Source organism: Anolis carolinensis, chromosome 6, assembly GCF_035594765.1.
Source record: "Anolis carolinensis isolate JA03-04 chromosome 6, rAnoCar3.1.pri, whole genome shotgun sequence".
In the NCBI taxonomy this organism is placed as follows: domain Eukaryota; kingdom Metazoa; phylum Chordata; class Lepidosauria; order Squamata; family Dactyloidae; genus Anolis; species Anolis carolinensis.
The window spans coordinates 90,987,976-91,115,920 of NC_085846.1; the positions used below are offsets into that span (position 1 = coordinate 90,987,976).

Consider the following 127,945-nt stretch of genomic DNA (forward strand, 5'->3'; position numbering starts at 1 on the left):
AACAGCTGGGTGGCATTATATATTATAGAGACCAATAGCATGATTCTATATGGTATCTTCACATGTTTATACAGAGCTTTAAAAAGTTCTTATGGGGTTTACATGACTGAGAATTCCTCTAATCAACATGGCTATACCTACTGGAGGATTTGGGGAATAGTCATCCCTGAAAGGTAGTTTTCCAAGTTCTCTTTCCATGAATATATTTATCAATGATGCTGAAACGGTTGAGAAGTCCAAGGATAACACTGAGTCTTCTGAAGTGGAAACAATACAGGTTTATTCAGCTGAGACCTCAGGTAGGTAAACTCAAATTCCCAAAGACCCCGTACAGTCTTTGAATAAAGCATTTATACTGTTGGCATACATTCAAAGCATTCCAAGGCACTACATATCTTTTTGGTACAGAAAAATCAGCTGAGATGGCAGGTATAAAACAGTAACCTTTCTCTTAAGCAGGCAAAAATAACACACGTTTCATTTCCTGATTACATGGTGTCCCCTACTGTCTTAAACAGCATCATGCAGGCGAAAATGTCTGGATGATCTTACCGGATCCTTCAATGCAAAGGATTAGAATTATTTTAATATTCTGCCATTGACTCAAAGACAGAAGTATATGATAAACAATAATGAAACATTTCCCTAACATAGCAAAGAAATATATAGCCTAATCCAAGACAGATTTGTTAGTACATTGATGTGTAATAGCAGATAGCACAATAAAAAAGCAATCAACCTGTAAAGAATCATAAAATTGGCTCATGTTAAATAACCAGAAAACTGGAAGAGTTTTTGTTAACAAATTATCACCATCTGGAGTCTATTAGAACTACACTACAAAATATGCAGCCTTATTCCCGCTGAAAAGGATTCAACATTCACAATAGTATCCAATTCAGTGTAAAAAGAATGGACACATATGGACCATAGCACTGTAGTTGTCTAAGACAGTGAATCACATATTCAGTTGGTGATGACACGGAAGAACTCAAATGTTTAGGAATCTGAATGAATTCAGATTTTTAAAACATCCTTATGCATATGTCAAAAATTGTTATATTGCCTGCATGCCTTATGTTTTCCCACAACATCTTTACTTGATGTCTGTCCTCTCTGTCTTTATGCTGGGAAAACCATCTGGGTATCTTAGAAAGACATTGCACAGAACCAAAATTATAAGCCCGCTAAGTACTAAAGATCAATATTTATCTGGTTCATATACAACTAGTTGCTGTAAAAATGCAGTTAAGTAGAAACCAGGCACATTGCTTTTGTAAAACTGAAATGTGGATAACTGTAGCCTGAACTGCAGCCAATGTTGTAACACTGCGTAAAGTAGTGCCCAACCTAAATCTAAACCTTTCTGATGCTACTGTTTTCACTGCACATTTTAGCTAAACAAGAAGCCATATTAAATATAATGGCAGGTGGTTGAATTAACTGCAGCAGACCCCATCTATAACCTGAACTTGGAAATATCATTTTCTTGAATTTTCATTTTCTTGATTTCTCCCATAATCATGCTGTTTGAGGATTTGGGGAGTTATGGTCCAAACAACTAACTTTTCCAAGCTCAGCATATTATATATCTATCATTGGGTCCTGTGTCATACGTATAGGATGAAAAGGACTGAGTTTCTGAACTTTCACAGAAGGCAACCAAAAGAACTGCTACCCTGCTAGAGACTGAAGATAAAGTCTCCATCCCATGTTGCTGTGGGAATATCTCTCCCCCCAAATCCTTGGATGTTGAAGACTTTTTTCAGAGCTTCCTGGAGTTCTGTTAAAACACATAAGTATAAGGGAGAATGAAGAAACGAGTTCTCACGTAGACATTTCCCAAGTAAGCAAGCTTCTGATTTTCAAAGAGTAATTATGTTGGTCTAGGGAACTTTGGGCTCTCTGTATATTGTGACTCTTACACACCATGGCCAAGAGTAAACAATGATAGACGTTCTCAGACCAAACCTAAGAAGCCAAAAATTTCTTCATTCCTAACTTCAACTGCTTGTCGGTAAGTCTGAGGCCCCTTCCACACAGCTGAATAAAATGCCACATTTTATGCTTTGAACTGGAATATATGGCAGTGTGGACTCAGATAACCCAGTTCAAAGCAGACATTGTGGAATTTTTCACATCCATATTCTGGGTTATATGGCTGTGTGGAAGGGCCCTGAGTGGTATGAGGCCGGCTCTTGGATCAAAGCTCCACAGTGAGCTGTCTATGGTCCTGACCATTTGCTGTCTTACCTGCACCTTACCACACCTAGCCAAAGCATCTCCATGAAAGCCAGGCTGATATAGGGGGCAGGCAATTGTTGCAATCCTGAATTTACTTAGTAAAGAGTCAGTCCTACTGAGAGCTGCGATTTCCTCCAAGTAGACAGGGACAGGTTTGCCATATTAGATACCTGTGCCCTACTCTGTGCAGATGAATGCCAATCATCAGGTATCCATCAACTTCAATTTCACTTTCTCCACTTTTATCTAGACTTTCAGACAGTTTATCTCATTTTCCCATCAGTCTGAGATTTTTTTAAAAATGTATGAAAATTCATTATGCATTTTCCTGCTGACATTTTCAAGCACTCACTGTGGCTGTTACTTTTTTAAAGTATCTATAAATGGGATGGATCACAGTAGAAGCATAGCAGAGAGGGGCATAGACTGAAATACAAGATGCTAATACACATTTACCAAAGAGTAAACAGCAATGAACGTGTTGTTTATAAAACAAACTCTCAGAAAAGCTGCTCCTTTAAAGTGTGCAATGCTCCCACCCAGATTTCCAGATCTGGCCGAATGCCTAACCACTCTGCATTCAACTTGGTCTACTAAAACATGAATAAAAGATCATGTAAGATCCAGATGCAAGGTACCCTTATTTGCATCAAGACTAATTATTTATTTACAAACTACTATCTTTAAGAAAAAATTGCAACATACAACAAACACACGGATGGACTTTTCAGCTCAAATTTGTTTACATCTTATTTATTCTCCAGTGTGCTGGTTCAGTGTTCTTTAAGGTAAGTTATCAAAATTACAGTAACAATATCTACTACCAAAGTAATGCAAGAAAACTGGAAATAAAGTTGGATTGTAAAAATTGTATTATACTAAACTGGTGTCCTTGGAAATAAATGCATCAATATTTTCAAAACACTATTAGGTTAAATTTAATAATATTATATAAGTAAGATTTAGGTGTCAAAAAGTGATGTTTATTTGTTGAAACCTTTTCTATTAGTGATATAAACATATTTATTTTACTCTTAAGAGATTCTTAGCATATTGGATTTCAGTTTCCTGACTGTAAGCCATACGGAACTCAATGGGATTAATATTTGAGTAATATAGAATTGTGTATTGTCAGTCAAAATAATCAGACGGTTGAAGAAAGTTCTTAATTTTGCAGCCTAATAAATTATGGATATGTCAGACAGCAATATCACTACTGTGATGCTAATTCTTTAATGGTATGGGTTATAAATATTCATCTACAATAACTGTAAATAAAAAAACATCTTTTCCTTGCCAAATGTTTTTTGTTTCAAAAAGATGAGGTTATATAAATAATGTGCAGTCCATATCATTTCTAATTGTATTGTGGTAGATTTTTGAAACTCACAAAGCCATCCAGATTTTTGTAGTAGAGTTAACTGAAATATTATTTCAAAAATGTAGCAGGGACAGCACCATTTTTAACCCACCTTTGTACATTTGTCAGAATGAAATTTCTGATAAATCATTTTAAAAACACAATACAGTAGAGTCTCACTTATCCAACATAAACGGGCCAGCAGAATGTTGGATAAGCGAATATGTTGGATAATAAGGAGGCATTAAGGAAAAGCCTATTAAACATCAAATTAGGATATGATTTTACAAATTAAGCACCAAAATATCATGTTATACAACAAATTTGACAAAAAAAGTAGTTCAATACGCAGTAATGCTATGTAGTAATTACTGTATTTATGAATTTAGCACCAAAATATCATGATGTATTGAAAACATTGACTACAAAAATGTGTTGGATAATCCAGAACGTTGGATAAGCGAGTGTTGGATAAGTGAGATTCTACTGTATATCGATTTTTAATGCAAGAAACAGTATAGCTTTTGGCTCATAAATATTGTTTGTAAAGCAGTCATGTCTAATTTCTAAAGATTTCTAAAGTGATTGAGAATCATACTTGGGCATAAATAATTTATTTTCATGCTAAATCCTGCTATATTCTATTATTTGTTTATCAAAGGTGTTCTATGTATATTTTAGTTCATGTCATTGATTTATGTTATAGGTTTCAGGAATTAATATCTATTTTTGTTTTGTTTGTTTTTTTTATTACCAGGGGCTCCTGCAGTGATTTGGGATACCAGTCACTATGTGGAAAAAACATTCCGTCTTTTGCCTTTTGGCTTTGGCTGTTGCTATGAACTGCTTAGTGTATGGACAAAACAGAAGGAAGGGACAAAGGCCAAGTGCTCTAGCAAGAAAAGACAATCTTCTGGGTAAAGCCATTTCCCTAGATTTTGCTAAAGACTATATGAAATGTTTCCAAGTCTACCAGAATGGTTTCCAAGGGGGACTGATAACTTAATACACAAGTTTTTTTAATCTTTGGTAACACATCTTGGATTTTTTTTCCGCATGTTTGACATCAATAGTCAACTAACAAGGGATATTATTATTTTTTCCAAATGTTCAGCACTTTGCTAATTATGAAATTCAACAGAAATTTACATGGAATGTGCTGCTAAGAAACATTCAAATAGCACAACCAGATGATTTGAACAGTTTGGTTGATATCCAGATTGTTGAATAATCAGATGGTGAGATGAACTATAAATCTTAGCAGAACTTCTTAGGTACCTCTCAGTGGAAAGGTTTGCCTTGGAAAATAATAGGCCTGCTTTCACAGGAAATATTTTGGTGAATAATTATGAACCAGACAGGGAAATATGAATAGATTAAAAGAGAGGGCTTCAGGGTGTTTATGTGTATTACCACATTTTATCTGGATAGACTTGTATGTCAAATGAGATAGGGGAGAGCAGCTGCCAACAGTGTGATGTAATGGTTTTGAGCACTGGACTAGAAGTCTGGCTTACCAAGGTTCATATCTCTGCTTAGCCATGGAAACCAACTCTTGAGCAAATCAAAGCTCAGAAAAACCTTGAATAAAATCCTGTTATAGGTTTGTCTTAGGGCTGCCCTCAGTCAGAAACAACCTGAAGGCACTCAGCAACTGCAACTTGCAAGAGGAAAGTACTAGAGGTGATGTGATGTTATTTCTGCTTCTGTGTTTTGGCCAATTTCCCCACTGCCTCTTCTGTGTTTTATTGGATCTATGGGCAGTTAGGGCAATGCTGCCACATTTTGTGGTAGTTTTGAGTTTCTTCTTTTTTCTTTGAAAGGTGTGTGTGAAAATCATAAGTGAGAGAGGGAATAAGATGGAATAACTTGCATGCAGTCCATAGACTTAGATTTCCCCACTCTTGCACTAGCTCTTCGAAATCCATTTTAGTATGGATTAATGATAATATGTATTGGTTTGGATCCAGACTGGGCTGTTATTTTCCCCTTTCTATTTCTTTTTGATATCATTGTGGTAGTGATGGGCATGTAAGTGTGCTTCTCTAGGAGTGGCTTTGCTCATCCTTCTAATAATCTCTATCCCAATTTGTCTTGGACAGATTCAGTCTGCTTCATTGATATTGTCTATGTCCTGGACAGTTCAGAAAGTGCCAAAGATGTGCTGTTTGACAAGCAGAAGGAGTTTGTCACCCTCCTGAGTGATAAATTGTTCCTCATGAAGCCCACCAGAGTCCTCAGGTATGACATCAAGCTAGCCATCATGCAGTTCAGCAGCTCTGTCAGAATCGACTACCCTTTTGATGAGTGGAGAAGCCTGCCAGATTTTAAGCTCAGAGTCAAGGAGATGACTTACATAGGCCACGGGACCTATTCCTATTATGCTATTTCCAATGCCACCCAACTCTTCAAAACAGAAGGCCGTAAAAGCAGCGTCAAAGTGGTTGTCCTGATGGCAGATGGGATTGACCATCCAAAGAGCCCTGATGTCCAAGCCATCTCCGAAGCTGCCAGAACATTTGGGATATCTTTTATTACCATTGGCCTTTCAAATGTTGCTGATAAAGTCAAACTTCTTTCAATATCTGGCAATTCTCCTGGGACCCCTGTGTTCATCTTGAATGATCCCAACCTTCTGGACAAAATACGGAACCAATTGGTATGTACTCTTTCAAAAGTGAAATTTCTTCATTCTCCCTTTTCTTTCTGTTCTCCTCTTGCAATTATTTGACAAACTAATAAATTGAATTTGCGTGGGCATGTGAACAAGGAGAAAATGCTTGTTGTACATTCATACATGTTTTTGGCTTGTTTATAGCTATCCTGTCCACAGTTTTGGGGTGGATAGCACAGCATTGCTTTTAACAACCACACCTCTTTTCATTTTCATCCTGGTCCTCACATATAACCTCCTCCACCCTTAGCTATTAGTTCTTTTGAGGAATAGGGAAGGGTAGGACAAGGACATGATGCCATTGACTATTTTTCAAGTATGCCTTTCCACTGACCTATTTCATGGTCCCCCTGGGGAGAGAAGAGCAATATATAAATAAAATAAAATAATAAATAATGCCAAATACTAGATTTAATGCTATTAGATGGCTTCCATGTGGATGGCTGGATGGTGGTTTTCATGTCACTGAGTCCACTCGAAGTTTTAGGCCAGACTTCAAAAGAGCAATCAAAGTATCTGAATTCTGTCCTCCAAATAGATCCAGCATCTTGAATATCTTCTTTAAAGTTTGTAATGAAATCATGGGAGCCCCGGTGGCAAAGTGCGTTAAAGCACTGAGCTGCAGACCGAAAAGTCCCAGGTTCAAACCCCGGGAGCGGCGTGAGCAGCCGCTGTTAGCTCCAGCTCCTGCCAACCTAGCAGTTCGAAAAGATGCCAATGTGAGTAGATCAATAGGTACCGCTCCGGCGGGAAGGTAACAGCGCTCCATGCAGTCATGCCAGCCACATGACCTTGGAAGTGTCTACGGACAACGCCGGCTCTTCGGCTTAGAAATGGAGATGAGCACCAACCCCCAGAGTCAGACATGACTGGACTTAACGTCAGGGGAAACCTTTATCTTTACCTAATGAAATCATGTTTTCAAAGTAACGTTCCAAGCTCTGTATATCAGTAGTTCTCAACCTGTGAGTCCCCAGGTGTTTTGGCCTGCAACTCTCAGAAATCCTAGCCAGTTCACCAGCTGTTATGATTTCTAGGAGTTGAAGGCCAGAACATCTGGGGACCCACAAGCTGAGAACCACTGCATATCATACTGATTTTTTGAACATTTGAAGTTTGCTTAAAATATATCTTTTGAAATAATAAAATTAAATCAAAGTGTTTATCAGTGCTATTGAAAATGGTGGTCTATCAATAGACGCTGGTCCATATGCCATCAGCTGTGAGTCTCTGGGGGGAAATATATATAGCCAGCGGAAACACATTTGATAGTACTCCCTTGCTCAAGAGAAAGAAAATGGTTGCTCCTTCACATCGGATAGCTAAGGAAGCATTGGTCTACACTGAAAAAAATACTGAAGAAAATAGACAAAAACTTTTAAACGGCATAAAGGCTGTTTTGTAGGTTAGACAGTAAGAAAGGATTCATAGTTGGCTGTTTAGACAAAAAAAAAACACAGGATATGTTTAGGTCAGAAGGCCAGAAACATTAGACATTGCAGAAGATCAAAAGTCATCCTAGGATACCTCAAGGGAGCACTAAAAGGTTGTTTCTTTTTAAAAAAGAGAAGCTTCTTCTTCTTCTTTTTTTTGGCCTGAAAAATTAGAAGAAAGGAATTATAATGGAGAAGAATAATTAAACAAGACAAACATAATGTAATGGGATGTGATTAGCTAAGAAGTCCAGGAAGATCAAAAGCTGGAAGAGATAAAAGAAAATGTTTTAGCACATGCAGTTTCCCCCATCCAAAGAGTAGCCTGAAAGAAAGGGTTTCATTTGCTGGAATTCTTATTGTTGGTAGTGAAGAAGCACCAATACTTGTGTCTGTGTATAGGGCAATTAGGGACAGAAGAAACCCTGTAGCACATGCCTGCTGTCTTACTTTCACGTCTGTTTCTTAGATCTGTGTAACTCTAGGCATTTTGCTTCCTGTCTGCATGTAGAGGTCACTTATCCTTTCTTCCCAAAAATCTTTAGTGTTCTTTAATAACCTTTAGTTTGAGAAGGGAGCACCATGAGGCTTCCTTTTGCCTCAAGATGCCCTAACATACACACATGATAATCAGTATTTGGTAATGTTCTTTGTCTATCTACTGTTTTATCTGAGATTTATTACCTGGAACAATAATAAAAGGAAGGGGTTTCTTTCACTCATTTTAAACTATATCAGAGCATCCAAAGTATTTTATCTCCTATTTCCTACTCTTTTATAGCACTGGCTGTGCTGCACTGTACTCTGCCATAGCTACCAAAGATTCCTTCTCTCTGTCCAAGCAGGAATGGGCAAAATGCAGACCAAGAGCCACATCTGGCTGCTGGGCATCTTCTCTTGTGACCTTGAAGCCTTCTGGGGGTAATTTCCACCCCAACTTGGAAAAATTGCTTTTTATATATTAAAAAAAAACTACCTGCAGATGGAGAGGGTTCACTTCTCCCATGCTATCGGAGCAAGCGAAGACAACCAGAAATCAGCCAACATGGACTGGTAGTGTCACTTCTATCTGCCAGGGATAAAAAAAATGAAAATGTGTCCCCTCCCCTCCATTTTTGTCCACCTTATATCAAAAATGCAGGCGTCTTCTTAGAGTCTGGACTCATATTCTTACTTACTTATATTGTCCCATTATCCAGTTGGAGGCCACTAAGGGGTGCTAGAGAGTCTGCTTTGGGGAAATAAAGCAGGGTATAAATAAATATAATAATTATTATATCATAATATATAATAATATAACAATAATGTCTACAATTAATAACATAAATATAAGAATAATAGAGAGAGAAGGATAGTCCATTTTACAGGGGGGGGGGAATGGAAGGAGGCAAAACAATTTCCCCCATTTTTGCCCCCTCCCCCCTTCTCATTTAATAAACAAGGGTTGTTTCCACAATGGTGACATGGGTAGGGGGAATACAAAGAAAACAGGAGGGATGGTTTTACATTTCAACCCACTCTCCACCCCCGTAAAATGGACTATCCTTCTCTCTCTAGCTCCCTCTAGTGGCCTCTACCCGGATAATGGAACAGTACCCTAATAAGACATAACTTAACTGTACCTAATATGTATAAATAAATAAATACTTACCATCAAAGTGTATGGGTTGTAGACCAGTATGCCTTTTCTGTGCAGGCGACATATGTATCAGTGTAGTTATAATGGATCTCACTGTCATATAACTGATTCCACAACTGTTGCCAAGTCCTCAGGCTTCAACATTCTGTGATAGCTAGATAGGTCCAAACCCACGGAGTCCATCATACAAAAGAGGTCTCTGTCCATGCCAAAAAAATGATGGGCTGAACTAGAAACTCAAGTGACCATAATCTGTGAAAAAGTGCAAGAAGTTTCACAATTAGGTTCATTCTAGCATAATGCCCAAACAAAAATCTAGTGCAGTAGTGTCAAACTCATTTTCATCAAGGGTTACATCAGCCTTATGGTTGCCTTTAAAGGGTTGTTTAATCCAAGGACAGAGAATTTGTGGGTACAGAAGGCGAACTTCTTCTTTTTTTTTTTACATCGTGGTCAGTGTTCTTTAGTTTTTACCCAGTTTGGGTCCCCAGACATTGCTGAATGACAACTCTCATCATTTTTGATTATTCCCATGCAGACTGGGGATAATAGCAACCTAAGAGCACTTCTGGCTCTGAGGTTGGAGAAGGGTTAAAAGACATTTTAAAGTCAGACATTATACCTACAAGCCTTGTATCTAAATTCTGACCCCACAATCCTAACTAAATAGAACAAACAACATCCTTCCAGACATTCCTTATCACAACTCCCATCAGCTCTAGTCATAATGTCTCATGATGAGAAATACAGGAATTGTAGTCCAGCATCTGGAGGGCCACATAAAATGACATAGCGGGTCAGATTCAACCCGTGGCCCTTGAGCTTGACACATGTGGTCTAGCATATCTGGAACTCTCACAACGGAGCAGTAATAGTGCGAGCTTCAGAACGATGACAACATAAACTCATTGGCCTGTTTCTCTCATTGGGTTTCCTTTCCCTTGTGAGTTTTGTTACTGCTTTTGCTGCTATTTTAAAAACTAGACCTTTTACAAACTCTGTGATATCTCCTCCTTGTTTGGTAGAGGGATTATTACACTTTAGCTATATTAATAATACCTCATAGAGCTTGGGCTTTTGGGAAAAAAGGATGATGTGGAATAAATTGCACAATGTTTACTAAAAGGGCTTCATGAATGTTGTGGAATTCATTACTTTCCTTTCATTAATTTCTGTTTACTGTTTTAAAAAATGACAACTTAAAAACAGTGTATGCACACTTTTTCAAAATAAAAAGGAAATTGTTTTTAATCTAACTAATCCATCAGAAAAATGCCACATTAATAAACTATATTTTTGGTATTTTTTACAGGCCGCTTTATTTGATGAGCAGGTAAGTTGGCCAAGCTTTGAGTTTTTTTAAAAAAATATTTTAGGGGATCTTATTCCTCATTTAATCCCTTCCTGGATTGTAAATGTGGGTTTGTGACTGTGTTGTTATTGTGGTTTCATTGTGGTGAGCTTAATAAGAGTGGGCAGAGATAGTGGCAAAAAGCAGTTAGAAATTATTTCAGTTTCCTTGAAGAAGCTTTTAAAATAAGCATGTTCAGGCACATACCCCCAATATAAAGTCCTTGAATTTGTTTTTCTTGCATTCTCTGCAACTTGCTTTGAGTAACCTAACCAATAGCAGTTCTAACTGTTAATAATAGAAGTCAGTTCTCAGAATTCATTCCCAAAGGGTGTTTTTTCTACCAATTTCACATTGTGCCTCCTTAGTCCGAAATGTAAAATTCTGCTATTCACGTTTATATTATTTCTCTAGTGTGGAAAGAAATGCGAATGTCAAAAGGGAGACCAAGGACCCCCAGGACCAAAGGTAAGTATTAGAGAAAGTAGAAGCTTGCTTTAGTTTAGATTTCTTAAGAAAAAAATATTTCCAGAGTGTAAACAGCAATATATGGCAATTTACAATGAGGGGAAATTTTCAATTAGGAATAACAACAACACTATATTTAGGGCTGTTGGGAAAAAATAAATAAATAGAGAGGGCTCCTGTCCCTTTAGTGGTTGTGTAGAAAAAGTGTTGCTTGTTATCTCGTTTCGCCCAACAAAATGAGATGTGGAAGTGGAATATCTGAAACTGTGTGAATTGACATTATTTTATATAAAAATGAAGAACATGGGTTGCTGTGAGTTTTCCGGGCTGTATGGCCATGTTCCAGAAGCATTCTCTCCTGATGTTTCGCCCACATCTCACAACCTCCCGGATGCCTGCCATAGATGTGGGCAAAATGTCAAGAGATAATACTTCTGGAACATGGCCATACAGCCTGGAAAACTCAAAGTAACCCAAAGATTCCGGCCATGCAAACCTTCGACAACACAATGAAGAAAATGTTCAACAGAGAACAGGAAGCTGTGGAACAATGTAAGAGAATCAAGCCAAAGTACTACCTAATCTAGCATCCTGTTGCCAACATTGTCCAGCTAAAGACCTTTGAGAAACCTACAAACAGGTATCTCAGAGGTTTCCTCTTCAGCTGCAATAAGTAAGTATTCATAGGTTTCTGATATTGGAGCTGGTATATTGCCATCATGATTAGGCAAAGCCCTTACGTGATATATCACATTCAACACTAGCTGAACAAATACATTTACTAGATGAACAATTCAAGCAATGTGACTTCTTTTATATGTTATTTCTTGTAGTATTCAGCCACTGGTCCTTACCGACACCCAGGGTCTTTTTAGAATGCATATATTCTGTTAATAACATTTTTCTGTTTGTTTTTCAAGGGTGGTCATGGAAACAGAGGTGACAAAGGTGAACGCGGAGCTAAAGGAGAAAAGGTAAGAAAAGAAAAGATGCCAGTCACAAATGCAGGCGAAACGTCAGGAAGAGAATGCACCATTCGGCCCAAAAAACTCACAACAACCCATTATATTATTCTTTAAAACTGCAATACACAATATTATTATCATGTTCAAGGAGATCTGGAAGCTGTGATAAGTCAGTAACAACGCTTTGGGAAAAGATACTGCAATTTCTGTTAAACAGCTCCAGAATTTGCTTAGATTTTTGGGGAAAGAGGATAAAATTAAACAAAAGAGAATTTAAGGGAAAATACAATTGATACTTTTTTCTAGTTTCCTAACTGGAAAAATATTGAAACATATTTTAAATACAAAGGATTATATAAAAGGTTTAAATGTTAGAGGAAGAATTCAATAAGACACAAAATCCAACATCATGACCTGTAGGGAAAGGTTTAACAGCATTTATTTTTGTGAAGAATTTCTATATCAGAGTGAAATTATATGTATAGCTGTGAATCCCTTTGTGTGGGATTACTTTCTTAGCTCTTTGGAACTTGATCGATATGTTCCTAGAAAAAGCATTATCAGAGTTGTGGCCTGCACTTTGGCAAATGGAAAGAAAGGCAATAATGTTTTCAAATCAGAAATGTGTGCTTTCACTGCTTTCTACCTCTTTCTAGGGGGAAGCGGAGACAGGAGAGCCTGGAGAAAAGGGATCAAAGGTACTTGAATAATTCCTTTAATGGTCTAATAGCCAGAAGACAATTTATGGAATTAATTGCATGTTTTATGGTGCTCCTAAACATGTTTCCTCCCTGCCTGATAACATTGGTTAATATGCTCTAATAGTTCATTGAAATGTTACATTGTCCTCACATTTCTAGTTGCCATTACCATCTTTCATGTCACAGAGAAGATCTAGTTAGATCTTTGCCTTAAACCAAGAACAAATGGCAACAAATGTGGGATTCTGATTAGAATATCAGGCTAGACCTGTTTTGCCTAGAGTCAAATCCTTATTTAGAAAGCTCAGGGTTAACTTTGAGCCTAGTTTGAGTTCCTTACATGGTTGTTGTGCACTTGTCATGGATGGGGACAACTATATACAGAACCTTGAGTTCCTTCATGAGACAAACAAATATAATAGTAACAATTGTTAGTTTGGTTAGGTAAAGGTTTTCCACTGACATTAAGTCTAGTCGTGTCCGATTCTGGAAGTTGGTGCTCATCTCCATTTCTAAATTGAAGAGCCAGCGTTGTCCATAGACACCTCCAAGGTCATGTGGCCGGCATGACTGCAAAGGAGTGCTGTTACCATCCCGTCAGAGCAGTACCTATTGATCTACTACCATTGGCATGTTTTCAAACTGCTAGGTTGGTAGAAGCTGGGGCTAATAGCGAGAGCTCATCCCGCTCCCCGGATTCGAACCGTCAACCTTTCAGTCAGCAGGTTCAGCAGCTCAGTGGGGGCTCCGTTATCCATTAGCAATAATTATGATTCTAAAATTAATAATAATTGTATGATTTGACAGCATAGAGAAGTAGTCCCTTGAACCACAAATCTCTCCATGCTGGTCAGCAGCAGATTCTTATTTCTATACAATGATTTGTTCTTTAAATTGTGGCATTTTGTTATTTCCACTTGCCTGTCCATCTTGTTTAATACTTGACTTCAAACTGAGCAAAAAGGAAGTTATTTTAACATATTCTTGATATTTATATTTATTTACACACAGTAAAACAGCTTTTTATGACTATGCTTACAGGGAAGTCTTGGCTACAAAGGAGACAAGGTAAGGTGATTAACTAATACTTTTGAATATCATACTAAGTAGTTTATCAATAACATAGCTAAGTATTTAGAAAGGGAAATGCATTGAAGAAATAGAGATTGTAAAGACACAATAGAACTGTAAAGAGAGAACAAAGAAAATAAACTTCTGAATAATGACAGTGGATGATACTGGATTTGCATGGGTTCAGAAGCAAACAGTACTGTGACCAGGAAAAACACAGTTCAAATTCAAAAGTGGCAACTGAAGGTCTGAAGTGGCCTAAATGAGTTAGAGAGAATAATACAGGAGTATGAGACAAAATCAAATAAACCTGGTGAGGAAGATTCAGCCAAAGAGGTCAGACAGGTCATTAAAACTATTTATTCCCTCCTCTAACTGCATGATGGGACATGTCATTTTAAAAATGCTCTATTTTTGCAGGGTGATAGAGGAGAATGTGGAACACCGGGCCTAAAAGGAGACAGAGTAAGTTCAACCGAGTTTACACAACTTCCTCTTTGTGTTCATGTTCTGTGAAAACACATTATTGGTCAAGGGCATGCTGTTTCATATTGATCTTCATTTTCCTGAATTATTATTTTGCATCGGGCAATGACTGATAAATATGTCACAGTGTTTTTGATCACTATGCATGTGTGCTATAGCTGGACACTGAAGAAAGCTGACAGGAAGAAAATCAATTCAGTCTAAACATGGACAACTAAAAAGATAAAATACACAATGAGTCAACCCTTAGCAGTGAAATTGGCTAAACAGGCTGTTGTACTTTGGACATATCATGAGATGGTGTACAGGCAGTTTCAGAGTTACAAACATTTATCTTACAAATGACTCACAGTTAAGAACAGAATGTACAAAACCTTAGTACAGTAGTTCTCAGATGTTTTTGGTCCACAACTCCCAGAAATCCCAGCCAGTTTACCAGCTATTAGGATTTCTGGGAGTTGAAGGCCAAAATCATCTGGGGACCCTAGGTTGAAAACCACTACCTTAGTAGAACAGTTAATGGTTGGAGCTCTTGCAGATCTCTCATTCATAGGATTGCTATAAGTCATAACGTGACGTCACTTGACAGCAAACACAACTATGACAACAATGGACTGATGGACCTCAAGATTATAGAGAAAAGCAAAAGTAACTTCTGCAAACCTAAAGTATCTCCATCTTTGGTATATACCATGTGTGGACAACTGTGATCCTCAAGAGGTTTTTTCTGTCTTACAAATCCCAGCAGTCCTAGTCAGCATGGACAATGGTGAAGGATTATGGGAATTAGACCTAGTCTTTTAAACTTGGAACATGCCCATCCGTATTTTATAAGTGTTTTTATGAATGTCTGATGTAATTTAATAACTTTTTAATTGATTCACAATGTATTGTACAATTTTTATATATGTGTTTTATTGTAAGCCGCCCTGAGTCCCCTATTGGGTGAGAAGGGCAGTATATAAATATTGTAATAAATAAATTAATTAATAATAATACATTACGGTCCAAAATTTTATGGAGGGTCACATTTGTCCACCATAATATACAAGATGAGAAGCCCTACCTCTCAAAATGCTCCCAACTTTCTCAAAGCTGCCATTGACCTCCTTCAGTTATTATGGAAGCTTGTTGATAATCTAGTCTTACTTGCTTTGTGCAGCCCAAGTGCTGTCGCTGACTATAGTGGATAACAAGAAATAGAACTGGTGCTAAAATGGTGTAATTTCTTAAATCAAAATGAAGTCCCTATGAATTACAACACTTTAAACACATTCTTATAGGTCTGTCTGTTTATGGAGCAGCTGGGGAAGAAGTAGTAGGAAATGTGTGTTAAGATAAAAGCAAATTGGTTAGCAGCTGGCAGTTAAGATGGAAAGAAAAAATGGACATAGAAACCATATGTCAAGATTGTAAAAATGCAAAAAAGAGCTTTGTCAGGCATTTTTTTTGGAAAAAAAATTGAGGACAAGGAAGGGAAATTCATTGAACATCTGCAAAGGATTAAAATCCCTAATGGATTAAGAACCCGAAGAAACCTCTGAACAGGCCAAAGTTCTCATCACCCACAGGATTCCCACTTGAAAAAGAAGATGAGATCTCATTGCCAAAAGTACAACAAAACTCCTTTTTTAAAGAGGCCGGGATCATGCCAGTGGAAAATGACCAGACATGGAGAACACATAACAGAAGCATAGAGCAAAAAAACAAAAAAGCACACAGTGCCAAAATTCAGAAGCACATTTACTGTCTAGAAGGATCAGCCCAATTGTATAATTGCTTGCTGTGTGTCCTGGCACAACTTTAAAACTCCCAAGATTTATTGCATAGTATTCAGCAGTGTTTACTAGTGTTTCCCATTGCTTAGAAATGTGTCTTTCCCTGAAGAGCGATCACAGCATTGGGTAGATCATTCCATTCATAGTAGCTCAAATACAAAGATATTTTTTAAATCCCTACTTCATATTGGGTGTGGATCAATATGTACTAAATGTACAAAGAACAAGCTTAAATGTATATATTTGCATTATTTGGTTTTTGTTTGTTTGTTATACAGACAGTTGGTAGACAGTCGTCCCTACATGCAGACACATGCAAGCTTATTTTTTATAGAATCTTCTCTTAATAGTAGTACTGGCTGAAGTAAAAACTTTACACCCAGGAGTGAAATTCTGCAACTGTACAGCCACCATTATGCTCTTTGGATTCCAGTATTTTGAAGCTACATGGCGAAAAACTCTTTCGTTGCTCTTGAAATCTGTCAAGGCTTGGTGGATTGAGATTTAGCATCTCTAATAAACACCCTAACACGCCATTAAAAAGCAAAAAAGACTATAAGACATGCCAAGAGATCTCACATTTTGTTCAACCCACCTCTTTGTTTGAAAGGTTACTGCAATTTGACATGTGTTTACTTAAGCTTCTGAATTGGACAAACTATCAATTCTGATGAAAGGCAGGCAAAATGCTTAACTGTGATTGAAAAACACTAAACAAGAGCCCTGTTATATTATATCTGTGTCAAAAGTTTGTTATTATGCTGTGGTAAAGCACTTTTTACAGGCAGCAAAGGATCAACAGAAGACGTTGTAGCCTTCAAGAGAGAGAAAACACTTTTTAAAATCTCCTGTCACAGTATCCACAGCCTGCTGGGGTAGTATTTATGTCACCTAACAGGATTGTGGTTGAAAATAATATCGGTGATAATTGGTACTTTCTTCAGTTAGAGCAGTGGTTCTCAACCTGTGGCTCCCCAGTTGTTTTGGCCTTCAAGTCGCAGAAATCCTAACAGCTGGTAAACTGCCTGGGATTTCTGGGAATTGTAGGCCAAACACCTGGGGACCCACAGGTTGAGAATCACTGAGTTTTACCTGTAAGTACAATTAAGTACAAGCCATGGTTTGAGCGTTGGTTTATAACTTTGGAGAACTGAGTTCTAATTTCTGCTCTACTATGGAAACTCATTGGGAGATCTTGGGTGGGTAATATATTCTTGAGCTCAAAGACCCCATAAAAAGTTCATACTAGGTTGGTCCTAAGTTGGAAATAACTTGAATGTACACAGCAGCAGCAACAACAACATAATGATAGTGTAGAGAGCTTAAAATGTCTCAGGAAGTGTAATTCAACTTACAATGAATTGTTACATCTTTCTCTTTGTATTGAATAGGGAACAGAAGGCCCCTTTGGGCCAAAGGGACCAAGAGGCCCCCAGGTAAGTTTGTTTTACATCAGTAATGTGTTCAGTGCCCTTGAGCTTGCAATGAATTAATTATATTGGCTTACTTCCTGGGGCCAAACTACATGTCACCATATCCTCCAATATTTCAAGTAGTCAAGCAAAATGAGTGTGGTCAAGATGGCAAAATTTATTAGTGTGGAAGAACATACAACACAGAAGTAGGAGAGGCTGCAGTAACTTGCATTTGCCTGAGTGACAGGGAATAGAATTCTGTCCCCTTCTACTGATGAGTTAATTGGATGCAAACAATTGGATACAAACACCATTTGCAACAATGAAATAAACTGAGGACAAAAGGGGGAAATGGGAGGAGGAGAGATAAACTGGGATATTTTAAAAGCAGCTAAAATGGCACAACAGAAGATTAGGGCTGTTCCTGTCAAATCAGGACAGTTGGAGGGTATGCTTTACACATAAATTATAGCAAAGAGTTTGAACTTACGTTTCCCACTATTAATTAGAACAGATGAATGAGTTTGTTAACCTGAGAGCAGTATGAAAGAGAGTGGTTTAACTTTTCTTTTCCTAACCATAATCACCCCAAATATACATATACACCTTATAAAAAGTTCCAGTTGGAAGCAATGGGAGCTTTTTAAAAACTATGTCCTGTACCTGCATGACGGAGAGATTTCTCTTCTGATTGCCTTGTCATCAGAATATAGCAATTGGATCTTCCTGCACATTTTTTTAAAAGACAAGGTATAGAAAATGTTATCCATTAAGCATAAATTTTATTTTACCTCAGTGGGCTTTCCCAGTGCCTAGACTGTATCTCTTAAGAATGCATAACAAACCCCGCATCCCCAGATGGCGTAGTGGACTAAGTGACTTGAAGGTTGGATTGCTGACCTGAAAGCTGCCAGGTTCGAATCCCACCTGGGGAGAGTGTGGATGAGCTCCCTCTATCAGCTCCAGCTCCATGCGGGGACATGAGAGAAGCCTCCCACAAGGATGGTAAAAACATCAAAACATCCGGGCGTCCCCTGGGCAACGTCCTTGCAGACGGCCAATTCTCTCACTCCAGAAGCAACTCCGGTTGCTCCTGACATGAAAAAAAAAAACCCCAAGAAACTCAATTAAATTAGTTATTAGGAAGAAGGTTTGTAGATTCTCCTCCTTTGACATGTGTTGCTTTTTGTATCAGGAACAAAGTTTGGATAAACAATTTTGGGGACTATCGCACCCAGCATCTCCCAGACAACACGGGCAATTATTTTTATCATACTTGTGGGGTTCCCTCTCCAATCTTATTTTAAAACTTTGCGTTCTCAAGGGAAACTGTTGTCAATCTTGTATCACTTAATTATGTTCAGTTTTATTTTCAGCAGCTACAGATGTTTGTTTCAGAAGAATTGTGAGAACATTTTTGTTGTCTCGGTGGAACTGCTGACTACTGCCCTTCTTATTTTGCCAATTCTTTAGTTTTATACCAACAGAAAAATGTAGAGTTTTTCAGCATGGATCTTTCCCTGATAAGAGGGGTTCCCATGGTGGCCAGCTGTATTGCTACTGAACTTCTCTGGTGATGTGACATGGGAAACCTAAACAGGGATTTCCCAGAATGGTTAACATAGTGTCATAATATAGAAACAATTTCATAGACCTCTTCTGGTGCCTATGCCCTGTGTGCTGTTTTTATATTGTTGTTACTCCATCCAGGTCAGGAAGGGAGAGAGCGAAGCTGGGAGTAAGTTTTTATTTCATTTCTGTCTGTTAGGGAATGTGGAAAATAGTGGTAATTGAGAAATTAGTATTTGCAAGAGGAAGGTGAGCAACAAACAGGCCTGCTCCTCACCCTCACAGAATCTAGCCGAGGAATAAAGGAAGCTCAGTCTTCTTTACAGAAATATATGAATCATAGAGTTTTGAGGCCACACATTCCATCCCATCCAACCATTCAGGAAAAGCACAATCAAAATACCCCTGACAGATAGCCATCCAGCTTCTGTTTAAAAGCTGTCAAAAAAGGAACCTCCACCACACTCTGAGACAGTGAATTCCACTGTTGAACAGCTCTCATGGTCAGGAAGTTTTTCCTAATGTTCAGCTGGAATCTCCTTTCCTGTAATTCGAACCCATTGCTCCAAATTCAGCAGAAAACAAGAACTCTCCTTCTTCCTTATTACATCCTTTCAAATATTTAAACATTTTCTTTTGCAGGCTAAGCATACCTTCTCTTCTGCAGGCTGAACATAAAGTCAGTTCATTTACATATACTAAATATTTCATAACATCTCATGGTGAATGGCTTAGTAACATATGTTCTTCAAACATGGAATAGAGAGGGGGTGGGGGGAAGAGAACTGCAAATTAAAAAAAAAATACAAAGTCAGAATAGTTGCAAATAAACCGCTGCAAGGAAATGGTGTGGTTAAGCCCAACAAATAGGAAATAACCTGAATACATGCTATACCTAAATGCTTAGACAGATAAACTGGCAGACTATAGGCGGCATGATAAGGTTACTTCTTCTAACAATATTCTGCCTTTCTCCCCAAACTGGAAAACTGGGCAGTTTTAAAATTGTGTCAGAAGGGACTTGAGAACATACTGCAAGTCGCTTCTGGTGTGAGAGAATTGGCCATCTCTTTGGAGGCTTTTAAACAGAGGCTGGATGGCCATCTGTTGGGGGTGCTTTGAATGCAATTTCCTGCTTCTTGGCAGGGGGTTGGTCTGGATGGCCCATGAGGTCTCTTCCAACTCTACTATTCTATGATTCTACGTTGCCCAGGGGATGCCTGGATGTGTTACCATCCTGATGGGAGGCTTCTTTCATGTCTCTAAACTGGGCAGATAATAAGTAATTTAAAAAACAGGTATATATAGCAACATAAATGTAAAAAAAGTAATTAAATAAAGTGTAATATTAGAATCTGTTTGAATTAAACTGAATTTAGAAGCTCATCAATTCTAAAGACATAATAAAACACTGGTTAGAAGCCAGCAATTTGTCAAAAGTCAGCTTAAATAAAAAAGCCTTTGTCTACCAAGGGAAGTAGAGAGCCAAGCCAACTTAGAAAGGGAATTCCACAGCCTGGCAGCATTTACAAAAGAGGTCCTCAATAAGAAGTCAACAAGGAAAGATTTTGTAATTACACATTAATTAATGTACATAGCTCCATCACTGAATATAATTATTTTATGCAATCCTGCCTTCTCCTTAATGCAAAGATTCATACATAAATATTTTACAGGTTACTTCTTATGATGGGCATTGTGCAAAAAGCCATACTTAAATAACCAAAAATGTTCACTCCTCAAAGTTCTTCCTTTTTTATTTTCCTCAAGGGAATCGGTGGACCTCCTGGTGATCCTGGTCCAAAGGGCATTCAAGGAAGTAAGGTAAGCCATGTGTAATACATAATTTTACCAAGGGGCTGCATAACAAAATATTGCAGGGTAGAGTGCTCTTGTTCTGGGTGCCAGGACACCAGCCAGAAGATCTTCCAGGAGATGCCATTTCATCCCCTCTTCTACCTAGTTTTTTCTCCCCTACCACCAATTAGACATGCTCAATTTGTTGAGCTGTTTTGGGTAATATTTATTCTCGTTCTGCTTATAAGTTGTTCTTTAAACTGTAGGATGATTGCCACTCAGAGTGAGGATCTTTTATTTAGTGTGCATGTATATAGGTCAGCGATAGAGAAGCTGCCTCTAGATCCCCAAAATATTTACTGAAAAATGATTGTGCTCTGCAATGTCCCCAAATAGTCTCTGGAATAGGGGTAAACAAAACTCAGCCCATATATTTCGGCTTATAAATATACCCTAATAAGGCCTGGGCTGTGGTGCAAGCTGGTGAGCAGCCAGCTGCAGCCAGCTGAGACCAATCACTCTGACCAAGAGGTCATGAGTTCGAGGCCAGCTCGGAGCCTGCGTTTGTCTTCTGTCTTTGTTCTATGTCAAGGCATTGAATGTTTGCCTTATATGTGTAATATGATCCACCCTGAGTCCCCTTCGGGATGAGAAGGGCGGAATATAAATACTGTAAATAAATAAATAAATAAATAAATACTGCTGTGAGTTTTTCGGGCTGTATGGCCATGTTCCAGCAGCATTCTCTCCTAATGTTTTGCCTGCATCTGTGGCTGGCTTCTTCAGAGATTCTGTTGGCAGTGAAGCAAGTGGAGTATGTGTGTGTGTGTATGTATATATATATATATATACACACACACACACACATACATACACACACACACCTATGGAATATCCAGGGTGGGAGAAAGAACCCTTGTCTGTTTAAAGAAAGTGTGAATGTTGTAATTAGTAAGCTTGAATTAGCATTTGAGGAGCCATGAAGCTCCCAGGGCTCCATAGAGGTAAAACATTGTAAAATGTTTAAAATGAAAAGCAATGGTGTTAACAGTCATCACAAAGGGCTTTTATGTGTTTTGGAAGGCTTTCAGTTTTCCTACCTTTAAAACAGATGTCTTATGCAGTATCACAAATAGTTTTAAAGTTTTTGTGTGCTTATAAAAGAACTCAAGATGGAACAAGGGGTGCATGTGTGTTGTATTTAGAAGAGAAAATATCACTGGATATCTCACTGTGCACATTTGATTCTGTTATATTGAATTCCTTCAGCCAAAATGATGGTAAATGTAGGTGTTTCCCAACCACTAGTAATTTGTTTGAGCATCAAAGAGCTAAATATTTGTCTATGTAGGGGCTGGAGTTAGTGATGCTATTTTGCATTTAATTGCAAGTCACAGGAGGTCTCATGAATGCAGCTTCTATTGCATTGTATGTGGGTGTGTATTATGTGAAACATCTTGGCCTTGTTTCTGAGGCAACAGAACATTTGAAGACTCTTTATATGCGGAAAACATTTGTGACAGTAAAAGTTGTTGGAATTTTGGCTTCGCCCATAGCTTTTCCTTGCCTTGATTTTTCTCATTCTTTGTTTTCCATTTTTTAAATACTCATACTCGTGAAATCTGTGGCCTCCGGCCCAAGAGTGGAGTGGAATAGGACACCATTCATTAGCAGAATCTTCAAGTTCTTCTCCATGAGATGGACAGGATCCTCAGGCATGGACAATGGGATTGGTGGAGGTGGATTCCTTTATCAGAGGCATGGACAAACTTTGGCCCTCCGGGTGTTTTGGACTTCAACTCCTACAGTTCCTAATATCCCCTCGGCTGTTAGGAATTGTGGGAGTTGAAGTCCAAAACACCTGGAGGGCCAAGGTTTGCCCATGCCTGCTCTGTCATCTCCTCCCTAAAGCAGTCCTTCCAGACCACCTCTCCAAAAATGCTAAAGATAATTACTAGTTCAAAGCAAAGGAGTGTTCACGAAAAATTAGGTGGATGCACTTCCCAGAAGTAGATCAGCAGCAGTTACTTCAAAGTACGAGCAAATGAAAATCACTATCATGGGATTCAAAGATGTTTTTAACATTGGGTGTAGCCTGACCCTTAATTCGCTTTCTAGAAACCACCTTAGAGAACAAGCATTGACCAAAGAGGCATTTCTAGAAGATGTGACTGCATCACTAGAGAAGCAAGAAAATGCGAAAAATTTAGGTGTAACCCAGGTCAATTCCTCCATTTTTAATGAATTTTAATGAATTCGTTTTCTTTTATTTTTTATCAAAATCTAGTTTCTATCTTTCCAATGAATATATCCCAGCTTTCTCCTAGTGTGGAAATCAAGGCAGCTTACAAAAATGTTAAAAATGCTAATATCCAAAGGTCTTTGGGTGGCATAGAATAAAATATAAATATAAAATACAATTCAACATAGCCAAGTTGTTATGTTTAACTAGTTTGGGGCATCTTCCGTGATACTCAGATTTTTGATGCCAGGTTTTTAGGGGGAAGGAAAACAAGAATGATGGATGATGTGTCTTATATTGGAATGTATTTTAATTATGTTTCTATGTCGGTATCAATTTTTAATATTTTTACTTCATGTTTGTGTTTTTATGCCCAAGGCACTGCACAAGTGCCATTTGTAAGCCACCTTGAGTCCCCCTCGGGGTAGAGAAAGGCGGGATATAAATATGGTAAATATAAATAAATAATAAATAAGAAAACTCAGGCACAAATTCTTACTGTGACAACTTCTCATTTGTAAAATCATAGGACAGAATAAATTTATCTTTAAACACTTTTTATAAATTGATATTATTATTGGTTTTGTCTTTCAGTTTAATTGTTGATATAAATCATCTTCAGAAGTCCTTTATAAATACTTTAGTTATTGAAGCAATTAATCTGTCAAAACACAAGTTAATTAATCAACAGAATTTTTTGCTTACTAGATTTTGTAAAGTACATTTGGATCTAAATGACAAATCAGTTTCTTTGTGAAATATTTTCACACTCAGCAAAGAACTATAATGTCTTTGTATTCCTGCAACTCCATTGTTTACCCTCTAGAATCAAATACAATACAGGAGTCATCTGTTTTAATTAGCAGATTTTAAAGTGAAGCTTGCCTCTTGGCACCTTTTACATTTTGGAAAAATGAAGCTGAATGAGTTGCCCAAATGAATAGTTCTGTACAGCTCAATAAATGTCCATTCAGCTAATAAAGGTCAGTGCCTTTTTTATGCGAGTGCTATGGCAGACTTAGCAGCCTCTCCAAATTCTGTTATCTTTATAGGACATTCATCTCCTCTTTATAAATTTTGAGATTTCCAGACACTTGTGAATGAATTCAAAGTCCAGCAGTTATTTATATATGACAGTTACTTTTTCTTCCAAGCGTATAAATAACAAGCTTGTTCTCAAGATAATGGCAGCTAACCAGATACAGTTGCTAGGGCCTCTGATGTGTTGCTCAAAGAGAGATGAATTAAAGGAGATTAATAGAAACTGGAGCTAGTTTTCCAATGAAGAAGGAGAATATTATGGTATACCTTTAGAATGCCTTGTGCCAGGACTTTCTGTTGGTATCTCTATGCATTGGATAAAGCAGCTGCACAATTTTATACCTTTGGGGTAAATCCACTTTTTGTTGAACAAGGGCATATTGACAGCCATAACGGTAAAGGTAAAGGTTTCCCCTGATGTTAAGTCCAGTCATGTCTGACTCTGGGGTTGGTGCTCATCTCCATTTCTAAGCTGAAGACCCGGCGTTGTCCGTAGACACCTCCAAGGTCATGTGGCCAGCATGACTGCATGGAGCGCCGTTACCTTCCCGCCGGAGCGGTACCTATTGATCTACTCACATTGGCATGTTTTCGAACTGCTAGGTTGACAGATTGACAGCCATAGATATCTCCTATTAGTCATTCTGGGAAATTTAAAACTTAGTGCTAAAAATAATATCAACCAAGCAAATATTGTTTCAGATTTTTCCTTAACTTGTACCACCTTGCACAATTTGGACAATGACTTAGTCGTTGTTGTACTTTGTTGTAATGTATGCTATGAGCCACTTTGGGTCCCTTTTGGGAGAAAGGCAGGGTGGAATTAAAAAAAAAACAAGAGTAATAAAGATAGTCAGTAAAATCAGGTCTGACATTTAAGAAAAGGTGAGAAGTGTAATGGAGATGAGAAACCATTTCTCCTGAAACATAGTTCTTGCTCCTGTCCTGACTGTGTTCAGTTTCTTGCCTCTTATAATCTCATTACATGGGACTTTTGCCCCATCCTAGGATGCTACAAGGACGAAGCCGGGATGGAGCCCATCACATGACACAAAGCGACTTCTGGTGTGGTTCCATCCTGGCAGCATCATAGGACAGAGTCCTGAGGACATGGGTGGTCCATGTTCTTATTCATTAATCTAGTGTTCATGTGGCCCGCCCTTGGTTTTATTGTTCTTTTGATCTTGTTTAATGTAGTGTATATTTTCTTTTATTGTGTTGTTTAATGTGCTATGATTTGTTGTTCTACTATATTTTGTTATATTGTATTGTTCTGGGCATGGCCCCATGTAAGCCGCCCCGAGTCCCCGTTGGGGAGATGGTGGCGGGGTATAAATAAATTTTATTATTATTATTATTATTATTATTATTATTATTATTATTATTATTAAGCTGAGGAAAGTGCGGGGGAGGGGGAGAGAGAGCCAGGCTGGGCTCTCCATGTGCTGGGTGAAGGTGCGATGCAGATGATATGGTGGGCTTAACAACCATTTCCCCAGCTGACCAACAAATTTGCCCCACTGTCCAACTGATCCCCCCCGATGTCCCCTGGCTTAAGGACCTCCATGTGATGAGGTCCTTGGGCTCTGATTTTGCATAAACATTGTCCATTTGGTCTTGACTTGACACCTGATAACTAAGACATATATCTGCTAAAGCCTGATAGAACCTGTGCCCTGAATTGTAGTTTTGTGAAGTCAGGAAGCAAAAAACAGAGTAAAATGTAGCTCTTTCTTTACCATAGATATAATACAAGAGATGTTTCTCTATATATCTAGAGCAGTTTACTAGCTGTTAGGATTTCTGGGAGTTGAAGACCAAAATATCTGGGGACCCACAGGTTGAGAACCACAGTATTACATTCAGTTCTGCGTGCCTAATTTTTAAGAAGAATAAGAATAATTGGAGCAGGTTCTGAGAAAGGCAAATGTGGAGAATAAAACATATGAGGAGATTGAAGGATCCGGGCATTTTTAGTTTGGTGAAGCGAAGACTAAGGTGTGACATGCTTTCACTCCTTTAATAACTCAAAGGCTGCCATGAAGAGGAGTGTGCAGGCTTGTTCTCAGCTGAAGAACTTAGAAGAGAACTAAGTTTAATGGTTTTAACTTTTAGGAGGATACATTTGGATTGAACATTAGAAGGAACTTCTTGACAGTGGGAGCAGTTTAGCAATGGAAGCAATTGCCCACAGAGAGATGATGAAGTCTCCTTCTCTGTATGTTTTTGAAAAGAGGCTGAACAGCTATCTACTGGGGATGTTCTAGCTCAGTGGTTCTCAACCTGGGGTCCCCAGATGTTTTTGGCCTTCAACTCCCAGAAGCTGGTAAACTGGCTGGGATTTCTGGGAGTTGTGGGCCAAAAACATCTGGGGACCCCAGGTTGAGAACTACTGTTCTAACTAGATAACCTCCATTGAGGAGATTATATGAAGGCACAAAACAACAAATTTCCTTTTAGTTAGCTTACATAAGAAAAATGAGTTTATACATATCTGAGAGTGGGTTGAGGACTGCAAGAAGCATTGCATTCTTATTTTGCCAAGCTTAATGCTGGATAATTTCTGTAGCTATGTATAGATTAGTTGCATTAACAGCTGCTGAAAACTGGTAGAAGTCCAAGAGTTACTTGAAAGAGACTAATTAAATGCATTTTATATAGCCGGGAAGAGGGGAAATCCAAAACGTGGATGAATTTTTACGGGTTGGCTGTTCTACATGCCGCCCAAGCATATATGTACATAGAAATACTCGTCCAGATAATGGTAGGTCCAACATTGTAGATTAGGCAATGTTCCACTGCATTAGACATTCTAGATGATTTCTTACACAAGTTCTTTGGAAAACAGGTATTTTTTTTGTGCGTGGAAAGCAGCTCTGTATGAAAACATCAAATTCCAACACAAAGTGAAAATCCCTGTGTCACTTGAAAGATTTCAGATGTTGGCTTTTGAAAAATTTCCACTCAGTGAAGCCTAATATTAATATCATAGATCCTCACATCAGGTAGACACCGGAGAGAAATTCCATGAATATTGTACCAAAACAACAGTGAGCTTTACTTTGTACTTCTATTGCAAAAAAATATTGGAATTGTTAATCCAACAGATGCCTCTTTGAAGGAGAAAAGCCAGCACTGGAATAGCTTGTACAGTTATCCTGTTTTACAAAGGACTGATTTCTCTTTGAAAGGCTATCAATCTACGTTTTATGAAGAAATAAAGAGCCAAAAGAAGGGAAAGAAATAGAAGTCTCAAAGTTATCCTAATAGTAATTGTCACCTAAACACTGGATTGTGCCAAGACACAGTTCAACATATTACAATTTCCATCTGTGGGTGTATTGTATCTCCATCAAACAGTCTTTAAAAATCATTTTTGTGATACAAGCAGTTTAAAAGGGATGCTACAAATGAACTCTTGTCTTGTTGATTGTACTAATCTGAAATTCATTCTCTGAGCATGCATCTTATGTATTTAAAGTGGCTCATTTCATGTACAAAAATAATGTATTAGCATCCTCTGAGAAACTGCAAGGTTTGCAGAAGTAGAAAAAACTATCTAGATTCTAACTGGTTCTGTTAGAACCCTAAATAGAAGTATCCCACATGGCAATTTTCATTGGGGGGGGGGAGGGGTAGGAAGATCAACAATTCCAAAATTTAGTGGTGGGCAGCACAAGATGAAATGCAAGACGTATCCATCAAATAAAGTCAATAAAAACTATTAAAGGCCACTCAGAGCTCTGATATTATCAGTTCCAGATTTCCTCAGTCAAAAGGTTACTTTCCCAAACATCAGGCTTCTCTATGCAGCATTTGCTAATTTGGTCTTACCCTTTTTCTATTCAGATGCAGTAGCGGTGAATATTTCCCCTGTGTGTCTGCTTCACTGTGTGCTATTTTAGAATTACCCTTCTGCAGAAAAAGTTGCCTTATGGAGAGCAAAAAGAAATTCCTAAGATTTACTCTTTTTTTTTTTTTACATGTATGCCATTCCTTCTGAATCATTTAAGTTCCAGCTGTCTGGGAATTCACATCCCAGAATCCCTAGCCACTGGGCATGCTGGCTGGGGCTTCTGGGAATTGAACTCCAAAATACCTGGAAGACCAAAGGCCAAGAGCCACTGTACTATACACCCAGTTAGCACCTGCTTTGACGAACATTTGCTCTTCTTAACAGCAAAGTGTTGAAGGAATCAAGACCTTTATAAGGTGATGATGATGCTATATCATTATTTTGGCTTGATGATATTCAGAATGCCTTTTCTTTTTATCAATTTGTCAAATGGCCCTTTAAACCCTTTTTGCAATATGAGTTCCTTTGCCTAACTCCTGAAATGAGATATTATCTGAATGAGACATCCTTGGCCAGAGGAGAAAAATTTTGAGAGAATATCTTCTTCATTTGGAATATTTGTGTTGTTTTTAATAGGAATTCTTTTCATGAACTCTGACATCGTAGAAATACTGCCAAAAAAATTAGGAAGCAGACATGTATTAACTTACATGTTATTCTTGGCAACTCATATTTTATTCCTGCTGATGAGAAAAAGAGATTTCTTGTTAATAATCTCCATCAAAGCATTGACTTCTTCAGCACTAAAGCATAGTAGGAAAACTCATATATCTCATTCTCCCTTTAATCCAGGAAAAGTTTATCAGCCAGAGGTCCCTCTGACAGGTGCTTTCACTGTGAAAGCTCACTTCACTGCAGAGTGATCGCAAGAAATATTTGTCCACTATTCTCCCCAGAAGCTGAAATAAAGAATGAAAAATTGATCTCAAATTTAAAAATAATATTACTCAGCAATGGGGAATAGTTGGTCTTCCAGATATTTTGAACATCACCTTCCCAAATATCCATTCATGATAGTAAATAGTAAGGGATTATAATAATAATAATATATTTTTATTTATACCCCACCACCAATTCCTTTGGAGGGACTCAGGAAGGCTCACAGAAGCACCTCAAAGTGCTGCATATAAACAGACAGTACAAAAGCATATAAACAACAACATTAATTTAAAAACAACACCCATAACACACATAAAATCCCATCCATTAAAAATTGTAAGATTCCTAAAATGCAGTAGAACCTGCTAATAAGACTGGCTATCTGAAGTTGCAGATCAAAGCAATCAGGTAGATCTTTGAGTCTGACCATAGATTACACCAGGTCAAAGGCCTGTCTAAAGAGCCATTTTTTTAAACTAGCCCAAAAGGCTTGGAGAGTGGGGGCTAATCTAATCTCTCTAGGGAGGGTATTCCCATGCCGGGGGGCCATCACTGAGAAGGCCCTCTCTTTCATTCCCACCAACCATACTTGAGAAGATAGTGGGACTGAGAGAAGGGCCTCCCCAGGAGATCTTTAAGACCCGAGGCAGTTCATAGAAGGAGATGCGGTCTTGGAGATAGACTGGACATGAAGCTTTATCAGAGCCGTCCTTAGGTAATTTTCTGTAGTAGGCAAAGGTAATTTTGGCACCCCCCCCACAGTGCGGGGGGTGGGGCCACATGGTGCGGGAGGGCACACGAGGGGTGGGGCCGTGCAGGAGCGGGACCAGGTGGTGTCGGGGTGGGGCCATGCGGCACAGGGGTGGGGCAGTCATCACGGGGCGGGGCCGCGCGGCACGGCACGGCGGCGGGGTCAGGCCGCACAGCACGGGAGGCGGGGCCAGGCCATGAGGGCCATGGCAGGAAGGCTCAGCCAGCCTGGCTGGGCCTTTCCTCTGCGCAGCCTGGCCCTGCCCCTCACACCCCGCCGCATGGCCTGGCCCTGCCCCCGCCTTGCACACCACGCAGCCCCACCCCCTGTGCAGCCCTGCCCCCTGCATGACCTCGCCCCCTGCGCTGCCCTGCCCCCCGCATGGCCCCACCCCCTGCGGGAAGGCTCAGAAAGGAGAAGAAGGAAGCGGGGGTGGCGCCATCCTCCCCGGGCCTCGACAGCGTCCCCAGGAAGATGGCCCCACAGGCAAAAGCCTACCTCATCTGGTGGTTGAACCGCCTCTGGGCTTTATAGATAATAATTTTCCCGGAAACTTGTCAGAAACCAGTGAAGCTACTTTAAAAGGAGTGTGGTATGCTCCCTAAAGCAAGCCCCAGCTAGTAATCTGGCTGCTGACCTTTGCACTAACTGCAGTTTCTGAGCTCTCTTCAAAGGCAGCCCCACGTAGAGTGCATTACAGTAGTCCATTCTGAATGTAACTAAGGATTATGGGCTGTTTAGTCCAAAGTATCTGGAAAGCCAAAGGGTTCACACTGTTGTGTGAAATAAACCTAATGAGGTGAGGTATGGGAGACTTAATGGCTGTATTAGGGCAGTAGAATTCATGCTTGTAAAAGAACTGAGCCAGTTTCTTCAATGCTTCTTTTTGAAAGTCAACGAAATGATCAGGGATTGAGTCAATATTGTTATGAACAGTAACCCTTGGGACCTCAAACTTATCCTTCAAATGTTTTCTGTTGTTTCCTCTTGTTTCTTTTAGGGTGAGCCTGGTCCATCAGGACCGTATGGTCCTGCAGGAGTCCCTGGAATTGGATATCCAGGACCAAAGGTAATGTATGAAACCTACCTCATGGTGTCTGTACACCTTGAAATCAGTGAATAGTGCATGGTGTGGGATTGTTTTATGTTGTGATCTTAAATCAGAGAGGAAAACGTGTATCCTCCAAACATTTTTGAACTGTGAGTTCTATCAATCCTAAACCCCAGTAGACAATGGTGAGGAATGGTGAGAGTTGAAGTCCAAAAACAATTGGAATAGCACAAGCTGTTCATCCCTGTCTTAAATTATCTATTTTCTGTTTATTCATAAACACTGTGAGAAATTTTGAAATAGCTTAACTGCAACAACTGTTGTTCATAGAAAAGACCTAGGGAGGTTCTACCAGACAATATTATGCAGTTCGATGCCAGAGTGGGATGTTATCAAAACGTACACCCCGAATGCATGCTGCAGCATACATCAAATCAGAAACAGCATGTTTTAAAAACCAGATAATTTATGCTGCAGCCAATCAGAGTATATCCCATACAGTGCTTGAAACCAGGATATACTCTAATTGTCTGCAGTGCATCTCAGTGGGTGGATTAAGAGAAAAAAACACATTTTCCAGAGGATATCTAGCAACAGAAACTGTGATTCCTGGGTCTAGTTTCCATCTGCAATCAGCAGATACCATGGCCACCAACCAGTTCCAGAGGTGTTTGCCAATGATACCTAATCCTTGGTTAGTCAAGTGTTTTGGACTTCAGCTCCCAGAATTCTTGGCCATGACAATCTAGCCAGAGCTTCTGGGAGTTGGAATCTCAAACACCTGGAGGACCAAAGGTTGGGCACCACTGGTGTAGGTGCTGCACAGTGAAACCAGTTTGTTTTAATCCACTTCCATACTCGATTATAGTGTCTGTGTAGAAGTGCCCTAACTCTACCCAGAACTCTGTAAAAGCTGTCTGAAGGGTTTGGGGATTTGTAATAAAAAAATTTTTAATTCAAATTCCCAACTCTTGCTATCTATTCTCAAAGTACATATCACATTTCACACAATAGAGGATGAGGTCCCTAAAAGAAATAGTAAGAAGGTGCAAAGGTCAACATCTGTGGCCCATTCATGGCAACTATGGCCCAGATAAAGGACTGATGCCAATTTTACCTATAATTCTGAAGGTCAAATTATTTTCTTCTATTGTGAAATTAGATTCCACAAATTGTAAATGATATACTGAGTGCAATTATGCTGGATCCACTCTGTACTTTGTATGATGGCCATGGAGCTGATCTGGCGCCCTTGTACCTTAACAGCAAGTCAAAACACACCCTCTGAGGTTACTTGACCATTCATGTCCTGGTTTTCAACTACGAAACATTAGAAGTTATGGATGTTTTTGTTGCCGCGGATGACAGATATTAGTGAGGTGTCAGCACTGGAAGAAAGAGCTCTTTGCTGTAGCTCCTGGGCCTTTGGCCTCTAGGTGCAGTGAAATGTACTGCCAACAGCCAGTGTTGAAGAAAATGCAGTAGACAGTCTAGTCAACTTCCATACATAGAATGGGTGGAAGTCATGTTGTTCTTTTCCACAAGCAACCAAATATCTCAAGTTAATTCCAGTCCTTGGGGTAAATTAATAAATGTCATGTACACAAACATTTAAGAGTTTCTTTTTCTTTTATGAGGGTGTGTTGGATCCATCAAAATCTTGTTCAAGCAATTAAATGAAAGGAACAAAATAGATGTAAACAGTATTAAATTTTCTTTCATTGTGACTCATATTGCATTTTTTTAAAAAGAATCTGAACCAACAGGGTCATTCTTAAACCCGACATTACCTTTTTTTTGCATGTCACAATAACTGCTTATAATAATGATTAAATAAATAAAATTATATGTAGGACACAATATTAAGTAGGCTAAAACATGCATTGACTTATTCTTTTCTGCCCTCAACTTTAAAAATGTACTTAGAAGGGTAATAAAATATTTTCTCTAATTTTTTCTTTCTTTCTTTCACAAGGGTGATAGAGGTCAGGAAGGAAGAATTGGGTTTCCTGGGCCAACTGGAATTGGCGAGCCTGGTTTAACAGTAAGTAAATTGTTCAAATTCTGGAAGGGGTTTGATACTGTAAGAGTTTTAGGATGTGGCTGATTGAAATACAGTGGATTTATTCATGGATTCACTCAGCATGTGCTGAACATATGCAAATTATGTTCCTGATTGGAAGTAATGTGTTACAAATAATGCTTTGTAATGAATTTCCTTTTCAGCAGAAGAAACATAACTAAGTTACATCATGATCATAATTTCTGATGTAACTAACTATTTTGATTACTTATATAATTTCAGTTTGTGTACCTATGACTTATAAAACCCAACATATGTCATACTGAGTCTATTTGAAGGACTGGAAAGAAGTGACGAGTGGAGTGCCACAGGGTTCCGTCCTGGGCCCGGTTCTGTTCAACATCTTTATTAATAACTTAGATGAAGGGTTAGAAGGCGCGATCATCAAGTTTTCAGACAACACAAAATTGGGAGGGATAGCCAATACTCCAAAAGACAGGAATAGAATTCAAAATGATCTTAACAGATTAAAGAGATGGGCCAAAACTAACAAAATGAACTTCAAGAGATACAAATGCAAGATACTCCACTTAGGCAGAAAAAAATGTAACGCAAAGATAAAGAATGGGGAATGCTTGGCTCGACAGCAGTATGTGTGAAAAAGATCTTGGAATCCTCATGGACAATAAGTTAAACATGAGCCAACAATGTCATGCGGCAGCTAAAAAAGCCAGAGGGATTTTAGCCTGCTTTTACCTGTATGTTTAAAACTTCAAACAGTCTTGAGTCCCAGTGTTGGGGAAAGGGCAGAGTACAAATTGATGTATTGATTGATTGTATATAGAAAGTATTCCACAACACAGGGGAGCAATTCTTGTCCTCATAGAGGGCTGCACATGAGAGCTGAAGCCCTTAGGGAGCTTTTCATCACAGCATGTAAACTAGGTTTTTTTCCTTTCAAACTCAGGGTCCACGTGGTCCTGAGGGTGTGCAAGGTGAACGTGGTCCCCCTGGAGAAGGACTCCCTGGATTGAAGGTAAAGATTTCACTCAAAGAGAAACAAGGTTAGCCCTACCTCAGGGGAGAGCGCGGATGAGCACCCTCTATCAGCTCCAGCTCCATGCGGGGACTCGAGAGAAGCCTCCCACAAGGATGGTAAAACATCAAAACATCCGGGCGTCCCCTGGGTAACGTCCTTGCAGACGGCCAATTCTCTCACTCCAGAAGCGACTTGCAGTTTCTCGAGTCGCTCCTGACACGAAAAAAACCCTCAGGGGTTGAGAGGCATGCAATATGTGGTCCGAAGAGCCATATCCTGAGAGCAGTAGACCTCTTCAGACAGATGGCAGGTCCAGACTCTGCAAACATTTTGTGGCAGTTGAGACTTTCTGCATTTCTTTGAAGAAGATAGTCCTTCATTTAAAAGAAGTGGCAGCTGGTGGCTTCCATGTCAATGATGTGGAGTCTCCACTTGGGATTTTAGATGAGACTTTAAAAGGAGCTATCAAAGGTGTTGAACCCTATCCCTCAAATAGGTTCAGATACAGTCCTTTTAATTCAGACTAAAACATAGACCAGAGCCACCCTTCCAGTCACCACTTTTTGAAAGGTGGTCAGATGACAGTCTTCTGCTTAAAAGTGTATTCTATTTGAAGGGCAAATTCTTTTCAGACTGGTCTAAACATAAAGAAGAGGGACTGTAAAGTTGCCCACCAACAGCTGGTACCTGGATGGTGGACTAAGGAGGCATATGTTGGAAATTACAATCATCTTCACGCCTCCTCTAGTAATTTGCTAATCTATTATTCTGTTCACTTACTATTTTATATGTACATTCTGGTATGCAGCTTCTTTTGCTCTATGTTTCCTGAGAAGTTGTGGGAAGGGCTGCAGACCACATGATCTGATCTAAGACTGCTCAGATCACAGACTCAATTTTAGACCTCAGATTTTTCTTAGACTTTGGACTGCTAAGAGCAAACACCTACTGTTGAGTAAAAGAAAGATGCCCTGTGTCATCTGCACAGAGACACTATGTCAAACATATCTGAAACTGGATGGATAAGCTATAAACTGTGTTATGCTGAACAAATGAAGTTGTTAGTAAACCAAATATGTTATTTTACCAAAGCCTACTTCATTTTTGTCTCTTGAGTGCGTAGTATAAAACTAGTTGTTTTATGGGAGAGCAGATGTATTTTTGGGCAACTGAAAAACATTTCTGATTTATGCACTAGTTTTATGCACTGGCATATTCTCTGTTCCAAACAGATCAGAGACAGGTTATCAGTCTAACAACTGAAAGCCAAATTGCCTTGAATATTACATCTGGTTTTATATCATACTAGTTGTGCCCAGCCACGCGTTGCTGTGGCTTTTTTTAGGTGTTACCGTGTCTTAGAGGGGGGGAAATCCTTTGTTGGGAGGTGTTAGGTGGCCCTGATTGTTTCCTGGATTGAATTCCTTTATTTTCAGAGTGTTGCTCTTTATTTTGTGTTTTGAGATGAGAGACTGATGAGTACCGAATGGGTTTGGACCTTCAAAGAGTGGGTGTCTCCCTGTTTGAGGGGGGGATCCTTTGTTGAGCTTAAGAACGTAGAGACGTGGATCAGGGGTTGTGTTGCCAATTTTCTAGGTTGGGGGGCCTTTAGTTTTGTTGTTTTGCCCGGTGGAGCGACGCCATTATCCTTTTATATATATAGACTAGCTTTGCCCGAGTAAAGGTTTTCTCCTGACATTAAGTCCATTATAAATGGGTTATATAGCTGTGTGGAAGGGCCTTGAGTCTACACTGCCATATAATCCAGTTCAAATCTGCTAATCTGTATTTTATAGGCAGTGTGGAAGAGGCCTAAGTGAGGCCTAACTCTGCCTGTCCCCTGGGGTGAGTGGGTTGCTAAGAGACTAAGTGGGTGGAGCTTAGCCTTCTAACTGGCAGCAATTGGATAAAAACAAATTATTCCTCTCCCTCTAATTAGGACTTTATTTGTCTTTTCTTTTTGTTGTATGAACGTAGAGGCATGGATGAGGGATTGTGCTGACAAGTTTAGTGTTTCTGGGATGTGTAGTTTTGTTGTTTTGTCCTAGGCCGAAATTTCATTACCCTTTTATATATAGAGATGAGAAGATTCTACTCAAACAGGTATTTGGCTCTTCTCAAACTTTTCCAAAAGATTATGATCTCCAAATGGTTATGAATGCCATTTTCAAAACCATATGGTTCATCTACTCTGTGTGTTTGCCACTATAGTGTGATGTATGGTGTTTATCTTTAGATTATTGAAAAGTAGTCTAACTTAGTCGATTCCTCATGTATCTTAGCTTGTACAAATTCTAGATAACTCCATGCCCCCTTTTGCCTTCCCAATATTGTTGAACTGCAATTGTCAGCATTTCTAGTTACAACTGACACATAATTTCAAATGCTGTCCTGGAACAATGTTACTGAAAATATTACACATCAAAGGCTCAATTACTCTGTCAGCAACCCCACAAATGTTAATTGCTGGTTGGTCCCAATTCGCAAATTCATTATAAAAGGTTGCTATTGAAGTTGTTAAAAAGAGGGGAGAAAAAGAAATGTAACAAATGCTTAATTCTGTTTTTAAACCAATGCCAAAAGCCAATCAATGAAGAAAACACCGCATAGAATAAAATACTGTTTTAGACTACAACTCTCATATTCTCCACACACTGGCTAAAACATGTCACCGGCCATGGTAATCTGAGAGCTGTCATCCAAAAGAAGCAACATTTCTAATTTTTGGAAAAAATTATGCATCTGTGTATAAAATTTGCAGAATCTTATTTCCTTTCTTAAATGATTCCTTCAGTGCTTTCAATGACACCAGTGGGGACACATCTGTCTTCATTTGCACCCGTTGTTCTCAAGCTTTCAGAAGCGACCTGGTTTCTCAGAGTCCTCGTTCCATTCAACATTCCACTCCATCCTAAAGAGTGATCGCATTTGCAACTCCATGTTTGGGAAGTTCTAACAGGAAGGAATGTCATAATGAATCTCTATGGACACGTAGATCTTCTAGGACCAGGACCAGCTCCTGGGAATAAAATATGTGAACCTACTGTGTAATAAAGCAAGTTTCTTTTAAAAAAATAATAATGATGATTAATTGTGGGAATAAAAACTGTAGTTATGTCCTGTTCCCACATATATCCTGTCTCAGAAGATCTGAATCAGAAGATTCACAGCCTCCCGTGGCTTAAAATGGCCTATTTGTTTTCCCCTCCAATATACAATATACAGACTACACATCTGTAATCCAGTGCACTCTGACTAAAACAGCACACTAACATTTTCAACCTAAATTCAGTTTTTCCTAGTCCATCCAAGGGAGATCAGCCATCAAAAATGCCACCTCTCCAAACTTTCTCAAGTTTTCAAACTGTCACAGCAAGATATATATAATGTCTTGATACTGGGAGGGATAAACTTAAAAAGTCAACAGGATCTTCTTCTAGAAAATCATAATGAATTGATTTTGCTTCATGTTCAAAGTGTACCGCCTAATTCATACAGACAGCACTTTGCATAATAGCTGTTCAAGATCAGCTTGGTGAGCTGTGTCTGTCACTAAGCGTTCGAGGAATTCAGACAGTATTTCACACATAGCTTGGAAAGTACTATAAGAAAAAATGGGTTCCCAAGGGCTTGAACACACAAGTGTCCACTAATGGAATAATAACAATGTATTAAATATCATTAAACATTGTATTATGCACAATAAATGAATATAAATTTCAGATAAATGGTTACAAATGACAATCATACTGTTGCATTCACAGTATGATGAATGGTACTAGTTACATTCACAATGGAGTAAACTCTCTTGTTTATTTTCTTGTTTCTTCATAAAAGAGGAGTAGACCTCCGATCCACAACAGGTTTCGACTACTTATAGTCTTCATCTGGTGGTAGGGTCTGCAAGTATTGGGTAACATTAATACAATTGTACAAAGTGTTTATTGGCTTAGTAAAATTGACAACTATTAATACATACTACTTACTTTTGTTATTTAGTTCAAACAATTCAAGAATGTACTTAATGAACCATAAAGTCTATTCATAGATATCGTTGAACCTATTGGGAACATACAGTGGCTTACAATTGTTCTCTTGATACATTAAACACAAAGTAGATAAAAATAAAATAATGAAAACATATTATGTCTATACTTACAAAGCATTCTGTTTCAAACCAATGATACTCTGCATTCAGGTTTTATTCTACTGCGAGTATGAGGTAAAGAATTGAACCTTTGTGTGGAGTAATAAATCCCTGCCCATATTGGAAAACTATTATATGGATAGATTTTTGCAAAGCCCCTAAAATCATAACAAATGATTTTAGATGTTAATAGACATATTAACGTCTATTTTTTTTCAGGGTGAAAAAGGTTCTGAAGGACCAGGAGGACCAGTCGGAGCTCCAGGCCTATCTATTAAAGGAGATAAGGTACCATGCATAAAACAAAATATATAATGTTTGGAGAAACTGTCATGAAGAACAACACCTTCAAGGAACAGAAAGGCAGACAGGAAAAGGTGCAGGGAAATGTAAAGACCGTGACTGCAAAAAGAATTATTGTATTTGTTATATCACTGCCTCTTGATTCAGTACCATTATGTCCCAATTTTTGTATCTTCCCCTGCATGCTCCTTTCTAATGTGGATCAAGACATTGCAAGCTTAAAAATAGAATGATGACAGCAGCAACACTGGTGATAATGATGTTTGGATTAAAACATCAATTTATAGAGCATTTTTCACACAGGGCGAACGTGGGATCGATGGACCACTGGGCCCCATTGGCCCACCTGGAGTTGGAGTCCCAGGCAATCAGGTACATTTACGCCAGGACAATGACTAGTTCTAGCTAGGTGCATTTTTGTTGTTTGAACATATATGGACATGAATTCCAAACACATCATTTTCTTGAGGATTGCGCTGTCGATCCACAGCTAAGAGAAATTTATTGGCCCCCATGGACTTATAGTTTTCTAACCATTTTCCATATTGGGCGAACCTAACTTGACTGCGTGCATATTTGTATCCTGATTCATAACATTTGGGATTAAGCCATCATAATCTCATTCAAACCCAAGTGCATCAGATTGACAAGAAGAAGGCTAATCCTAGAACTGAGTTTTTCTGAAGTCGAGCAGGTCGACAAACCTTGCAGGATTGGATTCAATGCATCCGGATGCAAATTTGTTTGACAGAATGATTGAATTTATATTTCGCTTTCTCCTGAGATGAGTTCCAAGGCAGCTAGAGATATGTTTCTTTTGGAGTGGAGGAAAGTAGTAGGTTTTTTTTAAAAACTAGGTGTGTACGTCTTCAGTTACATAATGCAGTGTTGCCATATGATATAGCATTATTTTTATATGGCATTTCATCAGGCCACTCTACCTAGGTTTTTGGAAACTTTAGTGATGTAATACTGAAATGAGGCCAATGTTATTTTTTTAATGGTCTAGAATTTACTTCCTTTAATTTACAGATTTCTGCCAGTTTGGTTTCAGTGTGTCAATTATAATATTTTAAACCCAACATTTCGAATAATTACATACAATCTGGGTAGATAGATCTTTTGGAATCCAAAATCTTTTTTAAAAAACAAACCTTTGAGTATCAAAGTTTGTTAAAGTATAACTTTGGGTGTGAAGGCTGTTTTGAAGGTATCAAAGTTTATAACACAATATGTAATACAAGTCAGGTCTTTATACCTAAAAGGGAATAATTAAGATGGTGTTGAATTAACCATATAGGACAGATTTAGGGACTAACAAAATACATTTATGACCCAATCACTTTGTTGTTAGTGCTTTGAATAGTGAGTTTCCTAGACCTGGTTTTGAAAGACAATCTTATTTAACTGAACACTTTGTTTTTTGTAGGGAATTCAGGGTCTGAAAGGTCTGCCTGGGGCAAAGGGATCGCGAGGCCTGGGACTCCCTGGACAAAAGGTACTATGCTGAAACTTGAGTTCATATATTACACCTCTGAATATTTATTATTTAACAAAACCCTGTGAAATTTATGGGGTTGACAAGGCAACTCAGGTTGAAAATACATCATTTGATATTCTAAATCAGCCTACTCCAACCTGATTGTCCTCCTGACTAAAGTTGATGGGAGTTGTGGTGGCAAACGACGGTGAGACATCTGATTGGGGATAGCTATTCTAATCCTTGCAAACAGTTTAGCTTCAAAACTCAAACTTCTCCTACCAAATAACTCATTTGCTACTTGCTCTGCTCCAACGGCACAAGCAAGAAACAGAAAATTTGGCAGTAAATATGCATCCACCTTTCAAATAATGTCTTCATCACACACCTATATTTTCCCACTCAATAATTTAATAATTGTTGCTTTAAAGTATGCTACTTGTTGGCGGCAATATAAAATAAACACTTTGTTATGGTCCCCACCCCCACATTTTTGAATTGCATTCCAGCTTTGTTCTTTGTGGGAAACATCTAAGATATCTGCGGGTGATCGCCAAGTGTCCTAAATGATTGCATTTTATCAGGTTCAGGCTTCCAGCAGTGTTCTAGTCTTTACAAAAATGCTCAGGTCATATATTCAAAGGTCAATAAGTATTTGCCATGTCATGGGGAGCCATGGGTAAAAACCATAACTTGGATTATTGCTTTTTCATTGTGTTGTTTTTACCATCAATAGGAAATAAGTTAGCAGCTCTTTCCTTTCCACTGCCTTTGGGAATTAGGTGGCTAAATGGGAATTGGATTATCTCTGCTGCTTGCCAGTACACAATATAAATTGTACCAGCAGATGGAACTAAGGCAGTGGTTCTCAAACTGTGAATCCCCAGATGTTTTGGCCTTCAACTCCCAGAAATCCTAACAGCTGGTAAACTGACTGGGAGTTCTGGAAGTTGTAGGCCAAAAACCTCTGGGGACCCCAGGATGAGAACCACTGAACTAAGATGTCATCTACACTGCCCTATGTCCAAGGATCTGATCCCAGATTATCTGATTAGAACTGGATTATATGAATCTCCACTGCCAGATAATCTGGGATAAGAAGATAATCTGGGATCAGCTCCTGGGATATAGGGCAATGTACAAGTGAGGAGTTCCGTTTAGATAAGTTACACTTTTGAGTGACAACTTTCCATATCCCCCAGATGTTCTCTCTAGGGAGATTTCTAGAGAGCAAAACTGGAGGAAGTTGACTATATTGTCACACTCGAGGACCTAGAGGTTTCTAGAGATAACATTTTTACTCAAATCCCCGAATAATCAGATATTTAAAAGTCAAAACTGGAAATGTGGCAGGACATCTACACAGTCTCTATGAACCACCAGCTAGTATGGCCGCTGGTCATGCTAACTAAATAATTCTAGAAGTTGTAACCTTCATCTATTTTCCCCTAAGATCTGGTTCTTGTAGCATTCATGCAGCTACATGCGCACAGCTATTACATTTTAGCAACCTATAGTGATAAATGACATTCCATCTTTAAACAACTACACTAAACAGTGCAATGTGTTTTAATTTGTTCTATTGTTCTTTTAATTTAGGGAGGTAGGACATTGGGAACTTGTTAGAGGACAATTTATAAATAAAACCATAAATTAATGCATCCATGTAAAACACCATTGTTATGATATAATATTTGTTACTAATTTCAATCTAACCCCTCCCTCAAGGGTCAAGAGGGCGCACCAGGAATACAAGGGGATGTGGGAGCACCAGGAATTGGACAGCCTGGACCTAAAGTGAGTGTGTTTTGCATATATACATATAGAATTTCATTGAATAACTGGTCCATGCCATTTTGCTGTTAAAAGAGAAGAAAACAGCACCCTTTCCCTAGTGCACATACAGAAAGTGATGGCCAAATTAGATTGTATATTTATCACATTTTGCATATCTGCTTCCCCAGTGATGAAAGTCCATTGTTTGTCATATGTCCTTTTTCTTTCCCACATATCTTGTATTTTGTTTGATTTGTTTTATTATTTGTCATTGGAAGGTAAAATGAACAGGAAAGCTCAATATGGAATGGAACATGAGTTACGTGTAGGGAATATGCATGGCCCCTTAATGTCTAATTTCACCCTGAGTAAATTGCCAGTTTAGCTTCACTGTGATCCCCAAGTTTAGAGGGAGATATGGTACTGGAAGAAATGCCAGAAAACTTCTGCTGCCTAACCACATTACTCTGTATAATTTCATTCTTACTTGGAGAAATTAATCCTTTTTTAAATTCATTTCTGGAGGTGAGTCTCGCAACCACATAACACTAAAGGTTGCTTCTCATGATACTTTTGGAATTATAGTGTAGTAATCATAGTATACAATATATGCCTTCTAATGCTATGCAAGTTTTTATTAATAACAGCATGTATTGGCAACAATACCAGCTCTGGTATTTGAAGAGCCAGTGAAATGCCTTTGGCAGCCCCTACCTGAATTAATCCTCATCTCTTGTTTTTGTGCAAAGCATGGAAATGTAACTTTTAAAAGATAACAGCCTGCAGCATTCCCCATTGGCTATGGTGACCTGGGAATTTTGGAAGCAGGAATTTTCCCAAAGGAACATTGTAAAGCTTTGGTGAAGGCTGGTCGAAACAAAAGACATTGACAGCAGGCAGGAGGGCTAGGATGCTCAGAGATCTAGGAATGGGTCTCTGTGGGGCTGTTGGCCTTGAAGGGTATCAGTGATTCTTGCCTTTGACACCAGCTCTTGGGGAAAAAACAAATAAGTATTGCGATCAAATCAATTTAATTGTGTCTTAAAACTTTGTTTGGATCTTCTTTCAAAGGGAGAACCAGGGAGTCAAGGATTTCCCGGACAAAATGGGAAACCAGGATTAATAGGAACCCCGGGCAAAAAGGTAATATTGCTTCATTTGTTACTAATGCACATTTCTAGTTAGAATAGAAATCACTCTTTTCAGCCAGTCAGCCAGCTCTCCTCATCGATCTGGGACAAAGCCTCACAACTGTGTCTTTAGTAAGATCATACCTTATTGGTACAGCTTGCGAAAATTTATTTTAAGACTAGAATGCTCCATCTAGCATGACTTTCAGACTATATATAAGGTAATAAAATAAGCCCCCCAGCTAGAAATGTAATAACATTACTTGATTTCCTTGTTTCCTGTAGTAGCCAACAAGATACCTCTAGAAGGCTCATGTGAAGGACATGAACACAATAGCACTTTCTCACTTGGTTTCCCAGCATGTGGTATAATTTATTATTGAGATAGAAGATAACTGCCAAGAATACAAACTCTGTGTGTATGTGTGTGTATAGATAGACTGGATGGATGGACGGATGAACAGATAGATAGATAGATAGATAGATAGATAGATAGATAGATAGATAGATAGATAGATAGATAGATAGATAGATATGGATGAAAGGATATGAGCATCTTTGTCTTATTCACACTAGGGAGAACAAGGAGCGCCTGGTGCAAGGGGCCCAGAAGGATTGCCTGGGAAAGGTGACATTGGCCCAAAGGTATGGTTTAATATATCTTCTTTACATGTGGTAGTTCTAGACGCAAAACTATCCATGTGGTGGATAGTGGTAGTTCTAGACGCAAAACTCAGACAAAATTGTATGATTGACACTTTTTATCTCAGTTTAGTTGTTGTAATATACTGCCAATTAGAAAGCAGTTCTTTCGTGAAACTGGGCTTTTATGTTTGGTTTTGGCTAGGGTGAAGAGGGACAAAAAGGAGCTCAAGGAATGGATGGTCCAAAAGGTATAGCAGGTGCTCCAGGTCCAAAGGTATGTTTATTTCCTGTGGATTCTGTATCCTGAGAGTACATTGTGCACATGTCTCTGTGGCCCATATCAAGCTACCTGCATAGATGCTTGGAATAAGTATGGCATAAAATGTTTGCGAAGTAAGCCTCCACTACCATCTCAATCTTCCAAATAAAGAAAAGGAAGGATATCTTTCTAGGATCAGGAACTCGGAAGTAGGAGTTTAGACATTTGTCACATGTAAGAGTTTATGGAGAACCAACATTATATGATAGCTGGAAGTGCTGAACTGTAACTTGGAATATCCAGCTCTAGTCTTCTCCCAAGACATTGATCTTACTGGGTGACCTTAGGCCAGGCATCCCTGTTCTTCAGCCTGACCTCCTACTTTTGGTATGGAGCAAGTGAGGAGGAGGAGAGCCATGTACATTGCCTTGAGCTCACTAGAGGAAACTGATTTAACATTACCTAAGAAGCAACCTGTCCACAAAGCTTGTTAAATTAACAAAGAAGTACAAAATGATTGGATTGCTATTAATCTAGCTATTTATTTAAAACAGAAATAATTAATGTGGCCTGCTTTTCTTAGTTTAGGAAACTGCAGTGTTCTTTGAAATCCTTTCCAATGTTGTGATTAAATAAGTTTCCAAATCCAAGAACAAATATAGTGGGTTGATTCCAGACATTGACTTGAGTACCTGTGGAGAATTTGGGCCCAAAAAATTTCATTGGGATTTTTGAAAGCATGACTAAGCTATGTCCATTCCCTTTTATATCTATTCATCAGGTGAATTAATTTCCTTGTTAGACAAGACATTGTGTGAACTCTCACAAGAGCAAACACCAGCCAACAGATCTGAGATTCTTGCCATTTTGAGAAAACGTTGCCATCAGGTTGTGCATTTCAAATGTTTATGACATCCAGCAACCATGAGTCATCATTTCCTTCCTTTTAGGGTGAATCTGGAATCAAAGGTGCAGTTGGTAACCCTGGGCCTTCAGTTCGTGGACTACCTGGTCCAAAGGTAAATGACCTCTTATATGATTGTCACAGGAAGAAAGGAGTGCAACATGTAACATGCATTTATATTAGGCTTTCACAAAGAGAGTGGTTAGAGCAGACATGCGCAAATTTTGCCCCCTGGGTGTTTTGGACTTCGGCTGTTAGGAATTGTGGGAGTTGAAGTCCAAAACACCCGGAGGGCCAAGGTTTGCCCATGCCCAGGTTAGAGGAACATAGAACTCTATTTATATACCAAGTCTGACTGTTGAACTGTCCTGTTCACTATTGTTATATTTATTGGCAGAGTGTAACTGTGGTCTCAGACAGAAGTCATTTCCAGCTGTACCTGCAGATGCCAAAAACCGAATCTGAGACTTTTTGTATTGGAAAGATATGCATTGCTACACAAAGCCCATTACTATTAGGCTTTGTGTGGTACTTTTTTGGACTGCAACTTTCAGAATTCCTGCAGCTTGCATGGATAGTGGCCACACTGCTTAGGGGATTTGGCCTTGTTGTTGTTGTTGTTGTTGTTGTTGTTGTGTGCCTTCAAGTAATACCAGGCATTCTGCTCATACCAATTTACCATTGCCAGCCACTTCTCGTAAAGAGCAATGCCTATGAGCCACATTACATGGTTATACCCAAATTATAGTAGATATTCATTTGTTTATGCGACATATTTGTTTGTCAGCATTATTTCAAGATAGGGAGGACAATTGAATTAGGACAATTGAATTTTGGCTCAAACGGAACCTAGTCTCCAGCTCCCTACATCATGGTGTACTGCAGTAAAAAAGTGATTTTTCTAAGCTCTGAATGTGAGCAAAGAATAGACATTGGCTTCACAAGAGATTGACGTTCTTGCTTTTAGATCAATTTCTATCAGAATCAGCTGTAGCAAATCCTTCTTATTTTGCAATGTTCATGTCACAGACAGAACGCCACCAAATAAAGTTCAACACAGTTTATTAAAGTTACAGAACCAAAAATGCCCGTAAGAAACAAAGGGCTAGGCAAACACTTGCCTTCGATGTGAAAAGATACAAAAAGACTTTGCTGGAACTAAAAACGGTTCTAAAGATAAACCGGATTAAACAGGAGTTTAATCCGGGTTAAATCAAAAATGCTTACTTCAGCCTGGCACTTTAAACAAAAAAAAGTTGATAAACAAAGATTCAATGAAACACAAATAACTGATAGCAGATTCCTCTCTGCTACTCAAAAGCTACGATTGAGTAACTAAGTTGTTACTCCTCCGTGCAGCGAGCGAACTCCGGGTCCAAACACATCAATCAGGATAGTAGCGGTCAGCAGGGTCCCAATCCGGTCCAAGGTCGAAAGCCAGGTACAGACGTCTTTAGTTCACCAGTTCCACCGATAGCCACAGAAGGGATAGTCCGAGGTCGAAGTCAGTCAGTCAGTCCAGCGTCAATCCAGAGTAGGCAATTAATGTCCGTCAAAAAGACGACGGAGGTCCAAGCTATCAAGATTAAACACAGGTTGCACAACAAAAGCCCACACAGTTCCTCCCGCCGTCTATGCCCAGTGTCCTTGGTAACTTACGTATTCAGCAAACGAATCACACCCGTCTTCAGGAATTTCCCCAACAAGAGCCCAAGCGTTCGTCCAGATTACCTTGCCCAACGCAATTAGCCATTGATCCTAAACCCCATTTTATCCCAGTTCATAACTCCTCATCGCTGTCAGCTGCTATCCTAATTCCAGGTGCCTCATCATCATCATCCTCATCAGACCTAAAACACCTTTGACTACGCCCCACAGCATCCCCAGCTGTGGATCCCGCTCCATCCCTCCAGCCCGTCCACGGGTCTGATCCTGCAACCCGCCAGTCGCCTCCCATGCTATCATTGCCGGTGACACCCAAATCCTCCCTCACACGAGTCCATTCCATGTCATCCTCCTCTGAGCTAACCATCTCTTCCTCCATTCTCTCGGTAAAACCCTCAAAGGAGTCTTCATCTGTTGGTTCTGCAAATAAGTCTCGGAGCCGTTTCCTTTCGCGCTCCTCAAGAGAGTCTGACTCTCGAGGAGTCTTACGACCTCGTCTCCCAGTATCGGAGCCATAAGGCTCAACCATAACAGTTCACATAGCTGTGATTTGCATATCTGGTATCCCAGATTGTGCTTTTACCAGAACAAGAAATACCAGAACTAGATAGTCCCTGCTCACCCACCCCCACCCCCCGCAAACAGAACAGATACTTAAATAATGATGTGTATTATTATGTTTATATTCAGGGGGAACAAGGATATCCCGGACCTCCTGGAAGTGATGGAAATCCTGGACCTTCAATTGTGGGACCTAAGGTAGGCAGTTTTAATATAACAAAATATGTTTAAGTGACTAATAATAAAGCAGTGAAAATAGATATTGAAATGTTTGAGTAACAGATAAAGGGAAAAGATTAACCTGATTTGCGTAACGTTTGTGCTTGTCTGCATCCACGCAGTTGTTCACAACTTGATAAACCAGTTAATAGAAATGGGAATACTCTGTTCTACCTCCTGACAAAGGTCACTCTTTATTTTATGCTTGTGCACAAGAACAAGAAAGTTCAATATTTTGCTCCCTGTTGGATGAGACAAAATAATTTTAAGCGTTTTTGAATTATTTTTCACATTTTGGGCCTTGCTTTGTTCAAAATGCAATATTCTTACAGCAACAAACCTTTTGTTTAAAAATCCTGTAATACCAATCAATTGATCAATCAATCAATCAATCAATCAGTATGGCACAGTCTTGCAATATGTTAAGAATGTTATCTCATTGAGGACAAAATATGCCAACTGAAAAAGCCCAATTTGGCATCAAACCTAAGGTATTCTGATCTGATCATGTTTTGATTTTTCCTGGGCTTCCCTAGGACATCTTTTAAATTTAAGAGACTGTAGACCAGCTAGCTCACAGTATTGCCTGCTCTCAAACCTTTAAACTTTGTGTTAATAGCTGCATCATGAATGCTTTGTCCTCTCCAATAGTATCTTCCACCAATCTCATATTTTCTTTCCAATAAGAATACAACATGATTCCATATAGCCATGCCTTGGTTGATGGGCACATGTGAATATTCTCCATCTTTATCACTAATTATGTTGGATTTATATTAATTTTCAAATTTGTTTTCAGGGCGCTCCAGGTTTAATTGGGCCACCAGGAGCTCCTGGGGCAAAAGGAGATGGCTTTCCAGGTTCATCAGTAAGTTCCCAGAATCTTAAAATACATTATTTTGCTTCTTTGCCCCCTGCCTCAAAAAGGTATAAAAATGAAGCAATCATATCAACAGTCAGAGTCTAGCAATTTGATATTGTTCTCCAGGATTCTGGATGGGGGTCTTTTCCAGTCTTACATAAGATAGGTGACTGATCAAAGGTCAGGAAATAGTTATTGTTCTTTTAGTATTTGTATCGCTAAAGAAGGAGCTGTACTTTAGGGATTTTCTGTTTCATAGGCCAAAATAACATGGTTGCTTTAGCTTGACTTGGGTGGGTAGGAGTGGAGACCTTTGCTGCTGTGCTTGAGTAAGCAAAATGTTTTGAACATATCCTGTTTGTAAAACAAATGTGCTGCCAGTGAGCTATGGCCTCTCCAAGTCTGCTGAACTAATTCAAAACTAAGGTAAAATCTCAGTATCTCCTATCTTTTTATGTGAGATTGACTTGTTTTCATTTTAGGGCCCTCGAGGATTGCCTGGAGTTCAGGGACCAAGAGGCCTTAAAGGATCAGGTGATCCAGGACCAAAGGTATTATGTGCTGTATTAATAAGTACCTGCTTATTGTTGTTCTGGGTCTTCAAGTCATCTCTGACTCATAGTAATCCTATTATGGGATTGTCTTGGCAAGATTTGTTCAGGGATAGTATGCCTTCTTCTGAGGCTGAGAGTTTGGCTTGCCCAAGGTCACCCAGTGAATTTCCATGGTCAAGAGGGGATTCAAAGAGGGGTCTTCTAATGTTCTAGCCCAAAGCTCAAACCACACTGTCTTACAATCTGACCAGTTACAAGCTGTTGCCTCTCAACTTATGGTGATCCCACGAATTTCCTAGGGTTTTCTTTGGTAAGGAATAGTCAGAATACTCAATTCATGGTTAAAATTGCCTCCCTTCTCTGTCTCATTAAGCAGCACCAGCGGTTCCTCTCCCCTTTGAAAACTGCTGGGGGAGGGAGGTTTTGGGTAATGTGTAAAGGGCTACAGAATAGATCTTTGCACCTTTTCCAAAAACAAAAATAAGAGTACATAAGCCACATTTGTGTGCTTAAAATCACTAACAGAGTTCTTGCTCCTGTCTGAAACATTAAAATCCTTGGAATGCAGTATACACATTGATGTTTTTTCTGCTTTGAGAACTATGTCAGTGTTTCATTTTGGGGGAAAGGATTCGTGACATTTTGAAAGGAAGGGGGTAATCATGCCCAAGGGTCATTTCCCCATCCAACTGTCATGCCTAATTGAAATTACACTGCTCCATTCTGCACGTATTTTAAACCAGTTTTGTTTAACTGAAGAGCCCTCTAGTAATTTTACATACAAGTCAAGTTGGAATGCCACGAAGCTTCACTGTTTCAGAATGTTCCTCAGAGCTCAATTGGAGCTCTGTTCTCTGGCCTTGAGATATGGCTCACATATGTGAAGAACAGGGAGGAGGAATTTTATATAACAAGAGGCCCAATTCATACAAAATTGCCTGTGGGATGTATGAGAACTATAGGGATAGGTTTTGTTGTACATAGGGTAGACATTAAGGACAAGGAGCATGGTTATGGTTACAACATAACATACTATGCAAGTGGAATCCATTCAAACACCAAATTTTAAGAACACTATTAGCTCAATAGATTACAACAAGAGAAACAACCAACTTTCTCATTCAGTAAAGGAGCCGTGATCAAAACCACCAACATTGTCCCTGGCAGCAGGATGTATCAATCACAAGAAGAATATCATTTTAAAAGGTATTTTATCCTGTTGGACTCAGGTTCAATACCAGAAAAGAACTGAAGCTTTATTTTCATCCCACCTTTATGGATATTATTATTATGATGTTTATTTATACCTCGCTTTTTCTCTCCACAAAGGAGATTAGGTTGTCCTTCATTCAAGAACATGCTGCATGTGTGTCAGGGTTTTCATAGGCAATGAATACTTTGAGGTGATTTTGCAGTTACTTCCATTGATATACAGTCTAAATCACCTGGTATTTGTTGGTCTCCTTTTGAAGTACTAATCAAGGTTGAGTTTAAATTTCAAGATAGGATCTGGTGAATTTAAGGTATTTGTGCCTCCTTATTCCCAAGTAAGCCCACAAATTAATTGAAGCCTGCAAAGTGCATGTTTTGATGGGTGGATCCACTACTTTCCACCTGCAAAAAAGCATAAAGAAGTTTATGGATCCTCTGCCACCACCTGCTGGTGTTATGTGACACATCTGTGCTTCTAAGCACAAATAGCCAAAGTCAGCTTAGTTTGTAATGTTTGGGTTCCTTCACTCATGTGCCTTTTCATACACAGTGTAGGAGCAAGATACTGCACTTAATACATTATCTGGCTGTACATATGTCTAAGCTTTGTATATGCACCTGCACAGAGGGGCCAGAATCAGCAGTAGGTTTCCAGTGCACATCATCATCATCATCAAAATAATCATTGACGATCACTTGTATCCAAGTATGATTGCCGTCCAAGTATAGTATCTTGGCGGCCAGTCCGTAGGTGATGAAGAGACCTATTCTTGACCTGCATGTTCTGCAGTGAGGACATCGATTTTCAGGTGGAAGGCCGTCCCGGTCAGAGTTGGCTTGACACGCCTTCCTCTTGACACATTTCTCCCTTTTGTTCTCCATGCATGCCTCTTCGAATTCCACAGCAGTGTTGATAACAGCTGGCCTCCAGATAAGGATGCTCAAGGGCCAGGGTTTCCCAGTTCTCTGTGTCTATGCTACAGTATTTAAGGTTGGCCTTAAGCCAATCTTTAGATCTCTTTTTCTGCCAACCAACATTCCATTTTCTATTTTTAAGTTGGGCGTATAGGAAGTATTTTTGAGTTGGGCATTTGGACAACGTAGCCAGTCCAGCGGAGTTGATGGCGGAGGATCATCGCTTTTATGCTGGTTGCCTTTGCTTCTTCCAGAATGTTGACATTTGTCCTCCCATCTTCCCAACAGATTTGCAGAATTTTTTGAAGGCAACACTGATGGAATTGTTCTAGAAGTCGAGTGTGACATCTGTAGACAATCCACGTTTTGTAGGCATATAACAGGGTTGGGAGGACAATAGCTTATAGACAAAAATTTTGGTCTCCCTACAAATGTCCCAATCCTCAAACACTCTCTGCTTCATTTGAAAAAATGCTGCACTCACAGAGCTCAGTGTTGTATTTCAGTGTCAATGCTGACTTTTGTGGAGAGGTGACTGCCAGGGTAGTGGAAATGGTCAACATTTTCTAATGTTACACCATTAAGCTGTATTTCTGGCATTGCAGAGGGATTGGCTGGTGCCTGCTGGAAGAGCACTTTGGCTTTCTCGATATTTTTGTATGCTATATTATATATTTTGTATGCCTCTGCAAAGGCATTTAGAATGGCTTGTAGGTCTTCTTCTGAACAACCACAGACTACATTATCATCAGCATATTGGAGTTCTATAACAGATGTTGTTGTGACCTTGGTTTTGGCTTTCAGTCTGCTGAGGTTAAATAGCTTGTCATCTGTCCGATAGATGATTTCCATGCTGGTGGGTAGCTTCCCATCAACAAGATACAGTATCATAGCAATGAAGATGGAGAATATGGTTAGGGCACACTAACAGAACCCTGTTTGACACCTGATTCCACTTTATCGACATTAAGAAGACCTTCAGATAACAAGAACTTCAGATAATGTTATGCCCATACTAACACTAATGACAATGAGCAATTAGATAATGCATACATTGTACTAGGTAATTGAAAGCACATTCCAAGATGATGATGCTTTCAGATGCTTTCCAGCCATGGCTCTCTGATATTGATGAAATGCAAGTGCATTTCTTGACAGCTTTTCTTGAATATGAAATGCTGTTAAGAGCTAACATATCTGTTTCAGAGTCGGTCCTATTGAGTTCATTGGGACTAATTCCAAAGGAATTTGTTGTAAGATTGGTTGCTTTCCTATTCTTTGAGAAAAATCACATTTTATGTGAAAAACTGATCAATCCAGATTTTATTTTTGTGGTTTTTGTATTCCAGCCATTAAATATCCCATGTGAACTAGTTTGTACATTGGCTTTGCCTACCAAATATATGTGTTTTTGGTGCAGCAGGCCTTTGTCTCTTTAAAGCGGATGAAGCTACTTTCCAACAGCCATTCACAGCTGTCCCATTATTTAAATCTCTGTTTTGTTATACATTCCGATTTATTTAATTTGTGAAAGGAACTATTAGATAGTGTAGATATTTAGAAGTGTTGTGGAACTGGGAAACTGCTCCAAATTGCCCTCCTGGCAGGTTTTCCTACCACGTGATTTTATGTGCAAGGAAAGCCATCTGGACAGGAGACATTGTATGAGAAAACATTAGATGGTTTTTCTCCCCTATTTCTTCTTTCACTCAAATAATCCTTTACAAAGAGGATTTTTTCAGTGAAACTCTCATATGGTAAATAATGGATCACATCTACCTAACTCAACTTTTACCTGAGGCCATTATTTGGGGATCTCTACACATGCAGCTCCAGATCAGACAAAACCGAATCTGGAAGTGATGTCACAGTCATTCAGAGCTAGAAGCGACATGCTGGTGTGATCTTGCTAGGTTCCACATGAGCCAAATTAGTCTCTGTCCCAATGCAGTTGTTCTCCCTATCTTGAAATGATACTGGAAAACTAATATATTGCATAAACAAATGAATATCTACTATAATTTGGGTATAACCATTAATGTGGCTTGTAGTTATTGCTCCTTATGGGAAGTGGGTGACAATGGTAAACTGGTATGAGTGGAATGCCTTGTAGTACGTCTACCCTTTTGTGTTAAAATCAAGCATGTTTGTCCATTTACATCTATGAGATGTCAGTGAAACTATGTTGGAAGTCTTTCTGTCTTTTCCTTAGGGAGAACAAGGGCCAAGAGGACCCCCAGGGCCTTCTGGACCAAGGGGAATAGGAATACCTGGTCCTAAGGTGAGTAAAAATCCCTCCTTAAAGATACATGTTTCTGATCTCTGTAGACCTTAGAAATAGCAATGTTTAGAGTAATAAGGTAAAAGTTTTCCTCTGACGTTAAGTCCAGTCATGTCTGATTCTGGGGGTTGGTGCTCATCTCCATTTCGAAGCCATAGACACCTCCAAGGTCATGTGGCCAGCATGACTGCATGGAGCGCTGTTACCTTCCTGCCAGAGCGGTACCTATTGATCTACTCACATTGGCATGTTTTCGAACTGCTAGGTTGGCAGAAGCTGGAGCTAACAGCAGGCGCTCATTCTGCTCTCGGGATTTGAACCTGGGACCTTTTGGTCTGTAAGTTCAGCAGCTCAGTGCTTTAACACACTTCGCCACCGGGGCTCCCAGTGTAATACATTAGAAATAAATCATTCATTTGAAATGTAAAAAAAAAAAATCTTTAAGCCAAGAGAGGTTGGTGTATTCCTTGTCAGTTGAAGTGAATAAACTGCTTCGAGCTGTAATCCAAACTTTAAAAGAACTGTCCAAAATATCAAAGCCTTTCCTTAGTATAGATTCAGCACCTTTGTCATCTCTTCAAAACTGGATTAAAACACAGACCAGATTCACTGCCCCTCTGGTATAGAAGCCCCAGTGTTACAACATCAAACAGATCTGGGAAGTTCTGACCTTTCTGGATTTATTATTATCATTTATTTATATACCACCATCGCGGTACATGGCACTTTACAAGTAAAAGAGCAACCTACCCATAGGCTTAGAATTATGACATTACAAAAAGAAAAAGGAATAGCAGTGTGGAAGGGGATTAAATTCAGCAGATACGGCCTCTTCCCCCTTTTTTCTCCAAGGTCAGGGCAATGGCAGCTGGGATGGAGGAGAGGACCTTTCATCGAGTTCTGGGCCTAGCCAGGGCTGGGCTGTGCCACAACTAGTTAATAGCCAGTAGCAATAGATCACTGCTGACCGAAAGGTAATGAGTTCGAAGCCCACGTCGGATTGAGCACCTGACCGTTTAATAGCCTAACTTACTGTCCACCTATGCAGTTCGAAAACAGCTGCAGCTGTGAGTAGAGAAAATTAAGGACTGCTTAATGCGAGGAGGTTAATTTAATTTACAACATCATAAAACTGCCAGTGAGCGAAGAGCAAAGAGGAAATACTACAATTAAAAAGAATTCTGTATCATGGTGGATGAAGCAACAGCTCCCCCTGTGGCTGGAATTGAGCACAACCTCCTGAAGCCGGAAGTTGGAAAATGTTGAATTACCTCTACTGTCTGTCTGTATGTATATGTGTTTTATGTCTAATAATGGCATTGAATGTTTTCCATGTATATGTGCATTGTGATCCTCACAGAGTCCCCGTTGGGGTGAGAAGGGCAGAATATAAATACTGTAAGTAAATAAATAAATAAAATATTAAATTATTCTTTCTCTAATTTTAATTTTTGGCATTTTAAACACAGGGCGTTATAGGGCAAAAAGGTTTGCCAGGTGCACTGGGTCCTCCGGGAGAGTCTATACAAGGAAGTAAGGTAAAACATTAAATGCTGAGGAAAACTTTTGAAAATGGTCACTCTCCCTTTCATTATGCAATTATTTCTATCAATATTGTTGTAAATAGAGAGATTATTGAAGTTTCAAAGCTCTCTTGAGGCAAATCCTCAAATGAATAAGAATTTTTTCTAACTGATGCAGTTTGTATATTTTATATTCATTTTTTGGCCATGTGGAAAAATAAATCTCGTAAAAATCAAATGAGATATAAAGGATAAAAGTGTGTATATATTAAAAAGGCCCTCAATAAGCATTTGGTGAAATCCCAGAATTCTGTCATTCTCTGCACTAATAAAGCTCTGAAACTCAGTACTTTTGGAAGATTTTGAATCCCAAAACAGGATGCTGTTTCCTGTTGTTTAAGCTTGTCTCATCACAGGAACATCTGCATATCAGTTTACAGGGACATGTTAGGGAGCAATGCTTTTAGGGAAATATTGTCACTGCTAAAACTCACAAACCAAGCTACAGAATTTTTTTTCTGGCAACTTGTCATTTAGAGATTCCGTATGTAACAGGAAAACTGAAGTATTAAAAGGGATAAGATGTCTTGCAAAACATCTGTCACTGTTGTGCGTGTTTGTTGTCAGTATGTTTGCTAAGAAGGCAAATGGGTACACCAAAACCTTTGTCCAGCAGACATTTGAAGCAGCTGTGCATTTAAACAGAAGATGACCTAAATAATTGAGCCTGTGCTGACCTATGTTCCAGCATATGCCGTCTTTTGCAAAACTTAATGTTACATTTTAATGCCATTTGCAGGGAGAGCAAGGAATTCCGGGTTTACCAGGATCAAAAGGCTCCATAGGAGTTGGACTACCTGGTCCTAAGGTAAGAGATTGCCCATTTATACTAAAAACCCTGATATCTGCCTGAAGATTTCTTGGGATCCTTCCTGATGACCATTTTATCGTACAGATTTCCTGTTTTATTCATTTATTTAGATGAAGGTTGCCAGCAGTGACATCTTCCAGTTGTAATCCTTACATTCTTGTAACATGTATCTTCTTTCTCCCACGCCCCTATACCACAACATTGTCAGAAAAAGAAGACTTGCACAATGCCTTTTGATTTGTAGTTCTTGGAATTTCCTCTCCTTAATTCTTCCTCTTCTGTGTCGCATACATGAATTATACTCTTCCACAGATTCTGCAGAATCAAATTAACAAGATTATATAAAACGTATCTAAACTATGTTCATCTAAAATATTCCTTTTCACTGTAAGATTTGTTTAGGTGCCCTCCACGCCAACTTCCATTAAAACAGCATAGATAAAAAAAATATTTTAGAATCTAATACTATCATGTTGAGAACAGCAGAAATGGCCTCCTCCAGGTAATGACTAATGGATTGCATACAGATATGAAACTGTAAAATGTATACTGCCTGTCACTTCAGTGGATCACATATCAACTAATGTGTGTTGATAAATGCCTCTAAAGATCCTACAGAGTCAGAATTGGGGAATACCACTACCACAACCCAAATCCCTTTTGCAATCAGAGTTCAGATTGTGTAAATATCTCCATTCACCTGCCAAATGCTAACCTGATCTGAATTGATTTTGTGCATTCTGAACATATTTGCTTCTTCATGACCAGCATTTTTAAAGCTTTTAGCACTAGCTCCCATGGAAGAACAAGAAACGAAATTGAAGTGGGTTCCCAAGAAAAATGGGCCGGGCTGTAGCACAGCAGGTTAACCACCAGCTGCAATAAATCTTGCCAATTTGAAAGGTTAACAGTTCGAAGCCTGGGTCGGGGTGAGCACTTGACCTTCAGTCCAGTTCACTGCTGACCTAACAGATCGAAAACAGCTGTGAGTAGATAAATAGGTACCACTTAAGCGGGGAGGTATTTTAATTGGCACCATAAGGAAATATCAGAAAAATGATTTTTTAAAGGATAAAAAAGGAGAAAGTCTGTGAAAAGGGCTCATTGACATGAAGGATTGAGTGACAGCACCCCCTAGTGGCAGGAATCTAGCACAACCTCCAGGACGCTGAAGATGGGAAATGCCTATATACCTCTATCTGTACTGTGTCTGTGTATAACAGCATTGAATGTTTGCCATATATGTGTTCTGTGATCTGCCCTGAGTCTCCTTTGAGGTGAGAAGGGCAGACTATAAATACTGTAAATAAATAAATAAAAATGTTCAGGATGACCTTTTTCTTATGCAGAACTGGCCAAGAGTTGTACATATAATTTCCTCAAACTGATTATGCAGGAACAATAACAAGATGCATCTTTTCATAATTATATAGTGCAAAATAATAACCATGCTGCATGCTTTAAAATAGGGGGATTATGGAGAGAAAGGTGATCAAGGAAAGAGAGGTAACAAAGGAGAGATTGGAGAACCAGGACCTGCAGGACCAAGGGTAAGTCTTAACATATTCCTTTATTTGTTTTTGCATTGCAGAAGATATTTTACTTATTAATCATACTTAATAATTTATGCCATTTTTTTTTACCTTTCAGGGATTTTCAGGAGTTAAAGGTGAAGCGGGTCTCACTGTAAGTGAACCTCTGTGTGGTGAATAATCAAAAATGTGTCAAACAGCCTGTAGTACTCTTTCAATCTATGCTACCCAGCCTTGTGGCCATAATATAAGTATCATAATCCCCAGCCAGTATCTTCAAATATTGGAAGTGCTGGGAGTTGCAGGTCAGCTTTTTGTGGAGACCTATGTGTAGGAACCACCTCTTCAGATATTACTTAAGGAAAATTGGATTCTGCCTGCTGGATCTGCACATCATTTTACACTAGTTTGGCATAATTTCTGAAAAGTCCTTTGTGTGTGTACAAATTATACATGCAATCAGAGGTGTATTTACGTATACACTTTTTCAGCACTGAAATCATAAAAACTGTTATTTCTTTAAAAAATTATTTCCAAATCTTAAAACTCAATTAAAGTACATGGTCTCTTTCAGAAAGAAGAGGTAATCAAACTCATCATGGAGATATGTGGTAAGAGCTGCGTAGAGTGGAAAAAACAATTATATACATTGCTTTCATTGATAGAATTAAAGGAATTGTTTAATTAAAGCCCCGGTGGCAAAGTGTGTTAAAGCACTGAGCTGGAGAACGAAAGGTCCCAGGTTCAAGCCCCGGGAGCGGCGTGAGCGGCCGCTGTTAGCTCCAGCTCCTGCCAACCTAGCAGTTCGAAAACATGCAAATGTGAGTAGATCAATAGGTACCGCTCTGGCGGGAAGGTAACGGCGCTCCATGCAGTCATGCCGGCCACATGACCTTGGAGGTGTCTGCGGACAACGCCGGCTCTTTGGCTTAGAAATGGAGATGAGCACCACACCCCAGAGTCAGACATGACTGGACTTAACATCAGGGGAAACCTTTAGCCTTACCTATTCCCTGCACTGGCAGGGAATATAAACTATTATCTGAAGGGACACTATTATTACCCTATAAAAAGTTCCACAATAGTGTGTTTATACTCCCTTGCATGGTGGAGAATCCTATATGGAATAAAGGTAGTCTAAAACTATATGCAGGAGAAACCAACATTGGGACCAATTAGACCGCCGAGGAGTGCAACAGTTGAGAGGCTTTAGATGTCATTTCCAGTGTCTTGGATTTAGTCCAAAAACAAAGTGTCATTGAGTGAGTGCAGCTCCTTTCAGACCAGTATTATGTGCTGTTCCACAATTCAATAATTGAATCAGTGAGTCAGTACAACCGTAGAACAAAATACAAAATACTTATTGCTTAAAGGGTTGTAAAACTATCTACAATTTACTTTCAGGTTGTGGTGTTAAATGCAAAGAAAATCCTTTAGAGCTAGTATTTGTGATTGACAGCTCTGAAAGTGTTGGGCCTGAGAACTTCGACAGGATCAAAAGGTTTGTAAAAACAGTGATTGACGCTGTCACAGTTAACCAAGCAACAGCCCGTGTTGGCATCATCAATTTCAGCCACAAAGTTGATGTGGTGTCTACCCTGCAACAGTATCCTAACAAGGAAAGCCTTAAAGGTGCCATAGATGTGATGCAGTACTTAGGAGAAGGTACATACACTGCTACTGCAATCAGCAATGCCACCAATATATTCAAGTCTGCCCGACCAGGGGTGAGAAAAGTGGCCATCGTAATAACAGATGGGCAAGCAGATCGGCGCGATCCCAACACTTTGGAGGTGGTTGTGAAGGATGCCCATGCAAGCAACATAGAAATATTCGTAATTGGAGTGGTTCAAAAAAGTGATCCCAATTTTGACAGTTTTCGGAAAGAAATGGATCTCATTGCTTCGGATCCAGACATTGAACATGTCTACCAAATAGATGATTTTATAACACTACAAGGTAAGATTTTCTGAAATATTTTAGATAGTGGTTACAATGCTGGCTAGAATATTCTGTGAGTTGTCCTTTAAAAAAAAGAAACATTTCCGAATTGTTTGATTTGTATTTAAACCAAAAGATCTGCCACCCTTCCATCTAACTTAGCTAAATCCCTGTTTTGTCTTCATTCCCAGCTAACTGATTTGTCTTTCTATACATCTTCCAGCTCTTGAGAATAAAGTATTCAAACAAATTTGTGAGAATGATTTCAGTGTGTATATCACCGAAGTGCTCAGTTCACTTTCTCCTGGATCTGAAACAAGACGTGAAAACACTGGTCGGTTTGCCATAGCTGGTACTCCAGAGACAGACATCCTTCCACAAAAACCAGAAGTAACTGAACCTGTAAGTATTTCTATAGAACACTATTTATATAGAGATGGGAACCCATAGATTACTGGCACAGCCTGTGTTTTACAGGCAGAAATCCTCAGTTTTGATCCTGTTATTTGTTTTACCACTGGCATTTGAATATTTACTTATCTTTCTTTTGGTAGGTACACCGTCCAAGGATACCTGATGAGAGAATAGCATCACGTGTTGACTGGGATCAGTATGGTACCACAGCTGCTCCTAAACATGTTCCTGATAGTCGCAGGAAACCTGTCATCCCTTCTGTTTATGACCAAAAAGAATATCTGGAATTCAGTACACCGAGTCCAGAGACTTCTGTCTCATCTGATTTAACTAGAGGTCTGCAACCGGACACAGCAAGTGCACAGCTTCACAGAGCAATAGGTATTGCCAGGGATCTAATGCTGGAAAGGGAAAGGCATGGTAACTTCTAGTTAATGTGGTAGTTATGAGATATGGCCTCACTAAATAGAGCAGGAGGACTATCAGGTGGAAAATGGCAACAATGGTTCTTTGGTGCTTTCCCTCAAAGGAGCACCAAGAGAATAGAAATGATTTGTGCATCCTGGGTTAGACTATGTCCTTGCCTTTTGCTAGTTTATGTAGAGAGGGGAATGGTTCCATTCTGATAAAGAGTTAATACTATACAGTAACTTTTATCAAAGAAGCAACCCTCTCATTTTTTGAGTAGTGGTGAATGGCTTTTTTGAATGCTTGGACAGAAAAATGGCAACAATGGTGGCTAATGGCAGTGCTGGCTCATAACCCTTGACTTATCCATGAATCATATAAATATCCATAATTTTGGCCGTCAGCCCCCCCCCCCCCCCCCCGAGGTCAACTTTGACAGTAATTTCAGTCTTTGCCCAAAAGCTCAGTGATACTTTTTAAAGGTGTGGTTGCATGTACACTGCAATCAACCTCATTTGCTGTTGCAGATAAGGCCAAAAACAGAGTGCTTTTTAAACATCAACCATATCTCATCTGAAAAATGTTTTGCTATTTCCTTTTCAGATTCCAAGTGTCTGGAACCACTGAAAATTGGAGATTGTCAAAATTATGAAGTGAAGTGGTATTATTCCAAAGATTCAAATTCATGTGCCCGGTTTTGGTATGGAGGCTGTGGTGGCAACCAAAATAGGTTTCAGACAGAATGGGAATGCCGGGCAGCCTGTGCACAAGGATAACCAAGTAGGTCATGTTAATAGCAAGCTCTCTAATACGGAATTATTATCTTGTAATAATAGCAGATTTGTTATATAAAGGTTTATACTACCTGTAACATGACTGCAACTGTGGTACAGTGGAGTCTCACTTATCCAAGCCTCGTTTATCCAAGTTTCTGGATTATCCAAGCCATTTTTGTAGTCAATGTTTTCAATATATCGTGATATTTTGGTGCTAAATTCGTAAATACAGTAATTACAACATAACATTACTCCGTATTGAACTGCTTTTTCTGTCAAATTTGTTGTAAAACATGATGTTTTGATGCTTAATTTGTAAAATCATAACCTAATTTGATGTTTAATAGGCTTTTCCTTAATCCCTCCTTATTATACAAGATATTCGCTTATCCAAGCTTCTGCCGGCCCGTTTAGCTTGGATAAGTGAGACTCTACTGTATTTTTAGAAAGTTGTGTATTTTTCAATGTTATTAATTTAAAATAATTTTATCTCTCTTTTCCATAAAAAAGTTTAAGATTGTTTACATAAAGCTCTGCCAGGAAGATATTAATAGTTACAGCAACATAACATGGAGTAGTACATTCTGTTATGAAAATCTGCAAATTTAGTAGATGTACTTTTCTTAGGTAACATATAATTTCTGTTCTGTTCTCTACTTACAGACAATTCGAGCTTCCAGAAGAAAGTGAAGTCATTTCTAGAGTTTGTCCAAGAATACTAGAATAATTCCAAATGTTGTGTTGTTACAAGTGCTACATTTGTACCACACCTACTGATTTTTACAATGCATTCCATAGATTTAGTAGAACATGTTTATCTTCATAGCTAATAGCTTCACTGCAGACGATAATTCCATGCTTATTGTTAAAATGTAGTACTGCCTATGCCAGTCTTTCAGAAATATGAGCAAGTTAGAATATGGCATTATTATTATTTGGAAATGAAAATATTCTCTAGGTGCCTCCATTCTCCACAAGTAATACCTGAAACTGGTAAGCACTGTAAGACCAGCAAATGAAAAAATACATCAGATTACTGACCAGTGGCCAGGGGTCTTAAAAGGGGGTGTTTATTCCTTCACTGAAAGATGAAGCAGCCTTTCTGATTAGACCATATACTGCTGAGAGAAACAGTAATTGAAGCTCTTAATGCAAAATCTCTCTCTCTATATATATATAGGTGCAAGTGTGTGGATGGAGTTTTATAGGTATGTCTACATGTAGTAGCCAAGGATGGTCTAAGCCAGCGGGGTGCTGATTCAGAAAATCACATTGGATAGACTACTTCAGCTCTAGTTTCTGATACAGAACATATGCCATCCAGTAGTCTCCATCTGCTCACCCACAGAAAAACATATTTAATAATCTAGAGTTGAATTTCCCCGCATATTTAGTGGACCTTATTTTAGGTTGTGCAGCCCACCGGTTAGAAACCACTGGTCTAAACCAAAGTGAGCAGCTTTTGCTCCACCAGATATTGAAGTGCAACTCTCAATAGCCCTAGGCAGCAGCTCCAGGGGGAAGGAATTATGAGACTTACAGTCCAAAATCTTCTGCATTAATTGCTGCTTTCTGACCTTTAATGCATGTATAGGAGCTGCAATTAAAGATAGGCAGAGAACAGTAGATGGCCCAGCATTTGCATTCTGCACATCAAGAGTCATTGATACAATTCAATAAAGCTTATGTTGGCATCAGGAATATCTGCTTGTCAACAAGATTCTCCTGAATAAGGACCAGTATTTGCAGGAATATGTGTTAAAGCTTACTTCATATGTTCTTGTATCTCAGGGCTCTTTTAGAAAAGAGTAGCTAGCAAAGCATCACAGTGAATTACAGGGGAATTCAATTAGAATTAGCACTGAAAGATGTACATAAATATATTTTTTCATACTACATTTTCCCTTGAAACCCTGCCTCTACACAAAAAGTACTGTACATGGGAAAATTGATCAGCAGCCATTAAATGGATCTTCTAAAGATGTGCTATTTTATTGGTCTTATTTGGAAATGCTACACATAATGAACATCAGATCAAACATGAATAAATGCTGACTCCATTGTTCAAACATCCAAAAGGTTTAAAGAACATCAGTTAATCTCGTACATGGTATCAGAAATGCTTATAGCACTATAGCTATAAATGCTTATAGCACCTCTGTTGTAAAGCGGACGAAAATATGCAATAGCTTTGATTAGTTTCATGACCATTGAAACATATAAAGCTTTGCAGTTTATAATGCAGATTTATGTCCCACTGAATGTACTGTTGGTATGGGGTGGCACTATTTGCTAATATGCTCAAGTTGCAAACCTATGTTTGCATGCTTGCTTGGGACAAAAGTCCATTCAGATTTTAGGTTAACATTCTTCCTGTGCATGTGATTCCTGATTGAGTAATATTCATAGAAAGATGCTTATGCACATAGAGCTTCATTAAGGATGAATGTGTGTGCCTGCCATTACTTTGCAGTTTTAAAAAAATGTGCACAATCTTCTCATGTTTTCCTTAACTTCCATCATTCAGCTTGGGTCCATTAGCTCTCCCTCAGTAGCACAGTCATGGTTCCCATCCTTTTCCAGAGGCATTATGATACCTAATGGATTAAACAGAACTTCTGCAAATTCCACAACTGGATCTACATGGCCCACTTCAGGACTGTTAAATACTTCCACAGTATTTAACTACAGCACAGTACCTCGAGATAAAAAAAAATCTTATGTGTGACCCAACATATACCCCATGGTTTTTTTGTGTGTGTGTGTAAGGAGCAACTTGAGAAACTGCAAGTCGCTTCTGGTGTGAGAGAATTGGCCGTCTGCAAGGACGTTGCCCAGGGGACGCCCAGATGTTTTGATGTTTTTATCATCCTTGTGGGAGGCTTCTCTCATGTCCCCGCATGGAGCTGGAGCTGATAGAGGGAGCTCATCCACGCCCTGCCCGGGTGGGATTCGAACCTGGTAGCTTTCAGATCAGCAACCCAACCTTCAAGTCACAAGGCTTTAATCCACTACGCCACTGGGGGCTCCACCCCATGGTTATTGCTGGCCTTCAAAGGAACATTTTAATCTTGAACTCCTTATACTGAATTACAGTAGACTCTCGGGGTCCTTCCAGACAGGGCCCAAAATGCAGACTTTTACCTGAGGCGTCCAAACAACGCCTCAGGTAAAAGAGGAATAATTTGAGACAAAGCAGGTAAACCCTGCTTTGTCCCAAATTATTTAGCTACCCCTGGAGCAGCCTCATGGCAACTTGGCAAGTTTTTTTATTTTATGTTAAGACTTTGGAGGAGGGGTTGGGTGGCCCAACGCCATCCCAAAAGTTTTTGGGATGACATGGGAATACACATCCGGGAAAGCCCACATGTTTGGGGGAAGTGTCGGGACTTAAACCCACTCCGAAGCGGGTTTAAGCCTAGTCTGGAAACACCCTCAGTTAACCAACACCCATGGGGATTGATAGATGCCAGATAAATGTAGTTCCTGGTTGCTTGAGAGCTACTATTAAAACAGGCCTAATATTATGGAAGGAGCCCCCGGTGGCACAGCAGATTAAACTGCTGAGCTGCTGAACTTGCTGACCGAAAGGTTGGCAGGTTTGAATCCAGGGAGTGGGGGTGAGCTCCTGCTGTCAGCCCCAGCGCCTGCCAAGCTAGCAGTTCGAAAACATGCAAATGTGAGTAGATCAATAGGTACTGCTTCTGTGGGAAGGTAATGGCACTCCATATAGTCATGCCGGCCACATGACCTTGGAGGTGTCTACGAACGTCGGCTTTACGGCTTAGAAAAGGAGATGAGCACCAACCCTCAGAGTCGGACATGACTAGACTTAATGTCAGGGGAAAACCTTTATCTTTACCTTACACTTTGGACCAGGCCTGCGCAAACTTGGGCCCTCCAGGTGTTTTGGACTGGCTGTTAGGAATTGTGGGAGCTGAAGTCCAAACCCAGTGCGCTGTACACAATGAGCAATCAATCTCGCTTAAGACTGAGAACATCAACACCAACGATGTGTGCGCATGCGCACCAAGGCTTCTGAAGCGGCTCAGTTGGGTGGGCGGGGTTATCTGCCTGCTCATAGGCGCTTTGACTTTCGGCAGCCGCTTTTCTCCGCACAGGACACAACCTGGGGACAGAACGCCCCTCTTGTTTCCGCGCGTGCGCACCTTAGCCTCCGGCCAGTCAACTTCCGTGGTTGCCGTGGCAACTGGCCTGCGCTGCTCGAGGGAAGCGGAAAGGAGGACAGGTTTCCCGCCAAAGACTTAGGAAAGGCTCCTGATAATGGCGGACGTGCTGGGCGGGCCCAAGGTTCGCGTGGCCGCGAGTCAGTTGGCCCAATTCATCGGGAAGCCCGTTTGTTTCGTGGGGCATCTGGACAAGGTAAAGAAAAGAAACCTCAAATACTTGTGGCCCCAATACTTTCGGATAAGGAATACTCAGCCTCTATTACTGATGTAGCTCAAAGCTGCTTAGGTCAAACTTGGTCCCTCCAGGTGTTTTGGACTTCAATTCCCACAATTCCTAACATCTTCAGGCCCCTTCCTTTCCCCCCTCAGCCGCTTAAGCTGAAATCCTTTTTGAAGTCCAAAACACCTGGATGGACCAAGTTTGCCCATACCCGCCTTAGGTGCGTGATGATGAACACATAATCTTTTTCTAGATTAGATGAAAAATATCTCTGTATTTATGTTATTTATGTGTTGTGTCCAGGGTTATTTTTTAAAAACCTATTCAGAGGTAATAATAATACAGTAAAGTCTCACTTATTTATTAATTATTATTATTATTTATTAGCGGCATTTATAACATTGGATAAGTGAAAATGTGCAATAATAAGGAGGGATTAAGGAAAAGCCCATTAAACGTCAAATTATGTTATGCTTTTACAAATTAAGCACCAAAACATCATGTTTTACAACAAGTCTGCCACTTGTTTGAGAGCATGGCAGCACTTGTGTTGTTGTTGGGCGCGTTGGCTTGCTGTGCGTTGCTACTAAACAATATCCCAGAATACTTTCAAGGTATCTAAACAAACACAATCCCCAATACAACTCTCAACACAGTAGTACCAAACAAAATGAAAAAGGGGCAACTGCTCTCAAACAGAAAATATCTCAGTCTGATATTAGTCTCAATGTATGTAGGCTTCAGGGGTACACGTTCAATGAGAATTTCTTCCAAACAAAGTAAACAGATGGTTGTGCGTTGCTGCCTAGAGAAACAGCTGTGGATCCGGGCTGGAGGCAGATTGCGTTGGATAATCCAGAATGTTGGATAAGCGAGACTCTGCTGTAATAATAACACTTTATTTATACTTCGCCCTGTCTCCCCAAGGGGACACAGGGCGGATCACAGTACACATAAATGGCAAACATTCAATGCCGTTTGGAGACAGGTCAGGACAGAACAAGACAGACAGGAGGAGGTATGTAGTCTTGAAGTCAAGTTTTTTGGTGCCTTGGAGGTTGAGGTTGCGCTCAGATTCAGTCACAGAGGGTGCTGTTGCTCCATTCTCTATGACAAAGAGCCATCGGGACTACTTCCTTCCACCTTCCTCTCAGTCACCGCTTTTCTGGCCTTGTTATTTATGGTGTCGTAAAATACCTGCCCCGCAATTTGTGGTAGCTAATTTCTCTACTTACAGTTTATAAGCTGTTTTCGAACTGCTTGGGTAAATAGGGAGCTGGGCTTGACAGTTGAGTGCTCACTCCGACCGGGCTTTGAACTTGGCCATCTTTTGGTTGGCAGATGTTATTACTGCTGGTGATTTACCAGCTGTGCTATAGCCCAGCCCAGGTAAGATTATTCTGAAAATGAAATGTTTTAAAATCTTTGCAGATCCATCCAACTGGGAAATACTTCTTCCTGACTGATGGAGAAGACAAAAAAGCAACCATTGAGATGAGCACACCTGTAAGTCTGAGTTTCCTTTGGGAGGCCTTATGTTCCTTTCTCTTAAGCATTTTTGTAGGGTGTTAAGTATCTGGATATTAATTTTGGAAGTGGAATGTAATGGTTCTTTGTCGAAGGCTTTCATGGCCGGAATCACAGGGTTGCTGTGAGTTTTCCGGGCAGTATGGTCATGTTCCAGAAGCATTCTCACTTGACGTTTCGCTCACATCTATAGCTGGCATCCTCAGAAGTTGTGAGGTACATTGGAAACTAGGCAAGGGAGGCTTACATATATGTGGAATGTCCAGGGTGGGAGAAAGAACTCCTGTCTGCTGGAGGCAAGTGTGAATTTTGCAATTCATCACCTTGATTAGTATTGAAAAACCTTGGAGTTTCAAGGCCTAGCTGATTCCTGCCTGGGGGAATCCTTTGTTGGGAGGTTTTAGCTGGCTCTGATTGAAATCATTTAAATAGAAAGGAGGAAACCATGAAAATGAACAAAATCTGGTTACCAGTAATTAAAAAAAATCCTAAAATAAGAACAGTAAATAAAGAAGAACACTCCAGACAGTAAACATTCAGGGCCAGCTAACACCTCCCAACAAAGGATTCCCACAAGCAGGAATCAGCCAGGCCTTGGACCTTCCACAGATATATAAACCTTGCCATATTTCCAATATACCGCACAGCCTCTGAGAATGCCTGCCATAGATATGGTAGAAATGTCAGGAGAGAATGCTTCTGGAACATGGCCATACAGCCCAGAAAACTCACAGCAAGATGGATGCATCTAGACCAGGCATGGGCAAATTAGCCGGCAGTTAGGAATTGTGGGAGTTGAAGTCCAAACCAACCAGAGGGCCAAAGTTAGCCAATGCCAGATCTGTACTATAGAATTAATGCAGCTTGACAACATCATTGTGTTAAATTAGAAATGTTAAATCTGGTCTGTGCTAATCTTCAAAATAAGTGCAACACTTTATGAAGAATTAAATAGGCCTAAATAATCAAGCAAATTTTCAAATGTTTTGTAGTCTGGTCTTAAGCTTTTAAAAAATTACAATGAACACTTTCACTGGGTCTTTCTGCAAGTAAGACATCACTTGTGTTGTTTTACAATGACTGTTGAGTTTGTGCAAAAAGAAAAGAAAAAAGGACAACATTACTGAGAAAGTAGATTACTGAGGATGTTGAAGGTGCTTCTAAAGTTCCAAATAATAACTGCTTGATTTGCACTGGCAGCTAGAAGAAGAGATTTCTGGAGTCATTGAAGTAGTAGGAAGAGTTACAAAACAAGTAAACGTTCTGTGTGAGACGTACACTCAATTCAGAGAAGATAAAAATTCATTTGGTAAGTGAATTACTTTGTTTCTGTTTTGCAAAATATATCTTTAGTGATGCCTGAACTTTTTAATAAGGCGTGTTCATGCCCTCCAAGTTCATTTACCCGGCCCCCAACCTATACTTTAGGTTTAGGGTTGCCCTAAGTTTGAAATGACTTGAAGGCACACAACAACAGTCCTAATTAACTTCACCATCTCATCAGCCAAACACTTCCCATTGAAATACTAGTAAGTGGATATTAGTTAAATTATTGTGTTGTTCTTTCATTTTCTTTTGAACTACAAATAAGATATGTACAGTGTGCATAGGAATTTGTTCATTTTTTGCAAACTGTAGTGAGGGACTGGCATCCTGCTTAAAAAGTTTGAGGACCTCTACTCTAAGGTATTTAGGCTAACCATATTTTATTTTTATCAAACCACAAGGCCTCACAAAATAAACAGTTCAAAAGACATTCTTCTTACGGAAATATGTTTTGACTTTGCTGTAAAGAGATATTCATCTACACACATTATTTATAATTATAAATCCATAGACTTACTTTGAATCTTTTTTAAAAAATGATAGGAATGTAGTTAGCATTGTGGTGTATTTCTATTTGCACTAGTGAACTTCTTTTTCTGCTCTGTTTCAGATCTTGCATTATATAATGAAGCTCTGAAAATTATCCATGACTTTTCAGAATACTATCCCTATGGTACTAAGTGATGCCTTTCATGCTAACAAAGCGAACAATTGTATATTTAATGAAGAACTGCCCAAGAATGAAAAACCTATCCAAGAATCTCATTTGAAAACAAGGATTAAAATGCATTTGGGATAATCTGATGTGCCTAGGATATCATTGGGTTTTGTGAATCTAAATTATGTCGCATTGGTGATATAGAAAAATACCCATCTCTTATAAAGTCAAAAACTTCTCAGTGGGTGAGCATTTAATGTCAAATTACAACTTGGCGAGATGTCTCTGTAAATACATGACAAGATACAACGCTCCTATTCAGTTTGCTTTGTTTTCATTTTGAAATGATGCATAGAAAATATCAAGAAGTTATGAAGAACAATTTTGTTCAATAGGCAGCACTCCTGTAGAAACCTGGCTATCTTATAGTTTGGAAATATCACCTAAATATGTCAGATTAAGAAGAATGTACAATTTAAATGGTAGGCACCAAAGTTTTGAAATCAGTAGTAGAAGTGTCTGGGGAAGTGAATTAAAAGCATAATAGAAACAATTCAAAATACTAAGTTTCCCAAAGCTAGTCCTGTTTTTTGAAAGGAAACAGGATTGAATTTACTGCTTTTATAATGTAGCCTTCATTTGGAATTTTTCAATTTATTTTTTTCCTTTAGAGTGGAAATACATTGACTATGATAAGTGTTTATCAAATCTTTAATGAAGATTTCTGATCAAATTTCCTGAATTATTTTTCCATTTGTTGACTGTCCAGTACATGCTACTGTGCATCGCATAATCGTATTAAAAACAGTATTCTAAAACAAAAAAAAATAGTGGCATGGGACCAGTAGATTGCCAAAACATTCTTATTACATATTTGTTAAAATTGTTAAATATTTGAGAATTCATAGTAAGAACTACTGCTTAAAACTAGGAATAGGTAGGGAAATAAAATCTAAGAGGCATCACTTTGAAAACCTTGCTGCACTATTCCAAATAATGGACAGGTGACTTCAGTGACTTAATGCTGAAAGGTTGACAAATTGGAATGCTAAGTAAGTAGTAGAGTATACATAGAAGCATGAGATACAAAAGTGCATCTGAAATATAAGCAACAGATAAGGGATCTGTTGCCCAGGAATTTGAATGGGTGGAATGTCTAACTGAAAGTTTGGAAGTGCCAACAGTTCAGAGATTTAAAACAAGTTTTTACAACAAAGAATCATGGAGTTTATACTTATCTCTGAGAATGTAGAAGATAGGCAGAATTTGACTGGAATTTAGTAACTTTCACATTACAAATAAAGACTACATTATTATTTTACGAACAGAAATGCTAAGTTTGTTTTCTACCTTGTATTCCTAATTGTTATCTTATAGACAGTGCTTTGAAGAATGAACTGTCAAGCGCTAAACTGATAGTGAATTTATGTTTGCATCAGATGGCAATTCTGATTTAAAAATAAAGACACCATTGGCTAAAGAAACAATCTCAAGTTTTGTCGTAAATATCCACTGAAAGTGGGAAAGGTCTATGGGTGTTAACTTACTACCAAATTAAGCTAATGCTATTTCTCTTGAAGTGAGAGCATTGATTTACATCTGAGAGAAATTGAGATAGGTGCATAAGATAAGGAACTTTGGGTCCTTGAAAATGACTTAACCCTATTACTGCTACTCTTTCCAAACCACAGACTGCCTATTACAATGTAGTCTGAGCCCTGCCATGTGCACTATGGAGGACCTTCTTACAGCACCAGAGGCACTTCAAGTGGCCAGATACTTGTCAAAGGACATTTAGTATAATTAGTATAATGTTGTTGTTGTGTTTTTTAAACTTTGTGTTTTCAAATACATTACAACTTGTACCCTCAGTTCAGTTCAGACACAATAAATAAATAAGCTCAGAAGGTTCTAATGACTTAAAACATTAGGTATCGGATAATAAGAATCATTCAATATAGCCCCCTCATGTGTTGCTTGAGAAATGCAGATTGACAATTTTAGTCAAAACAGCCAATACAGTAGAGTCTCGCTTATCCAACAAAAACGGGCGGGCAGAATGTGGGATAAACAAAAATGACGGATAATGAGGGATATTCAATACATGCACCTCTTTTTCTAGGGGCTAAAAAAAGGGCCTCCTTCCCAATCCCACTTCATCCTTCCTCTTCTCCCCATTTCCCTTCCCTCCTGGCCTGCCTGACTGACTCAGCCCTAGTGGGAGCTTCATACCATCCCCAAAGGGCGCCTTCCCTTCTTTCCTCCTCTGCCTTCCTTCTTGGCCTCTCCAGCCTGGGTTTTCCTCGCAACGCGGATAGGGAGCCCCACCAAGAAGAGAAGCTGGTCCCTTGCTCCATCCTTGGGTTGCAGCAATGGCTGCGGAGATGGACACCAAAGCACCCCCCCCCCCCCGGCCAGGAGCTCCTTCCCTTGGATCCTTGGGAAGCCCTCAGCCAAAATCTTGGTGACCTCATCCCCTTCTGGATCCCTCCTGTTTCTTTCTTCCATCTGGAAGCCATGCACCATCCTTTTACCAAAGGTGCACCAAGAAAGTGTGTGGGGCTATCTCTCTCTTTGGGGAGAGGTTTGCAAGCTTTTGGGAGGGGATTAACAATTGGGGAGGGGGGCAAGAAGAAAAGGAGAGCCCCCCCTCCCAGGAGCACCTGCTTCATTCCCTTTCCCCCATGCCTTGTCATCCTGGTGGGCGTAGCTAAGGGCTGCACGCTTGGCCAGCATGAAGAGAAGGACCAGAAAGTCCTTTAAATATGCATTAATGGAGTTTCTTGGGGTTACTTGGCATGATGTGAGTTGTAGTTCACCCATAACCTTATGCATTTTATACAATTAAAAATTAACTTTTTCAAATACAGTGTAAGACCCTCCATGTCCTGTCGGATAACTCAGACTGTCGGATAAGCCAAGGTCGGATAACTGGAACTCTACTGTAAAATCAAACTTTTTATTCATTTCTAGAGCAAAAGGGAGCTTTTTTTCTTTTACAAAAGTAGTTCAATTTCAGATTATGTGTGACAAAATGTCAGTGGATTTACCTTCACACTAATAAAAATAAATGTGGTTTGAGTTAAAAGGCAGCAGAACCGGAAAAACAGGTCTAATATTAAATAATAGGGAAAGAAAAAAAGTATAGAAGTCAACTTTTAAGATGATAAAATATTTCGGATAAAAGTAATTTAATGTATTTCCATTGGTAGGTCAAGGTTCAGAGGTTTTGTTAATTTTTATAAGCCAGATGTGTATCTGAACAATAATGTGGATTGGTCGTATTATGGTAGTTATTGTCATCATACAAAAAACCTTTGTTTTCACACCATTTAGTGAGGTGATAACTATTTCCATCTGAGAAAATGGCGCATGATCTCCCCACCCCCAAATTCCATGATGCCATTTGCTATAAGTGTGCTTAAATCAGGTTAATAGTTCAATTCCAGCACAAGTATGAACATTTAAAATTATGAGCCAAAAATGATGCTGTTGCTCTAAACGCTTAATAATATTCAGGTGCAATCTGGGAGATGCTTGAGTTGTTCCTAGAGTAGCAGGCAATGTTCTCATGGTTGTCACAAAATGTTTAGACTGACAGCTATGCTCCTATACAATACCTGTGTAACAGTAAGCCTCGTGGAACCCTGTACAGTTTATTTTTAAATATACATCTGTAGGAGTGCTCTGTACATAAGGCAAAATTCCTCTTGTAGTCATTTACTAAGGATTTTTTTAGCCAGTTACCTGAGTAGCCTCATAAAAACCAGGTTGCCTTGGTTAATGTTGATTTCACCATAATTATGATTTTGAAAAGGTTACAGATAAAAATGGGACTGACTTCCTAACATATCATGATAAAATATAAATATTTCAATAAAATCAACCAAGATTCATTTGACTTTTAAGGATTAACCTTGATTTAAACAAGTGCTTCTGAAAGCCACAAGGTGGAGTTCAGATCCACTGTTACATTTGCAAATATCAGTTCTAGATAGTAACAGTTTTTCTGACATTCTGCCAGAATACTGTCTGTCCTAATGCAACATCTCTTTTTTTATCTAGCAAAATGGTACATAAAATATGAACAAACATTTAGAAGTTAAGAGGCCGGACTAAGACAATCTCTATATTAACCCTTTATGCAGTGGCTGCTCGATTTTCACACTTATTCATGGAAAGAGGCAAATAAAGGCAGCATTTCCTGGACAGTCAGAAGACCAATGTTAAACTCATACAGCAATGACTAAAACAGAAAAGGATGACTGGCGTAGGCTGGTCCATGAGGTCACAAAGAGCTGGAAGTGACTGAACGAATAAACAACAACAAAAGCTGATATTATACTCTGTGAGAAGTCTCTTTCATTATCTCAGGAAGGGGGAAGCACAATATACATATAGCTACATGGCAGATAAAATTTAATTCATTATAATTATTTATGTATTTACTCATATTAGTTTGCTTTGCTTTTTCAAATATGTACTTAAGACAAGATAAAATTTAAAGTAATATTGCAAAGCAACAGTAAAGAAAAAACAAATTAATAAAATAAACAGAACAATCTTAGAAACAAAACACAGGCATACTAAAATCCTGTTAGAGTATATTATCCGATTATTAAAGGTATCCTAAGCAAATTTTTGTTATGTAGGTATTGATTTATTAGTATGCATGAGGAATTAATATCTGTTTTTTTATTAGCATGAACAATCCCCAGGCATTTGATTTATGATATCTGTCACTATGTAGAAACAGTTGAGAGAAAAGTATATCATTAACTTAGCAAAATAATCATTTCAATGTGTTAACACTCTAGTTTTAAAGAGAGCCAATTACAATTAGTCTCAAATGGCCAACCTGCTAAAAATACCCCACCCAAAAGTACATAATTGGGAAAAATAGAGACAAAACATTTATTTTAAGACAAAAGGTGTTGGTATCTAACAATTAAAATTGACAATTTTAAAATCTGAAATGACTAGTTACATAGTTCGCACTATGGTCAAGAACAACTTGTACTTGATTACCATTAATTTAAAAGCAACTGAAAAGCACTCTGGTTAGTTTGTATTCAGAACTATAACTGGGCTTTCCCCCATTTTTGACAGTTCTATGATCCCCTCTAGGTCAAGATGATAGGGGTTACATCTATAGCAAAATGCCTATACTGACATACCTCCAAGTGATTCCCCTTGACCTGAGCTGAATTGACAAGTAAAAGCATACTAGAATCTGCTTGGAATTACTTTTGTATTTTACTAGATTGTGGGGATCCACTAATTAGATGTGTCTTTTTTTTTGCATCAGTTGTCCAACAATTTGAAAGCAAATATCACTGGTATACTAGAAATCACCCTAAAATTGATCAGTAGATCCATCTGCTTATCTTCTGCCAACTTCAGTGTACATGCCTGCTTCCGTATTAGTTGGGATGATTAATCTGCATCTAGTTTTAATCTAGACTTTAAAAGAGTTGTCCAAGATGCCAAAGCCTAACTCCACCATAGATTCAGCATCTTGGTTTATCCCTTTAAAAGTTTGGATTAAAACACAGACCAGATCTGTAGCACCTCTGATATAGAAGCCCCCAACTGTTGCTACATAAAACTTTTCCTTGATCTATGAAGTTTTGTCCTCTTTCTCAATATAATCTTAAACTATTCTCTCTCTGAGCCCCAATTCTCCAATTTTAATTTCTGGCATTTTAAAGACTGGGTGTTATAGGACAAAAAAGTCTGCCAGGTCCACAGGGTTCTTCTGGAGTGTCTATACAAGGAAGTAAGAAACTAAATACTCAAAAATATTTTGGAAATGCCCCTTCTCCCTTTCATAATGCAGTTGTGCCATGGACAATTTCTTTTACTGCTTTAGGAGGCCTAATTTTTGTAATCTATTTGGTTGACAGAACTGAGTTGACAGCTTTCAAACTCATTTATTTGGATGTAGTAAAATAAAGTACAGTAGAGTTCTGGTTATCCGACTTAAACGGGCGGGCTGAATGTCAGATAACCGGAACTGTCGGATAATAGGAAGGCACCACTACAAAACCTTTCTTAGTCATATGAAGATTTGCCTCGAGAACCTCTTCTAAGAAGTACAAAACCAAGATCTCTAGTAGTCTAGAAACCCAATATTTGGCACCTCAGAAATTCTTCAGTTGGAGTACTGCCTGACTTGAGAATGGCCTTTTTTGAGAGAAATCATAGCTCCATTTGAAGATGTTGGACCTTAAGCCCTTTTCCTGCAGATGTCTAGCAACTGATTTCTGAATTATTGTAGTGGACAAGTGCTTGGCTGTTTTGGCTGAATGACAGTAAAATATGGGCACAAACACCTAGAAACAAAGGTTGCATTCAACTGTTTCTAGAGTCAGAGTAAATGAAGTTCCTTGTTCAAACACCATTTGAGGTCACCATGATAGAATGTGATGACCTTCCAGTCTGACAGAATAAATAGTTCTTCTATATTGTTTGTTTCAATTCCAAGTACACTTACAGTTCATTGCCCCTTGATTTTAAAAATAAAAACTAGTCTTGGTTTTATTTTTGAAATCAAGAGTATATCCCTCATGCTGGAAAAGTTCAGACCTCTCCAAATATCGGAAAAGTTATTTTGAGGGCCTAGAGCTCTCAGAGTCACAGACAGCATGTCCACACAGCCTGAGAGATTAAGAAGACTAACTTTTCTGACTGACACCATTTCGATTTCTTAAAATAGAACCTCAGATTCACAGCACAAACATTTTTGGATTGTTATTTATAAATAATTAGGAGAAATGAACTGAAGACAAGAAAATTCTGATTGTAAACAAGCTCAAGACTAGAGTGTGAGACTGAAAGATCCAGATTTCAGAATAAAATTGTACTTTGTTTGCTGTCAGTCAAAATTCCCTCAATCTTCACTGAATTAAACATATATCAGAAATATAGCACTCCTTGTGCTCCTAAAGCCCAGTGTGGTTTTGGAAGATTTGGAACCAAAAACAGAATACTATTTTCCATTGCTTAAGCCTGTCTCATGACTGGAACATCTGCACATCAGTTTATAGGGCTATGTTAGGAAACACTGATCCCAAGAAATATTGTCAATGCCCAAACTCACAAACAAAACCACAAGGATTGTTTTCCTGACATGACAACATGTCATTTAGGGATTCCATATGTAAGTGACAGTAAGCCAAGGTATTAAAAGGAATAAGATGTCTTGCAAAACATCTGTTACTGCTGTACATGTTTATTGTCTATATGATTGCTAAGAAGGCATATGGGTACACCAAAATCCAAGCTTAGCGGACGGTAGAATCAACTCTGCATTCAAACAAAATGACCTAAATAATTGAAGAATCTGTACTGTCCTGTGTCCCAGTACATGCAACCTTTTGTGAAACTTAATGCTAAGTCTTCGTGCTATTTGCAGGGAGAACAAGGAATGCAGGGTTTACCAGACCCAAAATTCTCAGGAAAGGCCTTACTGTTCCCAATGCTACAATTTACAATTTGTAGTAATAGTTTTGTCATTTATGGCATTTTGTCTTAAACTGTTTTAGTATGTGGACTTTGTAGAATGTTTTCAGTTGATTGTGTGTTTTCGTGATGTTGTAACCTGCCTTGGGCCACAAGGAGAGGTGGGTAAGAAATATTACTATTATTATTTTTGTTATTATTATGATAAGGTTGGTGGGATTTCAAGGGGCCCAATCCCAGCGCCCTCCAGATTAATAGATGAATTGATAAAGAAGATGTGCCATATCAGATTTGGAGGACATATATCCAGTTTGCACTTTATAAAGTTACTGCATCAAAATATAGTAGCTCATCTTGGCTAGTTGAGACAATTATCCAGCAGAGCCTTAAATTAATCTTATTTAAGAAAAGTCACATAGAAAGAAATACACATAATATCCATACATTTAAACTTGACATACCTGCTCCATTCCTTGAAGAACATCCACAGCACAGAAAAGCTACAAGGGAGGCATTTTTAAATTTGTGGTAACTTTTATTGGTGTGTTTTTCAATTAAATTGCTAAAATCAGTGAAAGGCACTTGAAATATGGTATTTCAAAAACATTCATTTGTTGATCATATAAACTAACAAATTAACCACTATTTGCTGTGAAAAAGAACATTTCTCTTGCCATGTAAATGTCTTTTTACACAAATATATCTCTCAGCAGTTAATTTGTCGTTTCAAATGTATTTCCAGTAAGATTTATATACATTGAAGGGAAGTCGCTTAATGAAATGACTATTCACAACATTTTCTGTTAGCAGATGACCAAGATAAAGCTTTATAACCAGCCGAGTAAGATATAATTTTAAAGTATACATAAAGCACAAAGATGGGACCAGTTTATACTTTGTCTACAATATAATTTCATATCAACTTTATGATTCCACTCCAATCTGATGTAATAGAGAATAAAGTTAAATACAATTTAAAATCTAAATGATCAGAATGGGGACAGGTTACTTTTTTGTATTGCAACTTCTAGAATCTCTCAGCCAGCATGGTCAGTAGCAGCTGAGGGATTCTGAGGACCATAAAACAAACAAACAAACAAAAAATTAACTTTCACAAGCTTTGATATCAATGAAGTACTTTCAACACTGCTGATGGTATCAAATGTTTTAAGGGAAGTTTTGAAGGTAAACTTTTAAATAACTGATTAAAAATTAAACAGATTACGTAATAGTCACCCAAACTGGAATGTTTTGCTAGACATGTTGTACCAAAGAATACAAAAGCAATACAGATCAGGATAAAAAATTTAGTATAGCAATTAATGCCAATTTACAAGGTAGAATTTTGTGGCATAAACAATACTTGAAAAGCATTTTGTGCCTTCAGACAGTAAAAAAAAGGAGCAGGACAGAGAAGGGAACAGAGAAAGGGACATCTTTCCCATGCCACTGAGATTTTCTACTGCTCTACTAAAAGGATTGGGTAAACCATAGTATAAGAACGCTATCCGAGGCCTTAATGAGTTTCTGTTACTCAACATGGATAATAATTTCATGGGAAGGACAAACAGTCTGACCTAGTACAAGGCAGCTTCCTATAGTATTGGATTGTTCAGGATTGAGGCCAAGAATCCAGAATCACAATGTTTCACAATACTATGCAAAAAAGGTGTCCTTTCACATTCTCCTGGAAAATCACTCCATAGGCTAAATCCTTCTTTCCCCCCATAACTGCACTTTCAATTTTTCCTTCCTTACTCTCAGCTCTCATTTTGTGCATCTGGAATGTCTGAGAATTTGTTTTATGTTACATATAGTAAAATGTTAAAATACCTCAACATACCCCAAGAGATCTTCAAGTATATAGAGGTCAGTTAACTGGTGATGGCTCTATTTTGCCCTTTAATCATCATGATGGAATAATAATAGCCATTAGTTCTTGAAGCTAAAAACCTTGGAATATAGTTTTTTCTCAGATTACCAACAAACTCCACTAAAGCACTGGCAAATTTACACCAGGTGCTTTGAGGTAGATAGATGAATGCCACTAAATCCAAAATGGAAGTAGAAATCAAGGTATTAATAAACTAGAGAATATGCTATAACTGCTTTCGGATTGACTTCTCTTGTGGAAATCACTTTCAACATTCTTGGGTTTCTATTTGTGACCATCCCATGTTACCTTGTAGCTTCTTTCACATTTTGTACTGTCTAAAACTAAGGATTGATGAAATATTACACAAAGCTTTTGGACTGACAAAGCACTCTGTTGGAAAGCACTCTACACTTGATATTGGCAACAACTTGCTTAAACACCATTCAAATCTGCAAGTAAGCAAAATAACTTAATATTAGTCTTGGCAGCACTTCTGTTACAAGAGCTGTTTGAGAATTGGGCAGGTCTGTCATTACTTTTGCATTCATGATTGATCTAAAAGTGAAACTACAACTCAGCATTGGTTTAATTTTAGAGTTAACAATCTGCCCTGTTCTGTTAATTCCAGTTTTCAGAACCACTCCACAGCCTAATTTATCAAATAAATAAAAATTCTAGTCCAGTTTTTATGACTTACATACTACTTACTTATAATGAAGTATTAAGGGTGTACTGCACACTCACTCAACTCATTAAGAGCAACCAAAATCATGGAACTATATAGTAAACCATACTGAAAGACAAAGTATGGACCAGTATCCGTTCTTGTTTGAAGAAGAAACTGCAAGGAGTTTAGTAAGCTTGACAAAGGTTTTGTTTAACTATGACACACCATCGAGTACATAATCTCAATGTAAACATCAATATGATGAACTCAAGATAGAAAGCACACCCTGCTTGATCACTTTCAGCATAACAGTTAAGTGGAAGAAAAATGGTCAGAATATCAAAATAAGAAACTACTAGGCCAAACTGGCACATATTGAGAGGGCAAAACTAACACCAAAATTGCACTGTGGTTCATATTTAAGCACAAAGTACAGAGCTCCTTTATCTTTTGGCAGAGACCTTTGTTCAAAGTTGGCATAACAAGTGAAACAATCAAATCCACAGGGAAATAATAATTTAAATGAGCCAGTAAATGTCACACAAGCAAGAGGCACGGCATTTAACTGAAATAAATAATTATAGGTATCTACCTCTAAACAAAAATTTGAAAACACTTGAAGCCACTCAACCCTCACTTTCTAGCTTAAACAATACTTATTTGGGTGCAAGTCCACTTTTATAAAACAAAAACAAAAATGGCTTATTGGTTTGTTTTTTAAAAGAGTGAGTCAATAGTACAAAACTGACATAAATGTGTGAGCTATGAATGTCTGCCCCTATAATATAATCACAGTAACTCATTTTCCAGCAAGAGCATGAGAAAGTTCATTTAAATCATTTTATTTTGTTTATCTAGTGCACATGTAGGCAATGTTTAGCCTGTTGGGGCCTTCAAGTGGACTGTGATGCTCATGGAGCATCACAACTTGACGGAGCAGCTATTCTTACTAGCAAAACCAGAACAGAAATCTTGATTAGAATTGCTGTGGAATGGGAAAGCATTATCCCCACCCCCATGATCTCAATGTAGCAGATGTTCTTGTTTTTGTTTTGTTCCAGATCACTGGGAGATGGAAGAAACCCTTGCCCCTTCAATCTTACCACTTCCAGTGGATGGGAAGGGATTTAAACTTCCCTGTTAGTACAAAATGAGTTGGGTAAATATGGGTCTGTATGCATGAAGGAGTGTAAGCCCATCAGCTGGCACCATATATAGGGCCCTAGCAGTCAAAGATTACTCCCCTCTCATCTAGTAAGATGGCACTCATTTCATTAATATGCTCAGCCTATTCACCTACACTTCCACTATCTTTCTGTCCATATGAACTCTACTAACTTTCTCTGCAGCAAGAAAATAATCTGTATAATATGTGAAACTGAAACCCAAAATAATCAGTTTTGCAAATGCAGGTGTAAATGCAACTCATGCAGGATTACCTGACAAATGACTATGTGGGATAAAGCTTTTCCTTAAACATACATTCACACTTGAATCTCTTATGTAAAGATTTTTTAAAAACACATTCATACCTGAATCTCTTTAGCAAAGTATCTGTCAGCATCTAATGTACTGGGCATAGTAAAAGAAGGCATTCACATGAAGTAAGGACTAAAATACTGCATGTTTACAAGTGAATCTAGACAACAGAGTTTGTTTCAATATAAGGTTTGTACGTATACATTACTGAAACAAAATTAAGGAGTTATGATGCTTAATAAAAAACTTTATGGATTTGACCTTGCAGTCTCATGGCATATGAAACATCCTTCCCACCAGTACGATTAGAAAAGATTCTGCAGTAGGCAGCCATTTAAAGGAACACTTTTAAAATACATATGTATATATGCTTAGCAAACCCATCCAGCCAATGTAAGCTAAATGTATTTCTTTACCATCCCATAAGGCTTCTTCAGTGCACTATAAATGATTTTATCCAGAGGCTTTAGGAGGATTTCCTACTTCTGCTTTGGATTTCACGTCCTCCTTTGCTGCTTCACTTAAATTTTGCATTCCTGGGTCTTTAGGAGAGTCAGAGTTGTACCTAAACTGGTAGCCATAAGGACGGAGATGATAAATCAAATATTCCAAATGATACATAGTAGTGGCATCAACATAGTGGAATGAAACTGCCAAGTCAGAACAGCAGCCAGGACCCTAACAGGAAAGGAAAATAGTATGATTAAAAGACGAGATAATATCACATCCTGAATCAATTTGAATTAGTAACAAGAAGCTTAGAGATATTAAACACCAATGCAATATTTAAATAGCATGTTATCCATAAAAAACAGGAAGAACAAGTTTTGCTCTGAAAGAGTCTGATTCAAAAACTCTAAAAGCATAAGATGCTATAGAAGTGCAATCCAATTAAAGCACATGTACATTTGGGGAGCAATGAAAATACATCAATCTCTTCCCCTGGTTTTATGTGGCAAAATGGTTAGAACATTTCTAAGAGGAAGACAACTATAACAGATAATGACCCCTGCATGCAGGAAGTCCCCAACACATAAACTAGGTATGTGGGCAACACATCTCTCTTATCTCCAGCTGTCATGGCCACTGCCTGAAAGAAGTGGTAGTCCAATACACTTCCAGGGTAACAGAAATAGGAACAGCACCAAGTTGAGGAAAATGAGCCAAAAGCTGTCTAAAATCAGCTCCACAATTTAAATTTGCATTACTATGAAACTAAGCCGAACAAAAGTGTGAAGCAAAGCAGTACACACACAAGAGAGAGAGAGAAGTTCTCAGGTAGGAAATATCTCTGTAACACATTTATCAAGTGGCTTGTACTGGACTAGAGAACCAAAGTCTTAATAGGATAAAGACAGCTAGAGATGTCTATACACATATAAAGAATTAAAATGTTATTTCTAGTGGTTGGTTTAGTACATAAAAATGATATACCATAATAGCTCCATTGATAATATAAAAATAAAACTTACCTCCACAGGAGGGTAATAGTTATAATTCCAGTACCAAAAATTTCTGGGTAGGTATCCTTTGATTAAATGATGCTCTGGCACAAATGGGTGAAAAGTTTCCTTGCCACTCGTATCCCTGGAATCTCCAGCTTCTACATTAATGCTTTCCATGCATTTGCCTAATGCCAAGTCTTCAATGGAGGAGCTATGAGTACATTTGTTGTTTTTAAAAGCATCTACAAATCGCTTCAGAGCTTCTTTGCTCAGCACATAGCCTGCACCTCCACTCATATAGCCCTGTTTCACAAATGGCTTAAATCTTCTTCCAAAATAAATCGGTCTTTCAGAGCTGTATTTTGAAAGGAGCCATCTCAGGTTGTCCAGAGCAACATAAGTGTCATCATCTGCTTTCATAAACCAGTCTGCTTCATCAAGATAATGATCATGCACATACTGGAAAGCTTTAATGGTTTTCCAATACAGCTGGTCTCTGCCTTCTTTGGTTTCTAATCCAACTGTTGGAAAGTCTTTGTTTTCTTCAGAGCTCATAAACAGCACCTTGTTGCAATGCTGAGCCCACGTAGCTTTGACATGTTTAGCTTTTGTTTCCAGATTCTGAGGACCAGTCATCACCCAACAAAGGACTCTTACCTTCTGGTACAGTTCTTCAGCAACCTTCTTGTTTTCATCTGGGAAAGTTAAATTTCAAAATGCCATCAGTGCATATATTCTTCAAACAATTGCAGTCATACTGATCTGTGATTAGAAAACACCTCAGATCTGTCAACAACTATGAAGCCTGAACTAGCAGTTTTTATGTTACAATATGATATACTGAGCACCTACACTTATTCTTAAATAAATTTACTGATCACTCAAAATAAATAAAGTCAGGGAAGACTTTAGATCTTCTGAATCTGACACTTCCTGATGTTTTGGAGTCCTAGGAGCCTCCTGAAGCCCTACGATTTCTTGCTTTCCCAAATTAGTTCAGAAACCATTGCGAAATTCTGTGATTTTTGCCCCCTCCACCAAGCCCCTACATGCCAAGAAAGAAAGAGAAGCTGAAAACTGACCAACATTGAAATAGCAATGTAGCCTGCAGAGGTGGGGAGCACAGGATGAAAACTGGTTGTATCAGTAGGTGCCCACCACTGTGAATTTCTATTATTTATGTGCTATTATCTCCTAATCACTTCTGTATAAAGTTTAGTAAACCACAAGATCAAGACATTACCTGTTTTTATTTTAACTGCTAAGGTAAGTTACCTATCCCAAATCCTGTTAAACAGGTTTAGAAAACTATTTCACATTTGTAGATGCTATTTTAAGATCATTGAGTACCAAAACTGGGAGGGGAAAATGTCCAGTTTAAAGTTCAACTAAGTAAACTCACTGAAATCTATAAATTCTGTTACTTGAGACCAACAACTCTTATCCATTTAAATGGATCTGTTCTAGTTGGAACTAACTTTAGAATAACAATTGGATTTAGCTCTATAATTTTAGAAGACAGGTTAACCAGCAAAGAACCAGTAGAGTTAAAACTACTAAGATAAACATACACAATTGAGACTGAAATGATATACCCATTTACTAGAAAATAATCCCATTTCACTCAATAGGACATCTGAGTAGACATAAATAGTAATGTGAAGCAATAATGCAAAGCTAATTTCTTAAATGCAAACTGATACTGCCCCAAACTTTTTATTTGTGCATTAAACATATTTTAATGTTACAAAACAATATAATGAAAACATTTTCCTCATATGTTTTCAAAACACGAGGAATCCAAGTACAGTACATATTACTAAAGAATGTCAGGATTATATATGATGAATAAAAATGATAAACTCTTCATAGAGTTCAAAAACATACCTTGATGTTGTCCAGTATCTGCATTGAAATTCATTTGTCCTTTCAGATTATTTCTTTCATCACTATTCGAGTGATGTCCATGAGGATCATTGTAAACAATGTGAGGCTCAATCCTGATTTGTTCTTCAAATACTAAGCTAAATAGCAGATAACATATGAAAAACCCAATTGCAGATCCAAAAGTAAAGGTCAGAAGATTCAATATGGATTTTGGAGTGGCCATTTCCTGAAGAGATTCTCTGCTGAGAGATAAAATATATGACAATGATGAACACATGCCATCCTTGATTTCATTTAAACCATGGGTTTACATCTCAACCTCCCTTCACATATGCATTGAAGGCCTAAGTCTGTATTTTTGACTCTAATATATTTTAGGATTTTTACATATACTGTATCTGCATTTCTAAGAAAAGTTCTAGTTAGGGGGAAAAAAAGATTTGCTGAATCATTTTCAGCCATCATTTTTAGGTCTCCACTTCACACAGTATTTTACTGGCCTAAAGGGTAATCCAGCAATTTGCTACCAAAAGTACCCTTCTAGCAATGGTTTTAACCTCCCCCCCCCCAACTTTCTTGCATTTTGAATGGTTCTGGAACACAGGAATTTAAAAATCAGGACAATACCAAAATAAGGTGTCTATATTGTACTATCAACAAATACATATGGATCTGGATGGAGATGCCAAAAGATAGCAAAGACAGCTAGGTACAGTAGAGTCTCACTTATCCAAGCCTCGCTTATCCAAGCCTCTGGATAATCCAAGCCATTTTTGTAGTCAATGTTTTCAATATATCGTGATATTTTGGTGCTAAATTCGTAAATACAGTAATTACAACATAACAGTACTGCGTATTGAACTACTTTTTCTGTCAAATTTGTTGTATAACATGATGTTTTGGTGCTTAATTTGTAAAATCATAACCTAATTTGATGTTTAATAGGCTTCTCCTTAATCTCTCCTTATTATCCAAGATATTCGCTTATCCAAGCTTCTGCCGGCCCGTTTAGCTTGGATAAGTGAGACTCTACTGTATTTCTAAATAAAGTGAAACTGAGTTTGTCAAATTTCACTTCCCAATGTAAGTTCCAGTCTCATTATCATATAGAGAAGAGATGAAAATGTATAAAATGTATGTGTGTGTGGGATTTATTTCCAAATATTTAGAACTCACAGTAGGGGCAATGAAAATCATTATTTAAATATTAAAGTCACTATTAAAATAGAATGCCATACGCCACACAATAGTATTAAAACACTTCAAGCTTGAAGGTGTGAATATATTTAAGAACCCTATAATAAGTATATTTATGTTCTTCAAATATATATGCATAGTGACAACAGCAGAGAGGTGCAAAATTGTGTTTAAGGGCACATTCTAATGCATGCTTGCTCCAGAGTAAGTCCTATTACTTTCAATGGTGCTTATTCTTAAGAAACGTATCTCTGAAACCCACCTAATAGAACAATACCACACATGTTGTTTATTTGAAATTACTGTAAACTGTCCTGGGTTCACTGGAGTCTAAACATTCAGTGTAAAGATTTGGCAGAGTGACTCATTCTGGTGTACCAATTGTCACTCCAAAATAATTCTTGGAATCCAGTTTGACAGATCCTTGATGCAGCACCAAAGAGATCCTTGTTCTCCTGTTTTTGACAAATAATTGTGTCCTTTCACTACCTCACATAGTATGGGACCAGAAGTGTTTTGGATTTCTGAGTTTTTGGATTTTTGAATGCCTGTATTTGTATATATGTATATAATGCAGTTATCTTGAAAGTTGAAACCCAAGTCTAAACACACAATTCATTTATGATTCATATACAGCTTATAGACATAGCCTGAAAGTAATTTAATAGACAATATTTTTTAATAATTATGTCCATGAAACAATGTTTCTGTGCACCAAATCATCCGAAACACTATCTGAACCATCCAGATGGACAATTCTGGATTTTGGAGTATTTCAAACCTGTAAAATCATGGAAATAGAAGTCCAAGTCGAATCATGAAATTCATATACAGGTTGTTATGGTTGAGCCTTCTGGCTCCGGTACTAGGAGACGGGGTCGTAAGACTCCTCGAGAGTCAGACTCTTTTGAGGAGCGTGAAAGGAAACGGCTCCGGGACTTATTTGCAGAACCAACAGATGAAGACTCATTTGAGGGTTTTACCGAGGGAATGGAGGAAGAGGTGGTTAGCTCAGAGGAGGATGACATGGAGTGGACTCGTGTGAGGGAGGATTTGGGTGTCACTGGCAATGATAGCATGGGAGGCGATTGGCGGGTTGCAGGATCAGACCCATGGACGGGCTGGAGGGATGGAGCGGGATCCACAGCTGGGGATGCTGTGGGGCGTAGTCAAAGGTGTTTTAGCTCTGATGAGGATGAGGATGATGATGAGGCACCTGGAATTAGGATAGCAGCTGACAGCGATGAGGAGTTATGAACTGGGATAAAATGGGGTTTAGGATCAATGGCTAATTGCGTTGGGCAAGGTAATCTGGACGAACGCTTGGGCTCTTGTTGGGGAACTTCCTGAAGACGGGTGTGATTCGTTGCTGAATACGTAAGTTACTAAGGACACTGGGCATAGACGGCGGGAGGAACTGTGTGGGGTTTTTCTGTGCAACTTGTGTTTAATCTTGATAGCTTGGACCTCCGTCGTCTTTTTGACGGACATTAATTACCTACTCTGGATTGACGCTGGACTGACTGACTGACTACGACCTCGGACTATCCCTTCTGTGGCTATCGGTGGAACTTGTGGAACTTAAGACGTCTGCACTTGGCTTTCGACCTTGGACCGGATTGGGATCCTGCTGACCGCCGTTACCCTGATTGATGTGCCTGGACCCGGATTTCGCTCGTTGCACGGAGGAGTAAACAGCCTGAGTTACTCATCTGTAGCTTTTGAGTAGCAGAGAGGAATCTGCTGCCAGTTTATTGTGTTCATTTTGATCTCTGTCTACCAACTTTTGTTTGTTTAAATTGCCAGGCTGAAGTAAGCACTTTTGATTTAACCCGGATTAAACTCCTGTTTAATCCGGTTTATCCTTTCGAACCGTTTTAATTCAAACGGAGCTTTTCTGTTACTTTTCACACTGAAGTCAAGTGTTTGCCTAGTCCTTTGTTTCCTACGGGCATTTTTTAGTTCTGTAACTTCAATAAACTGTGTTGTACTCTATTTGGTGGCGTTCTGTCTTTGACACAGGTTGAGTACGCCTTATCCGAAAGCCTTGGGAACAGAAATGTTTCGGATTTTGGACTTTTTCCTGTTTTGAAATATCTATACAGCATTTGCATATGTACTTAATGAAATACCTTGGGAGATGGGAGCTAAATCTAAACACGAAGTTCATTTATATTTCTTATGCACCTTACAGACATAGTCTTAAAATAATTTTATACACAATATATACTTTAAAGCAGGGGTCCCCAAACTAAGGCCCGGGGGCCGGATGCGGCCCTCAAAGGTCATTTACCTGGCCCCCGCCCTCAGTTTTATAATGTAATATTTTTATATCATTTTAAATAATATAATATATTGTATATACATATAATATTGATAATAATATTATGTTATACAATATAATTCTAATAATAATACCATATAATAATATTAATTATATGATATATATTACATATAATATTACAGTATAGTGGTATAGTTCAATATAGTGCTAATATTGTGCTATGCTAATAATATAATATATTGTATGTACATACAGCTGCTCTGAGTCCCCTTCGGGGTGAGATGGGCGGGATATAAATGTAATAAATAAATGTAGTGAATAAATAAATAAATAAATAATTTTAGACTTAGGCTCGCCCAAACTCTGAAATAACTTGAAGGCACACAACAACAACAATCCTAATTAACTTGACTATCTCATCGGCCAGAAGCAGGCCCACACTTCCCATTGAAATCCTGATAGGTTTATGTTGGTTACAATTGTTTTCATTGTTGTTGCTGTTTTGCACTACAAATAAGACATGTGCAGTGTGCATAGGAATTTGTTCGTTTTTTTCCCTCCAAATGATAATTCGGCCCCTCCACAGTCTGAAGGATAAAGCCCTCTGCTTTAAAAGTTTGAGGACCCTTGCTTTAAAGTGTGCATGAAACAAGGTATCAGGAAAGCAAAGGTGTCACTATCTCAGGCACCCATGTGGGGAATTTTGGAACATTTCAGATTCCTGGTGAAGGGATACTCAACCTGTATGACGCTGAGTGTGCATCTAAAGCAGGCATGGGCAAATTTCACCCCTCCAGGTGTTTTGAACTTCAACTCCCACCATTCCTAACAGCTCCGGTTGTTAGGAATTGTGAAACTTGAAGTCCAAAACACCTGGAGGGCCGAAGTTTGCCTATGTCTGATCTAAAGCATAAAATGAATGCAGTGTGACACCACTTTAACTGCTATGGCTCAATGCTATGGAATCCTGTTGAGTTGTCGTTTGGTGAGGCAACAGCACTTTTTGGAAGAGAAGGCTAAAGATCTTGCAAAACTACAACTGCCACGATTCCTTAGTAATGAGCTATGGAAAACTGTAATACTGCAGCTCTCATGTCTCCACAGTACTACGCCGAGGGCAGCCCAAGTGGTGCCAAACTGCATTAAATCTACAGTGTAGAACAGGCATGAGCAAACTTGGGCCCTCCAGATGTTTTGGACTACAATTCTCACAATTCCTAACTTTGGATTTGTGGGAGTTGGGAGTCCAAAACACCTGGAGCACCCAAGTTTGCCCATGCCTGGTATAGAAGACGCGCTCTTTAGTGCTGACACAAGTCTAACCAGCTTGAAATGAGCTGGAAGCCCAGCAATTTCCACCCAACCTGAAACACACACAAACTTGTGAGTGAGGTGACAAAGGGTGACATCTGCACTGTGGAATAAACACAGTTTGACACCTGGGCTCAATGATATGGGATCCTATGGGAGTTGTAGTTTGGTGAGGGGCCAGCACTCTTTGGCAGGGAAGTCCAAAGACCAGGATTTCCATAGCATTGAGCCATATAACCCAGAATATCAAGGCAGAAAATCCCACAATATATATTTTGAATTGGGTTAGCTGCGTCCATACTGCCATTTCAGTTCAAAGCAGAAAATGTGGGGTTTTATTCAGCTGTGTGGATGGGGCCTGAACCATGGCAGGTGAAGAGGTACCAAAGTGCATTACCTCGACAGTATAGAAAGGCACCCTTAATGCATCTGAAACTGGGGCCCCTTCCAAACAGCGCTATATCCCAGAATATGAAGGCAGGAAATCCCACAATATCTGCTTTGAAGTGGGTTATGAGTCCACACTGCCATAGCAGATATTGTGGGATATCCTGCCTTGATGTTCTGGGTTATATGGCTGTGTGGCAGAGCCCTGAGGCGAATGGTTTGCCCCATCCCTTTATCTCCCCTTGCTCAGGCCCCAAATGGGTTCTGTTCCCTTCCGCGTCTTACCTCGAAGTCGGGGCGGAGAGCGGGCCTCAGGCGCCTCGGAGACTCGGCGGGAGAGACACGGGAAGGAGGAGAATCAGGAGAAGCGAACCTCGGAAGCGCGGCCCAGTCGCCGCCATCCTCCCTTTGCCTCGGCTGCGTCTCGCCCCTCTCGGCCTGAGGGGGAAAGGAAGGGGGAAGGGGCAGGCCGGCCCGCCTCCTCAGCGGCGCCTCATTGGGCCCAGGGCTCCGGCCAGGCCGCCCTCCCAGGCCTCTGGGGCCAGAAGGCGGCGCTGGGAGGCCTCCCTCCCCGCCCCTCCCTCCCTCTCCCCGCCCTCTTTTCCTCATGACAGGCAGGCGGAGAAGAGGCCGGGCGGGAGAGGGGAACCTTGTGCTCCCTCAGTGAGGATTTAAACATCACTCGGAATAAAGAGAAAGGAGACACGAATGAACCGTTTCTCAGTAGGCATAGGCGAAGAGATCACTTTAGACCAGGCATGGGGCAAACTTGGGCCCTCCAGGTGTTTTGTGTTAGAGGTTGTAGATATAAGTAAATAGAAGCTTTACCACAGTTTCTGAACCAAGATATACCCTGCAGTATAATAAAGTGTCACTCAGGCTTGTGTAACAAATAGCAGTATCTTTAGGTAACGGTAAAGGTTTCCCCTGACGTTAAGTCCAGTCATGTCTCATTCTGGGGGTTGGTGCCAATCTCCATTTCTAGGCCGAAGAGCCGGTGTTGTCCGTAGACACCTCCAAGGTCATGTGGCTGGCATGACTGCATGGAGCGCTGTTACCTTCCCTCCGGAGCGGTACCTATTGATCTACTCACATTGGCATGTTTTCGAACTGCTAGGTTGGCAGAAGCTGGAGCTAACAGTGGGCGCTCACTCTGCTCCCCGGATTTGAACCTGGGACCTTTCGGTCTGCAAGTTCAGCAGCTCAGTGCTTTAACACACTTTGCCACCAAGGCTCCTAACAGTATCTTTACTTCAGTTCAAAAGGTCAAACAGTCTAAATATGCCTCAATTGCCTTATAATAATCAGACTTTGGAGAGTTGGCAGCCATTTCCTTCCTGACCATTTTTAGTCAGCGTTCTCTTCACTCTCCATGTGAAAATGGCAGTTAAAACAGTTTGTCTCAGCAGCAAGCCAGAGATAGCAACCAATCGGAATTCTGGCTCCTGGCTGGTTCAGCCAATCAGCTGTCAACACATACCTTTCCAGTCAACCCGTTACATCATGGTGCCTCTTTACAAATCCTCACATTTTGGACTTCAGCTCCCACAATTCCTAACATCCTCAGGCTCTTTCCTCCCCCCTCCCCCTCAAAGGGCCTGAGGCTGTTAGAAATTGTGGGAGTCAAAGTCCAAAACTCCTGGAGTGCCCAAGTTTGCCCCATGCCTGTTCTAGCCGCTTTGAGTCTCCTTTGTGGATAAAAATGATGATGATGATGATTACACTATGTAACACAATTTGAATTGTGTCACATGAACTGTTCCTGGTTTGAAAGTTTTAATTCCTTTTTAATTGTGCAGTTAGGTTACTTACAAGAGTATTGAAGGAACTAGCGGATGTTATTTCGGAACCACTGGCAATCATCATTGAAAGTTCTTGGAGAACAGGACAAGTCCCAGCACATTGGAGGAAGGCAAATGTGGTCCCTATCTTCAAGACGGAAAAAAGGACAACACAAACAATTACCGTCAGTCGGTCAGCCTCACGTCGATATCAGGCAAGATTCTGGAAAAGTTCATTAAGGAAGTGGTCTGCAAACACTTAAAAAGGAATGCGATCATCGCTAATAGTCAACACGGATTTATCGAAAGCAAGTCATGCCAGACAAATCAGATCTCTTTTATCAATAGAGTTACAAGCTGGGTAGATGTAGGAAACACCATGGAGGGTATCTGGATTTCAGTAAGGCCTTCAACAAGGTCCCCCGTGATCTTCTGGCAAAGAAACTAGTCCAATGTGGGCTAGGCAAAACTAGGGTTAGGTGGATCTGTAATTGGCTAAGTGAACAAACCCAAAAGGTGCTCACCAATGCTTCCTCTTCCTCCTGGAAAGAAGTGATGAGTGGAGTGCCACAGGGTTCTATCTTGGGCCCGGTTCTGTTCAACATCTTTATTAATGACTTAGATGAAGGATTAGAAGGCACAATCATCAAGTTTTCAGATGACACCAAATTGGGAGGGGTAGCCAATACTCCAGAAGACAGGAGCAAAATTCAAAATGATCTTAACAGACTAGAGAGATGGGCCGAAACTAACAAGATGAAGTTCAACAGGGACTCCACTTAGATGCAAGATACTCCACTTAGGCAGAAAAAAAATGAAATGCAAAGATACAGAATGGGGGATGCCTGGCTTGACACAGTACGTGTGAAAAAGGTCTTGGGAGTCCTCATGGACAACAAGTTAAATATGAGCCTACAGTGTGATGCGGTGGCAAAAAAGCCAATGAGATTTTGGCCTGCAGAAATAGTATAGTCTCTAGATCCAGCGAAGTCATGCTAGTCATCTATTCTGCCTTGGTCAGATCACACCTGAAACACCGTGTCCAATTCTGGGCACCCCAATTGAAGGGAGATGCTGACAAACTGGAATGTGTCCAGAGGATGATCAAGAGTCTGGAGAACAAGCCTTATGAGGAGTAGCTTAAAGATTTGGGTATGTTTAGCCTGCAGAAGAGAAGGCTGAGAGGAGACAAGATAGCTGTGTATAAATATGTGACAGGAAGTCATAGGGAGAATGGAGCAGGCTTGTTTTCTGCTGTCCTGGAGACTAAGACACAAAACAATGGCTTCAAACTACAGAAATGAAGATTCCACCTGAACATTAGGAAGAACTTCCTATCTGTGAGAGCTGTTCAGCAGTGGAACTCTCTGCTTCAGAGTTTGGTAGAGGCTCCTTCTTTGGAGGCTTTTAAATAGTGGCTGGATAACCATCTGTTGGGGGTGCTTTGAATGCGATCTTCCTGCTTCTTGTCAGGAGGTTGGACTCGATAGCCCATGAGGTCTCTTCCAATTCTATGATTCTATGATAAGATTTTGTAAGGTGTATGTATCTCCAGGTAGGATTCATGGAGTTTGACACTACCTTCACTGCCACAGCTCAATGCCATGGAATAATGGGAGTTGTAGTTTAACAAGGCCTTTTTTCTGCCAAAGGGGACTGATTATCTCCCCATTGGAATGTGCTGCCTCAGAGAGTGTTGAAGTCTTTGTCTCTGGATGTTTTTAAGCAGGGGCCAAATGGCCATCTGTTTGGAGTGCTTTGAAGGGGTGTCCCTGCATGGCAGAATGGGGTTGGACTGGATACCCTTTGTGGCCTCTTCCAACTGTCATTCTCTGAGATGGCAATCCAGCTTCTGCTTAAAATCCTGCAGAGAAGGAGATTCCACAGGACTCCAAGCCAGCATATTTCACTGTAAAACCTCTTGCCATCAGGGGGTTGTTCTTCTTAATGTTTTGCTGAAATCTCTTTTCCTGACATTGGGATCCATTGCTTCCTGTCCTGGTCTCCAGAGCAGCAGAAAATAAGCCTGCCCCCTCCTAAGGGTGACGTCTTTTCAAATACTCATATTTATTTACTCTGATGCATCATTGAATCTTATGCACATCTCAATTTTCAAAACCCTGAAACAAAAAAAAAGTATTGCCTGACAAATGTAATGTACAACACCAAAAAGTGTACTCTAATTTAGCCAAAAAAGTTGAGCATTAGATTTGAGTAAATATAGTATTTCAATCATCTCCCTTCTCAGCCTTCGAGCTAAACAAAGCTGTTCCTCATAGGACTTGGCTTCCAAACCTTTGATCATTTTGGTTGCCCTTCTCTGGACACATTCTACTTGGCAATATCCCTCTTGAATTATGGTGTCCAGAACAGCCCTTGAGGGAGGGAAATGGGGAAACTCTTTTAAAGGAAAGCCTGTGCCCCAAAGCATTTCCTCATCATTCAGCAGTCGTGTTTTTATTTCTAAGTGCAGGAGAGTCACACCCTATGTCTCAACCAAGCAGTTGTGCTACCAGTCACTGGAATTAGACTACCCCAGCCAGATTTTCATTGAGGTGGCTAGTTGCCAAGAAAAATATTTTGTTTCTACTTCAGGCAGGGTGTCCTAAAAATATCTGTGGGTGCAGAATTGCGACTCATTACGACATTTTGGGACCGTAGTCTTCTCAGCTCTCAGCTAGGCCTGATGGGAATTGCAATCCAACAATATCCATTATACATAGCATACCTCCAGTAAAAAAACACAAAAAAAAAACACAGTCTCAGTTCCTAGGCTTACAGCCTAAAAAGACATGGCATACAAGGAAAAGGTAAGGGGATGTAAAGAAGAAAGCAAGTGTTTGCTTCCCTTTGCTGCAGTTTGCTGGAGCAGACGAGGTTGGGCTGTAATCTTATACTTTCACTTTAAACTATAATCATTCTCATATAGTGAAGAGTCAGAAACCGTGGTGTAATAGAGCATATTTCTGATTAGCCATGTACAGAATTGCACTGCAAGCTTTGGTTCTTTTGAACTGCCACACATTTTTAATACAAGCGTTTGGTCGTTTTCCTGATTGTAGTGCATTTACGTCACTTGGCTGAAAGTCAATTGTAACATTCCTTTGCAAAAACATTTCATTTTGGAAGAACTTCTGTACAATTTTTGCCAACGAGACTGGACAATAGTGAGAGGCAGTTCTCCCATGACGGTATTTCTATACTGGGCAAAACACCAATTGCTGTATTTCTCCCTAATATGCAGCATTCAAAAAGCAAAGAATAAACAGAGACACATAAAAAACCTCATGCAAGATACATTCACATGTTGGGTGGGGCTTCAGTTGCAATGTCAAAGCAATATCAGTACTCAATATTAATATTAAAACATGATGTGGAAGCAAACTTGATTGAAATCAGTGTACAAGATGAAAGATTTAGGACAGCTGGAATGATCCACTTAGCTGTGAAGCACACTGTGTAAATATATAGAAGGAAATAATGACATGCTTATAATACAGTAGAATTCTACTTAGTAATGTATTTGACTTCACATGTTTAATCAACCTTGGTGACTTTTAACTCTCCTTTCCTATTATTGTACATCCTGTTTGTCCTTTTAGCTCATAAGGAAGAATAATTGTTACTCAACATTAAATATTTTACTAGGGAGCAAAAAGCTAATATTCTCCTTGTTCCTGGAGTACAAGGAGGAAGTGTATTTTAAGCAGAAGTGAGTTGGCTAATGTTACTCAATATTGATCTTCCATTCATTTGTGCAGGAAATTAGTGAGAAGTTTCACGGCAATGAGCTCAGAGTTCAGAACCTTTATTTATCTTTTCAAATGTGTGTGTGTGAGCCCAAAGGTTATCGCAACGGCTGCTCCTGGCAAATACATTTCATAAATTATGAATCACTTTAGACTGTGTGAACTTACCTGACTGCTGTAATCTTTGTGCCGGCACTCTTTCAAGGTTCTTCGGCACAGGCAGTACAACACAGGGATGGAGACGGTATAGGAAAATATTCAAAAATTGGTTAAAACCCATATTTCTAAGCAGTGTTTCTTAAACTGTGCTCCTCCTGATGTTTTGGACTTCAGCTCCCATAATTCCTAATAGCTGGTAAGCTGCTAGGATTTCTGGCAGCTGAAGTCCAAAACACTTGGGGAGCACAGTTTGAGAAATACTGTTCTAAAGTGTTGGGAAATTCACATGGCGAAACTGGGATTGACCACACACTTTGTAGTTTGGGGTTCAGGTTGCCTCTACACTATGGGATTAATTCAATTTGAAATCACTTTACTTGTTAAGGCTCAATGCTATGGGGTTATGAAAGTCGTAGTTTTACAAGCTATATAGTTTTCCCTGCCAAAGAGTGCTGATACTTCACCAAACTAAAAATCCTGGACAGTTTTTGAAGACTTTCTCAACATGGGAAGAAACTGATTTAAATTATTCCTTCTTTCAAGAATTAAATTAGTGAAAAATTCCATCCCTAGAACAATATTCTAGAGCAGTTTCCGAAAAGGTAGCCATATTATTGCAGTGTAGCAAAATCCACAAAGCTAGTAGCACCGAAAAAGCTAACCAATTTTATTTGACATAAGATTTCCAAGTACAAAAAAGGTGCCATCAGACTATTTGGGTTAACTCCAAAATAAGCAGCCTAGATTTCTTAACCTAGGACTCAAGTTTAACATAATCCTTGAATTTTGGCTAAAGCTCACTGTTGTTTTTTATTCCAAAAGTCGTGCTCAGATGTCCCCAGCACCATGACCTCTGTTTCAGTGACTTTTGTGCTATCGTGCTTAATCTCCACCAACTCAAGGTCAGGTTTGCCAATACTTATCTGAAACCCTAGAAGGCCAAGCAATTTCTTATTTAGAGGATCATTAAGGAGACCTGCTGCCAATCAAATTAAATAATATAGTACTAGATGCATAGTTTATTTGGTATGCTCCAATTAATATTCTGAAGAAATACTGAAATAAAATTTAAAATGACTTGTTAATTGGAAATGGTAAAATTGTATGTGTTAAACTTCTGTATATGCCAAGGTTGGAAAAATCTAGCCCATGGACAGCATTTGGCCCACAGGACATTGTTTGTGACCCCAAAATGAACTATAGAGGACATGTAGGGCATCTCCATCATGTTTTGGAGGTGCCCTTAACCTTCCCCTAGGGTCAAACCTTTTTTTGGTGAAATTTTGCTTTTGCTTCATCATGTCCCATAATATTGCCTGCACCCAAACATGGTGAGAATGCCTCCTTATCTCCTTAGGGGGAAAAAAACATTTTCTTTTTTTATCATTATGGGGTATCTGTGGTGTATGACCCTCCAAAGACTCTTTGGAGCTCATGAGTCTCCTTGGCCTTCCATAGTTGTTCATCCATGTGGTCAATAGGCAAATTATTTTATTTTTGTTATCAGATAAAGTGTAGAAAGAAATTCCTCCTTGGTGCCTTACACGTCACTTTGTCGGAATATATCCTTCACATGATCACTGACTGAAACTTTTTCAAACACGGCATCCCTATGTATTATTATTATTATATTTATTATATTTATATTTATTTATACCCCACTTTATCTCCCCCGAAAGGGACTCAAAGCAGCTTAACATAAAAGCATCAGCATAATAATTTAAAACATACAAATAAGTGAACAACAACAACAACAGCAATAATAAACTTTATTTATATTCTGCTCTCTCTCCCCAGAGGGTGGATTTGAAACATAAAAGGCAAACATTCAGTGCCCGAACACAACAAAAAACACCCATAATAACAAAAATTGACAACCAAACTTATAAAAACAAATTATGACTTAACAACTAAAATTAAATTAAAAACAAAGCCTGTTATATCAGAAACATAAAACGAAACATCAGACATAAAACAGAAGCATTCCCAGTTCCTTGGGGCAAATAGATTGATAATTGCTCAACATGTTTATTGAGCTGGTGGGGCAAAGAGGACACAGATATGGATAGTAGCTATTAATCAGAGGTATAATGATAGTATTACCATCTATTCCTCCTCCTCCTCCTCATAAGCCAGTGAGCAAAGGCATGTCTTCAGCTGTTTCTTGAAGGCGGGGAGGGAGGGGGCCATCTTTAACTCCTTAGGCAGGGAGTTCCAGAGGTGGGAGGCAGCCATGGAGAAGGCCCTTTCTCTCGTTTCCACCAGCTGCATTTGGGATTTAAAACAGGATTAAATATAAACAGTATTAAAATGTTCCTAGTTAAAAACCATTAAAACAAATTCAAAGTTAAAAACCACAGCACCCCCTGCATTGATCTTAAAAACCTTCTTCCTTAAAAGCCTGTCTGAATAAAAAGGTTTTTGCCTGCCACTGGAAGGACAGGAGGGAGGGGCCATTCTGGGTTCTCTCGTTCCCACCAACCAAGCTTGCGATGGAGGTGGGACTGAGTAAAGGGCCGCTCCTGAGGATCTCATAGCCTGGGCAGATTCGTACAAGGAGGTGCAGTTAGCCAAATAGCCTGCACCTGAACCGCCTAGGACTTTAAAGGTCATGTACCATTAGGAGTCTGCTTTCTCAAAGGAAACATTATTCCCTCTTGGTGGATTATGTGCAAGTTTACTGAGAAATAAATCCCAATAAGTTCAGTGGGACTTATTATTTCTAGTAAATTCACTTAGGACTGCAGTTTCAGTCTAAAAGAATATATAATTCTCATGATTCTTTCCAAAACAAACAATTGCAACTACATTAACAGAAAGAGTGCACTTGCTGTAATTTCAGTTTCCAGTTGAAATGTAGGAGCCTCCGGTGGCCAAGGGGATAAAAGCCTTGTGACTTGAAGGTTGGGTTGCTGACATGAAAGCTTCCAGGTTTGAATCCCACACGGGGAGAGTGTGGATGAACTCCCTCTATCAGCCTCACCTCCATGCGGGGACATGAGAGAAGCCTCCCACAAGATGGTAAAACATCAAAACATCCGGGCGTCCCCTGGGCAATGTCCTTGCAGATGGCCAATTCTCTCACTCCAGAAGCAACTCCGGTTGCTCTTGACATGAAAAAAAAAGTTGAAATGTAACCTTGTGGGTTTTTCAGTATATGGTGACATGGCAATGAGGTGGGTATTTGCATGGCTCTCTAGTTACATGGCTCAGCGCCTTCCAGTCTAACCAATGGCTTTTGCCCAATACCATATTGACATTCCTGTTCGATGGTGCTTCATGTGGAACCATGTAGAAATGGATTCACAAACCAAACTGTCAGATTAATATCAATGAAATCCAAAGCACACAATAAATAAATCCAGGCAGTTTGCACATTTTAAGTTCTTTTAATAACAAAACCAGGGCTTGTAAAATGTTCTTTTTGGATAGGAGATTCTGAGAGATGTAGTTGGATTAGTAGCTAATACAATTTCTGGGAGAAAGGGAAAAGCTACATATGAAATTTCACCAACAATGATTTTGAACAGGAAAATGTTGGGGAACATAAGGGTTAAACTTATCATTCTTAATAATTCTCTCTGGAATTGGATTTTCAGTTAGAGACACACTGTTGTGTCTCCTTTGGGACATCAGCATCAAGTCTGGCTACTTATCAACTTTAAAAACCGTCTTAAAATTAATTGACTACACTCTGCAGCTTTCTGAAGGGTTGAAAGTGTCCACATAATGCAATATAAACAAAGCTGAGCTTTGAACGCCAAAGCAATAGCTCTACCTTGTGACAGAATGATGTGACTGCTGCTTTTGTTCTATGAGTTTCACTTTAACTATCCAGTAAATTGTATTACAATGAATATTATGATTTGTTAGTACAGTAGTTTATATGTGGGATAACCAAACCTATGTGTGAAAATGTATATCCAGGCAATTGTATGTTTTTAAAAAGAGACAATGGTGAGGGCTATCATTCACAACAATGATTTATTACATGCAAAATAGGTTTTACTCAAAGTGAGTGAAATTCAGGTCTACTGAGTGCTGTCAGAGTAAGGCTCCCAGTTTTCCAGTAATAGGTAACATGAATTTTCCAAAAGGATTTTGACTATTATCTCTAGTAAGCAACAGTCAAATAATTATATAGATTGGGAAAACTGGATAAAAATACGGAACAACAACAACAAAAATTATAATATTTGTAATGGAGTAAAGTAGGCAGCAGATCTCTAAGGACACGTACCAGAAGGAACTGTTTTATTTATTCATAAGTGAATTGGGGTCAGACGTAAAAAGTAAAACACAGTTTTAGTTAGCAAGCAGATGGTAGTATGGTAGGATCTTGAAAAAAAACTTGGAAAGAACTTTAAATGAATCTGTCTGCCTGGAGACTGAGCAATAGCAGTACAAATGTGGTTCATTGTAAACAACTGCCATTCATTCATTTTATTGCATTTTTTTCCAGGGCGATAAATAAGTCAAACATGCTAATCAAATCTATTCAACATGTGCAGGACTTGCTGCAACAGCTGTGAAGGGCTTTATTCCAATCGTTTTGGCAGCTACACAAATAAAACTTTTAGATGGCTAACACAAGGATCTATATCAGGAAATATTCTGCAGTTTTGTTCAGCTACACAGACTTTAACTCATGATACCACCTTCCTTTGAAGACAAGACTATAGAAAAGTTATTTTCTTTTAACAACTGCCTGAACTTCCTCTGCTAAGTTGGCCAGTGCCACAATGTCATGTGGTCCAACAGGTAACTTTTCTAATATTGTGCCAGAGGGAAATTATTGGACTGTCATATTTAAATTTGACTTCATCCATTGATGCTTTTTCGTAAGAAGAGGGTATTTCTACACTGTAGATTTAATAAAGTTTGACACCACTTTAATAGCCATGGCTCAGTGTTATGGGATCCTGGGAATTGTTGTTTGATGAAGCATCAGCACTTTGGTTGAGAAGGCTAAGGACCTTGGTAAAACTACAAGTCTCAGCATTCCACAATATTGAGCTGTGGCAGTTAAAGTGCTGTCAAAATACATTAATTCTACAGATGTAGATGCATCCTGGGGCTATCACTACAAGTTCACATCACTCTGGAGAAAGAAACAACTAGCCACACTACTGAATCATAGAGGAACTACTACTACTACTACTACTACTACTACTACTACTACTACTCTTCCTATGAATTGGGGAGCCATTAAAATTCAACACATAACATCCATTAAAAACACATGTTCTTATAAACACATGATGTTAAGTAAGACCAACAGATACTAAAACAATCAGTCCATCCTTTAAAATTCACTATTTAAAAATAATCTGGATATGTCTGCCAGATGAGACTGGTCTTTCATGCTGTTTTAAATTTAGACAGCGGATGCAGCTGTCGAACCTCTTCCAACAGATCATTCCACAGTCTAGGGGCAGATGATGAAAAAATTAGTTGGATAACAGTTGCTAACCTTGTCTTGGCTATTGAAGCAGATGTCCCCATAGTACATGGGCCTGATCTATGGGTCGGATTATATGCGAGGAAGTGATACAGTAAGTAGGCAAACTATCACTTTAGCTTCCATAGCTCCAGTCTAGGGAATCAGGACATTTACAATTTAGGAAGGAACTTGTTTTACTGCCATGGAGTCTGAATTCTTTGCCCTTGAACAGCAGCAGCAGAAATTAAACTTTCTCTCTCCAAACTACATATTTCAGGATTCCTTCAGGCTCCATCTATTCTACACTGCCATATAAAATCCAGATTATCTGCTTTGAACTGATTTATATGACAGTGTAGATTCATATAATCCAGATCAAAGCAGATAATCTGGAATCAGACAATGGATTACAGACAGTCCCTGAGTTACAAAAATCCGATTTACAAACAACTCATAATTGAGCCCCTGGTGGCAAAATGGGTTAAACCACTGAGCTGCTGAACTTGCTGACTGAAAGGTCGGCAGTTCGAATCTGGGGAACAGAGTGAGCTCCCGCTATTAGCCCCAGCTTCTGCCACCCTAGCAGTTTGAAAACATGCAAATGTGAGTAGATCAATAGGTACTGCTCCTGCAGGAAGATAACGGAGCTCCATGCAGTCATGCCGGCCACATGACTTTGGAGGTGTCTACAGACAACACTGGCTCTTTGGCTTAGAAATGGAGATGAACACCAACCCCCAGAGTGAGACACAACTAGACTTAATGTCAGGGGAAAACCTTTACCTTTTTTTACCATAGTTAAGAATGGGGGGTGGTGAGGCAACAGGAAGTGAGAGAAGTCTACCCCTAGGAAGGGAAATTCACTCCTAAAAGAGTGATCCTGGGGAAAAGGAGTCTCCACTAAAGCTTTATCCCCAATCCTCGTTTCCATATACACACACTGTATATGGAGTTATGCTTAAAAAAAATGTACCTGTTCCAATTTACATACAAATTCAGTTTAGGAACAAACTTACAGAACCTATCTTGTTCGTAACTTGGGGACTGCCTGTGTAAGGCAGAGTAGACCCAGCATCAGATGGAGCCATGGCAATTGAAGTGGGATAAAACTGAGATAATTGTGAAGTGCAACTGTTTTCTTCCTAGTATGAGAAACTTGTAGACCTTCCATTGGGTACTAAAAGGGATTGAACAAAGCAGTAGACCTGGAAGGCTGCACTTTGCTATCTCTGTTTTGAATACTCAGGCTTCCTGTTTTAAAAATACACAATGTGTGCATTTCCAAGCATGCATTCCTCTTTGTTCTTTTCATCCCACTAGAAGTAGCAAAGTTTTTTTTTCTGTAGTTCATTGGAAATAAACCCTAGAAAGTTGAGTGGCTTTTAATGTCGTACAAGAATGCAAGTCCTCAAGAGCTGAGTCTCTCAAGATTATTCTCTGGAAACTGAAAGAGACCACAATTTGTGGAGTTTTCTCAGACTGAATTTACACTGCCCTATATCCTAGGATGTGATGCCAGATTATATGCTTTGACCTGGGTAATATGAGTCTCCGCTGCCATATAATCTGGGATAAGCAGATAATCTGGGATCAAATCCTGGGATATAGGGCCATGTAGAAGGGATCTCTGACTAAGGCTGGGTGTACACTGTCACATAATGCAGTTCAGTCTGCATTATATGGCAATGCAGAACCAGCCTCAATGTACACTGTAGGTAGCTTTAATGCAGTTTGGCCCCATTTTGACAGCTTCAACTCAATACTATGGAATATTGGAAGTTGTAGTTTGCCCTTTATGCCAGAGAAGTCAGGGTTGCTGTGAGTTTTCCGGGCTGTATGGCCACGTTCCAGAAGTATTTTTTCCTGATGTTTCACCCACATCTATGGCAGGCATCCTCAGAGGTTGTGAGGTCTGTTGGAAACTAGTCAAGTGGAGTTTATATATCTGTGGAATGTTTAGAGTGGGAGAAATAACTCTTGTCTGTTTGAGGCAAGTGTGAATGTTGCAATTGACCACTTTGATTAGCATTAAATGGAGCCCCTCAGTGGCGCAGTGGGTTAAACCCTTGTGCCGGCAGAACCGATGACTAGAAGGCTGGGTTGCTGACCTGAAGGTTGACGGTTTATTTATTATTTATTTGTTTACAGCATTTATATTCCGCCCTTCTCACCCCGAAGGGGACTCAGGGCGGATCACATCACACATACAAGGCAAACATTCAATGCCTCAACATAGAACAAAGACAGAGACAAACGCAGCTCCGAGCCAGCCTCGAACTCATGACCTCCCGGTCAGAGTGATCTATTGCAGCTGACTGCTTTATCAGCCTGCGCCACAGCCCGGGCTAGTCTAATCGGTTCTAATCCATGCCAGGGAGAGCGTGGATGAGCTCCCTCTGTCAGCTCCAGCTCTCCATGTAGGGACATGAAAAAGCCTCCCGCAAGGATAGTAAAAACATCAAAACATCTGGGCGTCCCCTGGGCAACGTCCTTGCACACGGCCAATTCTCTCACACCAGAAGCGACTTGCAGTTTCTCAAGTCGCTCCTGACACAGAAAAAAAACAAACATTGAATAGCCTTGCAGCATCAAAGTCTGGCTGCTTCCTGCCTGGGGGAATCCTTTGTTGGGAAGAATTGTTAGGAATTGTGGGAGTTGAAGTCCAAAACACCTGGAGGGCCCAAGTTTGCCAATGCCTGATGCATGTGCACTGATTAGGAAAGGGGGCGGGACAAGTCGCATGAGTGGCAGCCGGCTTTTGGTCGCTCTTGGGAAGCGCTTGCTCGGTAGCCCTGGGAGGCAATCGGTTGCCAGTTTGCCAGCGGGAGGCGGAGCTCACGACTGATGCAATCCGGCCTCGTGTTGCCGACTTCCCCTTCTCTCTTTCGGTTGATGCACGGATGAATTGGAGGCGTGGAAGTGTCCTGCCAACTGCCTTCTAGTGCGGAAGCAGTTTTGTTCCTCCTCCTTCTCCTCGATCATCCGCTGAGCTCAGGTAAGAAGGGGATAGTATTTTAAATAATAATAATAATAATGGTAGTTGTAACATTTTTTCGCCCTTCTTAGAGCATTTTATCTCCATGCAAGCTTCCAGTATCCTTTCTATTCCCAAGCTTTTGAGTTTATCCTAGAACAGTTTATTCTCAAACTCTGGGCTTCCACATGTGCATGTCTGCACTGTGGAATTAATGCGGTTTGACACCACTTGAACTGCTGTAGCTCAGTGGTATGGGATCTTGGGAGTTCAGTGAGGCACCAGAACTCCTTTGCAGAGAAGGCAAAAGCTCCTATGATTCCATAGCATTGAGCCAAGGGCACTCAAAGTGGTGTCAAAACTGCATTCATTGTACACTTGTAATTTAGTTTCTCCGCATCACAGGGAAGGTGGAGGAAAGCTACACCTATTGAATTCCTGGCAATCCAGTTTTCCAGTTCTTTTTTAGGAGAGTGAACTAATATGCTCGGTATGGAATGGATATTTGAACCTGACTTGTAGCCCGATCTTACTCGTGCAGTGGTTGCCAACCTTTTTTTGACCAAGGCCCACTTTGACCAGGGGCCACTCTCCAACATTAGTACCAAAAGGGATACAAATCAGTTTTTGGTCAACTTTAGATTTGGTTTGGTTATTTGAGGTGCTGATTCAGAAAATTGCATTGGATAGACCACATCAACTCTAGTTTCTGATACAGAATAAATGCTATCCAATAGTTGCCATCTGTTCATCCACAGAAAACCATATTTAATAATCTAGAGCTGATGTGGTCTATTCCATGTAATGGTCAGCTCTGCGGAAAGGAGCAGAAATAAAACAAATAAAATAAATAAATAAAGAAGAAGAAGGTTCGCAGACCTGATTTTTGTTCTCATGGCCCACTTTTGGGCCACAGTCCACAGGTTGAGAACCACTGTTCTAGTGTATGCTGTTATAGTGCTCTTATTCCACTCTAAATGCCATGGAAATATCCTGTGGATTTAGTGATGCCCGAGACCTCCCACACTGAGACTTTTAAATGCCATTCCCTCAACCACACATCTCAGGACTTCATATATTGTTGCCATGTCAGTTAAAGTGGAATAATAACACTATAACAATACAGTGCAATAGTTGTTAGAGATAGCAACCTTCTCAAGCTTCCTCAGTCTAATGTTTTGGCTGCTTATAGTGTGTTGGTTTATTTCCTGAAGTGTGTCTTCTTTGGTTTGCAGTTATCGTTGCTCTATGTACTTAAAGCAGTAAGAGGGGCTGCAGACCATGTGACTGATTCAGTGACTGTTTAGAATATTCAGTTTTAAAAGGATGACAGAAGTCAGTTGAGGATTGAGTGCAGAAGCCAGTGTCAGGAGTTATAAGACGTTGAGACTTGAGTCTGTCTGAGTACAGAAGCCAGTGTTAGGAGTTCAAAAAATGTTGAGGCTTGAGTTTCTTTGAAAGTAGACTAATTAAAGAGAGCTGTACAAAGCAATATAGTTTTGAAGAAACTGTTAAAGATTATAAGTTAAAGATTCAAACTAAAACGTTTTAAAGCTTAACCTGACAAGAAATGTATCTGTATATTTAAATACATAACGTTATGAAACTTTTTATTTTAAAATAAGTCTACTTGAATCTTTGTCTGCTGAAAGCATCAAATAGAAACAAAGTTTCTAAGTGCCCAGTGATCATCCATTATCCAATAAACTAAAGTAACACTCCTAAAATTCTGCTACCCATTAGGTTATGATCCTAACAGGTCATAATCCAATAGCCCATTAAATAGGGCACTTGGACTCAAATAGCATGTGATGTGTCATCGCTAAGTCATTGAGCCCAGGTAGTCAAACAAGGTATGGATAAATACTGATGTGAGGACGTTTCAAATCCCAGATTGGAAGAGCTAATTCTTTCTTGTTGGTTTCCTGTCTATTCAATAACTCTTTAGAACAAAGCCTAAGGTGGCTAAGAACCTGTAATTGGGCTGAAGTTGTAGGTATCATAGTACTTGCATACATTTAAAGTTGGAAAGGATCACAAATTGCATCTAACCCCCTAGCAGGCAGAAACACACAACCAAAGGGTGTTCACCCAACCTCTTTTTAAAGGTCCACTATTCTCTAAGTCAGTCCATCTCATGGTTAAACAGCTCTTACAGCTCAGAAGTTATTCCTAATTTTTAAATGCAATCTCTTTTTGTGTAGTTTGGATCCACTGGTGAATGTGGTCTCTGGGGTTGGAGAAAATAACCTAACTCCACCTTCTACAATAATCCCTCCTTGTTTGCAGATTGAACTTTTGCGCATTTGATTTTATTGATATGTTCTTTTTAGGAATCTCTGCAATTCTGTATTCAACTTCTACCAAATGCTGACCATGAAATCTGATTGGAAGTCCTAGAAATTGTTCTCTCGGGTTAAAAAGTGTCATTTTATTTCATTTCCACTTGTCTCCTGCATCCCTAACTCTGACAAATGCAGAGAGCTGAATTTATATGACATTCTTTCAGATATTCGAAGATGGTTGTCATACTCCTTCTCAGTATTCTCTTTTTCAAGCTAAACATATCCATTTATAAATCTTCGATCCTCTTAGTCACCATTCTCTGGACACAATCCAACTTTTTGATGTCCTTTTTGAATGATGTTGTTCAGAATTGGACACCATATTCCATGTGAGCTCTTATCAAAGTAGAGTAGAGTTGCCCTACTACTTTTCATGATCTGGACACCAGACTTCTATTGATACAGCCTACTGCTGCATTTGCTTTTTTTCTTTTAGTCACCATATCATGTTGCTATTCTTCTTATTATTATTTATTCTCCAACAGCCTTGAATCAACATCATCATGTGTGGCATTTGGGCTCTTTTTGGGAGCGACGGATGCCTCTCTGTTCAGTGTCTGTGTGCCATGAAAATAGCACACCGGGGGCCGGATGCTTTCCGATTTGAGAACGTCAATGGATTCACCAACTGCTGTTTTGGCTTCCATCGTCTGGCAATTGTGGATCAGCTGTATGGAATGCAGCCTCTACGGGTGAAGAAATTTCCCTACTTGTGGCTGTGTTACAATGGAGAAATCTATAACTACAAGCAGGTAAAAATCCTCTAAAAAGGTATGCCTTCTCTAGGACTTGTTATGGCACATTTTTCTCGTGCCTCTCTTGTCTTTGTAAAATCCTTTGCATGTTCAGCCTGTAATTTCTTGAGATCATGGTTGGACAATCTGTATCCCTTGCCCTGGTTTCCAAAGGTGTCTGTAAGCTGTCAGATCTCTGATGTGAGGATGGGACTGGGGAAGTAGGGGGAGAGACAATGGAGAAGGAGAATAGTGTTTGCACCCATTATGGGTTTGTGGTGGTTTTGGTCTCGCCCATTAATGGCTTGTGGTCCTGAAGTTATCTCAACAGGAGTGCAGCTATCTACAAAAAAGAGATATCCCACTCCCTTCTATGAAGAATCTTAGGCCACTGTGAGATATTGCAGAAGAACCAAGGCTTTTAGGAAACTGGACAGAAAAACACATACAAGAGACTTAGACTGGAGAAAGGCCAAGTGAAGTAGCAGAAAACTGGGGGCTAAGATCCAATAAAATTGGCTTCAGTGAAGAGTTGAGGATTTCTCTGCTGTTCAGTGTCTCACCACAACAAAAAGTCAGAATTGCTAAGACTACACAAGAAAATGTAGAATTTTGCAGGAATAACGAGAGTCATCACTGGAAGCAGGCCTTACGATGGACATTTTTGTTTATGGGGATTGAGATTGAATCTAATATTGGTTCCAGGTAATGGAGACTAACAAATCCTATTAATTTCAATGGCTTTATGCTACCATGGGGTAGTATAGTTTGCACAATTTGGAGTTCAGGGTTGAAATCCTTGGTCCACTGTGGAAACCCATTGGGTTAACTTGGGCAAGTTGCACTTTTTCAGAGGAAGGCAAAGATAAACCCCTCAGAATAGATCTTGCATTCAAAATATTTTTAAGCTATAGCTCCAGCATTGTAGTGAAGCATTTAAGATGTTGTGGAAGCTGCTTTATCCCCAGTTTAGTCTTTTGGATCAATTATCCCAAAACAACGGCTTCTTCATTCAGTGCTGATTTAGTCAAATTGTGTAGACATATTTAGAGTTTGACAGTGTGTACAACATCTTCCAGAGCCTTATTGACAAAACAAATATGTATCATTATCAGATTAAAGTATAATTGTTCCCTTTTAAGGATGTAATGCATTTTTGAAATGTTTTTGTGAATGCTAATTTTCCTCCCCTGTTAATATTTTTTTAATGTTGTAGCTCCAGAAACACTTTGGATTTGATTACCAGACGTTAGTAGATGGAGAAGTAATCCTACATCTTTACAACAGAGGGGGAATTGAGCAAACGGCTTCTATGCTTGATGGCGTATTTGCCTTCATTTTGCTTGACACTGCAAACAGGAAAGTGTTTCTGGGAAGAGATACATACGGAGTTCGCCCGTTGTTTAAGGTCCTGACGGATGATGGATTCTTGGGTGTTTGCTCTGAAGCAAAAGGTAACCCCAAATTCTGAAGGTTTTTGTAATCCTCTTAACAGAGTCAGAATATTTAAAATTGCACAACTACAATCTTGCAAAATGACATAATTGCTTCCTGATATTGTTATTCTTTTATTTCTGAAGAACCCTGCTTCCTTTCATGATGACAAAAACCATTTTCGTGAGAATGTGTTTGTGTTGATTGAAGTAGAAAGTCTCAGTTGATAGCTTGCTTTGAATGAGGGTTGACAGCTTTCAGCAGAAAAACGAAACCATTCTGCAAAATGAAAATGTGAGGTGAATTTTGTAGTGATTTTCCATGACCTTGTCTGATAAACATTTTAATTTTCAGATTAGAAAAAACTTTTTGTGATATATATAAAAAATTATAGGGCTTGTTAAAGTTTAGTAAAGCTGCACTGAGTTCTAAATAGGGAAGTTAAGAGTTTGCTCAAGCTTAATATGGTTGAAATAATGGGTTCCCATTATAGAAAACATTTTTACTCCTCATTCGCCATCTGTCATGATTTACAATGGAGCCCCCGGTGGTGCAATGGGTTAAACCCTTGTGCTGGCAGGACTGCTGACTAAAAGGTCGGCAATTCGAATCCCGGGAGTGGGGTGAGCTCCTGCCTGACAGCTCCAGCTTCCCATGTGGGGACATGAGAAAAGCCCCCCATAGGATGGTAAAACATCTGGGTGTCCCCTGGGCAGCGTCCTTGCAGACAGCCAATTCTCTCACACCAGAAGCGACCAACTTGTTGATCAGTGTTTCTTTATTAGCTAACTTATTCATTATGGTGAAGAGTCCATGGCCTTTCAAATGTGATATCTCCGTAATTTCCATAATTCCTGACCACTGGCTATGCTGTCGGATTTTGAAAGGAATTGGAGTATAGCAATCTTTAGAGGGCCATAAGTTCTCTAATCTTCCTGTATTAAAGCTTTGGGCTTTTTGAATGCTAGGTCTTTAACCTGTAAAGCTGAAGATCTTTTCCTCATTCTTGTCACCAAGGTTATGTCTGTCATAGGCTCACACCAGAGGAAGGTAAGAGAAAAGTAAGAAGACAGTGTGTGCCAACCCACAGTAGAATTTCCTTGGAACCTTGCATTTTAGCATTATGACTTGCAAATAACACTCTGCTTATTACCTTCCAGTAACAACTCACAAAACAAGCCATGCATAATGCATAGGTGAGGACAGTCATGTGCTATAACAGTCAGATGTTTTTCACCACTTGAAGGAGAGCTCCTTCTAAAAATCATCCTAAGCCCATTGTATAGATGACAGTTACAATGCTGTTATTTCCTGAAGCTAATTTCAAGACTCATGTTTTCAGGGCAATGTTGACATTTATCTAGAAGAAAGCAATTTCAATCATTATAGCAGCAGACATGCTATTAGGCAGAAACTAACAACCTCCTCTGTACCATTTATGTATTCTTATTTATATAGGACTTATTGATTTGAAACACAACATGTCCTTTGCTCCCAAAGTGGACCCTTTCCCTCCAGGACATTATGAAGTCTTGGATTTAAAGCCAAGTGGCAAAGTTGCATCGGTGGAAGTGGTGAAATTTCACAGCCCTAAAGATGAACCTCTGCACGCTGCTTACAGTACAGTACAAAATCTGCCCTCAGGTAATAGTGAATGTAATACCAGTTTCTTATCCTGTTAGACAGGTATATTCCATCTACATCAAAGTGTATATGACTTCATTGTCAGATTTCGTTCTGTTTCAGGAGGTAAGTAGGTAAACTCATACTTAGTAGGGACATTCAAAATAAAGAACTAGTTCTCTCTCTCTCTCTTCCTCCCCCAGGTTTGCATGTTTTAGTATATTCTGCTAATGTCCATTTATCTAGGGATGTTTGCCACCTCTCTTCTTGCATACCAGGAGCTGGTAAATATTGCTCTGAAAGCTCTGAATCTGGCTGGTGTTTCCTCCAGCCATTTGGGTGGCAGCTTCACAGGACAGTAGGGCGTATGGGGCATTCAACTCCCCAACTCTTCCCTGCTGCTCTAAAGCAGTGGTTCTCAACCTGTGGGTCCCCAGGTTTTTGGCCTACAACTCCCAGAAATCCCAGACAGTTTACCAGCTGTGAGTTGAAGGCCAAAACATCTGGGGACCCATATGTTGAGAACCACTGCTCTAGAGGATCCAACCCTTCAGTCTCCTCTGATATTCTTGCTTCTTATCCTCCTCATTTCTTTCGGACTCTTTTTTGCCTTCCCTTTGCTGTTCCTGGTCCCCCTTTTCCCTTCACCAGTCTCTGGATCACTTAATTTTAACCACTAATTCAGTATGAACTGCCTGAATTGGGTATCTTATCATTGGGTGAGTCCATCTGATTTCAAAGTGGGTGCCAACCTTTTGTTTTTGAACCATTCTGTCTTTCTCTCCCCCTTTCCCAGCCAATGCGTTAGTTGATAGAAGGACAGATACTTTTCCTTTATAAACTGCATGCAAAGGGCTTCTGAAATTAGGGCCACTTGAGGTCTTAGAACCAGAGGATGCCCCCCCATTCAAGAACCAGTAGTACTGATATTCAGTAGATTGTTAATAGAGCATGGGTTATGTTTCTCAAGACAGCTATGTTCTTATTTAGTCTATTTTAATGAAACCCCCTTTTTCCTCCTGAAAGGTTTTGATGTCGAAACAGTGAAGAGCAACATCCGGATTTTGTTTGAAAATGCTGTTCGAAAGCGTTTAATGGCTCACCGAAGAATTGGCTGTCTCTTATCAGGTAAAAAAAGAGTAGATTGGTAACAAATCAACATTATTCCTAACAGAATATGTGCCACTGCAGTACATCTGGTTCTGATACTTCATCTATGTCAGAGATCGAATATCTGTGTAACTTCCAAATATTGTTTGGCTACTGTTTTCATCATCCCTTTCTGTACTGGGTAGGAATGATAGAGTTTGAAAAATATCAGGAGAAAATGGAGGAGTGTTTTATTTTGCAACATGAGCGACACCAGGGAAGAATTCACCTGATACTTATAGCTATGAAGGAATTGTTGCTCTCCCTGTCCTTGCATCATTCTAGAGCTTGCTGTCATGAGCAGCCTGAGTAAAGAGGACACCTTTCCATTTGTCAGGTAGGGCTGGACTGCAGCCGGTGGAGATTGGACACAAGAGGAGATTTGTTCATTTGTGATTCATAGCAGCTTTGTACTATTCTTGGAAGAGAAGCTCCTTTGTGTGAAATTATCAAGCGGAAGTAGATCCTCCTTGTATTGTAACCTGCAACAGATCTATCCCTGTGCAGGGTCCTCTATCAGCTTATTAACTGAGCATTTGCTCTGTGTATCTCGGTCTTCTCTTTCCTTCAAGAATAACATCTGGCTAATGCTGTGATAGGCCATAGTATTGACATTAAATTTGAAAGCAGCAGAATCATTTCTCAACCAGTAATTATGGTTCCTTCTTGCATCAAATATTTGGTATGTAAGATCCCTGATTTTAAAAAAGAGAGACATAGTTATAAATAGCACCGGTGAGCATAGATATACCAGTACCTATTTGATTATTCATAGATGTGATTAATATGCTCTCTCTAGGGATCTCCAGGTCCTCTTGACCATAGAGTTGCCCTTGAGGAACTAAAGATTCCTGGAGAGATGCTCTCACAGGAATAGCATTTCTAATTTGCAGTTTTCTCACTTTTCACAGGTGGCTTGGATTCTAGCTTGGTTGCTGCAATGCTGATCAAATTGATGAAAGAACAAAATATTTCCTACCCCTTGCAGACCTTTGCTATTGGAATGGAAGATGCCCCTGACCTGCTGGCTTCAAGAAAGGTACAGTTATGTTTTGGCTCTATTGTAGTGTAAAAATTGTTCCAAAAAGTTTATTGGTGGTCCTTAGTACAGCCAGTTGTTATCCAGTCACACACAATGCCTTCCTTAAAACTTTTCACTTGGTGAATGGAAAATTATTTCATCATTTGGCAATGAGTGAATTCATTGGATAATGACTATTGTTGCACTGCCAAGTTGCATATGCGATCTAGCTTAACTGTACTTTCGAATGCCTGTGTGGTATTAAAATATTAGGATCCTGGCTTCAGCAAGCTGCATAGTTATTGTAACTGTAGAGAGTAATGCGTAGGTAATACTACTCATAATGAGCCTTAGGTTTTGTGTGTGTATTTAGGCAGAGTCCTAGTCCTCAAGGCTATCAAGATAGTCTGGAAGTATCTGGCCATAGACTGAAATCTCACAAGCACTTCTTTAATTTTCATGTTGGCTTTATGTATATGTATAAGTTGAGGGCAGGTTTTGGACGCAAAATTATGGATTTTGATATGGTCATTCTATGGAGAAGGGAAAGCACCAGTGCTGCTTCAGGGGCCAGTTGCCATCTTCTCATCTAGGCATTTTAAAAGGTCAATAGTGGTGCTATGGCGGAGGATGTAGAGTGGATCAGTGCTTCATTTAGATTTTCCCAGAATGGACTCAGCTCTAACCTTTTGCCACTCTATTCAGAGACAAAGATGGTTCCGTGTTTCATTAGAGTTGGAGTACGGTAATTACATTGACCTTTGGATAAGTCAACCCAAGTTTATTGAGGCTCTTTTTCTTAAAATTTCTGGACTTATTTTTGAGTATACACAATAACTTGGAATGGAACAGTTCTAACAAATTAAATGCCATTTAATTCATGACAGGACAGAGAAGGTTTCTTCAGGCAACACATAATTCCAGTCTATAAAATTTGCTGCTATATAATGTGATGATGGTCCCTAGATGAGATTTAAAAGCAGTGCTTTCAAATTTGCTATTAAATAATGTGGTGACGGTCCCTAGATGAAATTTAAAAGCATCGTCTTTTTTAGTAGATAAAAACATGCATACACATTAAGCCCCTTGTTCCTTATAGATCAACCTTTAGTTTTGACATTAATTCAGTTTAATTACTTTATACCAAACTTGGTTGCCATCAACAGGTAGCAGCTCACATTGGAAGCCAACATCATGAGGTCATTTTTAATTCTGAAGAAGGGATTCAAGTCCTTGAAGATGTTATATTTTCCTTGGAAACATATGATATCACTACTGTACGAGCGTCAGTGGGTAAGACTACTGCTACTTTAATTTTTACATCCGGGTGCATACCTTCACTCCAAATAAACAACTGTTCACTTAATCCTTTTGACCTTTCTCCTTTCCTCCGACTGCCAATTCAGCAGTGTTGCCACAAAATATTCTTTTTTAAAAAAAATAGTTTTTATTGTGCTTTTATCTATAATTACAGTGAAAGCGAGGAAAACAATTGTGTGTAGACAGTGGGGTGAAAGTAGAGACCAGAGACCAAAAAGCAAAAGAAGATAAAACCAGGAGAGGACAGATAAATAAAAAATAAACTTTTAAAAAAACCAAAATAAAATAAAATAAAATAAAATGGATGACTTCCCATTGACCTCTTGAGGGTTTCAAAATCTTGTAGTCTGTTTTCATCCCTGGTGTTAACAGTCTTGTAGTGGTGTATATCACATATCCAATAAGTCTATTGTTAAATTATATCCTTTCTGAATGAAGTCTCTGAAGCCCAGCCAGTCTGTTTTTTCTTTGACTTCTCTTAGTCTTTGAGTTAACGTATCCATTTGTATTATATCAAACAATTTTAAAATCCAGTCGTTGATGGTTGGTACCTCCTTTTGATTCCATATTCTAGCTACAACTAATCTTGCTGCGGTTCCAATAAAAAATAGTAATTTGTCTTGATTCTTATTTGTTTTTGCATTTGATATTCCTAATAGATAAGTCTCTGGTAATAGAGGAAACTTGAGTCCTAGTATTGATTGTGATGCCTTGTGGACATTTTTCCAGTATTCTTTGATTTTCTTACATTTCCACCATTGATGTAAGAAGGTTCCTACTTCTTTGTTACATTTCCAGCATTTGTTCGTATTGTGTTTGTTAAAATTTGCTAGTTTCGGCAAAGTAGCTGGCCACAAAATATTCTTTCTTGGATTACAATATCCAAATCACATTATCCTAGATTCCTGGGCTTGTGTCACAGAAATTGCCTTTCCTTTCTATTCATTCCGTTTGAACTTTGTGGAGGGCTGTAATTGTCAGTGGAGGAAGCATGCTGGAAATTGATACACTCTTTCTCTTCTAGAAAAGTTAATGGCATGAATGTCAGAAGTCTTAGCTTTTTCAAGGCTAGACTGAGTCCCTCTGAAAGGAGCAAGCACTAAGAACCCAGGTCACCAAGACTCCTATGTAGTTAAGTACAAGGAGCTGCTAATCAGAAATGTCCAAGTTTATAGCCGTATTGGAATTCACTTAGTTGAACTTTCTTTTATATAGTAATTTTATGCTTTGATCAATTGTCTTTATCATAGTTTCACTGATGCTGTTACAGAATGAATAAATACCCCTTTATCTGAAATGCTTGGGACGTGAAGTGCTTTGGATTTTGATTTTGGGGGATTTTTAGAACACCTGTATTTGCATAGACATACCTAATGAGATATCTTGGAGATGGGATCCAAGTCTAAACATGAAATGCATTTATGCTTCATAGACAACTTATACACATAGCCTGAAGGTAATTTTATACAACATTTTACATAATTTTGTACATGAAATAATGTTTTGTGTACATTGAACTATCAGAAAGTAAAGGTGTCACTCTGACAATCACCCATATAGGCAATTTTGGAGTGTTTTTGAATTTAAAATCGCAGATAATGCTCAACCAGGATTATTATTTCTCACTACATTCTGTTTTTACTATTTCATATTCACATGCATGCAAGTATGCAAAATTTAGAATAGCCTGTGTGCCAGTTTTGAGTTTCTCACCTTGAAAACAATTCTAGGTTCCTTGGTTAAGGAAATCCTTTCTCCTCATTATATGGCAACCGTTTAATATTTTAACATGACTGTGGAGATCAGCTGTCAGAAATAGTGACCTTTGATCACATTTCCTGGGGTTCCTGGAGGTTGGACCCTGACATTTGAGGAACCAAAGGTTAAGAACCATTGGAGTATGTTGGAATTTAAGAAAATATACTTCTATATGGTACATTGGCACAAAGTATGACCTTCGTATACACAGGGAATATCCCCATGGATGCTTGAAAACATGGATAATAGTAAACCTCATGTTTTGAATATTTTTCGGCTGGAAGCATACCATAGAATAGCATTAAAGGACCAAGAGAGGGCAACATTTTGCGGTGTAAGTGAAATGGTTGATACTGAATCTGCAGATGAGAGGGATCATACTGTATAACATATTGAATATATTCCTTGCAAGGTGACTGAGCATAAAACTATGAATTTCAGTTTCTCTTCCTGCCCCTTTTTATACCACTCAGTGTCTATCTAAACTTTGGAACTTGTGTCTCCACTCTAGGCATGTATCTGATCTCTCAGTACATCAGGAAAAAAACAGACAGTGCAGTCATTTTCTCAGGAGAAGGTTCAGACGAGCTGACGCAAGGCTATATCTATTTTCATAAGGTACATTTCCAAAATAATGATAATCCTTGCCATGTTGCTGCAGAAAGGAAATAAAGAACCCCAATATGATTCTTCTCCCTGTCTTCCTCTTTGCCGATACATGTGTTGTTTGTTTCTCTGCTACAGAGTTCTGAATATTAGCTGCCCAACTGCTTATGCAGGAAAGTAATTGCTGCCTGTGTGTTGCCTTTCTTGCAGGCGCCCACTGCGGAAGAAGCGGCAGAGGAGAGCGAGAGACTTCTCAGGGAACTCTATCTGTTTGATGTTCTCCGAGCCGACAGGACAACCGCTGCCCACGGGTAGAACTCAACATGGAACACTATTATTGCTGAAGTTATATACGAAATCAGTAGTTTCTTCTTTTCTTCAGGAATGAGTCCAAATCTGCAATTATTGATAAACCTGTCCCCCATTTTGAAGGGGAGTTGATGTTTTTAAAAACACTCTTTTGCATTCTCTATGCATTTTGAAATTTCATTATATTTTGGGCTTAAGAAAAGCCCTTTAAAACCAGGAAGTGAACTGATTCTCTGCCTAAATACTTGAAGGTGCAAGATCTTGTCTGATCCTGGAAGCTAAGTGTCGCCAGACTTAGGCCCCATCTACATTGCAATATAATGCAGCTACAAACTTTCCAATTAACATTTGGAAAAGAAACCACTAGGACCTGTGGACTGTTTTCAGTGGAAAGTAATGGCAAACCATTTATGAGTAGACAACATTGCCAGAGACAACATAAAGCTACATAACAACAACAACAAAGTGGCTGTTTTCATTTAGTATAATATTTTTTTAAGTTAAATTAAAACAAATTCTTCAGCATCCATTTAAGAGCTCTGTACTACAACTGAGGGGAGGATCTTTGTGGATAATTTCTTTAATAGGGATGGAGGACTTCTGACCTTCCAAATGCTTGTATCTAGTTGTTGTTGTTATTGTTTTTATTTATACCTCAGTTTTTCTCTCCACAAGGAGACTGAAAGTGGCTTACGTTAAAAGCATCTCAGTACAATTTAAAATCTACAAATATATAAACATTAAAAAGTTTCCGTGCTCATTGGCTATGTTGGCTGAGGTTGATGGGATTTGCAGTCCAACAACATCTGGAGAGTCAAACTTTCTACTTTAATCTGTCTGATATGCCCACTGCTTAGAGTTGCATCAACTATGCAGATAAACTTTGCACAAGTCAGAATATTACAGTGTAGTTACAGCCATGGCTGTAACTAGACTGTAAAAATTAGTATGTTTTCTAGGTGTTTGCGTACATACATACAAAGTTACACGGAATATTAATTTCTCCAAACTTTGTTTCTCTTTTCAGTCTTGAACTGCGAGTTCCATTTTTAGATCACCAGTTTACCGCTTATTATCTGGGCTTGCCAGCAGAACTCAGAATACCAAAAGTAAGATACATACCACTTATTTGTAGCACTTGTGACTTCTTTCCTAGAAGCATAATTTGGATGTCTTCCTTTGGTTCTGATCATTACTAGATTTGTTCATTCATGATGGATTGTCACTGACTTCACCAAATATTATTGCGGAATTACGTTTTGAATTGAAGCCTAGTTACCTAATCAGGAACATGATATTGGTGACTTAGAGTTTGGGTAAGATTCATTCTTGACCCACTCTAGATGTCTAGTTGAGATGCTTTAGAAAATACTGCATTTTTTCTTTAATCAGATGCATTTGAAACAGATAGACTCCGGTAGCTGATGGCTTGTAATTATCTTTTTAACAGAATGGAATTGAAAAGCATCTCTTAAGAGAGGCCTTTGAAGATACTAACTTATTGCCCAAAGAAATACTGTGGAGACCAAAAGAAGCCTTCAGTGATGGCTTAACTTCTATCAAGAAATCGTGGTTCTCAATATTGCAAGACTACGTTGATGCTCAGGTGCTCTACTGTTTGTTAACATTTTGTTTTCTTTCTCAGCATGACAAGTGAAAAATCCACAGAATTCATTTTCCCCCTTTATGGCCAGCACACATGTAGACACACAAGATAAATCCAATTACATAAGTTCTTACTAATAGCCTTCATTTCATTGGCTCTAATATGGTTGGATTTAGCCTATTTATTATGAGGTCAGGAAGATGTATATATTTTTTCCATCTGACAAGCTATCCTCATGACAACTCTGTAAAGTAGGTTAAGCTGAGAAGATAAATGGTCCAAGTTGGCTCATTAAATCCTGGTAAGGATTTGTATTTGGGTCTCACAAGACTGAAGGCTTAACAAGTACACTTTGGATGTGTTCTGTGTTTAAAAAACTGGAGCTAATGGGGGGAAACTGGTTCCATTTTTTTGGAACTAGCAGGTCAGATAGACCCAGAAACAAGTCTAATATTTGAGGAACCAAATATGTGTTGATCGGGGTTATCTTAAAAATTCCTTGAAATGTAAAATGCCTCAAATGACATATGAGCACATTGTGCTTTATTGTTTTAGAACCAGTGTTTTTGAAAGTGAAAAAAGCACACATAAATTGCTGTTTTTTAAATTCAGAGAATGTCTCTCTAGGAATTTCTAGGTTTTTCAGCATGACTATGGTCATGCTCTATGGAGGAATGACTGCAATGAGTACTATGGCCTGCCTATCTTACAGTTTTGTCCACTTTTTCATCTGTAGGTTGATGACTTTTTGTTGGAGAAGGCAGCAGAGAAATTTCCTTTCAACCCCCCAAAGACAAAAGAAGGCTATTACTATCGTCAGATCTTTGAGAAGCACTATCCGGGCCGATCCGATTGGCTCACCCACTACTGGATGCCGAAATGGATCAAAGCCACTGACCCTTCTGCCCGCACCCTGCAGCATTACAAGTCCGCTGCAAAGGAATAGGCACTTTTAAGGGAAGGGCAGGTATAAGATTTAGGCAGGTACGTCTTCATAGGAAGCTTCTGTCAACTTGTGTGGGACAGTGAGAAAATACAGCTTTAAAATAAAATAAAAACACCTACTTGAATTATTTTTACATAAAATGGGTCTGTGCTTTTTAGAATCATAGAGTTGGAAAAGACTATAAGAAGCATCCATTCTAGTTCCCCATCGTGCAGGAATACGTCATTGTTATTTCAACAAATGTGAGAAACAAATTAATATTATGATGAATCTGCATTTTAAGATGACGTGTTTCATATTTTCCAGCAGTGGATGGGAAATATCAGATCTGAGGGTTGTTATTATGTATTCTGTTGAATGCTTTTATGGCCGGAATCATTGGGTTGCTTTGAGCTTTCCGGGCTATATGGCCATGTTCCAGACGTCTTCTTTCTTGACGTTAAAAAACAACACTTTGAAAACGAGAATTCCAGACATGAAACAATCAGAGCCAGCTAACACCTCTCAACAAAGGATTCCTCTAGGCAGGAATCAGTCAGGCTTTGAAGCTGCAAGGCTTTCAATGCTAATCAAGGTGATTAATTGCAAAATTCACACTAGCCTCCAACAGACAAGAGTTCTTTCTTCCACCCTGGACCTTTCACAGATATATAAACCTCACTTGCCTAGTTTTCAATAGATCTCACGGCCACTGAGGATGCCTGCCATACATGTGGGCGACTGTCAGGAGAGAATGCTTCTGGAACATGACCATACAGCCTGGAAAACTCGCAGCAATACATTATTATGTTTATTTATACCCCACCTTTTCTCTCCACAAGGAGTTCTACTATTCACTCAAAAGTACAAGAAATGAACCATGAATAATTATTGTTCATTGTTGTTCCTGCCTCTGCTTTGAATACCTTGTCTTTTAATCATTCCCTTCAATTCATTGTTTCCTCAATTCTCTTCTCCTTTAACAAAATCCTTCCTTTCCTGTTTTCACTTTTATTTTATGTTGTTATACACTTAACAAAAACAAAATAAAAACAAAAAGGACAGAAAATAAAAAATTACAAAAATCAGATATATTTCATATTTAGAATAGTGCTTCACTTTGTGTCAATTTAAGAGAAAAAAAATAGAATGAAGTGCCACGACCAGATTATTATAGGATACAAATAACAAGTTCTGGCGTTATGTATATTACATTAATTTTTGTCATTTTGGTCCTAGGGTCAGCTAAGATGTTTTATGGGATTTTAAGTGATGTTCTGGCAGATGTCAAATAGAGTTATCCTTATTTATAAGTGAAATAAAGAAAACCCAAATTTGGTCAAAATTATCTATATTTTTCTCTGCTGGCTTTATTCAGTTCTGTTCCTATCTCTGCTATGTATAGCACTTTCTATCATTCCATCATCATTTTTTTCAATTATTTCTTAAAAAGTCATTCCTTTTCTTCTCCTTTTCTCATTCCTTTTCTGTTTTAATTTGGGGGAAAGTCTAAGGATACCTTTAATCCAAATGGTTACATTTCACATTCAGATAAAAAAAAATCTGCTCCTGAAGGTGTTTACAAATGAAAGTAAGTGTTGATCTGCAAGAATAAAAAGTCCACGGAGTATAGCCCACTTCTTTAGATGCACATATTATGAAGTATACTAAATGCTTAAGTCAAATTAAAAAATCAGATTCTGCAAGAAGACTTTGCTTTGCAGCCACTATGTGGCGCCCTAGAACTTCCACAGCAATACTTTGTCAAGATCTGTTTCTTGGTATCATATGTACTAGAAGTTTGCAGCCGGTATATTGACTAAATTTCTTCATTCTGCTTATTTTACACATTTTTTCTCCTCTTTGGATGATGATAAAAAAGAACATCCAGCAACCAACTGAAAAATTAAAACAAAAAGAAAATGAGTTGAATGCTAATAGAAGTATATTGAAACCAAATAAAACAAGCGGATAGGAGAAAAAGACCCATTTACGAGGGTTGAATGAAAAGTAATGCCTCCACCTTCATTATTTCTGTTTGGATGGGAATATTTTAATAAACCAAATGCAGGAATAATCCTTAGAATGTGCTCTTTAACTACCACTATTCACTTTTCCACATAATCACCAGACAATTGGATACATTTCTGCCAATGATGAACAAGTTTTCTGAAGCCATCATGGAATAAGTCAACACTCTGTTTCTACAGCCAGCGTCTCACAGTACCCATCGTGCACAGATCTTCCGATAGCCAAGCAAAGCAATAATGTGACCCACACGTTCTTGTGAAATGCCGATTATGCTTGAAATTTATCTCTGAGTGATACGACGATCGTCCTGAATCAATCTGTCAACCTTTTGCTTGTGAAACTCGGTGGTTGCTGTCACAGGACGTTTGTCACGCAAGTCAGATGTTCCCACTTCAACATCTTTAAATTTACTTGTCCAATGACACACAGCACTAACATCAACACAATCACCATAAACAGCTTGCATTCTCTGATGAATCTCCTTTGTGGTGACACCTGCTGCTGCCAAGAATTCAATGACTGCATGTTGCTTAAATTGCATTGACCGACTGTCTGCACAAGGTTCCATACTTTGCACTTTAACAACACAACTGTTCAATGCTAAGGCTTCCCACCAAATGGAACTGTAGAGGAGTCTACTGAACAAGCCAGTACCTGCCGCATACCAGTACTGCCATCTGTTGAGGAATTACGAAGGTGGAGACATTACTTTTCATTCATCTCTCGTACACAGTATAATTAATGCAGTTTGACACCACTTTAACTGCCATGGCACAATGAGATGTAATTGGGACTATAGTTTTTCAAAATCTTTAGTCTTCTCTGCCAATGACTGCTAGTGATTCCACAGCAGTTAAAATGGTGTCAAACTGCATTAATTTTACTCTGCAGATGCACCCCCAGTTTTTCTCTCCTCTCACTTCCCTTTTGTTTTTACTTCAGTTGCTTCTGACTGAGTTTAAAGAGGAGAAGTAGTTTGCACTCGATTCTGCAATAGGAAGAGATTCTTCGCTTTCTCAGTGGGCTCAGGCAAAAACAAACTGTTGCAGCCTCTTCTAACCAATACATTCTTCTTTATTAATAACTTCTGCCATCTTCAATGCACTATGATGTTGCTTCACTGCATATGCCCCAGTTTTCATGTGTGAATTGTCGAAGCCTATGCTACTATTTACCAGAAGATGGCAGTGACTGCTCTGTTGATCCCTTGCTTTTGTCAGATTAAAATGAGAAAAATACATGATTTAAACAACTTTCATTTGTTCCTTTTCTAAAATAATCTTGCTAAACTCCCATGCCTATGAGTTAGCATCACTTTTTATTAAAGGAAAATATAATAATTATACAAATGCTATGTGTCATTACAAAAACAAAACAAATAAAGCCAAAACTCAGTTAATGCTCTGGGCAAAATCATAATTATTATGCAAAACAGTGCCCTTGCAACTGGAGGTACTTTTCAGATGTTACTCCATCTCCATTATTAATTTACATTATTATTAACGTTGGAAAGTAGTTTAAATAATGAAGGTATTATTCCCTTTCTAGAGAGAGCTCCAAAAATAGCACTTTATTGGATGTATATTGTTTTCATGTGCATTGCCTTGAATTCTTAAAAGAACCAGCAATAAAAAGAGAGAAAAATACGATATTTTGTTCACTGAGAAAAAAAGCAAAGCTCATATTAGTAGAAATTACTAGGTTCCAGGATTATGCAACAAAACATTTTTAGAGCTTTTAGGGATGGACGTATAGCTTTTTCTTTAAGGCCATAATAAAGGAAAGCAAGAACATCTGAAATATCACCCAATGGCAGTTAGCACCATTATCTAGTAAAAATGGCCTTGGCAGTTCACAGGAAAGTGAAAAGCTTTTCACAGATGTTGTCAGTGGGGGCTGCATTCATAACTAGGGATTGAAAAGCACCTGTTCGGAGCCCATTTCCCCCACATTCTGTTTTATATCATGGAGTAATTGTTGTTTTAGGATTTTGTTTTGCAGCTTTTTATGGATTTTAAAGAAAGGGTATTTTTGTCCCAAATGTATCAGAAGGCTTTTAAAGACATGACAGTGGATGTCCTGTTTTTAACATAATGGACTTTATGTATTCATGTCTACAGTATGTACAGTATGTACTGGGTAAAACCAGTATGCCATTGTCCAGTGTTGCTTCGCATGTTGCCGTCATAGCCAGAAAAGTCTACCATGACCCACTGCGAGAAGTAGGGCTCCCAACTTCATACCTGGAAATAGGTCTACACTGCCTCCTTGATTTTCATGATAAAGAATCTCTTTTGCCAATACATGTGAGGATTTATTTATTTATTTCGTGTCAAAAGCATTGTACATTTCAAATAATGGAAATAAAAATAATTTTTTTTAAAAAAAGGAAAAAAAAGAAATCACAAGCAACTAAATAGTTTTGGACCAAAAGCGGGCGACAGCAACCGCATTGTCTGTAGCTTTAAACAACTCCTCCTCCGTACATGAGGCAGGGCATTGTGGGCAAGCATACATATGCTGAGTTGTTTGTTCAGCTCCACAGTCACACAAGGTGGAGGATTCCTCCAGGTAGTGCCACCTTGCCAAGTTGTCTTTTGATCTGCCCACTCCGCTTCTGAGTCTGTTCAGGGACTTCCAAGTTGCCCATTCTTGGTTTGCCCCTGGAGGAAGACCCTCTTGGGGGGCCATCCAGTTAGAATTGCCAGGTTTAGCTGCCCAGAGAGACACCCTTGCTGCTGCTGGAGGAACATCAAGAGGAGTGGTGGTTCTCATGAAGCCCTTCCTTGATTTGAGTCTGGTGGGAGGAGGCTGATAGTCATGCAGTGGGTGGCTTTCACAATGTTCGACCTTTTTTCTCTCACCATTAGCAGCAACTTCCCGTCGCACGTCAGGAGGGGCAATGCCAGCTAACTTGTAGAGGATGAGGTCCAGCCCTAACATTGAGTCAGAACCATTAGGTCACAGGGAAAAAGAAATAAAGGTTCATTTTTTTAATCCTGAATTTTCTTTAGAGGCCCCCTTTGATGGCTCTTTTCATCTTGGATTGATGGGAAGTGTATAAATGTACCAAGAATAGGTACAATAGGAAACAAGAATGAAGGAGTCAAATAATGAGCATGTACCCAATTATCAGGTAGATTTTGAACAATAGTAACCTAGAACTCATTTTAATGCTAAAAATCACAACTAGGGCTGAATCTTTGGGGCATCGGAGGTGGTCAGATTCTGGTCTGACAATCTTGTTGGAGATAATAGATGATTGGGAAATTATCTCCAGTAGGATTGTCAGACCAGAATCTAAGATGTTGAGGTGACCACCTCTGATGTCCCAAAGATTCAGGCCTGATGGTTGTCCTTAAGTTAGATATACGTTAAGCATCAACCATATTTGCATAAGGTACACCTTTCATTTAGGGAGCTTTAGTTTATAAAAATAATTTTTCTAGGCTTTGGATAGGAGGGCAGATGTTGTGTCTTTTCTGGCCATTCCTGCACCCGCTACTACTCTACTGGCTGGTGTGGCCTCCCAAAATAGCTTGCAATCCTCAGTTCTGATGAATGGCATGTTCCTGTTGTCAGCATGTCATGAATACTTTTTAAACAAAGGTTCTTTTTATTGCAATTCCGATGTGAGAGGGTATCTCAGAGAACCTTTTACACAGAGAAAGAAGGTAGACATACAGATCTAAGCTACATTCGTTAACAAACAAGCAAAGGGGAATTACATTTTTACTCAACATTCACGCACATATACACATTCACTCTTTCATTCATATATTACCATTCTGCCTCTGTCTCCTGGAGAAGAACACCAGCACTTAAGACAGATTGCTTCCCTTCAAATCTGCCAATTTTCTAATATTTCCAAAATTTCCAAAACGAAGTAAGCGACCAGACTCTGAGTTCCATTGCAGATCTGCCACTCTCCCAAATACACACAATACGTATCCAAAACACACTCCTTCCCTTCCACCTGAGGAGGCAGACGACCAGACTTCTGCTTTCCATGCAGATCTGTCACCCTACAAATACACCACCCCTGTCCTTCCCATGAAGCAGAGCATGGCGGGTTACCAGACCAGCTTTCTACCACAATTTTGGAATATAAAGTGTCTCATATATAGCAATATTTCTTGCTGATGTTCTTCCAAAAAGTTGAAAAATCTGTAAATGAGTGACAAGTTGTTTTCCAGCTTGAAACATCTTGACTCCCATCAGTTCCTTGCAGATGTTGACTTTTCTTCTTAACAGATATTGGCTTCCTTAACTTAAAAGAGCATTATCTTTGACTATGTAAACATGTTGTTTTCCACCAAGAGTTAATTAAGTCAGCAATGTCAACAGTTAATCATTGCCACAGTTCTCATCAGCAACTTTTGATTACAGTTCAAGACTTGTGCAATTTTTAAATGCTGTTTTTATAATTGATGTTTTAATTATCTGTTTTCAATTGTATTGTTTTTATACTTGTTTGTTTTTGGCATCTAATGACTGCCGGTTGTGAAGCCATCCTGAGTCTCCCCTTGGGGGTGAGAAGGACGGGATACAAATGTATGAAATAATAATAACAATAATAATAATAATAATAATAATAATAATAATAATAATAATAAGAAGAAGAAGAAGAAGAAGAAGAAGAAGAAGAAACTCCTCAAAGCACAATAGACAAGGAATCAGTACAAACTAGAGCTGACAGCTGGCACAATAAAACATTGCATGGAAAGTTCCTTGACAAAATTGAAGGAAAAGCTGACAAGGAGAAGACCTGGCTCTGGCTCATGAATGGGACCCTGAAGAAGGAGACAGAAGGCCTGATCCTTGCAGCCCAGGAGCAAGCCATCAGAACAAATGCAATTAAGGCCAAGATCGAAAAATCAGCTGATGACCCAAAATGCAGACTCTGCAAGGAAGTTGACGAAACCATTGATCATATCTTCAGCTGCTGTAAGAAAATCGCACAAATAGAGGCACAACTATGTGGCCCAAATGATACATTGGAACTTATGCCTCAAGTACCACCTCCCAGCAGTAAAGAACTGCAGGGATCACAAATCTGCAAAAGTATTGGAAAATGAACACGCAAAGATACTGTGGGACTTCCGAAACCAGACTGACAAAGTTCTGGAACACAACACACCAGACATCACAGTTGTGGAGAAGAAAAAGATTTGTATTATTGATGTTGCCATCCCAGGTGACCGTCGCATTGATGAAAAACAACAGGAAAAACTCAGCCGCTATCAGGACCTCAAGATTGAACTTTAAAGACTCTGGCATAAACCAGTACAGGTGGTCCCAGTGGTGATCGGCAAATTGGGTGCCTTGTCAAAAGATCTCAGTTGGCATTTGGAAACAATAGACATTGACAGGATTACGATCTGCCAACTGCAAAAGGCCACCCTACTGGGATCTGTGTACATCGTCCGAAAATACATCACACAGTCCTAAACGCTTGGGAAGTGTTCAACTTGTGATTTTGTGATACGTAATCCAGCATCTCTATCTTGTTTGCTGTATCATACTATATCATTATCATAATAATCATCATCTATCTTGTTTGCTGTGTCACACAATAATAATAATAATACTAATACTAATAATAATAATAATAATAATAATTATTATTATTATTATTATTTGGATCATTGATGTTGCCATCCCAGGCGACAGTTGCACTGACGAAAAACAACAGGAAGAACTCAGCCGCTATCAGGACCTCAAGATTGAACTTCAAAGACTCTGGCAGAAACCAGTGCAGGTGGTCCCGGTGGTGATGGGCACACTGGGTGCCGTGCCAAAAGATCTCAGCCGGCATTTGGAAACAATAGACATTGACAAAATTACGATCTGCCAACTGCAAAAGGCCACCCTACTGGGATCTGCACGCATCGTCCGAAAATAGATCACACAGTCCTAAACGCTTGGGAAGTGTTCGACTTGTGATTTTGTGATACGTAATCCAGCATATCTATCTTGTTTTCTGTGTCATAATAAAATAATAATAATAATAATAATAATAATAATAATAATAATAATAATAATAATAATAATAATAATGAATTTAGTAGTTCTATAGAGGCATCTCTAGCCTCTATAGGTCCAAGTCATGCACCTTTCATACAATTCCTTTCAAACCATACATCATATATTTTCCACACATTATATTTTATGACAAGCGCAGAAGACAGGTTCAACCACCAGTCTAACTAGTATAGAATAAAAAGGGGTCATCTTCTTGTCCTTTGCCTCAAGCTGATAAATGCCTTGGGTTATCCCATAAACTGGGTGTGTTTTTAGTGTGCCTCCAATGATATAGCAGAGCCCTGGGGAGATCTGAGAAAAACCTCTCATGTGTATGTGGGGGCTGAGTTTGTGTAATTCCCTATATTTCTGTGTATCCCTTCACCAGCTTTTTCATGTTTCAGCATAGTAATTTTGAAGGTCCCTTCAGGTGCCTTATCATTTAGCTCCCTACTGCCTTCTTCATTTTTCAAATGCCCAGGGAGCTGAATTGGCACAGCTGGTGGCAATGTTAGTGGTTAACAGAGGCACTTGCCTCGGCAGATGATAGAGGAAGACAGCCATGCCAGCAGGGTGTTCAGCTTTTCAGTTTCCTTGTTTGCAATATGTGTGTGTGTGTATGAATGAAATCAAGTAAACCACACTAACTTAAAGGTGAGCGCAAGAGAGGTGGTGGGTACTTTCATGACATTTTGGAAAGAGATCACATTAGAAATGAATAAAAAAGTGGGCTAAGTCATGGCTTTGGCTTATAGTCTAAAAATTAATAGCAAATTAAAACAGTAAAGGAAAGTGGAATAGGGGTCTTAAATGCCATTATATTCCTTCTAGGCATTGTAGTATCACAAACTTGTTTTGCAGGAGGAAATGAGCCTTGGCAATGAAACAGCTGGGTCAGTGAAAAACAAACACATCATTATGGGGCAGTGAAAAACCAATAGCCTAGAAAGATTCACTGAAAGCTAACTCCTAAATTTGCAGGATCAAAAAGGATCACAGGGCATTGCTATGTTAACTATCATCGGTCCTAGCAAGGTACATGACTTTACTTGAAAGGCTTGGGGAAAATCGGAGGCTTTCAAGTTTTCTCTGTGTGTGTGTGTGTGTGTATGTATGTGTGTTTAGTAACAGGAGGAAAGACACAAAAAGTTCAAATGGAATCCTTTCTGAACCAAATGAACTACTTTTACCTCTTATGAACCCTTCCCGAGAATGGACCATTTTAAAATTCAGCATTAAAATTGATCCTCAACAATTCTTTAGCCTTCAACACAAGACAGATCATAATGTCATCCAATGTGGAATCACAAAAGAGGGAACGCGAGAGCAGAGTTATGTAACAAGACAGGGAACAAAAACAGAGTGCATATTTCATCACAGTCTTCTACAGTATTAATTACAGTTTTTTCTCCCCATAAACAGTGCTGCATTATATTTAACAAATCAAAGCCATACTTCCTAATGGTGTCTGTAAACCAACCTAACACTTTTATATAGGGTTGTGAAAAATGGTTCTTACCATAATCCCATCCGTATCTTGTATCCCAACAGAAATGTTTGAACATATTTGCTGTATCCCTTATCCAAAATTCTGGGGACATGTTGGATTCCCCCCCCCCCCCCCCCCCCAGATTTTGGAATATGTGGATTTGCGAAGTGCGTTAAAGCACTGAGCTGGAGACTGAAAGGTCCCAGGTTCAAACCCCGGGAACGGCGTGAGCGGCCTCTGTTAGCTCCAGCTCCTGCCAATCTAGCAGTTCGAAAACATGCCAATGTAAGTAGATCAATAGGTACCACTCCAGCAGGAAGGTAACGGTGATCTATGCAGTCATGCTGGCCACATGACCTTGGAGGTGTCTACGGACAACGCCGGCTCTTCGGCTTAGAAATGGAGATGAGCACCAACCCCAGAGTCAGACATGACTGGACTTAATGTCAGGGGAAAACCTTTACCTTTTATCTTGGAGATGGGACCAAAGTCTAAATGTGCATTGCATTTGTGTTTTGTATACACTTTATACAAGATACGCATCATTCAAGAATGTACTTCCACATGCATTAATGGCCTCTCAACAGCAACTCCTTATGCACAACTTTGAAGTCATTTTGCACAGTATGTAAATATGTCCAAACACTTTTGTTGGGATACAAGACACCAATGGGATTATAGCAAGAATCATTTTTCACAACCCTATATAAAAGTGTCAGGTTTGTGTACAGACATCATTAAGAAGTATGGTTTTGATTTGTTAAATATAATGCTTACTTTCTAACAACCCTAGTAACCTATATGGGGTAGAAATAGGGGGAAGCCATCACTGTTTCTAAAACAATGTACTTGTGTGGGTGGTTTAAAAGCACTTCCCAGCATTCTCATTAGAATAAATGACCTGCTCTGTAGAGGTTGAAGTTTTTAAACTACTGCTTTCTAAATACTCAGATTAAAATGAATGTTTTGAGCAGAAACCTTTGGAAAGGAAGGGTAATGATAAGTATTGCCTGAAATGCCATCTTGCAAATCAAACCAAGGACATGTCAAGAACATGTTTTTTTTTTAATTGCAAGGTGGGTGAAAAAGTGGGTGTACCAACAACTGGGCAGAATATTTGTGAGTCAGTTTGCAGATCTTGTTGCTGTGGTTGAGTTGTAGATAGAAGTGGACAACTCACAACTGTATCTATTCCCTAGCTGTTTTTATGACGCACAGAACCTTTGCTGATTGTGGCAGCACACCAATAAATTTCAAGACTGTGCTAGCAAAACAACACATTTCTGTGCAAACAAACCAGCCTTGTTTTGGTATGGAAAAGCATTTTATGTGCTGT

General features: G+C 39.1%; 4 protein-coding genes across 6 annotated transcripts; 3 read left to right on the forward strand and 1 right to left on the reverse strand.

Moving 5' to 3' along the window:
* The first annotated feature begins 2,798 nt into the window (after positions 1-2,798).
* Positions 2,799-62,191, forward strand: col28a1 (collagen type XXVIII alpha 1 chain). 2 transcript variants are annotated; one of them, XM_062983681.1, is made up of 36 exons: positions 2,799-3,032; positions 4,362-4,521; positions 5,707-6,263; positions 10,663-10,683; positions 11,116-11,169; positions 12,090-12,143; positions 12,791-12,832; positions 13,877-13,903; positions 14,327-14,371; positions 17,562-17,606; positions 20,925-20,978; positions 30,721-30,789; positions 32,747-32,815; positions 33,762-33,830; positions 38,200-38,268; positions 38,587-38,655; positions 39,713-39,781; positions 41,492-41,560; positions 42,611-42,682; positions 43,246-43,314; positions 43,517-43,588; positions 44,524-44,592; positions 46,833-46,901; positions 47,722-47,790; positions 48,267-48,335; positions 52,678-52,746; positions 54,216-54,284; positions 55,069-55,137; positions 56,610-56,690; positions 56,791-56,826; positions 57,247-57,283; positions 58,077-58,631; positions 58,837-59,015; positions 59,168-59,447; positions 60,039-60,215; positions 60,875-62,191. In XM_062983681.1, exons 2-35 carry the CDS (start codon positions 4,395-4,397, stop codon positions 60,209-60,211), a joined length of 3,546 nt encoding a protein of 1,181 aa, XP_062839751.1. In that variant the 5' UTR covers positions 2,799-3,032; positions 4,362-4,394; the 3' UTR covers positions 60,212-60,215; positions 60,875-62,191. The 2 variants fall into 2 exon arrangements, with proteins under 2 accessions (XP_062839751.1, XP_062839752.1); XM_062983682.1 differs by having other exon boundaries at positions 59,168-59,408.
* Positions 62,192-64,342: 2,151 nt separating this feature from the next.
* On the forward strand, positions 64,343-69,619 carry rpa3 (replication protein A3). The gene is made up of 4 exons (XM_003221993.4): positions 64,343-64,594; positions 66,053-66,127; positions 67,349-67,457; positions 68,085-69,619. Exons 1-4 carry the CDS (start codon positions 64,496-64,498, stop codon positions 68,156-68,158), a joined length of 357 nt encoding a protein of 118 aa, XP_003222041.1. The 5' UTR covers positions 64,343-64,495; the 3' UTR covers positions 68,159-69,619.
* A 6,491-nt stretch (positions 69,620-76,110) lies between these two features.
* Positions 76,111-88,687, reverse strand: c1galt1 (core 1 synthase, glycoprotein-N-acetylgalactosamine 3-beta-galactosyltransferase 1). 2 transcript variants are annotated; one of them, XM_003222124.4, is made up of 4 exons: positions 88,415-88,687; positions 82,951-83,189; positions 81,091-81,758; positions 76,111-80,296 (listed from the first exon to the last, which is right to left on the reverse strand). In XM_003222124.4, the coding sequence occupies exons 2-4, from the start codon at positions 83,171-83,173 to the stop codon at positions 80,072-80,074; spliced, it is 1,116 nt and encodes a 371-aa protein (XP_003222172.1). In that variant the 5' UTR covers positions 83,174-83,189; positions 88,415-88,687; the 3' UTR covers positions 76,111-80,071. The 2 variants fall into 2 exon arrangements, with proteins under 2 accessions (XP_003222172.1, XP_008110768.1); XM_008112561.3 differs by having other exon boundaries at positions 82,951-83,192; positions 88,415-88,686.
* Positions 88,688-102,087: 13,400 nt separating this feature from the next.
* asns (asparagine synthetase (glutamine-hydrolyzing)) lies at positions 102,088-118,413 on the forward strand. Its single transcript, XM_003221992.4, has 12 exons — positions 102,088-102,256; positions 105,066-105,332; positions 106,531-106,768; positions 108,207-108,392; positions 109,398-109,499; positions 110,432-110,559; positions 111,708-111,834; positions 114,131-114,237; positions 114,436-114,536; positions 115,562-115,643; positions 115,985-116,140; positions 116,877-118,413. The coding sequence occupies exons 2-12, from the start codon at positions 105,084-105,086 to the stop codon at positions 117,084-117,086; spliced, it is 1,686 nt and encodes a 561-aa protein (XP_003222040.1). The 5' UTR covers positions 102,088-102,256; positions 105,066-105,083; the 3' UTR covers positions 117,087-118,413.
* Positions 118,414-127,945: the final 9,532 nt, after the last annotated feature.

Coding starts and splice junctions, on each gene's coding strand:
- col28a1 (XM_062983681.1), top strand. CDS start 4,395: ATGTGGAAAAAACATTCCGTCTTTTGCCTTTTGGCTTTGGCTGTTGCT. Junction 48,336..52,677: donor CAGGTGATCCAGGACCAAAG/GTATTATGTGCT, acceptor TCTTTTCCTTAG/GGAGAACAAGGGCCAAGAGG. Junction 55,138..56,609: donor TTGGACTACCTGGTCCTAAG/GTAAGAGATTGC, acceptor GCTTTAAAATAG/GGGGATTATGGAGAGAAAGG.
- rpa3 (XM_003221993.4), top strand. CDS start 64,496: ATGGCGGACGTGCTGGGCGGGCCCAAGGTTCGCGTGGCCGCGAGTCAG. Junction 64,595..66,052: donor TCGTGGGGCATCTGGACAAG/GTAAAGAAAAGA, acceptor AAATCTTTGCAG/ATCCATCCAACTGGGAAATA. Junction 66,128..67,348: donor CCATTGAGATGAGCACACCT/GTAAGTCTGAGT, acceptor TTGCACTGGCAG/CTAGAAGAAGAGATTTCTGG.
- c1galt1 (XM_003222124.4), bottom strand. CDS start 83,173: ATGGCCACTCCAAAATCCATATTGAATCTTCTGACCTTTACTTTTGGA. Junction 81,759..82,950: donor AGATACTGGACAACATCAAG/GTATGTTTTTGA, acceptor TAACTTTCCCAG/ATGAAAACAAGAAGGTTGCT. Junction 80,297..81,090: donor ACTATTACCCTCCTGTGGAG/GTAAGTTTTATT, acceptor CTTTCCTGTTAG/GGTCCTGGCTGCTGTTCTGA.
- asns (XM_003221992.4), top strand. CDS start 105,084: ATGTGTGGCATTTGGGCTCTTTTTGGGAGCGACGGATGCCTCTCTGTT. Junction 114,537..115,561: donor AGGACAACCGCTGCCCACGG/GTAGAACTCAAC, acceptor TTCTCTTTTCAG/TCTTGAACTGCGAGTTCCAT. Junction 116,141..116,876: donor AAGACTACGTTGATGCTCAG/GTGCTCTACTGT, acceptor TTTCATCTGTAG/GTTGATGACTTTTTGTTGGA.